This window comes from Silurus meridionalis, chromosome 27, assembly GCF_014805685.1.
Source record: "Silurus meridionalis isolate SWU-2019-XX chromosome 27, ASM1480568v1, whole genome shotgun sequence".
Classification (NCBI taxonomy): Eukaryota; Metazoa; Chordata; class Actinopteri; order Siluriformes; family Siluridae; genus Silurus; species Silurus meridionalis.
Genome location: NC_060910.1, coordinates 13,314,598 through 13,449,847, shown reverse-complemented (window position 1 = coordinate 13,449,847; position 135,250 = coordinate 13,314,598). Strand labels below are relative to the sequence as shown.

The 135,250-nt window shown below is 37.7% G+C and overlaps 3 protein-coding genes across 6 annotated transcripts; all 3 read left to right on the top strand.

Annotated features, from left to right (window-relative positions):
• Positions 1-42,897: 42,897 nt before the first annotated feature.
• On the top strand, positions 42,898-97,323 carry tncb (tenascin Cb). 2 transcript variants are annotated; one of them, XM_046841617.1, is made up of 35 exons: positions 42,898-43,248; positions 58,011-58,555; positions 58,729-59,949; positions 60,044-60,307; positions 60,417-60,532; positions 61,350-61,503; positions 62,585-62,854; positions 63,013-63,198; positions 64,143-64,232; positions 65,464-65,727; positions 69,004-69,279; positions 72,050-72,316; positions 73,238-73,360; positions 73,774-73,917; positions 74,512-74,634; positions 75,848-75,991; positions 76,589-76,711; positions 77,115-77,258; positions 77,830-77,952; positions 78,356-78,499; positions 79,071-79,193; positions 80,778-80,921; positions 81,062-81,184; positions 83,544-83,690; positions 83,818-83,940; positions 84,790-84,933; positions 86,685-86,804; positions 87,344-87,487; positions 90,690-90,820; positions 92,681-92,813; positions 93,468-93,619; positions 94,310-94,406; positions 94,564-94,725; positions 95,007-95,170; positions 95,781-97,323. In XM_046841617.1, the coding sequence occupies exons 2-35, from the start codon at positions 58,084-58,086 to the stop codon at positions 95,889-95,891; spliced, it is 6,666 nt and encodes a 2,221-aa protein (XP_046697573.1). In that variant the 5' UTR covers positions 42,898-43,248; positions 58,011-58,083; the 3' UTR covers positions 95,892-97,323. The 2 variants fall into 2 exon arrangements, with proteins under 2 accessions (XP_046697573.1, XP_046697574.1); XM_046841618.1 differs by lacking the exons at positions 69,004-69,279; positions 72,050-72,316 and having other exon boundaries at positions 42,900-43,248.
• A 1,196-nt stretch (positions 97,324-98,519) lies between these two features.
• b3galt8 (beta-1,3-galactosyltransferase 8) lies at positions 98,520-100,899 on the top strand. Its single transcript, XM_046841775.1, has one exon. The coding sequence runs from the start codon at positions 98,990-98,992 to the stop codon at positions 99,962-99,964; it is 975 nt and encodes a 324-aa protein (XP_046697731.1). The 5' UTR covers positions 98,520-98,989; the 3' UTR covers positions 99,965-100,899.
• Positions 100,900-103,814: 2,915 nt separating this feature from the next.
• Positions 103,815-129,486, top strand: zgc:162952 (PKc_LIMK_like_unk domain-containing protein). 3 transcript variants are annotated; one of them, XM_046842163.1, is made up of 10 exons: positions 103,815-103,960; positions 105,694-105,785; positions 115,859-116,052; positions 116,795-116,916; positions 118,026-118,074; positions 120,328-120,477; positions 124,833-125,000; positions 125,131-125,214; positions 125,381-125,467; positions 127,859-129,486. In XM_046842163.1, the coding sequence occupies exons 2-10, from the start codon at positions 105,755-105,757 to the stop codon at positions 127,946-127,948; spliced, it is 975 nt and encodes a 324-aa protein (XP_046698119.1). In that variant the 5' UTR covers positions 103,815-103,960; positions 105,694-105,754; the 3' UTR covers positions 127,949-129,486. The 3 variants fall into 3 exon arrangements, with proteins under 3 accessions (XP_046698119.1, XP_046698118.1, XP_046698120.1); XM_046842162.1 differs by having other exon boundaries at positions 127,855-129,485; XM_046842164.1 differs by lacking the exon at positions 105,694-105,785 and having other exon boundaries at positions 127,855-129,484.
• Positions 129,487-135,250: the final 5,764 nt, after the last annotated feature.

Below are 135,250 nucleotides of genomic sequence, written 5' to 3'. Positions count from 1 at the left end.
ACCGTTTGCTCCCTCACACCATGGTCCTCTTTCTTTCTTTCTTTCTTTCTTTCTTTCTTTCTTTCTTTCTTTCTTTCTTTCTTTCTTTCTTTCGTTTTCTCACATCAAGACCGTAAAATTTTACTTCCTGTTAAGCTTGTTACTTTTTACTGCCATTGCAATGGGAAAAATAGTTCTGTGAAAAAGAATCCCAATGGAAGCATACACAAAGACTTATAACCACATTGAAAAGCTTTCAGGAAAAATAATAACTAAACGACATTAAAGCAGTTGTAAGAGAGGATTAAAATGTTTAATGCATTTCTATTATTAAAAAGTTTTAGCATGTTTTAAAGAAGAGACAGTCCAAAAAAAAAAATCAAGGACTGCATGGTGGTGTGATGTGAAGCCATAATTACATGTTTTTCTTTATTACAGAACAACAGATTGTAACAATCTGGAGCACCTGAAGTGAGTTTCTGTTAACACTTATAAACAGCCTCTCTTCTTTCCATCTCTATGTTTACTTTAAAAACAAAAGTATTTTTAGGAACAAAAACAGTCCTCCACCCTGGAATAAATAAGAACAGCTTCACTATTTTACTGAAATAAATGTTAAATAAGCAGAAAAACCTACAACCATATGAATTATTTTGTTATAACAATGAATCTGTTAATTGTTTGGCTTATATTAAATAAACATCCAGAACAGAAGTACCAGTATATTTTGAACATTCTGAGATTCTTTTGTATTTAACATAGTTGTAAAGAGTGATTATTTACCCCTACCATATCCTTTGTGTCAGCTCAAAACAGACTGGCCATTCTCCTCAGACCTCTTCATCAACATGCCACCAAGCATCATCAACTGCTGCTTAAAGGATGTTTTTCGCACCATTTTTTCTTTATTGATTCACATTTCTGAAATACTCAAAACAGCCACTTTGGCACTAACAATGATACATTACTTTAAAGTTACTACATGGATGAGCAGGTGTACATGTGCTCCTCATAAAGTGACCAGTGATGGAATGTTAGTATAACTATAAGGATGAAATATTAAATTAAAACCAAGTATAAACCTCACTTTTTATTGCACTCCTGCATTATTGCCAGATGAAAATTAACCAACACTTCCTGACCAATCAGAATTAAAAATCCAACAGCAATGTTGTATAACAGACTATAAATTTTTGATTTACAGCATGTGTATAGAAACATAAACTAGTTTTAGCCACTAAAACCATATAACATTAGCCTATAAATGCGCTTTGCATGTCTGGTATAGATGATAAATGCACCTAGTGTATCTTTATTAAAAAGAGAAAGAAAATGAGAAATGTCAGTAGTGGTCTGGAGGCGCATAAATAAATGTGAGGTGTCATAATTCAGACAAAGGTTTTCGCCTGAACCAAAAGAGCCTCAGCCAGAGACAAAGAAACCCCATTCACAAAGCGCATGATAATAAACCCAGCTCTGTGTTATCCCTCCTACAACACAGTTGTAGAATTAGATCTGGCAGAATCTTAATGAAAACCTGAAATTGGACACGATCGAATTCCCTGTCTTCCTTTCATCACGATAAAACACGAGTGAGACAAAGAACAGGCTGCAAATTTGACTAGTGGAGGAGGACAGTACAATACAAAGTGTCTCTTTGTCTCTTTCTGTCTGTCAGCTTTTAGACCTTAATGACCCTCAATCAATTTACACACCCACTTCTCAGCAGATAAACATATTATAGGTATTTATTCATGTTCATGAAGTAGGCTTTGCTCATTGCACCTGTCACTCTTGATTCATTCATCTCTCGACACTTTGGCAGCCATATATGGCAGGGACTTCTTATTTGTTGCCCCTGCCTCGGTTTACACAAAAGAACAGAAGTGGAGCTTCTATAAATATATACATTTGCAAAAGATAAACTAAACATACAGAATGCTGCACATTTTGTTGAGTTTGGATTAAACACAAAATACAATTCTTTTTTTATTAATTTTTTTTTATGGTCTTGTGTTAATATGAACTGGCCTGGTTCAGATAAGGAGCTCACTCTGGGGCTTACTGATAGCGTGTTATTAGACTTCATCCACACTCCTCTGAGCTGATAGGCTTCGGCTAAATGAATAAAAGACTGATAGCATACCAGTAGCAGAGCCTGGGAAACACATATAGAATAAATTATCATCCTGTAATCGCTGTTAATTAAAGTGTATAGGATCAAAAATGATAAATCGACAGCACCACAAGGCCAACATCATCTTGGAAAGAACCTTTTATTTAAGAAAAATAAGGTTGGCCTTGAGTGATTTCTTTCCTTTTGCTTTTCTGTGTATTCATTAAAGATTGTATCAATACATGTTGATATTAAAATGCAAATAGAGTACAGTGCTGCAGGGGTCATGCAAAATATATGATTTTAATATACATTTATATGCTAAATAGTATACATAAAAAGTTATCAGATGAAGGGGCTTGAGGCAGCACCCCATCAAGGGTGTAGTTCTGTCTTATATCCAGGGATACAATTCCTGGTTTACTGCAACCGTAACTTTGGTCCATTTGCTGGATGATAACAATTAAGACTAGGATAAGGTTTTTCAATCAGCAACCATCAAGCCACCAATTATAAGCTCCAGGTCCAAGGCCCATGTATATTTGTATAGTGTGTTTCTGGGTTTGAACCAAAACTTAGGACACTATCTGCGCTGACTTTGTGCTTTGTGCCAGTGTCTACTTGGGTTTCCTAGAAGTTCTAAGACTCTCACCATATTCTTCTGTGTGTTCTTGTTGGTGAATTGGCTACTCTAAGTTCTGAATGTCTTCTAAAGGTGAATGTGTGAATCCCCCATAAGCCTGACCAAGTGCTTTTAAAGGATGAATTTTTTTAATTTTTTTATTTAACCTTTATTTAACCAGGTTAGTCTCATTGAGTTATAGAATCTCTTTTTCAATAAATGAGCAAATTTTTAATAACATTCTGATTATTGGCTTTTAGTTGAAACAGTTTTAATATAATATATAATATAATATGATTTAATTATATGATTATTAAATATAGTTCTAGTAATTTCAAGCTTGAAATGGTCTTGTTTAATTGTATCTAATCTAATCCTTTTACCCCTTTACTTCATTTCTATCTATCGAATGAGTTAATTTAGTAAACAGATTGATTACAATAATATTTGAAATGTAACAGATTAGATACTTTCAGTGACATTAAAGATATTTTCCTTTGCTAAGAAATCAGTTTTCAAGAACATTGATGTTCCAGACAGTTGATGAAAAAATATCAGCCTTTTTCTGCACTTATGACTGTTTGGATAAAGACATGATAGCTTGGGAATAGGTAAAAACACCAACATTGTAAAGAAAAATCAATCTAAACTAATTAAACTTGTTTTTGACACAAAGAAGAGTAATAATTCATGCAGAAGACATGACTGATACACAAAACCTTGCAAGTATCTTCTCATGTCCTTTCTGTTGACTTTATTTTCAATTGCGTTTACAGATCCATTTCTCTTCTCCACCCTGAGAAAGTGTGGGTTGGAGAGATAGGACTGGGGCGATCTGTCACAATCCCGCAAACGTTTCCGGACACCTATACTGAACCTGCATTTAAATCTTTACTTTTTTTTTTTAGGGCAAGCTGAAAATTGCAAAATACATTCTTATGGCCACTTCCACCCACTTTCCTCCCCAACATTAAGAGGGGACACAGCAGGTTATTTATTTTTACAAATGGCCATCTGCTATAGCAGATTGTCAGATGGCTGCACGCTAAATAACCTACCTGACCTAAACCTTAGGAACCACGCCTGGTAAAATTGCTCAAGGAGGTGCAGAGCTCTTCATGTAAGACAAGAATTTCTAGAAAAATAAATGTAGATATTAAGAAAGAAAGATATTAAGTAGTGCTGATACTGTTTAGTTTTAACTTAAAAATGTGTCAATATATTATTTTATCTCATTGTTAAAGGTTATGTGTGCACCCTGGTTTATCTTATAGGACCAGACATAAAAAATATCCTGAAGGAAATTATTTAGTTTAATGTCTTTTGGAATGCGGCTCCATAGCCTGCCTACATCCCCTATCACAACTTCACAGAACCGCTCCCAAGATGTGATTTAGATGGAACTTGTAAATAACATCCTGTGAGTCACAGATTAATTAATTTTTTTTACATTTTCAGTCCATATCATTTGACAAATGCTAATGATGACCCACCTAACTCCCAGAGTACCCATCTGCTGTTTGGTGAGTCCAGAGGGAGTGTCAGAAAGACAGAGAGAGCAGCAGGTAGTGAGTGAATTAGCTCTGAACCATGACCTTTGCTTGCAGCGAGGAGCCACAGGTGTGCTGGAGAGGAATGATGGCAAACCCACTGCGTCCTCTGCAGCAGATTGCAGACTGGCCGTCTATTACTCAGACCTGATGAAAGTGGTGGCAGTTTACAATGGCACAAATATGGAAATTCAGGAATTGTTTCATTCATTCATTTAGCCTGTACAAGAAGTCTGTTGCAGAGCACAATGCAAACACATTCAGGACAGTCAGGACTTGGGGCAAGTGAAGCCAATTCACCCACCACCATGTTTTTTGCAAAGAAACGCAAGTGCAAGAAATCTTAGGGACTCACAGGAAACCTATGGAAAACATGAAGGGTACATGGAAAACCAGTCAGACTGTAACCCCATCTTAAGATTGAACCAGAAACCCTTATATTGTGCAGCATTACACACCAGTAGTAATAAATATGGGTAAAATATAAGTGCACTGACAATCCCCAATGTTTTCTAATACACTGATTTACGAACAATGTAAAACAAAAGTTATCATTATTTGTTCAATGAGAATTTGAATGTGAAAAGCTGTGGCAAGCTGAAGGAAAAGAGAGTGAAGACTTACCACACATATGGTACTATATGCATAAATATAGAGTATTTTGACAAGTACTGCAGTTTAAAGGTTGGACATGAATGATACACTGTCTAAAAACCAATATAGAATTGGAAATAAAAGAGTTTAGAGGAAAGGTATTTATTGTGTTCATAAGCTTTAATGCAGTGGTAATAATAAAAAAGTGCATGCTCTCTATTTAAAATTAAACTCAGTTTAGTGCAATAATAAAAATCCTGGAGAAACCTATTATTTTCAAAGAACCATAAAAACGAGCTTTAAATGTGGAAAAAAGGATTTTCTTAATTTAATACCTGCCTTTTGGTTGTATTCATTTGCACATGCAATCATTGTTTCTTAAGTGATTTTCAGAATTACGTTGTAAATGCTAATTGAATCAATTATCTATGACATCTATATGCACTTTTAAACATTTTAAAGTAGAAATGACCCAAAGTGACTTTATTGCTAGGACAAATCACTGTAAAAAATAAGACTCTTGCCTAGTATTATAAATTTTATGAAACCCATACCACTCTGGAAATCTAAACCATCTAAACCAATTGCCACAATTGATGATCTTTAGATTTTACTCTTGTTTTATTGAAGCAGATGTTAAACTCAAGAACTACTGTATGATATTTCATGAAATCCATCAAAAGGATGTCTGGACCTTAGAGTCGAAGCAGCCAAGACTGGATTACAAAGCTGTCAATCAAACCAGAATGTGAAGATGAAACATCCAAGCAGATGGCTTGCCATGGTATCTTGAGAACGAACCCTCCACACCCTTCCCCCAAGCACCAATCCAGACAAGAATAAATCATTGGATAGATGCTGTAAGCCCCTTAGATTTGCTTGAAGTCCTTTTCCTCATCTACCTAGTATGATGAACATATATAGATCATTTATTTAAACCTTGTGCTTCATTAGATCAAGCAAATCAAGTTATTTTGCAGCTTATGGCATTTAGAATAGCAAAGACATTTACTACTTGACATTAAAGAGTCCAGGCATATTATTCATACATGCATGCATGGTTGAGTCATGGGTTTGATTTTCTGAAACAGGAAGCTAACCCTGTTGACCTAAAGCTAAAAACAAGACAAGCCCAGGTCTTATCCTGAGCAGGTGTTCTTTCTGTTATCTGCCAGGATTCTCATCATCATCATCGTCATCAGCAGAAGCAGCAGCAGCAGCAGCAGCAGCAAGCAGCAAGCAGCAAAATCATCACAATAGAAGGCAAGCTTTTGTGGAGTGTATCTGTATATAAAAAGGTACATTTTCATTGTTTTTGAAGGCAAATTGCTTTTTATGATGAAGCACTGGCATTTTGATGACCGAGCATTTTTTTTTCACATTTTATCTCCATTATACATTTTCTCATCTTTTGTGAAGCTTGCTTCAATCTTAAACTGTGCAATACAATTTTTATCTGTGAAATTATGTCTTTTTGAAGATGGTGAAATTAATTTAGTCATCAGACTTTCCTCTTCATGAACCTATTTTCCCCCTCAAACCAAACTAAGTGAAAATGTCATTCTTTCAAAAAATATCGATCTTTTCCTGGCTAAATTTAAGCACTGACCTAGACTCATTCAAGTTGGAGCAGTTGGTTGCACCCTCCCCCTTCTTGACCTGGATAATCAGATTAAATAAAAAATAAAAAGCAGCAATGAATCTGAAAGCACAGTGGGAATATTTAGAAGATGTTGGGATTCTTCTTCTTCTTTCCTGTTGGGAATCTGTATCTTTTTCCATTTCTTGTGTATAATGTGTTGGCAGCGCCATATTGACTGCAGATGACAGTTATGAATCGTGGAGCCACATTACAATTCGCGATGATAGCAAAATAAAGACTAGTATATATGTTAAAGGCCATGAGATCGGAGAGACAGGGACAATGGAAGAGCTTCTCATAATAATTCATGGCATGCATTTGAGAGAGGCATGTGAGATTGAATCTCAGTCTTATGTACAGCCTATAAATAAACATCTACAGCAAACAAAGACATTGGCGTATAGATTTAAACTGACCTGAAAAGGCAGACAGTGAGGATCAAAAGATGAGAGATTCTGGTAGATAGAGTGCAATTGAACATGGCACTTTGGTATTCAGTGCAAACAGTCGCTCTGAGAGGGGGTTTTACTTTTTCAGATCCATTGAACTGAGAGGGGTCACTGAAAGCCCACATTTCCAGATGTTCTCTTAACTGCGCGTAAGCTTTAATGACTCCAGCATACATGGACATATTAATTTGATAAAAATATGAGATTTAGTCCGAAGGATTCTATTTATTTTATTTTCAATACCAAGTTTTTGACTGATCAGAATAATCTGCATTTTCTGGCAGGAAATCCGATCAAATCTGTATATCTCATCTTTGGTTTCATGCTAATGTTTAACAAGTCAGAAGTCCTTGTAACTCTTACACTCTCTTGTTAATCTTTAAATTTAAGAAAATTTGCTCCACAAGGTTGACCTTTTATCTAGAATTAGCAAACACCAAATATGTAGTTGACTAGCATTCATGAACTTTTTCTTTTTTTTCTCCCACTATATCATATATCTTTAATGAATAAAAAGTGTGTATTGTAGTAGTCAATTTAAAAGGACAATGTTAGTCAATATTACTTAACAAAAATGTTTTTCCTGTACTGTTGAGAAAATCTGGATACACAACAGTTATAAATTGGATGGTTATATAGCATCTGTGCTAATGTCATGAGAGATAATTTTTAAAAATAAAATATAAATATAAATTATAAATATAAATTATCTCTCATGACATTAGCACAGATGCTAAATACCCTTCCAATTTATAACTGTTGTGTATCCAGATTTTCCAGATATGTGCATCTAAAGAATGCACATATGCTGTTTAAAAGAACACTTGACCTGTGTTTAAAATTAACTTTACTTACTATAAAGTACAAATTAAATGTTATAGCCACAATATTCAATATTTACATTTACATTTGCGGCATTTAGCAGATTCCCTTATACAGAGCGACGTACAAAAGTGCTTTGAGTCTCTAGCAATGAATAATCTACACTGTTAAACAAGATTACAAAGGGGAAGTTCATTCCACCACCTCGGTGCCAGAACAGAGAAGAACCTTGAAGTGTACTTAAGAGCGCAGCAGTGGGGTGGTGTGGGAGAACTTGGGCTGATTGAACACAAGCCGTGCAGCTGCGTTTTGGATCATTTGGATCATCAGTGGACGAATAGAGTTCAGGAGAAGACCTGCCAGCAGAGAGTTGCAGTAGTCGAGTCTTGAAATGACAATACACTGAACAAGCACCTGGGCAGCCTGTGTGGACAGAAATGGTTGAATCCTTCGGATGTTGTAGAGAAGAAATCGACAGGAACGAGACACATTAGCAACATGTGGGAAGAAGGACAGTTAATTGTCCATAGTTATCCCAAGGCTATGAGCAGTGGCTAAAGGGGGGAGCAGAGAGTCATGAAGTGTTATTTGGAGATCTTGACCTGGAGATGAATCATCTGGAATGACCAGCAGTTCTGTTTTGCTGGGGTTGAATTTTAGTTGGTGAGCACTCATCCATGAAGATATGTCTGTCAAGTTGTATAATGAAGTTTGTATTAATGAGGGGTCAAAATTGCAGACTACTATTTCCAGACCTACAGAATTCAATGGCAAATTAGTCCAATATTACCCCAATTATGGATTCATCTGAGTATGAATGACTAAACATGTTGAGATGTAGGTGTAGGATCCACAGTGGATACACTGCAATGAACATTTGCTGTGGTTGGAGCTCTTGAGCTATGCTCAGTCTGTCTGGTCTTGGGATTAATAGTCTGAACAACAGAGGAATATTTGAAGGCAGTAGCTCTGAAGTCTTTTCCATGGAAAGACAAGGCATATGTGATTAGTCACCCATATGGTGGCAGTTTTTGGTGCAATGTGAACGTTGTTGTTAATGTGAACCAACCGAATGTGGTTTTACAACGATAGATTGACTCGTATGGCCTTTTATCTGAAGGTTGGCCTTCCCTAATAAAGTAACTCTTGAAAATTGCTGTGTGGTTTCCAGTAAGTTGGATGATAACATTGCATGGTCATTCAATGCTAAAATGTACATAGTGAATATTTTCAGGCATATTTTCACCACAAACCAATGCATTTTCACATCATGCTTGAAAAACCTACAATTTTCTCCAACTTTGTTTAAGTCTTCAGTTTAGTGGGTTGTTTCTGTTGCCTTGGAGACTGGGTGGAGATAAAAAAAAATGATGAAAGATGGTCAGGAATGAAGATTTTCTGGAAGACTGGAGGATGGGGACTAATTTGCCATTGAATTCTGTAGGTCTGGAAACTGTAGTCTGCAATTTTGACCCCTCATTAATATAAACTTTATATGAAACATAGCTGAAAATAAACTTTTATAAGTTTATTTTAAGTTGCTCACTTCTGGCTTGTATAAAATTTAAAATGACTAACTCATGCTAGTAAATTGCTGCCGCCTGATCTTGACACACTTCCACTGCAATAGCTGGTTTTGCCCTCCAGACATGCCTGATCCATTCTGATGCTCTACATCATGAAGCTTCTGCTCTTATGACACACTTTCTACTCATTCAGATGACCCTGCACAGATAGCATAAAGATTTGAACTTTTCCTAAACAAATTCACTCTTGCTGCAGATAGTCTCACCACTATACACTTGATTTGTACATAGGAACTGTTATGGTAATCAAGTCAGTGCTAGGCCCAGCTTTCTTATATACTCCTACTGATCATCGTTTAACACCTTTCAACACACTAAGTACCATTTGACTTTAAAGTATACAAAAATAAAGATTAATAAACTTATGTCACCCTGAAGTAGATGGGGTCCATTTGTAATCTTTGTCCTCTCAAGATTTCTCTCTCATGTCATCTAAAGGAGTTTTTCTTCACTATTGTCACCTGTCTTTGCTCATTCAAATTTAAATTTTCCTCCAGATTCTTATAAATCATTCACAAAATTCACAGAATGTACCTTAACTACATTATTACAAAAACAGGAATTCAGGTGCAATGCACTCTGTACAAAGAAATTCTAAATTTTTTTTGTCTGTACTTCATCTAAAACAAATTGACTATGGTGTGAGAGTGCAAAATGTCTGCTATAATTTATAATGTTTATGGTATACTGTATGTATTATGTAAACTTTATAGGAATTATAGATTTTTGATACTGGACATCATTTGTCAATTTGTTTGTACATTATTGTTCTCCTAGGCTGAACTGAAACAGTCTTACAAGATTTACAAAAGTTTCATTATTACTGACTGTCCTCATACCCTTGTGTGTATTTTGATGATAAATATTAATCACCAGTAAATGCTTTACAGTATAATTAACCCAACAAAACTAAAAACTATAAACAATAAAAGAGAACCCCCTAAGCATTGCATGTAAAAAATCTTTCAGTGATGCAGCTCATCCACTGCAGAGTCAATTAACATAAGCACAAACTAATTTTCCTAATTAATTAAATTGTTTTTGTATAGCACTTTTAACAATGGACATTGTCCCAAAGCAATTGTCCCAAACCTTTTTTTCAGAATGAATTAAATTAATTAAAAATACTGTATAAATGTTACATTTATAAATTAATCCCTATAAGTGAAAACCTAATATGAAAACCAGTGGTGACAGTTGGAAGAAAAAACTCCCTGAGATGAAATGAGTAAGAAACCTTGAGAAAAATAAAAATCAAAAGGAAACCGGTGCTCATCTGGGTGACACCAAATGTCCATTATTTGTAGCTTTTTTAGTGTTGAGGTTATCATCTGTTCATTTGAACACTTAAAAGCAAAACTGTTCAATTGCAGCGTTCAGCCATTGTAGCAGTCAAACCATTGTCAACCAGTGTTTAAATGAATCACAGTCCAAACCCATTCTCATGGTTTTTAAATTTAACCTTCTATATTACGTAATACTGCATTTCGTTGCCTTGTACTTGTACATGTGTAATGACAATAAAGTTGAATCTAATCTCATCTCATCTCATCTCATCTCATCTAATGCATCATACATCTTTAGACTGTTCATGGAACCATCCTCAGCAGGAATGTATGTAATAATTAGAAACCTAATAGTTATTACTATGCCATTTCTTTTGTCCTAACTGAATACCTAATCTATAAACAATATGAATTGACACTGCTTTCTTTTAAGCCTGACAGATTACTCTGTATATAAAACTGCATGAACTTGATACTAATTATAAAATTTAAATCTGCTCAGACAGCTCAGTTTACATTAATGAATCTTTCATATGCATCAAATGTTTTAAAGGCCTTCATGGACATATTAATACAATTTTTGTATTGAATTCTTTGCAAGCCAATGGCATTTAGAATTCCCTGCATATTTTTGGTCCTATGTTATTATGCAGTCTTGCTCAGGCCAACCGAATATCAAATTTTTTACTTAGCATGTAGTAGGCAATATGTCCTAGGTTTTCTTCAAGGTTAACCATGATTATAGTTCAGTTCAAAGCCTTTAGATGTATCAGTTAAGATGCTTCTGTTCACATCATCAAATTCTTGCTGTTGGCATCAAATCAATAAATTGACATAAGCGCTTCAATTTACCTGACATGCTTGTGTCACCATATTTTAAAGATAAGGGGCATCAAAAACAATGTCTGTTTTTCCCCCACACTTTCCTTCTGGTATGCGCCTATGTTCTGTGTTAGAAATAAGCTTTTCCATTCTCAAAGCTTATCACTGGATCGGGTCCTAGAGGTGAAGCCTATATTTATGCAAATATATGGATATTTTAGTCATTTCTTTGTCATGTCTCTGCCTCCATCTTGTGAAATATTATTTTCACTTAAACACTTAAACATTTTTTTTTTTCAAGAATGATAATATTCTTTCTTCCACCACTGCTGTTTTCTTATTGGAGGTCTGCCAGCGTGTTTTCTAGTTGGGAAGAATGATATAAGGTTAAATGACATTACATCAATCTGATTATGCAGATACAATTTGCAAATCATTATATGAATACAGTGTGTGAATGTGATTAAAAAAGCAACTCAATCAGAAATCAAGTTATCTAAAGCTGGTATTTACTTTCAGCTTAATTTTGCTGTTGTAGACAAAAAACTGCACATTGTAAAATAATTCTTCAGTTGTAAAATAAGATCATGATCTAAGATCTTTCTATGTTGAACCTTTCAGAACCAGTGCTACTGTAGGATTTACTTTTTTTATGCTTTCAGTTATTATGTGATGAAGATACATGATTTAATCATTATGAATCAATTGATTGTGATTTTCTTCATTATACATATACTACCAAACAAAAGTTTGAACACACCTTCTCTTTCAGTGGGTTTCTTTATTTTTTTACACAGGGAATGGACATTGAATCAGTGGAAAACTGTCCTTTGGTTTGATGAGTCCAACTGCAGTGTCTTTGTTAGACATACAGAGGGTGAACGGATGTTTCATGAATATGTGTTTCCCACTGTGTAGCATGGAGGAAGTGTGATGGTGTGGAGGTGTTTTTTTGGTGACAGTGTTGGTGATATAGTTAAAACTGAGGGCACACTTAACCAGCATGGCTACCACAGCATTTAGCAGGAACCTGCCATCCCATCAGCTTTGCACTTAGGTTATGTAAGAGCTATTTTTTCAAGAAGGAGAGTGATGATTGCTGCAACAAATGAATTGGCATCACCAATCACCCATTCAGAATCCAGTTGAGATGGTTTGAGATGAGTTGGACTGGAGAGTGAATGAAAAGCAGCCAACAATTACTTAACACCTCTGTGAGCTCCATGGGGTGAATACCTCATGGGGCTGACAGAAAATTGCAAAAGTGTGCAAAGCAGTCATCAATATTATATTACAATATTATACATACAGTGTATTCCAATACTTTACCTACACTGTTTTTGTCCAGCCAGTGACAAAGCTGTTAGATACTGGGGGATGACTGCTATGTTGGCGGTCCCCAGATAACCAAACAGTTTAGGGTTACATTAACCTCATGAGACATTATGATAGGAGCCTATTTTCTGCAGGTACATTTTCTGACTTAATTGATAATGTAGGTGTTTTAAATCACAGGGGTCTCATTAGAGGATCTCCACAGAATAACCTGACATGCGTTATCGCATTCTCTTATAAAATGTTACAGATAAGAAAGATTTATAAAAAAGACACTTTATTAGGATCATATCATACAGGTATGATTATATAATTCTAATCCTTTTTTTTGTTGTTGTTTGCTTTATTTGCTTTACTAATTATTTGAAAAATGTTTCATTAACAAGCACCTCTAATGCAAGATCAAACGACAACAATTAACAATCGTTAATAATGTATGATTAACAACCTTATAATATTACGAGTAGGATTAAAGCCATGATACTTACAACTCACTGGAGTGAGCAAACTGTAATTTTAATAAGCTGGGACATAAAAAACTCCATTACAAATGATACTTTTTTTTTTTTTTTCAAAGCTTTGCCATGAAGTATTGATCAGACAACAAATTAGTTTTGCTTTGCAGTCACTTTTTTTATGGGACTGATTTCATTGAGGTGATTAAACCGGGATCAATTGATCCAGCAACAGTGACACAAAAAACAAGAGATAAAAAAAGATGGCAAGACAAATATTAAATAAACCCCAGAGTTGTCAGTTAGCAAGGGAAAAAATGTGTGTGCTTGTGTTTAGGTTTAATATATGTGACAGCATGTATAGGTCTGTGTATGTGCATACACATCTGCAGTAATAAGACCGAATCTTACCAATACTTGGTAACACATATATACAGTATATATATATATATATATATATATATATATATATATATATATATATATATATATATATATATATATATATATATACTATCAGGAACTGTTTTGCCCAAGAGCTAAAGCTTTTTACAAATAAAATGTTTCATGTAAACATTTCATGATGCTCCAACAAATGTCTTGCATTATAAGTAAGTTTTTATTTAAACTATTATTTTCACAGGAAAATGCAGAGGTGTAACTTACAGTTGAGACTTGGGAACCTGTCTTTACAATGTTCTCATATGCCTGGTTTTGTGTTTCCTTTTTCAATGTTCACCTACCTAGTTACTCTAGGTAGCATCTGCCAAAAACATGTCTCCTGTTAAGAATGATAAATTATAAATCCATCAGATCCTTGGGGTCTATACATTTCCATCAAGTTTCTTTGTCTGAGAAATCTGTTATTTGGTCCTGATATATCCATCACACATGAAGATATGTAAAAAATGAAACACTTAGGGGTTGTGTTGTTATAGAAAAAAAGAAAAAGACACCAGGGTGTTGTGATACAGCTTAAATTCATTTGATTAATGATTCAGTTAAATATTTTTGATAGCGGCTTGTCCTATATTATAAGTCTTTATAGATATATTATAAGTCTTTATAATAATATTTAGCATAATACCAAAGATGATTTTTTGTTCTCACTTTCAGACTCTTTGTTGTTTCTTTTGATGTAAATAAGACTTGTCATGTTACAGAGAAACTGCTTTACCTTTGACTGTTACAAACAGCTAATACTGGAGACTTCTTGAAAAAAAACATATACATGTCTGCCATAGAAGTCTTTGTGTAAACTGTTACTATAAAAAGTTAGAACAATCAAACATCAAATCACAAGAAGAAATACTCACAGGAAACAATACAATAGTTCCGGATGTCAGGTTGTGTGAACATCTAGTGGTCTAGTGGTTAGAATGCGGTGCTCTCACCGATGCGGCCCGGGTTTGATTCCCGGTCTGGGAACCAACCCCAGCCATTAGGGTTGCACAAGCCAGTGCACTCTTCGTGCCGGTCCCAAGCTCGGATAAATTGAGAGGGTTGCATTAGGAAGGGTATCCAGCGTAAAAAGATGTGCCAAATCGAACATGCGGATCAAGAAAGAAAGTACTAAACTGAACGTCTCCAGGTAACAAATGTAACTATTGTTCCATGAGGGAACAAGATGCTGCATCAACAACGATTTGTGAACACTTCTACATTGTCCACGCTCTAAATCACGCTTCCTGGTTGTGACGTCACCCCGCCGGTGATGCCACACTTTTCCATTGGGGCATCACCGGCAGCGTGACGTCACAACCAGGAAGCTATAAAAGTACATGGAATGGAGCCAGCGCTAGCTTCTGAAAAGAAAAGGAAGCGTTGAAGGGATGCAGGCAGTGACTTGGAGCAGGGTGACAAGAGGATTTATAAGAAGATAAGATAGTATCCACAATCCACCTGCTGGGGTTCTGTTTGTTCTACAGTTCTTTTTTGGAACTATGAACTACCGGCTATAGAACCTGAAATCTCTGTCTGATGGAGAAACCACCTCGATGGCCTCCTTCCTCAAGAGAGTATTTACTTCTAGTTCCATGACCAGAGCCTGCTTGGGCCCCACCAGGGTGAGGCACATCCCATTGAACTAGGGCGGGAGAGACTCGAACTGAATCGTATAATCTCTCTCTACATAGTGCAGGACCCATAGATAGATAGTCTCTTAAGGGAATAAGTCTCTTGAGACTGACCTCTGGTGTGCTTAGAGCCGGAGCTATGCCCGGGTGGAGCTCTAGGGGCCTCCTGAGCGGCGGCGAACCCCCCAAGTCCGCTACGGTACAGAGCGAAAATCGATGAGGGCACTCGCTGGAGCTGCCTGTGCTCTGAAGCGCTCGATGTGATAGGGTTAACAAACCAGCTCCCTGAAGGCACCGGGGCGGAGCGGGCACCGTATAATAAACGCTCCTTCCCTGCGGGCTCCACAGATGGTCCTGAATCAGGACTTTTTGGCCAAAGCCCTTCTATTGAGGATGCGGGAGAAAGCACTGGAATGCAGCCAACTACTTTTTGGCCTCCGGAAACCTATTGACAACTGTATTGACAGTGTCGCCAGTCTGCACTTGGGGGGGTGAGCGAGAGAGTGAGTGAGCCATAGGTGCCTTTCGGTGGACACCAGGGCGGACATGGATCAATGGCCCTAGCAGTCTCTTTTGTTTCGCTGGGAGCCAAGTCTGTAGTGAAGCTCTCAGACTTCCTGAACGCCCGGGGTGTCTCCCACGTCCAGCTCTCGTAGCAGGTCTGCCAGCCAGCATCTCTTCAACTCTGTGCATCGTCCCATAACCGCACTCTTTCAGTCTAAATATGTTGGAATATAGTGATATCTTTGGACTAAAGAGGCGGGTTGAGTAAGCGATAGCCCAAGACCTAGACACCTCGGTGTGCAGGTCCAGGAAGAAAGGCAGACCCCGGCATGGATGCAGGGTTGCCACTCGATGCCAAGTTTGGCGACGGCTTGGGTCACTACCTCCAGTAGCTCCTAGAAAAGGACTGGCTGAGGGGCCATGACTGAGAGATACTAGACATCCATTCCCTTCCCCTCCTCGGAGGAAGAGAGGTGGAGCTGCATGCTCTCATTGCAAACGGAAGAAAGCGCCGAATGGACCCAGCAGTTGAGGAGGGAGAAAGGGACATGCCCATCTCCAGACCCTCTGCCAGGTCCAACTACGAAACACAGGTCTTTGAACAAAGCTTCGCCTCAGCGGAAGCGGGGCAAGAATTGCGCTATACAAATAAAAATGAATTGAATTGAATACTGTCTTAGTAAAGATGAGTGAGAATGAACAAGATCATTTTTGTCTCAAGTTAATTTGTTGAAAATTATTACATTTACATTGATATGTAATGGTTTTGTTTGTAACGTGATTTTTGTTCATTATAACGATTAAACTGTGATAATAAATGCCCAAATTACATAACCTACAGGATCATGCCTTTTATTTTCTTTTTCAGCAGGCTAGAGTATGCAGTAATATAAAACATATCACCTAAATTTAAAGACACTTCAAACGTATTCTTCTTTCCGTGATTACTGGAAGCGTTTAAAGTGCTGGTATGGATTTCATTAGCATTTTTTCCTATGGAAAGTGCTTGATCCTGATGAGTGAAAATCACTTGCTTTAGATTAGTAAGTGAGAGTTAGCAATGGACAAACTCTGAGAAAAAAAATGCGTTTTTCTTTTTCATCCTTACTGATGTGTCAAGTGGTGACATCCTTTTTTGTCCACTTTTTGTCACACATGTATTATGCGTTATTCGTATAAAAGACCTAGTGCAAGTGAGAGTGGAATGGAATGGAAAGATATTCTCTAAGTGACCAAATATGATGAGATTCTGCTCGCCTTTTAATACTTAATGAGCTTAACGCAAACAGGGTAGATGAGACGGAGGCTGAACCTTACCAAGGGAATCTCTACACTCATGCGGCTCATTGGTTCTTGAAGATAACACTCAGCTTAAAGCCTGAACTTAGCTGCTTCAGCCAGTTGCTCACCAGAGACAGGAGGCTTTAGAAAAGCATTTAGCTGCATTACCTCTGCATTATCATGGTATGCATGCAGGTTACTGTCCTCTGGGAGAAGGCCGAGGGGGTTTGTTTTAAACAAGATGGGGTGGCTATTATTACTATATCATGTTTAAAAGGTTTTCAATGTTTACAAATAACATCATCTCCGTCATGCTGATGGTCTTCTTATTCTCTATTTCCTCTTTATGCCAATTTTGTTTTGTTTTTTACCCCCTGACTCTAATGCATGAGGAAATGTTTTTGGCTTTTTGATGTGTTCCTTTTGATTAGCAATGAAACTCCCCATGGAAGTAATTGTCAAATGTATACAAGTAACAAAATGGCTGCATATTTAAATATGTAACCAATTTATGCCTACACTGTGTTCTATGACAACCTGTGGAAACTTTTATACATTGGAAAAAAGTTAGAAGTTAAATTTAATAATGAATATCAAGTCACTTGTTTGTTCTACGCAAAGATTTCTGTGCTGTGTTTCATTTTGTCCTCTCATCTCATCTGGACTTTTGTTTACTTTATATTTTACTCCTCTAACCCTGCTGTTCTGTCACTTCTCATTTATAAAACACTGCAATAAAAACCAGTACATGGAAAATGACAGTACGGCTCGCCTATTATTTGAAAATCAGTTCCTTTTTGAAATCAGGGATGAAATTGCATAATAATATGTTGCAGTGAGGCAGAAAAAAGATCAAGTTGCTCGCTTGCTTAGCACACCGTAATGAACAGTCATTAGGCAGTTGAAATAGGCTGGTTAATGTGCGGTGGCTCTGTACAGCATCAGGAAATGAGGAAAAGAGCGGTGACTGAAAAGTGTTTTCTCTTAGTGTTCATACTTAGCCTGAGTGTCTAAGCTTTGTTTAAATACTGACCAAAATGTGAAAGGAAGAGGAAATAGTAACATGCTACAAAATATGCAACCAGATTTCACACTATTCAGCTGTATCCTCAATCAGTAATATGGGCTATAAAGCTGGAAGTGAGACACAAGAAGCATTAATCTAACTCTGTGACAGCATGGAGGCTGTTTTACTGGTAGATGTGGCCTTGTAAGCTTATCCTAATGAAATGAACATAACTGTCAGGATCAAGAGGATTATTTCTGCTTAAAGGCAAAAGAGTGTCTTTGTTAATAGAAGGCCCATTGTGAAGAGTTTTCAGCATATTATTTAGGTGATTTAAGCAAAGTCAGTGGAGATCAATACTCATTCCAGAGGTCCAGCATCTTCACTGTCATGTTTGGCCAAAGTGGAGATGGACACCTAATCTTCATTCCAATGAAACAATGGAACAAAAAACTTTAGGTTAAACTGAGCACGAGCTTGTAACTGAGAACATCCTAAAGTGTGTGCAGCAGGTAATGCCTGGACAAAAGTAACCTAGCAACATCCTGGTTTAAACATCCTGCTAGGGCAATGAGAAAATCTAATACCTTTGGCTTCATCTTGACCAGTCATTTGAACCCAAAGATGGATGCTTTTAGTACTTTGTGTCAATTACAAAAAAAAAAAAAAAAGTACAGCTATCCATGGTATCAAGCTCACCAAGTAACACAAATCTCAACTTAATAAAAATTGTAATTACACTTGTAAATATCAATTGGAAAAATTCCATTACTACACAAAATATATATAAGTATAAACTGGTAAATTTACAATGAAATAAAGTATAAAAGTATAATACATTTGAAAAGCAGAGAAAATGTTACTTTAAAATGTAGTAAGTATAAAGTTAGATATAGTAGTTCAAGGGAAAAGTCAGGTATTGTTCAGAGGTGTTTTTTTTTTACTCCTTATTGGTAAAATAATAAAAAATATGTAGACATTATTCAGTCCAGAAAGAAAAATTAGTGAAAGATAATAAGCATAAAAGATAAATATAATGTAAGAAAAATATGTCATGCTTTTAAAACTGTAGCAAAAATGCTGTAAAACTAATTATTGGTAGCAATTTATTAATATATTTAAATATATTTTTGTATTAATGGAATTATCAACACACTTCTTATAAAGGTTTAGAATTGTTTAAATGGCTGACTTTTGACATAACATAGATACATTTGATTAACACACCATTAAGTATAGTAACGAACAATTAATACGTTAAGACTTTCAACCTTGACCTATATTTATTTAAAAATGCTGCTTGCATTTTTGTGATTCTCTTCAATGAAATGGTCGCAATTCCATCTGGCTCCCAAACGACGATATTTCGTTTGTGTGACACATAACGGCTATGTAAAGCCACTGAATACACAACACCCAGCTGTCTGTGTGCACCCTGCTGGGCACTGGCATGAACAAAACTCATTTGGCTCTGACTCCTATGAATCAAACATAGTGTTCATGGAGAGAGGTTTTCATCTTTTCACAGTCAAGTGCATTTGGCAGCCAATTACTTCCCAAACAACACCTTTTGCAGAATATTTTGCTGTGCTACTACTTTCTCTAAAAACAAAACCAAATAACACTGCAAAGTCCTTGGGGCTCAATTAAATACCTGCCTCAACTTTCTTGTTATCGATCGATTGACCTTCCCTCTCAACAGAGCATTAGTTTTATTTGGTTTTTTTTTTGCTTACCCCTTTCGAGGGATTGCCGGCAGCCCGATCCTTTTTGAGATGTTTTACTCACTCTGGCAAAAAGGTGCACTCTGCACAGACTGGGCCACTGGCACTTTTTTTTGCTTCTTTAGAATCAACTATGTAAGTCAGCATTATTCAACTTTCTGTGTAGCTAAAGAGAACTTTCTTAAAGGGATATTTTCATGGGCTGAAAGAAGTGACTCCTTTACAGAAATATGCTTTTAGAATTGACTGTTTTCTGAGAACCTAGATGAGATGGTTAAGTTTGGTATACTTTGTTCCATTTCGGCATCAGGAGAACAGCCTTTTGAGATTTTAACAGGAATTTGAATTTCTTTTCTCTCACATAGCATTGCCCTGAATCAACTATGGTCGAAAGTGACCAATCCAGAATTACAATTCCTTTTCACCTTGGCAAAATGACCAAATGAGCATATGCAGGAGCAGGACCCTTCGTGGTACAAACGTGTCCTCGTGTGCTTGGCCCTGTGTTTGGCGTCTGTTCTGCTTTATTCAGTAAGTAATGCTAATGACCAGACGCTGGCTAGTCTTCACTGCAGTTCAAAATAGGATTTAGCGTGACGTGGATTCATGCCTTCTTCTTAACTACAAAGGGATCCATGGCTACTCGACTTTCTTTTGGCAACCTCAAGTACTGAAATCTGATCTGTTGCAGAATTTGCAGGAATTCTAACAAACTACTACTTTAAACCCTGCCCTGAACTCTAACCTGCTAAATGCTGAGGCGATTTCTCAAACTTATCCTTATTTCCATTTAAGTCAATTAACTAAAACTTAAAGTGTGGCACAGGTGGATATTCCCTTTTAAAAGCATATTAAATGATTTTACCAAGTAATATATTCAGGAAATAAGGGAGGAAAATATTAAAAAATAAGTTTTGCTGTAATAAAATATTTTGTTTCAACAAAATATTAATTTAGAATTGTGAGCATACATATGCTCACAGACTATTGTAAGCTACTTTCTTTTTTTCTAAGTTTCTGTGGGTTTTTTATTCACTTACATGTAGTAATTTCAAATTGAGCATGAAAAAAGTTATGGAATGATTCACTTGTCAGATTGTGACAATGTCATAATTTTGGTTACATTTATTCTACATCATTAAAACCTTTTCAGCAGGGGCATGTAGAATCTTTATTTTAATTGTAATGGAAATGACAGACATCACACCAAGCTGATTTGGTCAGTTGAAGCAGATTTATTGTTTGAATATGCATTGATTTCTTTACTGCAATGTAGTGAGACTTCTTGGGTAAACCTCTGGAAAAATTGGTACTTTAAACCTTCCAGGCTATGGGAAGAAAAAACTAACAAACACTGTTGGGCTCGCCACTTTATTTTATTTATTGTGAAATGTAGTCACTCACTCTTGCACAAACAACATCTTTGGGACAAGTGCTGCTCTCATTTTCTATATTTTCAGCATGGATGTTTTATTTCTGTTTTTGTCTTTTTTCATTCTTTATCACTGTCATGCCTGATTATTGCCCAGTTTTATCACGCCTTATTAGAATAACATCCAAGCCTTGTTTTCCCAGTCCCTTGTTTACTAGTTCCATGTATTCATACGTTGACGATTATGGATTCTCCTTGTTCAATTCTGTCTGCTTGTTTTGACAAACATTGTTGCTATGATTTTTGAATGTGCCCCAATAAAGCATTTATTGGGTTGTCACATTTGTTTTCTGTCTTTTCTAACTGCACAATATACTTTTGAAGTTAAAGAGCAAAAAACACAGGTTTTCAAGTTACAGGGAAACTTGAAAAGCTCTCCTAAGGAGTCTCCCATGAAGGAAATTTAAAGTTACAGCTCTTTTCCTCATTAAATGCTTGATGAACTTTCACTAAAACCTTCACATGTGTAATTCATTTATTATATAATTAGATTGAGGGTTTAGTATATACACTGAACAAAATTATAAACACAACACTTTTGTTTTTGCCCCCATTTTTCATTAGAGGAACTCAAAGATCTAAGACTTTTTCTATGTACACAAAAGGCCTATTTCTCAAATATTGTTCACAAATCTGCCTAAATCTGTGTTCGTGAGCAATTCTCCTTTGCTGAGTGGAATCCATCCACCTCACAGCACATCAAGATGCTGATTAGACAGCATGATTATTGCACAGGTGTGCCCTAGACTGGCCACGATAAAAGGCCACTCTAAAATGTGCAGTTTTATCACACAGCACAGTTTTGAAAGGTGCGTGCAATTGGCATGCTGACTGCATGAATGTCCACCGGAGTTGTTGCCCGTGAATTGAATGTTAATTTTTTTACCATAAGCCATCTCCAAAGGCATTTCAGAGAATTTGGCAGTACATCCAACCGGCCTCACAACCGCAGACCACGTGTAACCACACCAGCACCAGGACCTCCACATCCAGCATCTTCACCTCCAAGATTGTCTGAGACCAGCCACCCGGACAGCTGCTGCAACAGTTGATTTGCATAACCAAAGAGTTTCAGAAAGCATCAGGGTAGCTTATTTGCAGGCTCGCAAATAAGGGGTCAATGGGGCCAAAAACGAAAGTGTTGCATTTATAATTTTGTTCAGTATAACTCCATTGGGTAAGCATCTTAGCAACTACTATCAAAGCTGCTTTTTATCAAAAATAAATTAACAAACACCTTGCGGCCATTCAAAATGAACAATTTAACAGCATTTAGGTATCTTTTATTTTTTCTGACTTCACAGCCAAAGTGTGGGGGGTGTGACACTTTTCCATGGGCAAAAAATCGTCCTATTGGTATGTACACCACCTGAGCATGAATAGTATCACATTTGTTTGGATCTAAAGACCAGTACATCATTTCTTTCTAGGCTTGAGTTTCATAAAAAAAGTTATCATATAATATCATATAATGTTCTGTTTCACATTCCTTTTCAAAGAGCTTTATGAAATAATATTTTCTTTGATAATTGAGAATTGTGGTGACATTTCAGACAATGAGACATGAGCAATGTTATATGAGATTGGTCTAGGGTTAGAAGCACAGGTAGTAAAAATACTTGAACAGGGTTGAAAAATAGGAACATAAATTTTATATAGACACAGTAAATTCATCTTGATTTCAGTATCATATTTTTTATTATATTGTCTTCAGATTACTTGGTCAATGGATAACATTAGTCCCATAAGACTAAAAAAAGTAATACTGCTAGGCAATTTAAATAATTGAAACAGACTCTACAAGCCACTAGAGAATTTTAGGAAACTTGTGCTTTTATGGCCTCAAAAAGTAAGTATCCTATTTAACAATATGCCTAAAGGAAATGTCCCATAGTTCCAAATGGGGGAATTATGAATGTCAAAATTGCAATTCAATTAACATCTATATCCAGAGCGCCTTAAAAAAGTGCTTTAAAAGGCTCTATCTATAAACATATCCTGATTCGGGTTCACTTGGTTACAGATTGGTAATATGTTCAGTCTCCCAAAAAAACACAGCCAAGAAAATCAACATTTTTTAAGTATTCATTTAAGATCTGAAAGTGCTCATTGACAGCTTATCATTTCCTACTCGTCGGTCACAATCAGTCTTACATTAATTGGAAAAAAAAATGAAGAGGTAGGAAATGTAATAAAAATTTATTCAGCTCAAATTTACATTCCTATTAGACTCCCACTTGGTGGAAAACACTGCGGGAAAAAGATTTTGTCAACATAATCCAGCTCAGGAATAACAAAGTTCTAGCCAAGATAAAAATACACTCGTTATTACATTGTTGATTCGCAGGTTTATCTAATCGCTTTCCCATGTGTGTCTGCACTCCGGCTTGCATCTAAAGTAGGGTTGTCCTGGTGAGCAGAATACAGGAACAGCAGATCATTTAACTGCAATCACAATTGCTTACAGAAGTAGAGCTAGTTTCTTATCCAGAGGCAATGGAAACAGTTCTCCATCAAGGTGTGACTTTTTTCAAACAAAAGAGATTATCTGATTCCATTTAGACTTACATCTACAGGGGTTCTAGAGAGTCTGTCATGTTGATCCAGGAGTCCATGACTGTATTGCTTTTCTAAAATTACATGACAGTGGATCAGATTAATTATTATAGTTGCAGGTCTAATTGAAATGTAAGGAATTAATCTACCTATGAAAACAAGTTTAAATTATATTCACTTTATTCAAAATATTAATACATTTTTATAAAGCCAAGAAACGCTGGAGCTGTAATGAATCATATATGAGGGCCCTGCTGTTATTAAAATGATTTGTGACCATAAGGATAAGTCCTTGGTTATTCTTTAAATCTAGAGGGGGTTACAAAGGGAATTGTCGGAACTCAGAATGCAAAAAAAAGTTTGAGGACTTACAATCATAGCATGTTTCTTAAGATCTTTCAAATATGACTGCAGCAGTATTTATTCTCCATGATAAAGTTCTTAATGAAACATGAAACCTGATCTTTTGGATATTGTGGAATTCGTGGCACAAGTGACAATTGTTTGAAGATTCTTAGTGTAGTCTCTTGTCATTTATCGTTCTTTTTAATGTATTGTTTATTGTTCTTATGTGTTTGACTATGCATGCAAATCAAGACAAGTAATTTACAAATGTAAACATGCTCACAGCTAAGGGAAAAACTTGAGTAGGTGAGAATTTAGTTTTTCGATAGCTGCCCACATCCTCTCCAGAGGAAGGCTCTGGTAATAAATGCATCTTAAAGAGGCCCAGTCAGTTAGTGTGATTGTTGGTAGACAATCACTCAGTAAACAACCCCCTACTTCTTCTCTAAAAGCAATGGAGAGGATAGATGGAAGGAAAGAATGATAGCAGGGTGTAAGTAGAGGATAATATTTCAGGGTTTAGTGATTTAATACCATTCACTAGTGGGCAGAAATGGTTTTGGTGGCAGGTGACTGTTTGGCTGAGGAAAACTGATTGAACTCATTCACTGGCTTATTAGACAAAGGGCGTTTGGAAGACACATCTATCCGTCTGAGTTATATTACATGTCATAGAATCCATGCTGATGACCTGAAGCTTCTTATCTCTGTGTACGCTTCAGTGGTCTAGTGGTTCAAACACCGATTGGAGTGCTGGGCCATAATGGAAATCTACCACCCAGAAGATTTTTATGCAAAGACTGCTATAAATATGCTTGTCTCACATTTTTTTCGAAGGCATAGTTTTTTTTCGAGGCTTTTGGTAGTAATGTCTCAGTCTCTTTAGTCATGCTAGAACATTATCCTTATTAGAGACACCCTGGTAACTTTTTATAGCAGTTTGACTCAGTCTCCTGAAACATAATCAACAACAGTTGTATTTAGCTATTTTTAAATAGCACACAAAGCTTGCTGTAATTTTTACCAAACACAGCATGGAACTGCATACAATGTCTTTACTGCATTTTATCATAAACTTATTTAAAATAATGTATAAAAACCCTTGAAAGTGCTTGAAAGAATAAGTATGTGCTGGTGTGTACATTTTAGGTTCCTCATACACCTTGAGCCTGAAACAGTGTGCTCTTTGTTTTGCATCCTGCCCAGTTGTACACACATCGGAGGTTACGGGTGGAAATGAAAACAAGAGGACCACCATGCCCATTCATTCCTCATGATACTCCTTCAGCATTTTAATGCACTGGCTCTTTTCAATAATGGACTTTGCAGGCATCTAAAGCTCGGACCCTCAATAGAATCGGGGTCTGCTGTGCATGTCAGTCACACACCAATGACCAATGAAGCCTAACCCCTTTAGTCATTCTTCATGCTTTAAAGGAAATATTAAGATAAATGAAGGGTGAGGAACAAATATGACAGGCTTGTGAGAGGGTGAGCAGTAGGATGTGTGATCAGTTTATTACTTATTGCAGATAAATTCACATTAAATAACATTGAAACGCATAGATAAATTCCAGACTTGAGCAAGATCCATTTGAATTTATAGGCTTGGGCTAGAATGTTTACAAGGTTAAGCCTGATGCCCAGCAGATTGGTTTTCAGTTGTTGATTGTTCAGGTCTAGAGATCTTGAGTGCAAGATACTAAATCTGGTCAAGAAGGCTGCTGACAAGTCCTGAGATAAAAGTGAGAGTGATATGCATTCACATCGGGCGTGCTCCATCAACCTTAATTCCTGTTGGCAAGCAATAATTTACTCTTCTGTCTGAGCATTCTTCATACGTTCTTAGTCTATATTTCAGTGCATGTCAAAGAAGCCCTGAACAGGTTTAGACTCCCATATCTCACTGTAAAGCTAACTATGCATCTTAACTAATAACTTAATTTTAATTACAGAGTAATTTATAATAGGAATGAATATCTGAAATTGTACAGTAGTGTAGTAGACATCACATCTCACAGCTCCAGGAAACCCCTATTTCCATCCTGAGCTCAGCTTACAGTCCAGGCAGAATTTTTAATGTTCTTCCTGTCTCTGAGTGGGTCTCCTCTAGGTTCTCTGGTTGACCCCCACTTCCCAAACATATGCTGCTGGATTAGTGATGCTAAATTACATCCAGGTGTATAATAGATGTGTGCACAGTAGACGCGTTCCACCCAGGGTGTGTTCCTGCCTCACACCAAGTGATCCTTGGAATGTTTTTTGGGGTCCATCATGACCCTGATCAGAATACAAGTGCTTATTGAAGACTATTTTTATTGAGTGAATTTTGAAGAATGAAAACATGAGAGGTTCATTTACTGATTTTAACAAAAATACTAGACTCTTTTTGTAGGTAATTTTGCTGAATGCTATCGGAAGTTTTTCAGTTATTCTCAGCTGGCTAAATTTGTACAAACTAGATCATCGGATATCATGTATGAACTGAGATTTTGTAAACGGAACAGAGAATAATAAAAACCCAGTCGATTTTTTGAGAAGGATAGCAGATTGAAATTAAATCTGATGATGTGTGTTGGAGCACAGTCACAGAAACCTGTCCAGTTTGATTTCGGTTTTACAGTCATGGTGGTCTGTGAGAATAGCCGGTTATAGAGTGGCAGAGACAGTCCTTGGGCTGTGACCCAGCTGGACTGTGTGTCATGGTTTCAGGCCACCACTGAGGAGTTTCCTTCACTATTAAGCAAACCTCAGCTTTTGGAACAAAACACTCAATTATAGAGGCATTTTAAAGGGCAATGATCTAGTCCTTTGCCAAGCTGATGTCATGAAATAACAAATTGGTCATTGCAAAATAAACCGTTTCCAACTTCCTTATGCACTGAGAAATCCACCAACATCAGAACATCAGTAACCAAATATGTCCAGTTTTGAATAAATGTGCATTGTGGTTTCTTACCCTTGAAAGTATTGTAGTTCTTGCTAAGTGAATATCTCAGATCATACTTACTTTTTTTGCAGTCAGTGTTCCTTTCATAAGGTGATTTCACCTTCTACACAGCACACCTTTCTAGAAACAGATTATGTTTATATAGTGCAGGAAATATAAATAATTTTGCCAAAATACTAAACTGGAGCCTTAGCGTCAGAGGAAGTGCAGGTTCTCATACTCCGGCACAACCAAAAATAAATCACCAACTGAACTTACTGCTGTCATTAGGGGGAAGTGCAAATGTAATAACATCACCATAGCAACTATGATATCAGACTGTAATTGCATTAGCGACTGTATATTTTCCAAGATTGAATAACAAACTAATATTATTTTGTAATAAATTTTGATTTGTTGTCTTCCCAAGAGTGGAAAAAATATATATCATACAACTGGGTGTATAAAAAGAATTTGAATTGAATTTACTTTCTACACGATTAAAAAAATTACAAATTCACTAAAGCATAAAAATTCAAAATCTAATTCCTCAGTATAAGAAAGAAAGAGCTTGTACATTAACTGTGCCTTAAGTTTTACTGATCCATATTCTGACACTTCTTGCATATTGTCACATGTGTCTGTGGCTTACTTATAACTTCTGTTTATTTGCCTACCTTTACTACGTTGCCATTCTCTGGGTCTATATTGTTACAGTCTCAAAAATATTCATATGATTATAACACTTGTGTATTTTTTGTAACAGTTGTGGGTTTTCAGGGAACACTGGGCATTACAGTGCACTATGCACACATATTCATACACACACACACACACACACACACACACACACACACACACACACACACACACAGACACAGACACATACACACACACATGCATGCACAGAGGAAATGTAGCACAACCAATCCAGGTGGGAGTAAACTAGAGAAGCAATAGGAAACCAAGGACAGAGAAGTAATGCAGCAATGTTATTTATATACATCTACATGTCCAAAAATTCTAGCTGACATTAAAGGATTTGTGTTTAGTTTAGGATTTAACACTATTTTTATGTTCACACTAGGATCAGTCAGGGCTATCATCTAAAAAGAGATGATGTCATTCTCTATAAAGATTTTATTGTGAAATATATTGCAAATTATTTTCTGAATTGGCGAGTGTGGGCTCTTTGTTTCGTTCAAATGGCCCTCGACATTTTGGCGCAATGAGCTTCTGTGGTCTCCAAGAGATTGCTATATATTATAGCATCCAGTAAGGACTTGGATTATAACATCCAGGAGGGACTTCAGCCTCTATAAATTGTTACACTGCTCAGACAAGGCTGTAACCTTTCATTGCCTTTTGCTAGTCTTCAGGGAAGGACTGAACTGGCCAGAATGTGGTGAGAACCAAAGGGAGATGATAACAAATCTTTGAAGTGTCTCCAGTGATATAAGTCTATTTTATTTATAAAGATACATAGTATTGTGTAAGTAATAACATAAAATGCAGGTCTACATTGAATTTAAAATGGCTGCACAGTGTGCTCAAAAACGGATTTATACCGTGCAATAGCAAATAAGATTCAGTATTTGTCACCTTGGGTTTGTAGATATTTGTGGTGGCATTTAGAACAAACAACAGCCATAAGAAGTACCCTAACTTGACTCCATGTTATTGTACCGAAATCACATCTGTAACAGTGCTCGTCTCAGGACTCCATGGGATTCTTTCACCTTTTACACCAACGTGATAGCAGGGCTGGAAAGTAAAAGATATTAATATATGAGGACAGAATGTGTGGTATGTTATGAAAGCTTTATAAAGACAAAGCTCAATTCTCATTTCTTTTTTAGTGTTTTTTCATCTACTAAGATTTTATCTTTAAAATATTGTTGTTTTTATTGTGTTGTTACCAAAAAGGAGTTACAAAATAGCAGAGGAATTTATTTATTATTATTTAATTATTTTTCAAATTTAAATTTAAAGCCTGGGAGCTTAATTAGGAGATCCTGTTTTCTTCATCTTAAGAATTTCAGTTAAAGGAAGCTTAAGGAAAATTGAGATGAATGACTCTTGCTTTAGTGTTGCTAAGCAGCCAGAAGTCCAGTGCCGTGTTAGTGCTTGGTGAACGATTTCACTATGTACAATGGAAAAAGGAAAGAAGTATGATTCAGCAGGTCTGGTTCTGGCAGGAGCTTCTGCCTGAAGTTGGATAAAAGTCTATACCACTGAACCAAGCAGCAACCACTTTTGCAGAGGTTGAACATTCTTAAGATTTTTACCTGAACTATAGCACAGCTGAGATTATAAAAGTAGTTTTTTCATGTCTTTAATTAATGTGCATAAGTCAGGATTATTAAATCTTGCAGATGTATCCCCCTATTCCCGTCATGGACAAAGTGTTAAGCTCCAAGATTCTGGTTAGCTGTGGTCAACTAGATGGAATTTAGCATTACCAGTGGTTTTGCCCACTAGGCCATTCAGCTGCTTATTGAATTCGTTTATATTGAATTACATTTGCTGTTCTATTTCTCTTTATAATGAATTGTCATGAGTATTCCAACAGACCATAGCTACCAGTGTTACCTAGTTACCCTTTTTAGCTGCATGGATTCATTACATTGATTCATTACATGAATTTCAATGATGATATCTCATCCAAAGGATTATCATGCCTGCCTCTCTGTGATATGTAAATGGTAATGCCAGCTATTTAAACAGTTAAATGCTTTATACATATTGCGTAAACTTTTATACATGTCCAGGAGCAATATTCCATGTCCCAGTTCAGTTTATTCTGTAGTAATACATTCTCCATATTTGAAAAATGGTAAATGTACAATATTTTTATTGGGAATCTGCCACTCTCCAGTTTCAAACTTCTCCCCTACAACATATAACAGCTACGGAATTGGAAATTGTGAAGGCTAACTTAACTTCCTCAATTCATGGGATTTACTAAATTTTTTATCATTACATATTGTGTATGATTTTGGGCACTTACTAAATTCATGCATATGGGTGCAGAGTGAAGAAGTGTTTTAGTGTGTCTATAAAAATGCAGACAGGAGGGCAACAGAAACATATTTCACACAGGTTTTTTGTGCTGAACTCAACGTTCAAAACAACTGCTTACTAGTAGTCAGTGAAAATAAAATTTAATAATCAGCAACTGCACCAAAAGATTCAAAAAGGTAATATGCTCGTATTAGCAGTGATTTCCAGTATTATGCATATTCAATGTGGAAAATACATGATAAATACACTGTAATGATATATTTAAGATTGTTTTACAATGTATATAATTATGCTAGGCCTTTTTGTCTTTTTTTTTTTATTTTATTATGGATGCTCCTCTGAGGAACTGTAGAGAAGGTTTTTGCTCATTAAACATATTAGAGAATTAATTTGCGACATTGCATAGACATGCATTTACATGCTTTTGCCAGATTCCCTTGCAATTTAGATGTATATAGATGTGAAGTGAACAGAACAATGGGAAGCTTGCACTGCAAAAAATTACTGCACGCAAAAGGCCATGAGCCTGGGTTGATTAGATTTTTTCAGGAAGCATACATGGGTTATAAAAAATAAAGAGCAGAACCAACACTCCAGGAGGCAGCCAGAACCTGGCACGAATATCAAATATTCGTTTATTGTAAGGGAATATATCAGGGCTTCTACAAATGCCACCTGCTTTGTGGGAGGGGAAAAAGAACAGTTATGGTATGTGTGTTTGTGGGGTAGGTTTAATGCTAGGGGGTGGCAATGTAGCATAATTTTTGCTGAAGGTTTTATTATCAGTGTGCAAAAAGTCCTTACTAATGCAGGATTAGATGTGTAAAGCATCACTGCTGGTGCAGTGGGATTTCACAGGGATTTGTGGAGCGTTACTAGTAGAAAGTGTTCAGTCAGTAATTGCAGGTTGAAATTTCTCTGGAGAAAACGTAAGCACAAACAATAGCGGTGATTGGCACTCGAAGGTGCCTGCAGCTAGTTTTATGTTCTGAGTAAGGACATGAAGAAAGAAAGTGGAGAGTACAATAAAATGGCTACAGGGAAGGCAAAAAGGACAAGTGAAAGGCACAATGGGAGCGGTGGACACCTGGTGCTGTTCAAGCACATCTCTGCAACAAACGTTGTTAGCATTTTGATGACAGCCCGCAAAATGTACCACTTTTACATGGTTTGCATTTGTAAGAAAGCGCACCTGCGAGACTGCTGGCTTTAAACCTGGAAACTGTGGAGAGATTAAAAACAATTAGAGGCACACCGATTGCAATTTGAGCTACCACTTCATACATCTTGCATCATATGGCAGATTGGTTTCTTGTCTAATTGTTTTTGTCCATCTTGGGGTTTTGCTTTTAAAATTCCACAGTACACTGTACATCATGACCACATTTTGCATCTGCCTAATGGTGCATCCATTTTGTCCAGCTGTCTTCCCATAACGAGTGTTTTGATGCATCACTCACATGCTTTCTTTAAAAGCACCTCATCAGATCTTCTGTGACACTGCTTTCATTTATCCCAAGCTCCTCTTGCCCTTTCCTGTGACCCCTTTTGGCCTGCAGCTGTCTGTCTTTTTTGAAGTTACAGAACTCCTGTCTCTCCATGGCTCACCACTGACTTATTCTGAAAGCACAGCAAAATGGTTTCTGTAATTAAAGATTTTCTTCAGTCAACCTCATTTTTAGGGATAGACCTTCTTTATGGTGACTATAGCCTGCCAGAAGCAACGTGATAAAGATATCTATTATAAAGCCAAGTTGAAAAGGGTGGTCCTGAAGGTCACTGCATGACCCCCAATTGCCACCTGTTTTTTTTATCCTAAGCCTCTAAGGGTGAAGACAGACTGCTTGAAAATGTTGCCTGTGTCATGAATGTTATTGAAACTTACACTAAGGTTTTAAAAAAAGGTTACAAAAATAACCTACGTTTTGAAAACAAACCTTTCGAATGGACATTCATGCTATTTCTAGCTAATCACTGAGGCTATGGCTTAGCTAGCAATGCTGTCGCTGTTATACAAACAATGTAAAAGCAGCCTGTCAGATAAGTGAGACAAAAGGAATTAGAAATCAGAAATATAATTTTCCTTAAAATACTCTATGGCGGTTAAAAAATAAGCTTCGATAAAACCTAGCCAGAATGCAAACCTAATTTCATGAGTTGCCATATTGAGAAACAAGATTATGTTACAACGCATGACCTCAGAACATGTGAAAACGATGACAATGCTGTTTCTAGACAAATAGGAAACAAAAATGCAGGGCATAAACTAGCTAATAACCTTTTCTGAGATTTGACTATATATCATGTAGATATTACATTACTGTGTTTTGTGACTTATAATCACACTCTTGATATCACCCAAATGAGGATGGGTTCCCTTTTGAGTTTTGTTCCTCTCAAGGTTTCTTCCTCATACCATCTAAGGGAGTTTTTCTTTGCCACAGTTACAGAATACACTTATATACATTTTTTTATGTTCTATAATTTGTATTTGTAAAGCTGCTTTGAGACAATGTCCATTGTGAAAAGCGCTGTAGAAATCAACTTGAAAAACTATAATTTTCTAAATAATTAACTATAAATTATTAAAAAATATAAAATTTATGTCCGAAACATAGGTCAAATGGTAAGTTTTTTTCTCATTGGATGATTTATTAAAATACAATGAATGTGGTCTCTAAATTGAAAAAAAGAAAATCTGTTGTTATGCCTGGCATTGACTGCAAACCTAAAATTCATTTAGAAATGTTGCTAAACTATATACATTTTTTTTATGTCATACTCAAAATAGGTGCTGGGGGCTGTAATGACACCTATCAAATTTTTTTCTTGAAATGCCATACTGAGGAATAATATTCAACCTCACATGCAAAGTTGTCAAAATTCTGTTGCTAAGCAACTGGAAAATACTTTTGGCTAACTTATATTTACATGTCAAGCTGTAAGTGAGAGTGGAAAGAAGACTACACTGGGAATATTAACATTTCCCTCAGATACATGGGCAAGACTTCATATGGCTGAAAAACGACACTGTAATTACTCTTCACATTTCACATCAACCACAAACCAAATTTCCATGGGTTCCTTCACCATTTAGAGAAACATAAACATTGTGTCACAGCATGAACTTCAATCTATAAGAACATTGCCACTTCCGAAAAAAGAACACCACAAGAGAGGGAATACACAGCACCGTTTGAACACACTAACATACATGATATATGATCACTGTTAAGTTGTTGCTAGGCAACAAGGACATATGGATAGCATATAAGACAGGCTTGTAAGACTTATATAATGCAATAGAATGGAAAAGTGGCAATGGAGACAAGAGAATATTGGGACAATATTGACTTACATACATTCTCTTACATACAATGTGAAATGTATTTGGGTAACTATTACAATTATGTGTTATTTAATATTGAAAGGGTACTTTGTAATTATTTTTTATTAATATTATAACAGTTATTTGTATCAGAGTGCCTTGCATAAGTATGTACTTCTTTAAAAATATCCATATTTAGTGCTTTGGAATACAACCAGGAATTTTTACTATTTGTCTCCCACTATATAACTAACATGTCAAGGTGCCACAAAGATTCATTTAATCTTAATTGGCTGCATAATTATTCACCCCCTCGGTCAGTGTTTAGTAGAATTACCTTCGAAATTAAGTTGCAAATTATGTGGAATATACTGTATGTCTATTAGCATTGAACATCTGGATTGTGCTTTTTTTTCTTGAGAAAATTGCTTTAGCTCTGTCAGACTGTTGAGGAGCAGGAATTATCCAGACTTTTTCACAGATTTTCAGTTAGACTGAGGTCCATGCTTTGGTTGGACCATTCACATTCAGGTTTTGAATTGCTCAAATATATCTTTTGCAGATTTATCATACTGGTAGAAGGTGAAATTCCTTATCAGTTTCAAAGGGGGAGGGTAAAACTTATGCAAGACACTAAATTAATTTTTGAATGTCAATGCATAAACTATTGTTCAAGCAATATAAATCTTCTATTAAATTAGATGCACTTTTTTTTCTGTTTGATAATTGCACTATTAAACCAAATGTGCATTTTTTTCTAAAAAAGAATCCAATAAAAGATAAGACTAAGATGAGCCTGATTTATTTATTTATTTATTTTAGAGAAATGTTCATATGTGGTTAAAGGTTCTTATCAGTACCTGGGATTCCATGAAGTTCAAAAAACCCAAAATACGCCGCACAAGTCGTCAAGGTAATGGTTAAATACGACAAACCATATATATTAAAATGTAGCAGTCAGTAGTAACTGACTGTTTATTGTCACAACAGTTTTAATTAAGCAGCTACTTTGTTGGTATGGTCGAACTTTTGAGTATATTCCCAGATAATGTTAACAGTCACGGTCATCCAGTCTGGCGTTCTCAAAACGATCTAGGAGTATAGTGTTAATTTAAAACAATACTGATGGTCTGAACAACGAACAGCTACAATAACTTCCAGATGTAACAAATGTCAGGCACTGATGTTGGGTGAGGCGGTCTGGGGTACCGTCAAGGTTCTGGTATATTCCAAAGGTGTTTAGTGGGGTTGAGGAAAGGACCTCACTTTAACCGCAGGGACTTCGTCATGTGGAATCGGTTTGGAACTTTTAGTTCCAGTGATGGAAATTATAATTCTACAGTATACCACAACTTTCAATACATTTGAGTGCTTTCCACTTTGTGCCAATTGTTTAGAGAAGAACCACCTATGGGTTTGATATTCCGGTGTTCCTACTACTTTTGGCCATATAGACCATATTTATTGTGTATAAGTTGCAGGGTCCTTGATTACAGCTTGTTGGTGTGCAAGATGAGATCTTTTCCGAAGTACCAAATACTCAGACACTGACCTTGGCTGCTTGTAGGTTAAATTTATTGAGTTTCTGGCTCTGTGTGTAAATCTGATCTGGTGAGATCACACAGTAGAGGCAGCTCAAGACAAGCTGTCTGGAGGCGAACGGATTTATTGTGCAAATGGCGTGGAACATGGTTATGATAAACTCAGCATCCATCACGGACCTTCAGTTACTCTCTAACTCAGACATTTGGATCTGATCATAAAGAGTGAATTTGCAAATAGAAGTACACTTTAGTTAAATTTCATAGGTTTAGACTCCATGACCTTAGCTTTACTTCACACCTGATTGCAGTAAAATAGCACATTCAATCATTTTGATGAGTTCACCTTGTCACACTCCAGTATTATGAAGGTGAAGTTGACTTTATTGGTTTTTCCTCCATTAATATTGCTGTATATGTACAGAATATATTATAAGGGAATATGCATTTGGAAATTACCTCCAACCAGATGTAGTTTGTGTTCGCATGTTTTTATGAAGTAACCTAAATCTAATGTTGACTTCCATTTATTGCAGAAAGGAAGGAGCACATTAAGGTTTAAATGGAATATGATGGTAATTATTTATTCTGTGTAGTCTGTGCTTTGATATTCTCATTTATCTTCATGTTTCCATCCATTTCCATGGATGAGTACACAGCTGATGAATGTCATGCCATTAAACAGCTAACACTGCAGAAATGTATATGGGTCTTCTCAGTATATAATGCGTGAGGAATTTGAGCCTGTGTGTGGAGTAAATATTCAATGCTGGATAATCCTTTATTATTAATAATAATAATAATAATAATAATAATAATAATAATAATAATAATAATATGTAAGTCCTGTGTTCCATACTGAGTTACATAAATGTTTAAAATTGACGATAATTATATACCTAAACTAGTATTATTTCAATGTTTGAAAAATAAAATCTATTAAAAAAATTGGAGAAGTGTCAAGAATTATTCATAGAACACCAACTGCTACCTAACCAAACATTGCCAAGTTGCAGGTCTTCAGAGATAAGTTATATTTGCATGTGTGCAGTGTGTGCAAGCATGCTCTAATATGTACTTATGTGTGAATATGCACACTCTGTGCATGTGTGTGTGTGTGTGTGTGTGTGTGTGTGTGTGTGTGTGTGTGTGTGTGTGTGTGTGTGGTACAGAGAGAAATAGAGTGCTGCCAGTCCTGGTTGGTGGTGCTGAGGCGTGACGTGTCCTCTATTTAACACCCTGCAGGATTACTGACACGAGGGATGGTGATGTGCAGATGAAAGGAAGTGGTGATAAGCAGCAGAACGAGTGAGGATGGAGGGCAGGGTGATGGGAAAAATAGTTAGATGGAGAGAGAGAGAGAGAGAGAGAGAGAGAGAGAGAGAGAGAGAGAGAGAGCATACCATGGCTTTTTGTAGCAAGGAATTTGTATTCCTATTTTCAGGGGAATGGTGAGAAAAAAAAGTGAAGGAAGGATAAAGACCTTCTGGTTGATAAGCCACTATATTGCAGTACCCTATATTTCATGGAATTGCAGCTCATTCCAGATAGTGAAAAAAGTTATGAAGGATGCAGTTATTGATTTTATTCATTTCTTGACCGAATTACTGCTTAATTACAATATCGAAATTGTTATACTCCTTTATTTATTATGTGATATATCATATTTCTTTTAGAATAAATACTTGATTTTACATTATAGCATTTGTCTGATTTTATATATACTAAATATCCATGCTAGTACAAATATGTCTAAAATAATGTCAGTCTCTACCCACATGTTAATCTACATCTTTGATTAAAAGATTCATACATATTCTTTAAGTCTTTATATTGTTTGAATGAAAGCATCATATAGATCCATCAGCATCCAGCTCACACACATCCCTCTGGACACTGAGCTTTATCTGACTTCTTGGAAGAAGGCTATGAAACACAGGTAGGAGGAGTAAATGTGAGTGTGTGTGTGTGTGTGTGTACTGTATATATATATATATATATATATATATATATATCTTTTCTTGAAAATATATTTTTAAGTATGTCCGAGACCAAATCAATTTCTCAATTTCAAAGTCTAATTCAGATGTATTAATGTGTGCAGCGCTACATGCGTGTTTTGCCAGTTGAACTTGGCTGTAACAGTTTCCCTCTGACCAACCAAAATTAATAAGAAGAATGTTTTTTTACTTTTAAGTGTTTTCCTTAACAGCAAGCCAGTGGCAACTGTGGCAAAGAAAACGTCTTCTCTTTATGTGCCAACAATTACAACAATGTATTATTTTATAGTCCTTTTTTTTAATAGATTTATGTTTATTGTCACCTGTAAAAACAAGCAAGTTCCTGTTATCACTTGTTATAACAGCTATACACATTTTTTCTCTTGCCAGTGATAATTTTTTTACAGCTGTGAAATTAATAAGATACTATACAAAATGCAGTTTTTGGCATGAAACCACAAAGCCCGCTGTCCTGTGTCAGAAACCTTTAATGTTGACTGTCTTTCCAAAAATTATTAAAAGAAATCTCTCTGTGGAAAATGCCACCATAAAATTTTTTGTTATGTTTTTTTAAGTTCCATCACAAGTAACACAAGTTTCTGTGTTAGTTGTTCACAAAGATGTCAATGTTCTGACTAATCAGAATTGAGCATTGAACAGTGATTTCACTTGATTTTAGCAATTCAGAATTATTTATTAAAAGCTTTTTGTTTACATTATACAGTGAATTTGAGACTAATGAAGCAACTAAATAAGCCCTGATCTAAACACTTTTCCATTGTATGAACACATAGGTTTGGGTGAGGGGAGTTGACTGTAGGTCAGTGTTAAATGAAAACTCCTACCAAGTGCTACACAGCGATGGGGGCTATATCCTTAGCTAAGCTGCTCCGTCCCAGTAAAGAGCCCTGATCTACCCTTTGTTCCACGCCTGGCTTTCCCATTCATTCACAGAGAGATGCATCACAGCGAGTAGACAAAGGGCATGGAGGGCACAACTCTCACCACAGACAGGGTGGGGAAAACAGATGCACAAAAGACGCTTCCTCAGTGGGAACAACCAAGAAATCTTCAACCCTGCTGAGAACTTGACTTGTTCTTTAAATCTTTTAAAACATGTGTTTTTTTAAATGGCAGGTGCCATACACTGTCAGCTCAGTGTACTGAGGTAGTCTCTGTAATTAAAGTAAATTGCTGTGTACTTTGAATTGCTGACCAGAGGAATGCTTACATTGTAAAGCTTCTCCGTGTAGCTTTTTACAGTGGCTGTCGAAGCCGAAAACAAGATTGTGGCTTTTAGTCTCAGAGATATAAACATCTGGGGCATCTTAATCTTGCTAGAAATAAACCCTGACACTCAGCTCTGAGGCTTTACCTTCGTGCACATTAATAAATCAACCAACCTGCCTGTCTTTCCACAGTTTTTGCAAAGAGATACAGCATCATTCTCGATTCTGCCCGAGACAAGCCTGTATTCTCAGAGGGCTGCTACAAACAAATCTGTCTGTCCCTGTGTGGATGTGGTGGCTAACTTGTAAAGAACGTCTGTGGAGCTGTGATGAAAATGCCACAGGATGCTGAGGTATTGTGATGTATTGTGTTCTTTATTTTATGGAGTAAGGAGAGAAAATCAAGATTTGGATGGATTGAAGACTTGCCCTTGACTTGAAACTTACAAAGGGAATAAGTCAACTTAGCTTGAAGTAGAATGGTGGAGTTTTAGGATGACTGATCAGTTAGCTGGACACCACAGATCGTAAGAAGAAAGAGAGAGGGACAAATGAAAAAGACAAATGAAAAAGACATTTTAGACACTTTGGAAGGTCCTTCAGCCATATTAAAAACATTAGATGTAAAATCAAGGTAAAGGTTCTGAGTCCACAGTGTCCATTTTCAACAAAGGCAATGTGGTGGCACCACAGTTGACTCATTTGTTGAAGTTCTTGAGACTCAAGGTCAGGTCTAAGGTCTCTCAGGTCAAACTTTCCCTGCATTCCTTCCCCGCTCGGCCCATATTTCACAGCCTTCATCAGATTAAGTGGCGCTTTCCAGTCTCTAGGGCCAGTTTCTTGAGCAGGTGACAACATGGCATCTCAAATTCCTCTCAGTTTCAATCGAAGGCATCTTGTTCGGTCATCTTACAGTAAGTAGATACTACTGTTGTTAAATGCAGCTGTCACATGGGTGAATTATTGCCCTTAAACATGTCTACTCTATAGATAGGATTTCTAAAAAAGAGGAATCTACTTTTGGTGAAGGGTCAGTGATGTCTCAGGACGGTTTGGAGGAACAGTATAAAGGAGTAACTCCTCAGTGCTTTCTTTTTCCTCGCAATAAAGTTTTCCTTCAGCACATCCATTTGTGGCCCAAAGGCCCCATTCACTGAAATGCCTTTGTTGCAAGCTGTTTGAGAGGAAACCGCTTATTTGTCTTTGCGTGTTCAGCGCAGCTCTGTTTGTTTTAAAGTACTGCATCTCTATCTCAGTGAGGGAAAAACATTAAATCTTCACTTTTGCAAAAATATACAGAGCATGATTAGAAAGAAAGATGTGCACTTAACTCATACCTTTGGACTTCATTAAATCACTATGATCCATCAGTGGAGGATGTTCTCAGCAACCCTGAGAATGAAGGGAAAGGATAAAAGATTCTCAGTAACATGGGAAAAATGATAGGGCATGTTATGAACAGTAAAACTTCATGTTCTCAGTCATGCAGATCAACACCATAGTCATTAATCTGTGATATTTATGGGTCTCCATGAACCGATTTCACCAGGTCAGGTCAGTGTCTGAAATCACTATAGAAGCAGATAAAGCTTACCAAGCCCGAGGAAAGCTAGACTCGCAAGGTCACAAGGGTCATGGTAAAGTTCTAATCTCCTGTCACAGTTAGCAGAAATTTACAGGCTTTTTATAAACACATACACAGAGGTTGCTGACCTGTGTGTGGTCCAGGACATCTTTCAGCCTGTCTTAGCAATTAAGTCTGGGTCTGCACCTAATCTTTCCAATATTTTATGTATTTTAACTGTTGATTTTACTTCTGTTTGGGTTTCCATGTAGAGCCAATGAAGGCTGTTTTTCAATAGTCTGAACCTAATGACAATTTATTGTTCAGCCTCTATATAACTAATAAGCAGGGGCTATAGGCAGAAAATAACTCCTTGGTCCTGTATGTGGCTCCTGGTTTTACAATTTTTTCATTGTTGTCTTTATTTTAAGAATGACATATTCCCAATAAATAATTTTTCCCTTTCTTTGATTCGCTAAAGGCATGGCCCACATTTGCTGAGAGTCAATTTCTAGTTCATCTGCAGACGTTACACTTTAAACAGACCATTAGTGTTAATATATAAGCACATGAGCCTACACTGGGGTAATAAATGTGGCAGGATGTGATGGTTTTCAGTAGTCAAACTGGCCAAATGACCTTTCTTGCGTTAACCCACCCGACTCTGGCTCCCTGCTGCATAATGGATGACTGGATGGCTGAAAATGGAAGAAGGGATGTTGGAGAAATGCCAATATTACCTGGGAATTCATTTTTAATGAGGTAAACAGGTCTGTGCAGGTCACCGGGGTGCCTCTGAGATGAGGCCACGTCCCTCCAGTCCTCTGCTCTCTTATTGCAGTCTTGCAGCTCCTGACACTCCACTATGCCGTAGGCAGGAGCCACTTCCTCCTATAATTAGATCCCACTAGCGCTGACAGAAAGTGTCTTGCTACCCGTCGAGCCCTCTTGCTTTTCTTTCAATGGACTGCCACCAATTACAGGGAGGAAAAAGTACTGCCTGAACTCAACAACCTTTATTCCAGACTCATACCTGTGGATGTATCATTGTTATGGCCAGTAAATTGCAGAAGAAAGTGAACACAATAATTGTTTTGCAGAAGTGCTTTACTAACATATGGTTGTGTAATGGCTTGCTATATAGGATCAAACATTTTGCTTTAAAAGCCATCACAGCAGTTCAAAAGCAAAATCTCACACCTAGTCTCTCTGTAAAAAATAAAATAAAAAAACACATTATATGAAGGTGCTGCTGTGAATAAACCTGGATCACGCAAGCCAGCACCTGCTGAAAAAATTGGAAAACAGGGGGAGGAAGTGAGTAACGTTGTCATTTGGGAAATCAGGACTGCAGGATACCTCTTTTCTGAATGCCTGAATCATGGGAAAGCTTGATGAACTGAGGCACGCATTTCTTTGACATGGTTCCTCATGAAAGACGAGGGTAGAGAGAACATTTCAGAGAAAGGTAAGAGGCGGAACAGATGGAAGGAGCTGCTGTGTGTTCTTATGAGGGCAGGTCTCTTGTCAACCTCACCCTGAAGACACACTCATACACTCGGAATAACAACCAGTCATTCTTGTAGGTGGTCTACAGTGGTGTGAAGTGGTGTTAGGAATACTGTCAGCTTCTTCTTCTGGTGTGAATTTAGCCATCGACAGGAAAGTGTGGCTTACTTTAATAGAGGATGAGATAAGGATAAAAATAGAAGTCCTTGTTGGCAAACAAAACTCTGCGAATTTTCTTTGTTTGACAATAGTATGACCTGCGTTTGAAGGTTTTGTGCCACTTGGTAGATTCCACAAGTGTCCTGGTTCCTCATCTTCTCCACAACGAATTCAAGATTAAAATTCCACATGTATGGTGCGCATCATCAGCAATGCGTAACCTATCAAGTCTGTTTCTATCACGCTTGATTTCCTTCATCAGGGCGCACATTTACAATTCTCTCTTGGGGAAACCCCTCCTGGTCTCCACAACCCCCATTCCAGGCAATGAAAAGCTCTGGGGTCAGATTTCCCCCCACCCAAAGAGTGTCATCATCTCCAGAGCTTAATGAGGATCATTGGAAATCTTTGAAGGGCATTTCTACTAGGAGGCTTCAAACCGAGAGTGTGGGGCGTCTTTGTTATTGAGTTTACTTCAACCGGGGATCCTGTTTATTAGCATGTGAGGGCACCGCGTGGGATGGTAATTGAAGCCAGCCTGGTTTGGGGTTCCGTTCTACCTGCAGTGTGTGTGTGTGTGTGTGTGTGTGTGTGTGTGTGTGTGTGTGTGTGTGTATATATATATATATATATATATATATATATATATATATATATATATATATATATATATATATATATACTGTGTGTGTGTGTGTGTGTGTGTGTGTGTGTGTGTGTGTGTGTGTGTGTGTGATGCTGGAGAGGTTTCAGAACTCTGATTAAGTGCTGTGTGTTTAGAGAAGCGTACAGCTCTTCTGAGGTAAAAGACAGTTCAGCTTTCTGGAACATCCACTTTGACTAAAATTACTTTTTTGTTATTTTTCTTTTCTTTTCTCGTCGAGCTGTTGGAAGAGGGATTATACTGATCGGCATGCAAATCCTGTCATTGGCGGTGTCATCACCGTCATCGAACACATAGACAAGCGCGTTTTTCTTTTCACCCCTCGTTTATTCTAATCCTGAAATGTATGTTAATGCAGCCTTGGGTTCCTTCCTCCCACCATTTGCTGCTCCACTTTGTAGCTTAATGCTCTTTCTCTCTCTCTCTCTCTCTCTCTCTCTCTCTCTCTCTCTCTCTCTCTCTCTCTCTCTCTCTCTCACACACACACACACACACACATACACACACAATTACAATTACACACGCTCTCTCTCTTTCTTTTCCCACATATCCTCTCTCTCCCATTATACTTTTTCTCTCACACACTTTCTGTCTCACACTAGCTCTCCATTGCCCGAAAATCTTTCTTTCTTGCGCCCCACACTCTTTTTTTTTTTTCTCACACACTCTCTCTCTTTCTCTCTCTCTCTTATGCAGCTCAGCCTAGAGGCATCCCGTTTCAGTTCTCCAGCTTCCAGAGAGAGAGAGAGAGAGAGAGAGAGAGAAGGAGGGAGAGGAGAAAGAGGAGGGGGGTATATAAGAATGGTAGGTGGGAGAGGGGTCTGACCGCAAAGTGTCTACTGTTTAAGAGAAAGGGACTTCTCCCTCCCTCTTTCTCTTTCACTGGGTCCCTCTCTCCGGCTGCAGCGCCAGCAGGCTCCCTGCCTCCGTGGATCACTACTGTTGAGAGGGGAGGAAAAAAAGAGAGAGAGAGAGAAAATGACACAACTTGCATCTCTCTAGGGAAAAACAAGACAGCACACAAAAAAGGCACAAAAAGATTTGCAAAGATTTGAAGTTTTTTATATATATTTTTCTGAGTGCCACAAACTAAATAAAGACACCCCATCATTTCACTAAGGTAAGTGTAGAGTTAATGATGTTCATTTTACATCAACCTGCAAGTGTTGTATTGAGTGGCTGTAAACTCAAATGATCAATGTTTTCCACTTTGCTGTTGCCTGATGACTTGACATCTTGTTCTAAATGGTATTGTATCTTCAAGGATGTACAAATATCATGTGCTTCATTATTGCATTGATTGATGATTGTGTGATGTACTTGATGTAACTTAAGAAGGATCAAAGATTTAGACTGCTTTTTAAAGTTCATAAAGGGAAGTTGATGTTTGTTTCGCTCTTGGTTTCTTTCTTATTTATAGAAGATGCAATTGCACAGACTGTGTCCACTTTGGGTTAGCTAGTGCATGTTACCTGCCAGAATATCTGCATCTGGATTTTTCTATGCTGCCCATCCATGCCAGGAAAGTGTCAGCTGGTTAGTGTTAGCACTGTTATTTAGTCTCCTTTCAGCTCCCGGTAAACAGCGGGCGTCAGATTCCACTTCTCCTCTCACATCCTTTCACGGCAATGAGCCATTGCAAACTCCCTCCCTGCTTAGGGCATCATTACGGGAGAGATTCAACTGAGAGAGGGTTCACTTGTCTGTGTGTGACTCTATAAAAGAAAAAGAGAGCGAGAGAGCGAGAGAAAGAGAGAGAGAGAGAGAAGGGCAGGGGTTCTGACAGAGACCCCCAGGATCTCTGGGTTCCTTTTAAAGAGACAGATCATCATCAGATAACTTGTTATTCATATGTAGAGCTGCTCACCAATTTCTATCGTCATCTACTCATTCTATACATTTGTATTTGAAAGCCATTAAAAGAAATTCTAATATATTTATTATGAATTTACCACTTACTTTAGAACAATTTCTTAACCACAGAAGGTATTCCAGGACATGTGTAATGTGTTTATGGCTATATTTGAACCTCTGGAAACATCGAAGAAGACATGTTTGACCAATATCTGTCTAGAACTCAGTCCTTCTTTGTTGTGTCGAGCTGAATGAATAGCGCACGTCCATCAGGGTTGCTTCTTTGGCTTTATTGCAGATCTAATGATTGGGGTTTAGACTATGACTGCCAGTCAGCCAATGGTATTTCCCAAGAACAGACACTGAGTACAGATGAATGAGAAAGCAGCCTTTGTTTCAACAGTTGCTAGCATCAGAGCTTTGGCCACTCAGATACATATTGGCCATAGTGGCTTTTACCAGAAAAAAAGAAAATGTGTCAGTACCTAAAACAATGTATCTTATCCATCTTTAGTTAGAAGAACATGGCAGCTCAGTGTATAAGTGGTTCAAACTTTCTATAGGGTTCTACCTATATCCTAACCTGAAAAAAACCTTTTGCTTTACATTTCAACATAGATAAGGTCATAGTGGAACAAACAAATATCAAATTATATGGTTCAGCATCCAAATGGATCTTCTGATGTAGGATTCAGTGTAGAACATTGAAGGACCCCACACCGAAGGATTTTCTTTGGCAGGGGAATGATCAAATACCAAATTTTATGGTTTTGTTTGGCATCCAAAAAGGTAATCAGATGTAAGGTTCTTCCTAGTACCTTCAACCAATTTGTATACATGTTAGATTGTTTTCCTTAAACCAACAAAACACACAATGATAAGGTTCTATCAAGCATCCAGGATCAGTTGATGTAGATTTTTATCTAAAAGTTCTGAACAAGAGTAAACACTACAGTTTTTGGATGCTAGACATTTGCTTTTTTTCTGACAATATGCAACTACCAACTGTTAAGGTTCTAGCCAGAGTCTGAAATGATGTAGGTTTGTGCAACTAAACTTCAAGAGTTCTCCCAGAGAGGTTTTGTTGGATGCAAGGTCACAACTTGCCATGCTTTCTGTTTGTAAAGATTTAACTGGTCCTAGGGAAGATATGATGTAATATGCCAAATAGGTTTCCTTAAGTGTTGTAAAATGTAGATTTTAATAATGGAAAATTCAATGGGAAAAACATAATTTTTTATAAAGAGATTTATGAAAATATTAATGCAGATGAAACTGAAAATGGTATAAAAACTTGAAGAAGGAAGCTTGATTTTAAGAAACTTTTCTGCCAATTTACAACTGTTCAACATTAACTACATATAGTAGTATTCAGTATTAATTTCATATTAGCTGCACTATGAAGTCTAAAAAGCAATCACCTTTTTTTTTTCTAGAATTAGCAACAAAGGCACTCTAAATGATTCATGGGAATGCATGAACAAAGATTTCCTCAAACACCCTGATGAGTAAAACTCCAGATGGTTATAATGTCTGTCTGATGCAAATGCAAGAGGTCTAGCGAAAAAGCCGCGGACTCAGACTTCTTTATACTGCCAGTGTCTGTTCTGCCGAGATCCAAAAGATCACACATGTCTGACTCAGCGCCAGTGAGCCCTCGAACAGGAATGTGCACCATTACATGACCAAGACCAAAGCAGCAGACAGTTTAGTCTGAACATGTTATGAAGATTTATCAAAAAGAGTTAGACCTGATGTTCAGAGTTCCTTGACCTAAGTGGACTCTGTCATGACATGAACTTTGTGCATTCGCTAAAAAAGGCAAAACAGATGTCCTCACCCCACAGCCAACATTCCTGCTATGGGAAAACGGGTGTTTTCCTGTCAGGATGATGGCAGTAAAGTTAATTTTGGACTTTGAGTTTTCACAGACGCACATCAGCTGTCAAAAATGGATATTTTTTACAATGTCTTTGAACGTCCCCACAACTGGCATTGTGGACTATGCTGATTTGTAGATGTGTGTCTCATTATTAAGATTAAAGTACCTCAGGTAGTCTCCTTTGACAAGTTAACTTGACACATTTGCCATAGTGTATGTTTCTGATCAGAGTAAATGCTGTTCCATCGTAGGAACTGCATGCGTGCTGGAAGCTTTGGCTTTCACTGCCATGCAGCTCAAAGGAGCAGAACCAGGACCAAGGACAGAGAAAGTCCTTCAGCTCCAAAATGAACAGACGCAGCTGTGGATTCAGACTAGAGAAGCATTTGTCCACTCTTCTCACACTGAGAACGAACACTCCATTATCCATAAGTGCTGAATAGCAAATTCTTCACTTGTTACACATACAGGAAGTACTTTAGTGCATCTTCTTCAAATTACCATATTGGCATAATTGAAAAGCTTCAGGAATCCGTTGGAGAGGCTTTATGAGTAATGCTGTTATAAAATGCGTATATTTAACAATTGCTCGTCTTGAGTTCGTGTCTAAACAAATCCAAAAATGATGTCAATATTTATGTGAGGAAAGTTACAAGTATTTAGAAATGTGTTACAAGTTACATGTATTCACAGTGTGACTGTGTGTGTGTGGGGGGGGGTGCATCTCCCAAGGTTGACTCCAAGATTTTCCTAGAAAAGACGTAGTAAACACTATAAGAAAATGGCCATATCAATGATTATGATCATAATAATATTATGTATGATCCTGCTAGACAAAACTGCATGCAAAATGCAGGAGAAATTTGACTTAACCTAGCGGAGTAACCTGACCACAGTCACCCCATTTGGAAGATTTCCTCCCCCTGTGGTATTCATTGATCTCCAGGACATAAGTACAGAACTAGCAACATTTTGTAAACCAAATTAGAAAGGTTTATTTGTATTCCTACTGCTTTGGATTGTAAATGAAAGCAAGAGGTTTGGGAAAAAGAATTATGAAGGCTGTTCTGTTATGAGTTTTCTGGAACTAAGAGGATAGGTTAAGTTGTAAACAGAACATCTGAGGACTTCTGTTCCTGCTGCTCTAGGGATTAAGCTAATAAACATTGGGTCACTGGGGCTTTTAAGGTAAAACCAGATTCAAAGTAACAAATGTTCCTCCATAATTGCAACATATGGGATGAATTTGAGGTGCACATGGGTCTCAGGTCAGGATAGGTTAGCGTCAGTTCCAGGGTCATGGTTAGTGTCAATTGTATCTGTTTCATCATTAAAAAGTTGATATGCTGCTTGGGTTTCAAACATGTCCACTGCAAATGACAGCCCGAAATCCTGCAATGCATCTTATCTATCCAGTTTGTCAGAATGTTTTGCTGAATGAATAGACAGAAAGATAAACCAGCGTCTTGGCGTCAGTCAAATTGCATAAGTGCTGATGTTGAAACAGCATCAGTTCCAGACGTCAAGGCATCTGGATTCAACTCCACTCTTTTCCCTTTACTAAAGCTATTACTTATTCTTCTTAACTTTCATACGTCCTAAATCTAACTTTCCATTTCCTACACAAAGTCACTCAAGCCCCACTCTATAGCTTACACTGCCATTATAAAGCACATTGATGTCAGTGAACTGCTAGACCTTTAAGAGCAGTGTGAACACAGCTCTTTCTCAACACACCCGCTCTCTTATCACATGTGTGCACACACCAACCCGCTTATCGATGCCATCTGAGCCTCCAGCATCATTAAACCTCTATAAATGGGGCTTGGCTGGCATGAAAATCAGCCTTTCCATGATGAAAAAAAGCCTTCACTCATTTTCAGTTTCTGCACAGATGGAAAATGCTTTGTAACCTCTAGGGAATATCGGTCCTGTTTGAAAATAGTACTATTTTATTTATTTTTTTACGTTGCATTTTTTCACTATGGCTTGTCGGTTTTGTAAATTAGATTACCTGTTATTAAAACAAGGACGATTTGATTTGTTGTGAAATCCTCACATTAAACGCAATCAGTTTATAACTGGATTGTAATTTATAACATTTGCAGTCGATTTTCTGTAGCTCCCTGTTTTTCACTGCAAACCCACAGTGTGAGCTTCTTTATTTGTGGGAAGTTTTGTGTGTTTGTGTGTGTGTGTGTGTGTGTGTGTGTGTGTGTGTGTGTGTGTGTGTGTGTGTGTATTTGTGTGCACGCTTATGCATGATTATCATCACCCAAGATATTCATTTGCTTCGATCTGGACGCTGGACACCAGCCAAGGCTTAAATGAGTGCCTTTTCTTTAGCACTTTGAGCCAAAGAAAAGAAAAGAGCCAAAAAAGGATTGGCACTCTTTCTGAAAAGACTTATTTGGAGCCAGTGGATTGTTGCAACACGTAAGCTGAGGCTCAGCAACCCCCCAAAAAAATCTCTTATTTCTCTCTGTACATATTTCTCACATATATATTTCATTCTTCATTGCTTCATATTTACACACAGTTAAAAAGGGCCAAGTTATAGAGAAAGTAAAAAAAGGTTATTAGAAAGTATAAATAAACAAAAAGTAAAGTAAAAATAAAAAAAAAAAAGCAAAAGAACCTTGCACTAGGAAGTCCATGCTCATTTCTCAGGTGAGTGACAACTTGAAAATCCATTTATGAGCCGATAATATGAGCAAGTGCTGCTCTCTGGGTCATCGATCCAAACACACACACACAGGCAGACAGTGTTATGAGCTAGCCTGGAAATCCATCTCTTTGTTTGATGATTAGGAAGCGCAATCATAGTGCTATCCTCAGCAGCACTCTGTCTACAATTGTGACCTTCCAGGTTGGCAGATCTATAAAAACTGGCTTTTTGCGAGACAGATAAGTAGATCTGACTTCTATAAGGTTTCATATCCGAAAGAGCTTTTCATTACGATTTGTCTGTTTTTACTGTAGTCACCAAGCTAGACTTTTTCAGTCCTAGCATTTAAACATGACCTTGACGGCTTTGGGAAATGAACTATTAAACTGCATTTATGTTCCCTGTGGTCATATCTATAACATACTCACTTGCTTTGGGAGAGACATTTCTTTATGACTACTTTTTTCTTGCTTTTACAGTGAGCATCCACAAAACTGTATAAGTCTGTATCTCAAGGTGACTAAAATCTTCAGACATTACCATTCAGCATTGCCTGTGACCCACATTAAGAGAAGTGACGTTCTATCAAGATTGACCTACAAAACCGAGCAAGCTTGACAATTTCAGTCAGAAAACGTTTTGATGTTTTACTGTCATAGAGTGGGGTTAATGTTCCACATAGCTGAACATCTGCAGTATTTTATGCATTATTATGACCTGTCACATTAATTATGATGCTGCTTTTTGAAGGTCTGCCTGTAAAAGCAGCTTTGATGGTGTCTCTGTGTTATTTATTTATTTAATTTCATTTGCCATATGTTATAGTTTTTAAGAGAACATGTAAACACATTTAAAATTAGGTTAAGAAATACTATTCACATTTTATATAAAGAAAAGTGTATACTGTATTGCAACTGCATTTAGACGAATATCACTTTACCATTCTGTACAGTATAGGTACTAATATGATTGATTTGGAAATGTGGTATAATCAGTATTTTTGTTGCTATTAGTTCTCACCTGAGGTATGTAATTACTGTGGAAGACGAAAGCCATATCATTAATCATCAGTCTCCCAGAACAAATTAGAAAACTGCACCTTGCAAAACAGGTCACTTTCTGTAAAACAGGTACCAGAAAAGCAATCACTGAGGGGAATTTTTTTTTTATTAATTATATTTTACAATATAATTTCTGGATATGTGCTTGAAATAAAATCTTTATAAAAATTCAAATAAAAATTGTATTTGTCACATTGTCAGGCGAAAGAACGTGCTGGAAAACCGAAGTAAAGTCCACAAAGGTTTTTAATGAAAAAATAAAGAGCACAGCAGAAAACAGCAAAACCGCAAAGAAACTCCAGGTTCAATAACCCTGGTGAAATCTATGGTTAGACAAAACACAGAGTCCTGCAACCAATGATAAGCTTAAACAGAGTGCTAGGATAGTCCGACAGTGTTCCTTAGCCTAAGCTGTAGAACGGACAATGAGCTGGTGGAGGAACGGGGGTTATGTAGCATGGGAACTGATGAGGGCCAGGTGTAGCTGATTAGTAAGTGGGAGAGCTGCTTGGAGTGATAGGTGAAGGTGTGGCTGGTGGATCCCTGACACACATACACATTCATTCAGAGTATGACATATAGTAAAATGTTTTTTGCGACTGCCCAACTGTAAACATGTAAACTGTTAAAGAGTAAAGTAACGTAAAAATTAATAAAATATCATTAACCTGACTGTAAAGTATGAAAAGGTTAAGAATAATATATATATACATAAATTTCGAATAAGAGCATCTGTGGAAATGTTTGAATTATCCTATTCCATAACAATTTAACAATTTAAAGGATTACATATTATACTTTTTATTCACTTATCAGCTAAAAACAATCCCTTCTTTAACATTGCCTCCTTTTTTCCCATCTTAGGTTAATTGGACAAATAAAACCCCACCTGTAGACTACTAACACTGAACTACTAAAAAAAAACTAACACTGCCACTGGAGACCCCTTTCCAAGTATGCTATCAATTCAATTCAATTCATTTTTATTTGTATAGCGCTTTTAACAATGAACATTGTCTCAAAGCAGCTTTACACAGATATTGTGGTGATTAAACGTAAATATGTTCTTTGTAAGTAAGTTTGTCCCTGATGAGCAACTGTGGCAAGGAAAAACTCCCCGAGATGGCATAAGGAAGAAACCTTGAGAGGAACCAGACTCAAGAGGGAACCCATCCTCATCTGGGTTGCACCAAATGTCCATGATGATAAACATCTTAAACTAAATCCCTGGTTACAAATCTGTCGATGGTAGATGTTCCCCTGTCCATCATACAAGTTCTTGTATAAGTTAACGTATCTAAATGAAAGAGCCTATTTATATAAAACTGGCATCTGAATCTAATGCCTAAAATGTTATATAAAAACGCTAAATTAACAGATTGTACAATATCTTGTATTAGAGTTATCATGGGGAAAAAATTGCACCATGTATGTATTATAAAGCCCAGGGAACAAAAATCTCACTGACAAGTGCATTGACTAACCCCAAATTAAACCAGATTTTCATTTCCCATCTGATAATTTATGCATGAGGCCTTTTCCACCTTTCCATTTCATGAACTGTTTGAGTAATTCGCAATCTATTTTATAATAGCTATTGAGACACAGATGACTCTGAGAGTGATTTTGTTTTATCCACACAACAGCTGTTTAATCTTGTACTTAGCAAATCCCATATAAACTTTGTCCGCTCCACTCTGGATGGTCGCATAAAATATTCCCCTGTGAAAGCTAGCAAGCACCTGATGAAACAGTAATCTATTTGGCACAACTGCTAATTATTCATATATTATGATGCACCCTGAGAACAATTTATCACCTTATTTACCACAAAATTATCTTCCTTCAAGAACCCAACAAACTGCAATTTAAGCAAATAATCTTTTTTATTACAGGGGAACATGGCCAGTGGAGCTTAGATCTAATTAACTTTTATGCCTAAGCTTAACGATGTATTAAAAGTTTTTATTTGGTCTTTGCGTGAGGTAGTCTTTGCTATTCCAGGCACTGTCATGAAAATAAAGGAGCAGCACAACATTGAATGAATACTGATATAAAGTATTTTGCTAAAACGGATACAGTATGTCACATAAGTGAGTACACCCTTCACATTTCAGCAGCAGTTTTAGTATATCTTCTCAAGGGACAACACTACAGAAATGAAACTTTATACTGCTTTATACTTTACTTTATACTTTATACTATATTTTAGAGCAGTCAATATGCAGCTTGAACAGCAGTACAGATTTACTGTCCTCTCCACAAAGATAGCCGAGGGTATAAGAAGATCTGTAACACACTGAAACTGAGTTACAGTAAAGTGGCCAGGGTCATACAGAAGTTTTTAAAGATGGGTTCCACTCGGAACAGGCCTCACAATGGTCAATCAAAGATGTTGAGTCCTCGTACTGTGCGTCAGGTGCAGAAGCTGGCTACAAAAAAACAGACCCATGAGTTTCTGTCAGCACTGCTTTAGAGGTTGCAGAAGCACCATGTGTCAGTGCTCAGACCATATGCCGCACACTGCAACAAGTCAGTTTGCATGGCCCTCGTCCCAGAAGGAAGCCTCTTCTAAAGCTGGCTTACAAGAAAGCCCACAAACAGTTTGCTGAAGACAACCTGTCCAAGAGCATGAATTACTGGAACCATGTCCTGTGGTCTAATAAGACTAAGACTAAGATAAACTTGTTTGGCTCAGACGATGTCCAGCATGTGTGGTGACGCCCTGTTGAGGAGAACCAAAAAATTGTGACTTGCATACAGTTAAGCATTGTGGTGGTAGCATCATGGTCTGGGGCTGCATAAGTGCTGCTGGTACTGGAGAGCTGTGGTTCATTGAGAGAAACATGTATTCCAACATGTGAGGTGACACTGAGCATGATGCCCTTCATTCAGAAACTGGGCTAAATGGCAGATTTTCAACATAATTACGACACCAAACACACCACCAAGATGCTGAAGGTGAAGGACCCTTGCTGAACGTGAAGGTGATGGAGTGGCCAAGTATGTCTTGAGACCTGAACCCTGTTGAGCAGCTGTGGGGCATCCTCAAGCGAAAGGTGGAGAAGCACCATGTGTGATGTGTCAACAAATCTAGCAGCAAATATTGACATTTTGGACACAATTTTAACATGTTCATTTAAGGTGTGCTCACTTTTTGTTGCCAGTTATTTAGACAATAATGGCTACATGTTGAGTTATTTTCAGAGGACAGTAAATCTATACTACCATCTACTAAAATGGTTGCTGAAATGTGTAGGCTGTACTCACTTTTGTGAGATACTGTATATTGTGCTTAAAATATATGCTTTCAAGTTTAGCTTTAGTGAATATATGGCAAAGTTGCTTAGTTTTCTTCTTTTGGTCAGAATGAAATAAAAAACACACAAATACTGCTCCTGCTATTGGTTTTTCATTCATAACCACTGGAATACTTTCCATAGCCTTGTTAATTCCTCTTTGCTGCAGATAAATGGCTTTTTTGGTTATTTTTCCAAGAAGCTGCTTTTTACTATTTTAATTTATGGTATTCATTGGTCAGTGTAGCTGCAAAAGAATTCTGCCTAGAAAGGAAAAATTCAATCACAATCTCGTGACTCCTTCTTTTTTTTCTTCTTGTGTGAAAAAATGTGCTTTAATGTTACAAAGTCAGCTACCATATATACCCAGAACCTCCTATATATACCTAGTTGTGACACAAAGCAATTTTCTCACGATTTGTTGATTAAATCTTTGGCGTGTGGTGTAAAACAGGCACAGGTGGTGAGGGCTGTTTCTGACACCCTTGAGAGTCCTAGGAATATCCATCATCAGGATGCTCTAGCCCTGTATCACAGGGCAGTCATCCTTGTCTGTCTAATCAGGGTTGTGTGGTGCAGCTGTGGGATCCCTCTCATTCCTGCTAATCACATGTCAAGGCAGCTGTGTGCTCAGCGTTCTGCCTCTTAGACCATATTACCTGCAGCTGACGTTACTAGCTATGAATAAAACAGACTGTCAACCATATTCGCTGTCTCTATCAGCTTTTTCAACACAGCATATCACTCTTTTGTAGTTGAAGGACACATGCCACAGGGCAGGTTTCTGATCATGTGAATCAAAAGTATATTTTAAACTGTTCTCATGAGAAATGTGTACAGATTTGATGTCTGGTTGGATTGCAAAGGCCCAGGGATGCATATTGTATATTTGTATTATTACAAATATGGCAGGTTTTTGGAATACATGAAGATTCGGTCACTTTGATGCTAGAAATGGCATATCATTGGACGTGAATTAAATGGTAATAAATGTTGGTGGGTTGGCAAACTTCAACATTTTGACTGGGTGGATAAAACCATGCTAAATACTGTCAGTCTAAAATAATGTTTATAAAAATATTTAATTGCTTAACTTAATTGCTTTTAGAAACCCTCTGAGAATTTCTAAAGTGCATGTCCAGCAATGTCATGGAAATTAAATCTTTGGAAAATTTGCAGAATGTTATGTTTTTGGTACCAAAAAACTATATATATATATATATATATATATATATATATATATATATATATATATATATATATATATATATATATATACTTGTCCCCAATTCATATCAAATAATTTTCCATCACTCATAAAATACAATTTTCTTTGAGCCTGAAAAGATGGTGGTTGTATTTTTGTCAGGTGAACAATAGATATATTAGGACAATAATTGGAGAATAGCATGAACCCTGACCAGCCATTATATTAGGGGCACTGCAGATGTGTCCTCTATACTAGTATTAATCTGTCATCTTGGATTATGTTCAAACCAAGACCGGAAAGAGACTAGATGTCTAGATGCCGGTGTTGCCTTATTTGTCATTAGGGAAGGGTGTCAGAGGAACCACTGTCAAGGACTGGGTAATGAAACGAAAGCTTAAGCATTCCTGTTCAATTTAAAACTGTGAGAATTGAGTGACTGCTGAGTAAAATGTAGAAGAGTGTGAGCAGCTAAGAATCTTTATCCCCTTCCTTGTCATTGATATAGATTTTGGCAACCTAATTATATATAATGCATTTTTACAGATCGTAATCTATGATTATATAATTGTGCTGATGCTGCCCCAAGTGTGCTATTTTGTTTCTGTTAGACACATTTTGCAAAGAAAAACGAATGTTAATGATGTAATAACGTATCAAAATATTATTATTATTATTATTATTATTATTACATGAAACCCAGCCATTAGGGAGGCACAAGCCAGTGCATTCTTAGTGCCGGTACCAAGCCCGGGTAAATGGGGAGGGTTGCGTTAGGAAGGGCATCCAGCGTAAAACATGTGCCAAATCAAATATGCGGATCACAAATGAGAATTTCATACCGGATCGGTCGAGGCCCGGGTTAACAACGACCGCCACAGGTATCGTTAGCCGACAGGGTACCGGTGGAAATTGGGCTACTGTTGGCCGAAGGAGGAGAAGGAGAGGAGGAAGACGTCTACAGAGACGGCAGGGTAAGGAGCAGTGCAGGAGAGTGGAGGTTAGGGTTGGTACTTTAAATGTCGGTACTATGACGGGAAAGGGAGAGATAGCTGATATGATGGAGAGGAGAAAGGAAGATATGCTGTGTGTTCAGGAGACCAAGTGGAAAGGGAGTAAGGCCAGGAACATTGGAGGTGGATTTAAACTGTTTTATCATGGTGTGGATGGAAAGAGAAATGGTGTAGGGGTGATTCTGAAGGAAGAGTACAGTAAGAGTGTAGTGGAGGTGAAGAGAGTTTCTGATAGGGTGATGATCGTGAAGGTGGAAGTTGAAGGGATGATGATAAATGTCATCAGTGCCTATGCTCCACAAGTTGGCTGTGAGATGGAGGAGAAGGAAAGATTCTGGAGTGAATTAGATGAAGTGGTAGATGGTGTACCTAGGAAAGAACGGTTGGTGATTGGGGCAGACTTTAATGGGCATGTAGGTGAAGGAACAGAGGTGACGAGGAGGTGATGGGTAGGTATGGTTTTAAGGAGAGGAATGTGGAAGGGCAGATGGTGGTAGATTTTGCTAAAAGGATGGAAATGGCAGTGGTGAACACTTATTTTAAGAAGAAGGAGGATCATAGGGTGACGTATAAAAGTGGAGGAAGGTGCACACAGGTGGACTATGTGCTATGCAGGAGATGCAACCTGAAGGAGATTGGAGACTGTAAGGTGTTGGCAGGGGACAGTGTAGCTAGACAGCATCGGATGGTGGTCTGTAGGATGGTTTTGGAGGTGAAGAAGAAGAGGAGGAGAGTGAGGACTGAAAGAAGAATAAGATGGTGGAAACTGAAGGAGGAAGAGTGTAGTGTGAGGTTCAGGGAAGAGGTCAGAGAGAGGCTCAGTGGTGTTAAGGAGGTGTTGGATGATTGGGCAACTACTGCAGGAGTGATGAGGAGGCAGCTAGAAAAGTACTTGGTGTGACATCTGGAAATAGAAAGGAAGACAAGGAGACGTGGTGGTGGAATGAGGAAGTGCAGGAGAGCATAAGGAGAAAGAGGTTGGCAAAACAGAAGTGGGATAGACAGAGTGATGAGAAAAGTAGGCAGGAGTACAAGGAGATGCGGCAGCAGGTTAAGAGGATGTGGCGAAAGCCAAGGAAAAGGCATATGAGGAGCTGTATGAGAGGTTGGACACTAAGGAAGGAGAAAAGGATTTATACAGATTGGCCAGGCAGAGGGACCGAGCTGGAAAGGATGTACTGCAAGTTAGAGCAGTAAAGGATGGAGAGGAAATGTGTTGACTAGTGAGGAGAGTGTGTTGAGAAGGTGGAGGGAGTATTTTGAGCAGCTGATGAATGAGGAAAATCAGAGAGAGAGAAGGTTGGATGATGTGGAGTTGGTGAAGCAGGATGTAGATAGGATTAGTAAGGAGGAAGTGAGAGCAGCGATTAAGAGGATGAAGAGTGGAAAGTCGGTTGGACCAGATGACATACCGGTAGAAGCGTGGAGATGTTTAGGAGAGATGGCAGTGGAGTTTTGACCAGATTGTTTAACAGGATTTTGGAAGGTGAGAAGATGCCTGAGGAATGGAGAAGGAGTGTGCTGGTACCGATCTTTAAGCATAAAGGAGATGTGCAGACCTGCAGTAACTACAGGGGAATTAAGTTGATCAGTCACACCATGAAGTTATGGGAAAGAGTAGTGGAAGCCAGGTTGAGAGAAGAGGTGACCATCTGTGAGCAACAGTATGGTTTCATGCCGAGGAAGAGCACCACAGATGCCTTATTTGCTTTGAGAATGTTGATGGAGAAGTATAGAGAAGGACAGAAGGAATTGCATTGTGTATTTGTGGATTTAGAGAAAGCCTACGACAGGGTGCCAAGAGAGGAGTTGTGGTATTGTATGAGGAAGTCAGGTGTGTCAGAGAAGTATGTGAGGGTGGTGCAGGACATGTATGAGGACAGTGTGACAGCAGTGAAGTGTGCAGTAGGTACGACAGACTGGTTTAGGGTGAAGGTTGGACTGCATCAAGGATCGGCCCTGAGCCCTTTCCTGTTTGCAGTGGTGATGGACAGGTTGACGGACGAGGTCAGACAGGAGTCTCCTGGACTATGATGTTTGGATGATATTGTGATTTGTTGTGAGAGTAGGGAGCAGGTTGAGAAGAGCCTGGAGAGGTGGAGATATGCGCTGGAGAGAAGGGGAATGAAAGTCAGTAGGAGTAAGACAGAGTACATGTGTGTGAATGAGAGGGAGGGCAGTGGAGTGGTGCGGTTGCAGGAGAAGAGCTTCAGAAGGTGGAGGAATTCAGGTACCTGGGGTCAACAGTGCAAAGTAATGGAGAGTGTGTTAGAGAAGTGAAGAAAAGAGTGCAGGCAGGGTGGAGTGGGTGGAGAAGAGTGACAGGAGTGATTTGTGATAGTAGGGTATCTGCAAAAATGAAAGGGAAAGTTTATAGGACTGTGGTGAGACCTGCAATGTTGTATGGATTAGAGACAGTGGCATTGAGTAAAAGACAGGAGGTGGAGCTGGAGGTAGCAGAGCTGAAGATGTTGAGGTTTTCATTGGGAGTGACGAGGATGGATAAGATTAGAAATGAGTTTATTAGAGGGACAGCGCATGTAGGATGTTTTGGTGACAAGGTGAGGGAGGCGAGATTGAGATGGTTTGGACATGTGCAGAGGAGGGACATGAATTATATTGGTAGAAGAATGCTGAGGATGGAGCCACCAGGTAGGAGGAAAAGAGGAAGGCCAAGAAGGAGGTTCATGGATGTGGTGAGGGAAGACATGCAGGTAGTTGGTGTAAAAGAGGCAGATGTAGAGGACAGGGTGGTATGGAGACGGATGATCCGCTGTGGCGACCCCTAATGGGAGCAGCCGAAAGAAGAAGAAGAAGATTATTATTATTACATGTATGCCTACGGTTGTAGAATTTTCACTCAAGAAATTACATTCTTGCTTTTTTTTTATTTTACAGCTTCATCCAAATCAGAAACTTACTTTCTTTCACACTACTCCTAACTGACTCAAGTCTGAGTTAGTGTGTCATCATGGGGATGCAAGGCCTGCTTCTGGCCTGTGTTACTATGGCCATTCTGCTAGATCTCTCCATGGCTGGCCTGCTAAAGAAAATGATCAGGCACAGACGAGAGTCACTGATGCCACCTAAATCTGAGAATATGACCCTACCCAATCCAGACCAACCAGTAGTTTTCAACCATGTATACAACATCAATGTCCCAACTGGATCGTTGTGCTCTGTTGACCTGGATTCACCTGGAGGATTGGAAATGAAGCCCAAGTCTGTCCCTTCTGAGCAACACATTGAACACACTGTGGATGGAGAAAACCAGATAGTTTTTACACATAGAATTAACATACCCAAACAGGCTTGTGGGTGTGATAACCACATGCCAGACCTTAAAGATCTCCTAAACAGACTGGAGATGCTGGAAGCTGAAGTGTCTAGTCTAAGAGAGCAGTGTACCAGTGGAGCTGGCTGCTGTGGAGCACAAGTAACAGGTGAGTATAATTAGATTGGAATTCCACAAGAATTTGTGAATTCTTTGTTTACTTTCTTGACATATTCAAAATAGAAATGATCCTGTTAGTGATTTATGTTGGTAATCTTACATAATAGCATTTTTATTACATTTTATGGTTTTGTGACGTTAAGATTACATTGTGTTACTTAGGTGAGATTACTACCAAGCCATATTGCAATGGTCGTGGCAACTACAGCATTGAAACCTGTAGCTGTGTGTGTGAGCCTGGCTGGAAGGGTCCCAATTGCTCGGAGACGGAATGCCCAAATTTTTGCCAAGATCAAGGCCGCTGTGTGGATGGGAAATGCATTTGTTTTGAGGGCTTTGGGGGAGAAGACTGTGGAACTGAACTGTGTCCTGTTGATTGTGGTGAATTTGGCCAGTGCATTGATGGGGCATGTGTGTGTGCAGAAGGTTACATTGGTGAGGATTGTTCCATGACCAATTGCTTAAACAATTGCCTGGGTAGGGGACGCTGTGTGGATAGCGAGTGCGTGTGCAATGAGCCATGGACAGGATTCGACTGCTCAGAGCTTATATGCCCCAATGACTGCTTCGACCGTGGCCGTTGCATCAACGGAACCTGCTACTGTGATGAAGGCTTCACTGGGGAGGACTGTGGTGAGCTCACCTGCCCAAATAACTGTAACAATAAAGGCCTCTGTGTTAATGGTCAGTGTGTATGCAATTTTGGCTATAGTGGAGAAGACTGCTCCAAGCTTACATGTCCAAAAGACTGCAGCAAGCGAGGACACTGCTTCAATGGGAGATGTATCTGCGATCCTGGCTTTGAAGGGGAGGACTGCAGCATCCTATCTTGTCCTGAAAATTGCAATGACAGGGGTAAATGTATAAATGGAAAATGTGTATGTGATCCTGGATACCAAGGCGATGACTGCTCTGAGCGCTCCTGTCCCAGTGATTGTCATAACAATGGACGCTGCATTGATGGACAGTGCATTTGCAAGCAAGGCTTTGCAGGAGAGGACTGCAGCATCAAGACCTGCCCCAATGACTGTCATGATCGTGGTGAATGTGTGGACGGCACATGTGTCTGCAATATTGGCTTCACAGGTGAAGACTGCAAAGAGTTAACATGCCTTAGCAACTGTCACAACAGAGGACTCTGTGTAAATGGACAGTGTGTGTGCAATGAAGGATTTACTGGGGAGGACTGCAGTGAAAAAACATGTCCCAACAACTGCCAGGACCGTGGGTATTGTAACAATGGACAGTGCGTCTGCTATGAGGGTTACACTGGTGTTGACTGCTCAGAGATGACCTGCCCAGGAAACTGTAATGAACAGGGTCGCTGCTTGAATGGCATGTGTATCTGTGAATTGGGATTCACCGGGGATGACTGCTCTGAAAGTAAGTCAGGTTATGATTTAATTTTTTTATAAATGCAAAATTACTTTAAATGTCTAGTCAAGAAATTATGCAATTATGTCCCCTTCATTTGCAGTCTCCCCACCAAGAGACCTGGTTGTGACTGAAGTCACCCCAGAGACAGTGGATCTGACCTGGGTTAATGAGGTGCAGGTGACAGAGTACCTAATTACCTACATGCCTACAGCTCCTGGTGGTCTGGAGTTAGATATGAGAGTACCTGGTGAAAAAAGGTCTGCTACTATTAAAGAGCTGGAGCCTGGTGTGGAATACTTAATCAGTGTCTATGCTGTTCTAAATAACAAGATGAGCGTTCCTGTGAGTGCCAGAGTGGCAACACGTAAGTTATCAGTAATTGGCCTTCAAAAAACTTTAAAATAAGGAATTGTTGTACAGTTTTGAACAACAGAAATAAAATATTTGCCCCTTTACTTTGACCAAACCATTAGATCTTCCGGAGCCTGAAGGCCTTAAGTTTAAAGCTGTAAGAGAGACATCAGTGGAAGTTCAGTGGGATCCTCTTAATGTCCCTTTTGATGGCTGGAACCTCATCTTCAGAAATACAGTGAGTAAATTGTCCTATTGCATGCCACAAGCCATGTCAGCATGAGTATGGTTATGGTAGCATTTCCCTGAAATGAAAGCTGTGGTAGGAATACCACATTTATTAAGGGCCCTGCCAGTAATTGTTCAGGATGAGAAACTGTATGAGTATCCTGTGGAAAATAGTCAGTTGGTGCCAATATGCAAAAGCCACTGTCTGAAAGTCTAGGGTTTTGTTTCACAAAACCTCCTAAGAAGCTTCTGGCGCAAACTCTGGTGACCATGTGCAACAGGACTGAACTGTTTTCACAATGCTTTTATTTTTCAAGGGCTTAGGCAAACTCAAAAAAATAGCTCCAGTCAGGACATGCAAACCATGTCTTCCTATACTCCATTCTTTCACACTTGGCAGCTTTATTCATACATCAAGTTTGAGGCTGTCCATGCCAAACAAGCCCTTCACTTTGAAGTGCAGCACTCACATCCAAGTGGATGCGATTGAAAGTCCCAAGTGTTTACTTTCCAAGATCTCTCTAATTTCTCTGTATTTCATGGGACTGTTGAGTTCACAAAACCCTGGAGTCATATCCATGGTGCCATTTGTGGTTTCCTTTTGTCAAACATGCAAATAAATAGAACAAAGATTCTGTATCCAGTACCACAAAGATGCATTGTACAGCTTTTAGTACAATATTTTGAACACACCACATAGAATTTATGATTTACATATACTGAGGACATTAAACATTGGCTTCATTATTTATTGGCAAGTTGACAGTATGAAATGATCAGTATTATGCTACATCTTATATTGACGGTGTTATGTTGTAAAATTCCAGAAAGAGGAGAATGGAGAGATACTGAATTCGTTGTCTCCCCCCGAGATTACCTTCGAACAGTCTGGCCTGGGTCCTGGCCAGGAGTATGAGGTTAAACTTGAGGTGTTAAAGAATAACACACGTGGACCTCCAGCAAGCAAGAATGTGGTTACAAGTAGGTGGACGTCTCTTATAGCTTTCATTTATTCAAATTTTTTAAGTTTCTTTTCCCCCAAACATTTTCTTTCTTAATTATAAAAATCTGTAACCTACTGGGGCAGGTAACATGGCCTAAGCCTTTGGGTGTCCTCTAGGTTCTCTGGATTCTTTCTATTTATAGTGCTTTGAGATTCCTGCACTGGTAAACCATTCTAGCCTCATGCCCAGGGTTTCTGATTTGGCAATACTTTGAATTTATGTCATCCTATAAATTCACAATAATCCAATAATCTTTTAATTAAATGCTAAATGTTTTTTCAAAGTCTTCCAGCAAATCAAACATGTCTTCTGTCAAAGGATCTACCCTAAACTTGTATAACTTGAGCATGGCTGGAAACTCTTTTAGTGATACTTTGGAATATGCTCCTTTTCCTACTTGTGAATTGTGCTAAGCTTGTAAAATGCTATGCTTGCATTGCGGTGATCCTTTTTTAATGTTACTGCTTCCAGCCAGTTAACCATTGGTAGCATATTATTTCAAGATAAAATTTCAGGAAAGTGCCTCAAAGACCTTAAAAAAAGCTTACAGGAGCAAAATTAATTAAATACAACAGTAGCTCCATTCATAGGCTATAATAAAGAGGGCTACAGAGTGCTTATATGATACCAGGTGAACAAATGTTCCAGTGTGCCTCTCACTTGATTTTGTGATATGTGCCAATAAGCAGCCTCCTAGACAGGAAACACTGATTTTAATAGAGAAGGTGCTACCTCCTTCTATTCAAGTGGCTTGAGAAGCTTTTTTCCCATGAGAGCTTTGCTGAAAAGCTAAAATGCTGATTTTCTGTTTTCAATACACATGAGGGAAAAGTGACATTACCCATTTTACTACAGAGTGGCAAACACTCCCATCCTGATGAGCCTTCACTTCATTGGAATACATAATACTGTAAAAAGAAATTCATATAATTAAGTTGAGACTTTATACCCACTTGAAGCGAAACAATTTCCAATGCAAAACATGTTAATAATTTTCCCTAAGCAGCAGTTAGACAAATATCTGACTGGCTTTGATTTATATGACTCTTCCTCCATAGTGATTGATGCTCCTAGCCAGGTGGATGTCCGGGATGTAACAGACAGTACTGCTCTTATCACCTGGTTCCAGCCCATAGCTCAGGTGGACAGCATCACCATGTCCTATGGCCCCATCTCTGGCTCCGCAGACAGCCATAAAGTGGAACTGTCATCAGTCGAGACTCAGTACCACCTGGCTGAACTCTATCCTGACATGGAGTACAGTGTGTCACTCATGGCCCGCCGAGGAGAAATGACCAGCGTGCCTGTTTATGAGACCTTCACCACCGGTAAAAGCATTATTCTCTTTCCCATATGACCATTATTAGCAAAATAATAGCCAAACTAATCATGGTTATATCATGATTAAATGCTGCATTTAAAGTTATTACAACAAACAGGAAGTTGCTAGAAAACTCATATGTAACATGATGTAAACATGCTCCAGACCTGGATGCACCTACAAACCTGCGAGCGATTGATCAGACAGACGAGAGCATCACATTGGAGTGGACAAACAGCCAAGCCAACATTCCCAGCTACCGCATCAAATACGGACCACTGTCAGGAGGGGAACATGGGGAGCTTACATTTCCTAAAGGCCCACAGGACATCACTCAAGCCAAAATTTCAGGTAAGAATTCGACAATTATATTGTGTGTGCAAAAAATTTAAGAATTCTAGCAGTTTATGGATTATCATGTTTTTTTCTTCCCTGAAAACAATAGCAGTAAATAAATGTTTAAATGGATTTAAATGAGCATTTTAACATATTTGCTTGCCTAAAGGCCCATCTTTATATTAAAATATCAAGCACAAAATAAAAAAAATTAATATAGGTAATAGTGTGTGCCTTAGTCAGAAAATTATACACGGTAAATGTTTTCCGTCCTATTACTATTAAGCACATTGCTTAGAGCCATAATGTAAGACCATATGTTTCTGTGCAGTAGGATAAGCTAAGATAGTATAACCTTAAATGTGTAATAGATTCTTTGTCTGGTTGGGTTTATTGTCCCTGGGTGGCCTGTGTCCTATGTAAGTCTATGAGTCTATTTTAGCTAAGCATGTTGCAGACACACACACACACACACACACACACACACACACACACACACACACACACTTCACTAGTAACTCATCTTTTTACATGGTTATTATCTGTAATTGCCGTCATGCTTGTGATTTTATTGGTAATAAGTGATTCCACTGTTTTAGGTGTAATTTCATGCTGAAAGCCTCTTGAGTACTGACCCTTTATAGGGGCCAATGGGTTCAGTAATAAGGATACATACAGAAATTTGGGCTTGGGCCTTTTATCATTTTCAAGAGCCTCTTGGAAGACAGTTAATTCTGCTTTTAGTTCTGAGTAAAAGCCTTTACGCTGTGGCTACTGGATAGACCATGACATTAAAACAGCTCAAATTGAAAATGACCAATGTCCATTATTGAGAAAATTGTCTCATAATGGACAGACTGATCGGTCAAAATACCCCCACAGAGATTTTTTCCTTCTGTTCTGATGAAGTAGATTCTTAACAACTACATAGGAACGTATTTATGAAATTCTTTTTGTAGGTCTCAGACCTGGAACAGAATATGGCATGGGAGTGACCGCAATCAAAGACGAGAAGGAAAGCGCTCCATCCACCACCAATGCTGTCACTGGTGAGATACCCCTATATGATTAAGAATCAGAAAAACAGATTAATCTTACAAGAATATTAACTTGGCAATTGCTCTTACAATACAGGATAAACTGAAAGGAACAATGTGAATTACACAGTTACAGGACAGAGAATAGCACTATATATACACAGACCAGGCATAATATTATGACATTAGAACATTATGATATTCAAACATTATGACAGGTGAAGTGAATAACATTGATTATCTCTTTATCATGGTACCTGTAAGTGGGTGAGATATATTAGGTAGCAAGTAAACAAAGTTCTCAAAGTTGATGTGTTAGAAGCAGGAAAAATGATGATTAGGTCAGAGCATCTCAAACACTGCAGCTCTTGTGGGCTGTTCCCAGTCTGTAGTGGGCAATATTAGGCAGGTGGTCATATTGTAATGCCTGATATATATTTATTTAAATTTTCGAATACATTCCTTTTTTACATGTGAAACATGTAAAATCTGAGTTCCCTCAGGAATGTATTAAGTGGTGGACCGCAAGTTTGTTTAGTCTCCACCTTGCAATTTAAATGCATTTTTTATTATAATTATTAAACACACAGCAATGCCAGGGGTATAAAAAGTAATTAGAGTTAGCCCAATGTCACTGTGGCTACTCACACCATACCGCAAATAAGATCTGAATCCATAGAGAATCCATAGACCTAGCGTTAGCAGCTAGCCACTTCCTGGAAGGAATGAATTCACTTGTTAAAGTATACTAAAATATGTAGGACAGTTAAGTAGAACAAAACTTTAGAAAATTAAATATTCAATATGAAACTGCATTAATAAAAAATGACAAGCAGTTTTATGTTTTGCATTTTTTCATATAACTGTATACTTTTTTTTTTGCTCCAAATATTAATATCTCTCAACTGTAATTGTCTGTTTTTTTAAGGATAAAATAAATGAACTCTGAACATTATGTGACTTCTATAAGTAACTGTATTTGTTGACACTATATGGACAGACAAACTGTATGCATATCTATTTTATACGATAAATAATGTATCATGTTACAGCAGCTTATACAGGAAAACATGTCAAAATGTATACTATATGTAAGAAAGTATGACAACTTTATCAAATAATCTGACAAAAACTACAGTTTTCTGATATTATTCACTTCACCATTTGGCACACATGAAATTCCAGTGCCAGTGCAGGTCTTCACTATATACATTAATTAAATGAAACTCACCCTGTCTGTCAGACCTTGATGCTCCTAAAGATCTGGAGGTGAGCGAGACCACAGAAACCACAATGGTGCTGATTTGGAGAAGACCTGTGGCTAAGATCGATGTCTACAAGCTGGTGTTTGTGTCCGCTGATGGACACAGGGCTGAGTTTGAGGTCCCAGGTAGTGCCAGCACCTACATACTGAAGAACCTCAACCCTGGCATGCTGTACACCATCACCCTGACAGCAGAGCGAGGAAGGAAGACGAGCACACCTGCCAGCATTCAGGCATCTACAGGTCAGTTCAACACAACTTACAGTTTTTCTTGGTGCACTGTGATAATTAAATCCTTATGCTTGTCTAAAATTTGCTGATAAAGAGAAATAATTGTTACAAAAGTTGGATTCTGCATAAAACTCAACCACAGGCTTGAATTTTTTCCTAAAGACAAATTTGTGTGTTTTGTAATGTTAATCATGCATGGAAGCCAAAATGAGGACTGAATTATCTTTATTTTTTCTAAAGTATGAGTATTTATTTTGGAGTGGGATGGTTTCAATTTAGTGCTGTGTATAAAATTTAATTTGAGGTTCCCTCTGTTTCCTGGCCTCTTGGCCAGGGAGATTTTTTTCATTCTATACAATGTGCCTCCAGGCATTGAAGCCAAGCTCAGGAATGAATTGAATTCATTGTATGCTCCAACTTTACATCCTGTGCGAGTTTCTTTTCAGCAGCAACATGTGGAATTATTTGACTTCTTAAAGCAACAAGAGGAAGACAAATTCAGATTATTATGGCTTTTGTTTAAGGTTCTGTGGTTGAAGTGTTGCTTATACTTCTAAACCGTATATTTCATCGTTTTAAATGCCTCTTGTGTAACAGGACAGGGTTTATTTTGGAAGGGGGGTAGTTACCTTTATATAGTGAGAGAGAAAAGCGAATATGGCAAAGCATAAAAGGAAAATCAGTAGAACCAGATGCTATAAATATGTTGCTGTGCATTTTAATGGTCTGCAAGTTGAATATAAGTATTTTTTCTTTTGGACCATAAGACAAGATTGGACTAAAATTAGGTGAATGAATATGGAAGAGGCACCCACACAAACACACAAACAAGGACTCACAAGCACACACACACATATGCACAGCTCATTCATGTGATAATTGTCAAAATGAGGCCACTCCTTTCTGGTTTTGTGTGATTTGACCAGGATAAAATGAGGGGTGGGATAATAAATAGGCCCCACGCTGAGGCAACTGTTAAAACATTGTCTCCGAAATCAGCAGTGCTATAATCCCACGGATTAATTTCTGCTGTCATTATCAGCCTCAGACATGAAGTACAAACATGGAGCATAACACTCACCACAGGCCCATTAAAGGATGAGAGACGGCAGCGTGTGATGAAGGGAATCCTCTTGATTTAGGCTTCTTTTTTTTTGAAAGACACACATTGAGTACACTGACAGGATTACAAGAATCACTTGGGACCAATATAGTGCTATCATTATGGACCAGTATACCCTGAGCGAGCATCTCAAGGCAGTTTAATAGAACCTGATTACCAGAATAATGGTATTCATGAGGGAAAATGAACAGTGATCTTTTACAGGGGATTTGCAAGGTGTGTCTCAAGATGCTTGGCTGACTCTGATGTGCGAGTCAGAAAATCACTTTTGTCTGCATGAAGGTCGAACAAAGAGCTCAGCATACACTACATGACCTTTCAAACTGAAACAAATTTTAGAAACTGAAAATTATTAATATCATCCATACTAGTAGATCAGGCAAGGATGAAGGCAAGAATTTTATATTAATGTATGTTTAAGGCTTGGCACTTTTTTACCTCCTCAATCCACTAGATGACTGAGAATCTGATCGAACTCCAGACATAGAAATTAATTTTGATTGTACAGTATATAAGGGAATAAACACTCCATTGCATGCTGTGATAGGAACATAATCAGTAAGTGAGTGCAAATGTGGTTTGATGCTAGGCAGAGTCACTGCTACTGCTCCAAAGTGTTTTATTCTTATGTATATATTTTGATTTATAATCCCATTTAATAAGATAATATATACCTTTATTTGTCCCACAGTGGGGAAATTTCTTAATGCAGTGGCAGGAAGTTATTTTCTGCTTTCGCTTATGTTACAGAAGTTTCTGACCACACACTAATAAAGCAAATAAAACTGAAAACGCAAAAGTCCTCTGATATAAACAAATGGCAAAAAATAGCAAAAATGTTACTGTTGTGATGCCAGGAACACCTTCCATAAATATTACAAATATTTACCTTTCCTTACAAAAACCATCACTATATTTAGCAAAACAATAAAATATTGTTTCTTTTTATTTTCAGTAAAAAGAATGTATTCAAATTAGAGCATTCAGATAGTCCTGTGATTTGGATTATAGACTGAACTACTGTGATAGAAAATGAATTACCTTTTGATCAATCAGTAAAAAATTATATATTTTTTAAATCTCAAAAGGCCAAATTTTGTGAAATGATTTGGTATAACGCCCTGTAGTGTATGCCTGGGTTGAGTTACGACTGAATGCATGAATGTTTTGACCGATTGTGTACCAGCATGGGAATGATTAATAGTTCTGATCCTCTAATGCCTCTAATTGACAGTGTTAAATTTTCCCAGCAATGTTAGTTTTAAATTCTCATGCCTGGGAACTGGGAAAGTCTTTCACTTCATTCTCTTTGTCTTTCACTCAAATCACCAGTACGCTTGTGTCCACTTGATTGTGCATTAAGAGGATAATGGCAGCCTATGGTGCATCTCCAAGCTCTTTGCTCCCATCTCTTCATGAATGCTGATGGGGCGCAAGGATATTCAATTATGGGTTGCGCTTCCCTGCATGGCTTCCTGCTTTATTTGAAGCAATTTGCGTACTTCTGCATAAGCAGACTACGCAGAACCTTCAAAAAATTAATGGCTTCATTCGAGGCCATTAATACCAAAGCGAGCCGCAGTCAGGTGCATGTTTTTTTTATTAATGAGGCTCCAAACAAAAGGATGATTGTGCAAACAAGGCTGTTTATTATTGCAGCAGGCATCATATGTCAATCTTTCATTGCATGGGCAGATGTTTGTTTTGCATGGAACAGATGGAAAGGAACGGAATATCTACAGAGACAGATGTGTGCTATGTGTTGTTTACAGAGGAAATGGGCTTTTTCCATTAAACATTTAACATAGTTGGTTAACATGTTGTTGATGTGTTAAAAAAATGGGTATCCAAAATTCTTCACGACTACATTTGAGAAATATCCACTGCTATCTGAAACTACAGGTGAGAGAGAAGTGGTTCACAGTCCTAGCCCTGGAGAACCCTAGTCTTTTGAAACACTAATTTATAGTCATGGCAAATTATATGAAATGAAAACCATAAAGTATACTAACTGCTTTCTGGACATGCCACATGAAAGAAGACTAGAACTCCACCTTTACACCAAGATTTCTTCTAAAAAAACAGCTCTGGTCATCATCCTAATGCTGCACTGTTGCACTCGTTTTCCGCTGCCTGTTGCTTAATCTCTTCTGTTTATCATCCAGACAATGAAAAGCCCCTGGCGGGCAACATCACCATCTCTGCAGTTTCCTGGGATGGCTTCAATATATCCTGGGAGTTGAAGAGGGGCGAGCTTGATGGCTTTCTGATCGAGGTGGCTGACCCCGATGGTCTCTCTGAGGGCCAGAACCACACTTTGTCAGGGCAGGAGTACAGCTTGGCTATTATAAATCTCTCTCCTAGCACTTTCTACAGGGTCACACTATATGGCCTGTACAGGGGAGATCTCTTAGAGCCAGTGTTTGGGGAGGCTTTCACAGGTACAGCCCGTTCGACCAATACTGGTGCTTCGGCTCTTCTATGAAAAATCTAACATGCTCTTAGAAAGCAGCTCTGATTGAATACTAACGATGTTCATTACACATTGAAGGTGTTTCTAACAACTAACATTCTTTCTAATAGCTATTTGTCTACTAATTTAATCTTCTTTCAGGGTGCAAAACCACTCCTTTAAACAGGTATTAACACCTTTTTTCTTTTAGTGCACGATGTACAACTTTCTACCCGAACATGCTATTACTCCACTCTTTGATGTACACATTAGCCCTGTAAACTGTGAGCAGTCTTTTTTATGTCAGCGCCGCTTTTTGTAGATCCCGTGCTAACATTGTAAAGCTTCAGACCACATTTTCCTGCCAATTACGTGTTCGAGCATGCTGATATTCAGAGCACACCTGCAGTAGAGTAAAATAGAGCCCTGCACGTTCTGCTTTGTCTAATCACAGACAAAGCCTGCAGGTGCAACACACTGACCTCCCTCTATGATCAGAGCCTTATTTATGCTTACCAGCCAAAGAAAAGTCAAGTGAATAATACCCTTTTATTTTTAACCACCCATAATATACAATGCATATGCTAAGCATGCCAGTGAGCTGTCGTTTTTACGGTTAGAAAAACACCGCCTTCCAAAGACAGGGGATTAAAATATTCTTAGTCACTAAGCTGTAATACCGACACTGCCCACAATAGTACTGCTGCTGGTTATTAGCTCCGAATCGCAGTTAGGCTTTTGCTTGATATCTCTTCGAATAAAGATGCCGACTGGGCAGAAGCAGTTTGCCAGGGAAGTGATCCTAAGGAGTTTTTGTCACTCCTTTTGAAAGATCTCGTCAGTATGCAGACCCGATTTTCGAACTCTGCAGCGGTCTTCATTCTGAAGCACCACTTTCACACATTTTCTTGGCATTTATCAGCAAGTGCTGCAGTTGTAGTAGATACTTGAGCATACTTGCTAATAGGTAAAATTCTTTAAATAAAAAGGCAGACTGCAGACTAAAAAAGCAATCTTTTTGTATTCCTACATATATGTTTTGAAAATGAATTTCACAGCTAAAACAGTAAAGCTTGGGATTATGGCTAATCAAAAGATACTGTCCATATCCTTCTATTAGCTCACAAGAATCACTTATATCTAAAAGCCAAAGCCTGTCAGGTTACTGAGCTGAGCATTCCTTTCAGTTGCATGACCTTCTCTTTTCTTCAGGTTAGCTGGCGCCTTGTTCCTCCTGCACAAACAGATGGCTCTTTGTCCCAGCCGAAAGACTTAAAGAGACCAGTCTGATAAAATGTGATCTGGAGTTACCACTTTCGCACTCTCACAACGCCTACAAACAGCACCCCCTGTCTCTAATACTCCTTCTGACAAACCCTCCAGCTAGCACTATGCTAATGAAGACTGACGGCACCACAGGATCTGTCCTCGCTCCAGTTCATTTCCAACCACTTGTCCTCTTCAAAAGCAAAAAAATAGCGAACCTCATGTCAGCCCATGCTTGAGAGAGAGAGAGAGAGAGAGAGAGAGAGAGAGAGAGAGAGAGAGCAAAGAGGTTTTATACGGTCAACAGTTCTAAGGCACTTTCTTTTAATTTAGTGACCATTAGAGTCAAAGCAACTACTGGATAACGGATTCACTTCAGTTTTTGCAACTGTAGGTTTAGCATGTTCCTATTTTATCCACTCTTAAAGAGTGAAGCAGTACTTCACAGTATATCTGTCCATGCATAGAAAATGGTTTCTACATCATATTCCATGTGGTAAAGAGTCTGGGTGATTTAAGCAGAAACTGATGGCCAAGCTGAGTGGTAGTAATTCCACAATGTAAAGATGGAGAAAGCAGGGGAATTAGAGACACACTGTGAATATTATATTGGCAAGAACAAAATTCTTAGCTGTCAACATGTTTGTTTGCTTGGTAAAGTCACCCACAGTGTTCAAAAATGTTCTCAGTATTACATATCACGTAGCGACGGAAAAATTGGGTAATATTTAATGAATGATATATTTCATAAAATATTATATCATATATTATATTATATCATTTGCAGCCCAATAACATTATTGAACCTTGCCATTATTGCACAGGGAACATATTGCAGTCTCTTGAAGGAAAAAATAATAGATAATGTTTAACATGGCAGATGATTTCCCCCAAGTCCCCATATAACACCCCCTTCCCACCCCACAACCACCTCCAAATAACAACCTCTTTTTATACAAACGTGATTTTTATATTGTTATGCAGAAGCCTCTACATCAGGGGGTTGTCAAAACAATGGAAAAACATAGTCCAGATGTGTACCCAGGAAAGAATATCAATGGACTGTACCAAGTACTGTAACAGGGCCAATAAACATGAAACACACTGGCTGTTGATCGGTGACTCTACATGTCAAAACAAGAACAAAATTACTTGTATCAGATCATCTCTTGTGGTCTATGGAATCATAAAAATTCAACCAGACCTGAGACTAGCTACAGGGCTAATAAATCTAAATCACACATATTTTTGCCATTACTTTCAAACTTAACTCTTTGCATGCTTATCTAACTGAAGAGTGTTTATTGGCATAACATCAGAGATAGCACTGCCTATTGAAACACCTTTCCTTGACATAACAAACCTAACCTACTCCAAATAATGATTAATCCAGAAAAGCATGCATATTAATTAGTTGTGGCTTCGGGGCTAAAAAAGACACCATGTTTGGACACCACCGATGGAAGAACATCTTTATTCCTTTGTCCACCTAGAGGCTGAACCTGAGGTGGAGCACCTTTTCACCTCCAACACCAAGCCAGACGGTTTTACGCTGCAGTGGAGGGCCCCAGATGGAATCTTTGAAACGTTTATTATTAAAATCTCTGACGGATCTGGCAAGCAAATGCAGCTGAGTGTACCGGGAGACAAGAGAGAGGAAGTGATCTCTGGCCTTGATGAGGCTACAGATTATGAAATTGAACTCTTTGGGACAATTGCAGGACGGAACTTCAAGCCCATTTCAGTCAAAGGTCTCACAGGTATTTGGATATGTCTTGGACAAGCAAGCCGGTGAAGTCAGTATTTCATCGCAATCTTATCATTATGTCTGTTAATGTTAGTGAAGCCATTTAGAGCAAATACTAACCTGAGCTGAGTTTCCCAAAAGCATCACAACACAAAAAGGACTGTTAAATGTTATGATGACAGCAGTTACGACAATGCTTTTGGGAAGCAGGGGCCTGTTCTTAGAAATAATATTGGAATCACTTACAGTGTTTCACAGAGACAGTTTCAACTTTTCATTCTTTTTTGTATGTTTTGTCTGTTTTTGTACAGAGTAACTAAATTACCAAAATCTATTCTTAAAATATAACCTCTTAAAAAGGGAGAATTGCATGTGATTCTAAAGATTTGCAGAGTGAATCTATATTTACTTAAATTTTTTTTTGCTTCTACACTTTCTTCTTCTTTTGTATGTGGCATCTTTCACCAATTGTCCAGTCACGGGGTTTGCCCATTGGACAGAGCAATTGGGTCTGTGTTTTTAGTGAATATGTGTCTGTCTTTGGTTGTCTGGCTCTGTCCCAGGGGGCCTCTCTTCCCTCTTGAGTCTGACGTTGGCATGTTGCACCATTGTACTCATGTAATGGGGGCAAGTTAATCTCCCCATGTCTGTCACGCAAGATTCTGCAGGCCGACATTGAAAAATGGCCAAAGGCTTGAGCTCTTTTTTATTCATTTGTCGCAAAGTTGTCTTTCTATATGCTTTACTAACTTTCATATGCCTCATATTTGTATCTTCATTTTCTGAAATGTCATTTTTTAAAAAGCCTTCTGTTCACTGGATTAGGTTCATCTTGGACTGGCATCAATAACACTTATCCAGTTTGTGTTCACACAGGCTCTAACGCTTTGTATTTGCTCTGCTTGTTGTCCTGTTATGTTTTGTCTCTTGCTAGGTCTGGGCAAACCAAAGGGTATTCGTTTCTCTGATGTCACTGATACCACTGCCACCATTCACTGGACTGTTCCCAGTTACCATGTCGACAGCTTCCAAATCACCTATGTGCCCACTCATGGAGGTAAGTATCGCCTTAACCAAAGGCATGTCGCCACATGGCCTTGTTTGGAGATACATATTTTATGAGGTGCGAAGTATTTTTCCATTCGAAGTTCAGTGTTGTATGGGCAGTGTAAATACTAGCAGTAGATATAATCATTATAATATAATTTAATCCAATCCAATTTATATTTCTAACAAGCTAAGCAGTTCTTGATTTATGTCATTTTTTGTCTTTTTTTGACTTAATGAGTTATAAAGCATCCTATACTAAAGAAAATCATCATCATATTTTGAGATGATATTTTGCAGAGCAGTCTGTTTTCCAAACAGCACCTTCTGTCTGATAGTGCTGCCCTCTAGTGGTACTCTGTATTATATTCATTACTCTGATGCGGTCCATGGTCTTAAGTTGGTTCTGTACCCCCTCTGTAGGCATTCCCATAACAGTCACAGTGGACGGAACAAAGTCCCAGACTGTGCTGGACAACCTGACCCCTGGGGTGGCCTACCAAGTGAGTGTAATATCAGTGAAGGGTCTGGAGCAGAGTGAGCCAGCTTCTGATATATTTATAACAGGTACACAGTTCTGTGCTGAATATTAAATTAATTCTTCACCATTTTTTCAGACATACAGTGCATTCAGAAAGTATTTAGACCCCTCTTAGACTCCTTCTGTAACCTTTCCCAGAGCTGTGCCGTGCAACAATCCTGTCTCTGTGGACTACTTTGACCTCATTGCTTGTTTTTTTTTCTCTGATATGCATTGTAAACTGCAAGGCCATTTATAATGAGGTGTGGCTTTCCAAATCATGTCCAGTCATTATCCAAACTTATCCACAGGTGGACTTTAATCAAGGTGTAGAAACATTTCAACAACGATCAAGTGAAAAGGGCGGCACCTGAGCTAATTTTCAAGTGTCAATATTTCAGTTTTTTATAATTGAAAAATTACAGACATTTCTAGAATTCTGTTTTCACTTCATTATTATGGGGTACTGAGTGTGGATTGATGAGAAAAAAAATTAATTAAAACACACTGCAATGTAATAAAATAAAAAGAAGTGAAGAGGATCTGAATTCTTTCTCAATGCACTGTATATGAGGCATATATACAATTATCACAGAGTATTTGCTTTAGTTGTTGTCTCATTTTGTGATGTATCTTGCAAGGTCTGGGCAAACCAAAGGGTATTCGTGTTTCTGATATCACTGAAACCTCTGCCACTGTACACTGGACTGTTCCCAGTTACCATGTCGACAGCTTCCAAATCACCTATGTGCCACCTCATGGAGGTAAGTATTGCCTCAACCATAGGCATCTCACCACATGGCCTTCTCTGGAGATACATATTTTATGAGGTGTTAAGTATTTTTCCATTCAAAGTTGAGTGTGGTATTTGCAGTGTAAGTACTAGCAGTAGATATACCGTATTATCGGACTATAAGCCGATACTTTTTTCCCACGTTTTGAACCCCGCGGTTTAAACAACGAAGCGGCTTATTTATGAATTTTACCTGGGTTTTTCCCGGTTTCACAAACTTTAAGCCAAAAAACTGAACCCCATGACATTAGACCAATGAAATTTCCGAACGGAAACGAACAAACACACCTCACTTGTGTTCTGAGCTGCACGGCATCGGGAGAAAAAACTTCCACTGATGGAGATTTTTAAACGCACGACGATGCCAAAAGATAAACTCCAGAGAAAAATAGTTGTGAAAGGAAGGAGGAAGACAGTGAACAATGTCTTACTTGGTAGGCTACTTTTTAGATACAAGCTGTTGTAACACGTTGAGTCAGGCTGAAGGGATAGCTCGCTAACTCCAGTTGCAACAGAAATCATATAAGCACAGACAGGTTTCCAAAACTCGTGCTTTTTTATTTTTCTTAGCAACAGCGTTAGGGGTTAGTCAAAGAAACTTAGAAATGAGCATCAGAAAATAATAAGGACATATTCCTCGGTCTTGCACACATGCAGTAATAGCGGAAAAATGCGGCAGCAGGCTATTCCCAAAATACCGCTATGCTCCTAAAGGAAGCGCAACATATTTCACCCGTTACATCGTGTAACAGACACTGTCTTTCGTTAAAGCCTGTGTAAAGTTCATTAGTTTCAATGTAGACTGCGGCTTATAGACAGGTGCGGCTTATTTATGTTTAAAATAAAAATCTTTGTCAAATTCAGTGGGTGCGGCTTATATATGGGTGCGCTTAATAGTCCGGAAATTACGGTAATCATTATAATATAATTTAATCCAATTCAATTTATATTTCTAACAAGCTAAGCAGTTCTTCATTTATGTCACGTTTTGTCTTTTTTGACTTATAAAGCATCCTATACTAAAGAAAATCGTCATCATATTTTTTAATGATATTTTGCAGAGCAGTCTGTTTTCCAAACAGCACCTTCTGTCTGATAGCGTTGCCCTCTAGTGGTGCTCTGTATTATATTCATTACTCTGATGCGGTCCATGGTCTTAAGTTGGTTCTGTACCCCCTCTGTAGGCATTCCCAAAACAGTCACAGTGGACGGAACAAAGTCCCAGACTGTGCTGGACAACCTGACCCCTGGGGTGGCCTACCAAGTGAGTGTAATATCAGTGAAGGGTCTGGAGCAGAGTGAGCCAGCTTCTGATATATTTATAACAGGTACACAGTTCTGTGCTGAATATTAAAGGAATTCTTCACCATTTTTCATACATACAGTGCATTCAGAAAGTATTCAGACCACTCTTAGACTCCTTCTGTAACCTTTCCCAGAGCTGTGCCATGCAACAATCCTGTCTCTGTGGACTACTTTGACCTCATTGCTTGTTTTTTTTTTCTCTGATATGCATTGTGAACTGTAAGGCCATTTATAATGAGGTGTGGCTTTCCAAATCATGTCCAGTCATTATCCAAACTTATCCATAGGTTGACTTTAATCAAGGTGTAGAAACATTTCAGCAACGATCAAGTGAAAAGGGCGGCACCTGAGCTAATTTTCAAGTGTCAATATTTCAGTTTTTTATAATTGAAAAAATACAGACATTTCTAGAATTCTGTTTTCACTTCATTATTATGGGGTACTGAGTGTGGATTAATGAGAAAAAAAAATAATTAATTAAAACACACTGCAATGTAACAAAATAAAAAGAAGTGAAGGGGTCTGAATTCTTTCTCAATGCACTGTATATGAGGCATATATACAATTATCACAGAGTCTTTGCTCTAGTTGTTGTCTCATTTTGTGATGTATCTTGCAAGGTCTGGGCAAACCAAAGGGTATTCGTATTTCTGATATCACTGAAACCTCTGCCACTGTACACTGGACTGTTCCCAGTTACCATGTCGACAGCTTCCAAATCACCTATGTGCCACCTCATGGAGGTAAGTATTGCCTCAACCATAGGCATCTCACCACATGGCCTTCTCTGGAGATACATATTTTATGAGGTGTTAAGTATTTTTCCATTCAAAGTTGAGTGTGGTATGGGCAGTGTAAGTACTAGCAGTAGATATAATCATTATAATATAATTTAATCCAATCCAATTTATATTTCTAACAAGCTAAGCAGTTCTTAATTTTTGTCACTTTTGGTCTTTTTTGACTTATAAAGCATCCTGTACAAAAGAAAATCAAAATATGTTTTTTGATGATATTTGGCAGAGCAGTCTGTTTTCCAAACAGCACCTTCTGTCTGATAGCGTTGCCCTCTAGTGGTGCTCTGTATTATATTCATTACTCTGATGCGGTCCATGGTCTTAAGTTGGTTCTGTACCCCCTCTGTAGGCATTCCCAAAACAGTCACAGTGGACGGAACTAAGTCCCAGACTGTGCTGGACAACCTGACCCCTGGGGTGGCCTACCAAGTGAGTGTAATATCAGTGAAGGGTCTGGAGCAGAGTGAGCCAGCTTCTGATATATTTATAACAGGTACACAGTTCTGTGCTGAATATTAAAGGAATTCTTCACCATTTTTCATACATACAGTGCATTCAGAAAGTATTTAGACCCCTCTTAGACTCCTTCTGTAACCTTTCCCAAAGCTGTGCCATGCAACAATCCTGTCTCTGTGGACTACTTTGACCTCATTGCTTGTTTTTTTTTTCTCTGATATGCATTGTGAACTGTAAGGCCATCTATAGAGCAGGGTGTGGTTTTCCAAATCATGTCCACTCATTATCCAAACTTTTCCACTGGTAGACTTTAATCAAGGTCTAGAAACATTTCTTCAATGATCAAGAGAAAAGGGAGGCACCTGAGCTAATTTTCAAGTGTCAATATTTCAGTTTTTTATAATTAATAAATTACAGACATTTCTAGAATTCTGTTTTTACTTCACTTTCACTGTTTTCAAAAATGTATTTGAACACACTGCAATGTAACAAAAAAGAAGTGGAAGGGGTCTGAATTCTTTCTCAATGCACTGTATATGAGGCATATATACAATTATCACAGAGTCTTTGCTCTAGTTGTTGTCTCATTTTGTGATGTATCTTGCAAGGTCTGGGCAAACCAAAGGGTATTCGTATTTCTGATATCACTGAAACCTCTGCCACTGTACACTGGACTGTTCCCAGTTACCATGTCGACAGCTTCCAAATCACCTATGTGCCACCTCATGGAGGTAAGTATTGCCTCAACCATAGGCATCTCACCACATGGCCTTCTTTGGAGATACATATTTTATGAGGTGCGAAGTATTTTTCCATTCGAAGTTGAGTGTGGTATGGGCAGTGTAAGTACTAGCAGTAGATATAATCATTATAATATAATTTAATCCAATCCAATTTATATTTCTATCAAGCTAAGCAGTTCTTAATTTTTGTCACTTTTGGTCTTTTTTGACTTATAAAGCATCCTGTACAAAAGAAAATCAAAATATGTTTTTTGATGATATTTGGCAGAGCAGTGTGTTTTCCAAACAGCACCTTCTGTCTGATAGCGTTGCCCTCTAGTGGTGCTCTGTATTATATTCATTACTCTGATGCGGTCCATGGTCTTAAGTTGGTTCTGTACCCCCTCTGTAGGCATTCCCAAAACAGTCACAGTGGACGGAACTAAGTCCCAGACTGTGCTGGACAACCTGACCCCTGGGGTGGCCTACCAAGTGAGTGTAATATCAGTGAAGGGTCTGGAGCAGAGTGAGCCAGCTTCTGATATATTTATAACAGGTACACAGTTCTGTGCTGAATATTAAAGGAATTCTTCACCATTTTTCATACATACAGTGCATTCAGAAAGTATTTAGACCCCTCTTAGACTCCTTCTGTAACCTTTCCCAAAGCTGTGCCATGCAACAATCCTGTCTCTGTGGACTACTTTGACCTCATTGCTTGTTTATTTTTTCTCTGATATGCATTGTGAACTGTAAGGCCATCTATAGAGCAGGGTGTGGTTTTCCAAATCATGTCCACTCATTATCCAAACTTTTCCACTGGTGGACTTTAATCAAGGTCTAGAAACATTTCTTCAACGATCAAGAGAAAAGGGAGGCACCTGAGCTAATTTTCAAGTGTCAATATTTCAGTTTTTTATAATTGATAAATTGCAGACATTTCTAGAATTCTGTTTTCACTTCACTTTCACTGTTTTCAAAAATGTATTTGAACACACTGCAATGTAACAAAAAAGAAGTGGAAGGGGTCTGAATTCTTTCTCAATGCACTGTATATGAGGCATATATACAATTATCACAGAGTCTTTGCTCTAGTTGTTGTCTCATTTTGTGATGTATCTTGCAAGGTCTGGGCAAACCAAAGGGTATTCGTGTTTCTGATATCACTGAAACCTCTGCCACTGTACAGTGGACTATCCCACATTACCACATTGACAGTTATCGAGTCACCTATGTGCCAGTTCATGATGGTAAGTGTTTCTAATATCATTACACATTTTGGCTTATTGACAACTTTTTACACAGCCCACAGTGGAGATGTATGTATTGTACTGTGTTAATTGCTTTTCCAGCTAAATTTCAGTATAGTTCGGACATATTTAAATGTAGGTAGATTCTCTCATTTAAGTAGCTCCTAAGCTTATGTTTCATATGTGCTGCAATACATTTTTTGATACAATATATTCATTCAATTGAATGGAATATCAGTGCTTGATTGGTCTTTCCTGGACTTGATGATGCTGATTTATAAAGTACATTCTATACTTGTTTCCAAACATTTGAAAGCCCTTCACTAAATTACAGATTTTGTAACAGCTTCTTCGGCAGCCTTTCAAAACACATTTAGTTCTAAGATATTCTTGAGCTCAACCTACATATACTTTACTTTATTGACTCAAGACTGTGCTGGTGTAGAAGCCAACTATTTGCTAGAATCCATTCTTACATCACATCCTACCTGTGAAATTGTCTCATTACATCTCATGTGTCATTGGCTGCCAATTGGACCCAAAGAAGAATAAATCCTCACCCCTACCTATTATTTTCAAATCCTGGTTCATTTTGTATAATCCTACCTTTGGTAATTGTGGCAAAAGAGTTTGTTTTAATTTGATCAGACTACAAATCCCTTTGTATTATATAGATATTGCTGTATCAGCAGATGTTAATATTTATGATTAGATCTTAGGTAGGTTTTCCATGTGATGACTCTTGCAGATGCAGATAATGTTTGTTCGAGCAGTTCTGCATTGTACTTTGGTGCCATTCTTGTGTCAGCTAAAGTTTACTGGAGGCACTTATTGTCATTTATTGGTTGTGCTTTGCCTTTCTGTCTAGCATACAGGTAGTTTACTTTGAAAGATTTTTAGGTCTTTTAGATATTGCACTTACTTCTAAAATTCTCCTAAGCTGGCTTTTTGGAGAAATGTCTTGGATAGTGGAAATGTTAAGCTGGAAGCACTATGATATTTTTTTTATAACTCTTTTCTACTTTGTAGGCATCAAATATACTTTATTTTCAGATGCTGTCAATTGCAAATTCATAATCATAAAAATCAAGACAAACCTTAACCTGCTGAATGAGCCACAACGAGTTAATGCGTTTTAAGACTGCACAACGCACAGGAACTATTGCGCAAGAGAAAATTTCAAATAAATCGTATTTAAATATATTGTTACATAGTTTGCTGCAGATGTTGTGTTGACTTATTTCAATCAAAACATTATACATATGTAATTTTCCAAAAGCTTCCCAATCTTTTGCCCACAACCATCTTGCCCACAAGACAAAAGATGACTTTTCCATATAAGAAAAAAAAAGTATTTTCTAAAAGTCTAGGAGTTGCACAATGTGTTCTTTGGCATGAAAATGATCTGCTCAGGTATTTCGTTCTTTCAGCATGTTAATGGATGCAATCCATCAGAGTACCGGTAGTCTGTTTTAAAGATCAGTGCCTTCTGTCTGATTGTGCTGCCATCTTGTGGTGCTTTGTATCGTATGCATGCCTCTGGTACACTCCATAGCCAAAATTGCTTCTGTACCCCCACTGCAGGCATTCCCATAACAGTTACTGTGGATGGAAGTGAGTCCCAGACTGTGCTACCAAACCTGACACCGGGGGTCACCTACCAAGTAAAGGTGATATCAGTTAAGGGTACGGAGGAGAGTGCACCAGCATCTGAAAGATTTACAACAGGTAACTGGAAAACAAACAGATCCTCCACTTAATGATTGTACTCTTAGGTATAAACCATATGTAGAGCATATGTTTGAAGTGTGATCACAGTCTTTGGCCCTGTTTGTGGTGTTGTCTCATTATGTGTTGTCTCCTGCAAGTTCTGGGTATTTTAAAGGGTATTCGCTTCTCTGATGTCACCGATACCTCTGCCACTGTGCATTGGACTGTCCCCCATTACCATGTTGACAACTACAGAGTCACCTATGCACCCATTCATGGAGGTAAGTGCTTCTTCTATCATTCTACATTCTTCCATATTACCATTTTTTATACAACCTCTAGTGGAGATTGAGCTATTTTATAATGACTTAAGTACTTCTCCATTTAAAGCTTGGTGTATTGACAATGTAAACTTTATACACAGATCTACAAGCCTGTAACTCACAAATAATTAATAACCAGTGACACAATGCTTTTTTCTATAAGCAAAGTGTCCACAATCTACCACAGTTTACAAATTGACTTCATCAATGCACAATTTATAAAGTACCTTTCATAACTGTTTTCAAAACTTAGGCAACCGTAGCCAAAGTACATATTTTGGTAAAAAAATAAAAAATAAATTGCACATACAGCACAGTCAGTACTTAATAGCATTTCCTTTGGCAAATACCCCAGCTTGCAAAAGCTTTTTGTAGCCTAGGCTTTTTTTTTTTTTTTTTTTTGGATTAATTGTCACCCACTTACTTTCAGAATGCTTCTGGTATTAAGATATTCTTGGGCCATCTTGCATGAACATATTTTTAGATGTTAGGGACAGAGGACCATACAAGTTATTCTGAAAGCTCAAGCTTGTGTTTGTTCAAATACTTCATGGTGGAGTTTGTGGTATGTTTTAGAACATACCAGTATCTTTTTAGCTTCATTTACTCAACAGACTGTATCACATTTGCTCCCAGAAATTCCTGATATATTGTGCGAATAATTCTTGTGCCACTAGCTGCCATAATACACCAAAGTATTTTTGACTCCCTCCATGATTATGATAACTAGCTGGCAAGTTTTTGCATAGTTTTTAAACTTTTATAGTTTGTTGTAGCCAAAGTGTTCCTCAAGCCAATCAGAATAGTTCACCGTCACTCATGTATAAGTTAAACCTTTTTGCAGGCCCCAACTGTCATATAGGAGATTTGCTTATCTACATTTCTTGACGTGCCAATATGAATCATAATGAATCAGTAAATGTCTAATAAATTACTTAATTTTTAAGACCTCATAGCTGGAAAGTTCTCTAAGCTTTTGCACCTACAGTACAACAATTACTATTTTTTGGAGTGTTTCATTTTTATGATCATTTAATATTAAATAATTGTACATTACATTAGCAGACAATAATCTTTTATTAAAATAATATGTTTCAGAGGTTGTAACTTCTTTTAATAAAATTATTCAAATATGTAATTTATCCTAGTTTGCCATACCTTTTGCACATCCCTGTCTATGAGAAAATTAACTGAAAACCTTCAATTTGATAAATTATAAAAATAATTCATTGAATCTTGGAATTTTTCTTAAACTTCCATAGTTACACAATCAGTTTATCAAGTCAAGTCAAGAAGTCAAGAAGCTTTTATTGTCATTTCAACCATATATAGCTGACGCAGTACATAGTGAAATGAAAGAACGTTCCTCCAGAACCCTGATTCTACATACAACAATAATGTGCAACCTGGTGCAAACAGTGCAAAGACAACACAAGACAGTTCAAAACAACACAAAACAATGCAAGGGCAACACAAAACAGTGCAAGACAACACAGGACAGTGCAGGACAAAACACAAAACACAAAATAGCTCCGCCAGTAAACCTGTTGTGACAAGACAAAGTGAACAAAATTAAACAGTAGCCAAAATGTAAACAGAAATGTTGTGCAAAAGAGCAAAATAGCAGCAGTTCAGAAAAGATGTGCAAAGAAAGCATTTAAAAAGTTCATGGTAATGAAGTGATGTAATGTGGGTGGTACTGAAGTCATGAGTGTGTGAAGTGAGTACGGGTGTGTGTTGAGTCCGGGTTGTACAGATCAGTCACACAGATCAGTTTTGGTGTGTGTGTGTGTGTGTGTGTGTGTGTGTGTGTGTGTGTGTGTGTGTGTGTGTGTGTGTGTGTGTGTGAGTTCACTTCAGTTCAGTTCTTTGTTGAGAAGCCTGATGGCTTGAGGAAATAAAGAAGCCTGTGTCATTTAAACATTTTTGCCTGTCATTTAACATTGATGGCATTTGGCAGATGCTCTTATCCAGAACAACTTACAATTATCTTATTCATACAACTTAGCAACTATTGGTTTAAGAGCCTTGTTCAGGGGCCCAGAAGTGGCAGCTTGATGTGGCTGGGATTTGAACTTATGACCTTTGGATCCAACGTACAGTGCCTTAAGCACTTAGCTACCACCTCCCCTATTTTATCATATTAGTTTAGTTTAGTTACTTTAGTTTAGTTTAGTTTAGTTTAGTTTAGTTTAGTTTAGTTTATTTAGATTAGTATATTCTGTCTGATAGTGCTGCCATCTTGTGGTGCTCTGTATCGCATACATGACTTTGATACACAGAAACATGGTCAAAGGCTGGTTTTGTACATCCTCAGCAGACAGTCCCTTAACAGTCACGGTGGATGGAGGTCAGTCCCAGACTGTGCTGCCCAACCTGACACCCGGGGTGACCTATCGAGCGAGCGTTATATCAGTAAAGGGTCTGGAGAATAGTGAGCCAGCATCTGATACATTTACAACAGGTACAATTCACACACATATGAGTTTGTGCTGTATATTAATGCAATACACTAATGTGCATATGTCTGATGATCACAGAAACAATGCGCTGTTTGTTGTGTTGTCTTAATATTTGTTGTTTCCTGCAAGGTCTGGCCAAACCAATGGGTATTCGCTTTTCTGACGTTACTGATAAATCTGCCACAGTCCACTGGACTATCCCTCGTTATCGCGTTGACAGCTACAAAGTCACCTACATTCCCATTAATGAAGGTAAGTGTTTCAGCTATCATTTCACATCCTGGCTTAGTAAAAGCTTTAAAGAAATGAAATAAATAAAGAATAAAGAAATGAATTTTGAATGTATTGCTTTTTGCTTAATAAACAGTACAATTTTCCCACATATTTCAGCTTGTTAGGAAGTTGGGGTCAGAAAGTCATGACTGTAACATTCCTGTAATACATGACCCTTTGATTAGCTGCTCAGAGCTGAGCCATCATTTCCTACCAGCAGTCAGTGCACACAACTTCCCTAATGTGACATGGCCTTTTATGGAGATTCATATTTTATGTTACATGCATCTCCAACTTAAATACTCTACAAAATGGGCATTTTAAATGTCAGAAATAGCTCTCTAGCTATTGTGTCCACAATCACCCTATATTACTAACAAATTTTCAGTGTCATTTCTTTTACATTTTCTTAGAATCACAGGCTATAAACGTTATGGAATTAAACTATGTCCTCTTAGGAGTGCTCAGGTTTAAAATCAATCAACCTGTTAATCAAGGGGATGTCCAATCTTATCTGCAAAGAGCCACTGTAGGTGCAGACTTTCATTCGAACTTAGTAGGAGCCACACCAACTCCACCAGTTTCACTCAACTTTGGACTATCGGATGTGGTTCTTGCTTATTTGGAGTGAAAACCTGTACCCACACCCACACTGGTTCATTGGTGATAAAACTGGACATCCCTTAATTAATGTATTCAATCTACCAGAGTAGTCTGTTTTACCGATCTGCGGCTTCTTTCTGATACTACTGCCCTCTTATGGTAAACTGCATCACATGCATGCATCTAAAACTCTCCATAAAAGCTGGTTCTGTACTGCCCCTGCAGGAAGACCCATGACAATCACAGTTGATGGTGGTGAGTCACAGACTGTGCTGCCCAACCTGACACCTGGGGTGACCTATGAAGTAAGTGTCATATCAGTAAAGGGTCTGGTGGAGAGTGAGCCAGCCTCTGATGCAGTTACAACAGGTACAGTACAACAACACACACACACACACACACACACACACACACACACACACTCTTGATATGACCTACAATTCCAAAAACATTATCTTAATATTTAGTTTTATTCAACTTTCATTTTCAGGTACATCCTCATTACCAATATCTTCACATCAGCTCCTATAAAACAAATTTTCAATGTTAAATGTTCAATGTTTCAATTGGAAAGTTACAAAAATGTGTGAAATATGTTCCTGTTCCTGTCCCTCCCCCTTGAACTTAAGTGCCCAAGCACATTATAAGTATATTGACTAGGTTTTCTGGTTTCTTATTTGCGAAAGGAATGCTCATACTCTATGTATGACAGGAAAAGCCAGTTAACTACAGTTTACATTGTAGTTACAGGAACATGTGTAACAGGAAAAGCCAGTTAACTAATCAACTAACTAGTTAATGCTTGCACATTGTTGGCATTTTATGTTTCTTTAATAGATCTATGAGTAGAACAATGAAATGGGTACAACTTTCCACACCCTGTGAAACTATCTACTGTTGTGTAAATAGTGTCTGGTAGATTTTGAATAAGGACAACCTATAAATTATCTAAACATTAGGTTTATTATTTAAATATGCACAATAATTAATTGCATCTCCTCACTGGAGCTGTAGAACTTTTAGATCTTAAACTATTGATATCACCCAAATGAGGATGGGTTCCCCTTTTGAGTCTGGTTCCTCTCAATGTTTCTTCCTCATAACATCTATGGGAGTTTTTTCTTGCCACAGTCGACATGGCTGCTCATCAGGGATTAAACCACATTGATCACCTTCCTTCAATTGAACAAATTCGATTTGTTTTTGAGGTTTCAATTAAACTTGTATATTTCAAGTGACCACTCAAAGTGACTTATAACTATTCAAACCTAATTATAAATATTGCCTTTTGTTCATCTGCATAAAAGTTATGTGATGCATCGATTTAAGAAAGTGTGCATCGAAAATTACATCAAAATGCAAATACAAATATATAAAAGATCATAAATAAAAATATAAAACAAATTTCAGATTACTTTAAAAAAGGAATTTTTCAATGTGTAAAGCTTTCTGGCACTGCAGAGGGGATGACGCTGCCTGAATGGCTAAAAAGAAGTCGGAATTGCGAGAAATAACGTCAGAATTGCAAGAAAAAAGTCGAAATTAACGGAATGATGGGATTATGCAACGGGCTTCCATATGAATCCTCTCCTCGCCCCTCGCTGTTTTTTCCCCATTCCTCTATTTTTCGTTCTGCAGGATCTTCTGTGTTTGCCTATGCAGAGTGCTACAGGGTTTTAGTGGGTGGTGTGTCAGTAATAATGTTCAGTGGGGAAACACAATGCTCCATGTATAGTTAAATGGACTAAATGATGGACTAAATAATTAGAATCAATAATAGTTACTTAAGGAATCATTTCAGCCCTACATAGAATATAGATTAACATGGCAGAGGTAGAGCTGCACCTTCCTGGAGATAGACCAGGAAAGTCTGGTTTTATTTAATTTTTTTTTCGCACTACAATGGCCTGTTTGTGAAAGTGCCATGCAGAAGGCACTTAAGTGAATGTGAGTGGTCCATTTACTTTATAAACCTCAAAGTATACAAGATGTGACCTCTCAATTAATATAATATACTAAATTCTTTACAGATGCATCTCATCTCCTGTGTTGAAATGTATCTCAGACTTTTTTTGCATCTCTTTAAGTTTGTCCATGTGGAACATTTTACTTTTTTTCAGCATTGGACAAGCCACATGGATTGGTGGCGGTCAATATCACGGATACTACAGCACTGTTGCACTGGCAGCCGACTATTGCCACAGTCGATGGATACGTGATCACCTACAGCGCAGAAACAAGTAACTGAGATTCTTTTTTTTTTATCACACACAAATCATGAGCTAATTACCATGCTCTTTGTCAAGAATTAAATAAAATATATTGTCTAGCAGAGGTAAACAAATAAAAAAACATTTTTATTTGCTACCATACCAGAAAGATAAAAGCCTGAATACGCTGCATTTAAGTCAAAAAATAATAGCTAACACTATAATAATCTAAAGCAAGCTAGTTAAGTAGAATAGGTAATGAAAAAGAAAACAAATAAATGTATAATACATACACTAGAGTTTTTACTATAAGTTTTAATGTTCTGTCTTTGCATTTCACGTTTAAATTATCTTTATATTGGTGTTTGTAGTGTATGTTATAATTACAGTTTTAACTATTTTAAGTTTTGTTCAATTGTGTGTTATGTGTTGCTACATACTGTACTTGTGTGGTTATCCAGCTGTTGTGTGTAGTGCAGCAGGTTGTGGAAGGTTGAAAACAAATCATATACAGCATCATACATTTTTTTGCTAATGCTTTTTGTTTGTATTTATTTTGTTTTTTTTAGTGCCCCCAATAACAGAACGGGTTTCTGGAAACACTGTAGAGTTTGAGATGAGCTCGCTCTACCCTGGCACTGAGTACACTGTCAAAGTCTACGCAGTGAGGGAAGCATCCAAGAGTGCTGCCATGACTACCCAGTTTACTACTGGTAAAAACACACAAACACACACACACACACACACACACACACACACACACACACACACACACACACACACACACTTCAAGAGTTAGTAAAATTGATCTGGACCTTATAAGGTCTTAGAATTAGGTAAACCTTATAACCTTACACAACCTTATAAAAACAACACATGATGTACCATGTGTGGTAAAAAAAAAAAAAAACTTTTATAGGATTTAAGAGGCTAAGTAGCAGCATGGTGCTGCTATTTAAAAGCCCTTCATTAACTGATCATCAGCAGTGTGACTACCTATATAAATATTTTAGCGGTTTTTTGGTCTGGAGCATTCAGGTGTGTGTTGACACCAGTGGGAGGTCTTCTCTGCTGGAACTCTATCAGAATCACTGTCTTATGTTTCAATATATTTTTTCCATGAATATGTATTCAATATCTATAATTGTCCAGTCTCTACATTTCATTGTGTTTTTCTCAGGTGCAGTGAATGTTTTTGTTGGAGTCTCTATTCAATTAGATTCTAGCAGTCACCTCATGTATTGGATATTTGTAACCAATGCAGGCTTAGTGGCATTTTCACATCCTTTGATTGGATGGTCACTCGCAACCTGCATCTGACGCAAACTGTACAAGCTAAATATTTTAACTATATATAATATAAGCTATATATTTGTGTGGATTTAATAGCTTTAGTTATAAGAAATTTTTTAAATAATTTTTTTATTCCACATTGACTGACAGTGGAGAAGAAATCTGACCTAAGGACCTAAAAAAAAAAAGGTTCACTAAAAGAAAATGTAGTAATTTTACGAGGTTAATATTGATGCTTCTGCTAAAGATGATGTATGGAGACTTGTTCATTGTGTTCATTGTGTCTCTGCCTTTGACTCTGTTACAAGTTTTTCTATAGTATTGATGGTTTCTATAGCTGTGGCGTCATAATAATGGTATTAAAAAGTGGATTTATTCAGGTAGGACTCCACTGAAGGCCTAGAGTTAAAATGCAGGGCCCACCACCGATTAACACAAAGTGGGAAAGACATCAGCAATGATCTTAGAGAAGCATTTGTTACTGCCAATCAATCTGGAAAAGGTTATAAGGCTGTTTAAAAAAAAAAAATCAAACATTCTACAGTATTTACAGGTAGAAAAACATTCAAGATAGTTGCCAATCTTTGTAGAAGTAGATGTCCCGGCAAATTCATAATGTAGTCCTGCCTCCTCCAGAAGTTTTTGGATTTGCAGTGAAAATGCTTTTTAACTATTGTGTGTCATAAACCAGTTTTAGAAGGTGTTTACTGATAAAGATTTCAGTGAACTTTGTAAGTTGCTCTGAATAAAGCGTCTGTCAAATGCTGTAAATGTAAATTCACCCCGGGGTCAGACTGTGCAATGCTCAGATAAATTGCAGAAACTTGATAGTTCACTGTTAGCATTGTTCAATGTGAAAGTTCATGACATTACAATTAGAAAAAGACTGAAAAAGTATGGCTTGTTTGGAAGAGTTGCCAGGAGAAAGCTTCTTCTCTCTTAAAAAAGAACATGGCAGCACAGATTTGTTTTGCAAAGTTTCATCTGAGCAAACCACAAGACATGTGGAACAATACTCTTTGGACAGAAGAGACCAAATGAAGATGTTTGAGCATAATTCACAGCACAATATTTGGCAAAAACCAAACATAGCAGTACAAACACTTCATAACTTGGCACAATGGTAAAGATGACTTGGGACACCAAAGGACCTCTGCAACTTGCAGTCATTGCGTTGACAATCAACTCTATATACCTGTTAAAACCTTCAACAGAATCACTGAAAAAGAACAGAATCAAGGTGTTGAAATCACCCAGTCATAGTCCAGGCCTCAACCCGACTGACCAACAGTAATTAAAAAGACTTAATAAAGTCATACAGACCATGATTACTACAAGGTGTTGATGCAAAAGGTGGCTCTACACTAAGGTGTACTTAGTTTTTCCACACAAAGTTTCTGAATTTTGACTTGATTTAAAAAAAATACAAATTGAATAAAGGATAAATATGTCAAATAGGTTGTATTTACCTAATTCTGATAAAGAGAATATGATTTTTATTATGTCCTGATATGTGAAACCACAGAATATAAACAGGGGGTTTATTTTATCACAACTGTATACACCTGCCAGGCATAACATTATGACATTTTAACATTATGACTGGTGAGTGTATAAGACTGATTATCTCTTCATTATGGCACCTGTAAGTGGTTGGGGTATATTAAGCAGTAAATTAACATTTCGTCCTCAAAGTGGTTGTGTAAGAAGCAGGAAAAATTGACATGCTTAAGTATTTAAGCGAAAAGTTTGAAAAGTGACAAATTGTGATGGCCAGACGAATGGATCAGAGCATCTCCAAAACTGCAGCTCGTGTGGGATGTTCCTGGACTGCAGTGGTTAGTATCTATCAATAGTCCAAGGAAGGAAGAGTGGTGAACCGGCAACAGGGTCATTGGCTCATTGATGCACGTGGGTGGTGTTGATGCTCAACGGGTCAGAACTGTTTTGGCAGCAAAAGGGGGACCAACACAATATTAGGCAGGTGGTCATAATGTTATGCCTGATCGGTGGCAATAAAGTTATGCCTGGGCAGTGTATATAATAAACAAAATAATAAAATGAGTGACTTGGTCATGATCTTGTTAAGCTATACTCAGAATCATATATATATATATATATATATATATATATATATATATATATATACACACATACACATACACATACATGTATATATTTTTATTATTATTATTATTTTTCTTTATGTTTATGGCATTTTGGCAAATGGCTTTAACCAGACTATATTACAATTTATCTCATTTATAAAGCTAAGCATTTGGGGGTTGAGGGCCTTGCTATACGGCTCAGCATTCGCAGCTTGGTTACGCTGGGATTTTAACTCATGACCTTCGAATTAGAAGACCAAAGCCACTAAATGCCATATAAAGCCACTGCAAGCAGTATACTCTGTTACATTATAACTATACATTGTAACTAAAATGGCTACCTGCTTTTTATTGTTATACATCATAAAGCATGCTACTTCGTAACTAATATAAATTATTGGGGTTTTTTTTACCAACCCACAACTGAAAAGCATACAGTATGTGTTGAAGCATGTCAATCTTAATCTGGTGGATGGTACTGAAGTTTTAAAGTAATGTATCTCCTTTTATGCAGATATTGATTCCCCTGAGGATCTGGAAGCCACTAACATTCAGACAGAGACTGCCACACTGACATGGAAGGCACCACAAGCTAAAATCACTGGTTACCTGCTCACCTATGAGTCTGCTGATGGTACAGTCAGGGTCAGTGCAGCACATGTGACAAAATGCTCTTTAATTATTGATGTTTGTGATACTATGGTGCATATGATGCTTGCATATTTTCCATGACCAAACATTAAGAATTTAGATCAATTTTATGGACAAAAGGTAGTGGACACCTGACCATTAAAATTGTATGTGCTTTTGATCATCCCATTCCACGTTTAATCCCCATTTGCTGTTTAAGCCCCATTGAACATGTTCTACTACATTTTGAAGTGTGCATCATTTAAAATAGTGAGCCTCATACTTAGTGTTTGGAGAAGGAGAAGAACCACATATGGCTTGAAAAGTTTTCTATTTTTGTGTGATAAACATTCAAATTTTGTTTTGTTGTACAGTTTATTTTGTTTTGTTTTCTTATATTCTTGTTAAACCTTTCTTGCATTGCTTTGCTGTATGTTATATGGTTATTGTTTTAAAACACACAAACATTTATTTTGTTCATATGCAGCAAACTGGGTGAAGTTACAGTATGTAGATATACTTTGACCAAACAAATATATACAAATGTTATACTTTATTTTCATTGAAAAATTATCCCTTAGCATGAATTTCAGCTTTACACTCATAAAATCTATACAGTTTAGTTTTTCCAAACATTTAACTGAAATTCTTGTGAAAGGTGTTCTTTACTAGTTAAAGTTTTCTCTATGTTCAATAGGATTTAGGTGTGGTGACTGGGCAGGCCATTCCATTATAGATAACACTGCAGTCAAAAGTTTGCTCTCTAAATAATGCATGCATAGCTTGAATATATGCTTCAGGTCATTGTCTTGTTGTTCGGTGGAGTAGTGGCAGTCAACACAGAGATGCATGAATTATGGAATGGTAGCAATTTTAAGTCAGTATTCGTTTCACCCGGAATAAGTCTCCAACCTTTCCTTCTCCAAAACAAACCCAAATCATTACGCTTCAACCTCCATGTTTGATTTTAAGTGTGAAGCAGTCTGCTGACATCTTCTTTTACATAACGTGTTCACCAAATTTGCTCTCATCAGTCCACAGAACTTTCTTTCAGTCATTCACTGTTCATTTCTTGTGTGTTTTTGCCTTTTTGCCTAGTACATTGCCTGGTTGCATATAACCAAAATGAATATCCATGTCTCTCAAAAACTTTTGACAGGCACTGTATGTTATATACTTTTTTTTAAAGAAAAATACAAATGTGTGAGGGAAGGGGAAATAAGCTTTAAGAAAGAAAGAAAGAAAGAAAGAAAGAAAGAAAGAAAGAAAGAAAGAAAGAAAGAAAGAAAGAAATATATACACATACAATTTGTTTCAGTATGCAGATAAGTAGACAAGTACAGATACTGAATGGCTTTATCAAACATTAAAAACAAGATAGAGAATGAACCTTAAAGCTAAATAAAGAAAACAGGCAAGGGTCAGACAATAACCAAACATCATTAATTAAGACAGGTCAGAACAACCAATAAAACCAGAAAAAACAGCAAGGCTCATATAACTTTTGTATGTCATATACTAGGAAAAATCACACAGAGCATATATTACAATACAGTATAGTACTTTGCATTGAGAGTCCTTTAAAACCTCAATGATCCTGTGAAAGCAACTGAATCCAGGTGTGTGTGTGTGTGTGTGTGTGTGTGTGTGTGTGTGTGTGTGTGTGTAAGAGAGAGAGAGAGAGAGAGAGAGAGAGAGAGAGAGAGAGAGAGATTAGAGGATGTAGTCTGCCATTAAGGCTACACCTTGTCACTGGAAGTCAATCTATGTTATAAGAAAATTGTAGTGAAGTCAGCATTGTCTCAGAGCATTGTCTTTCAAATTATACTGTGACAATAGTTACTTCTTGACACTGACTGGTCTGTGTTGTTTCAGGAGGTCATCTTAAGCCCCACTTCCACATCATACAACATGAACCAGCTAAGCGCCTCCACTGAGTATACAGTGTACCTGAAGGCCATCTCAGGCCCCCTGAGGAGCCACATCATCTCCTCTGCTTTTACAACCAGTGAGTCCACACATTTTAAAGAGTGAAGCATCATAGATCTTTATAGAAATACTGTGTGTTTCTCATCAGCTTTGTGGGTTGCTAGATCAGAAGTGCATTATTTTCAATGCATTAGCAAAGACATGCATGCACCTGGGTTTCATTAGTTTAATACACTCTTTTTTAGATGAACATAAAATGAACCTATGCAAACATTAGATCCATAATTTGAATGAGTAAAACAATGGGATATCTATTCATTAGAACCATAGAGTTTTTTGTTTTAAACCTTTTATCATCAGAACACATTTGGTCAGACTTGTTTTTGAGGATTGGTTTAAAACTGATTAATTAAAGTAATTATTATTGATATTAGTGATAAAAACTCATTAAAAATATCACGAATTAGGCAATAGTGGATTGTGGTTAAAATAAAAGCCATTGGCCTTCTGGTTATGTTTCCAAACCCCTGACCATACACTGAATATCACTGCTCTATGTATCATGAATTTAAAGAATACTACCAATACCTCTAATGAATGAAATTAATATTATTTGTTAGATATATAATTTCTCTTTTTTAGGAGGTCATACAGTAGCTAGTAGGATGTGTGTGCTATTTTGGCCATGACTTTTGCAACCCTCCTTTGCATTTTGTTTGTGTATGTGGCACAGTTGGAGTTCTCTACAGACATCCGAAAGACTGCTCCCAAGCTCTGCTGAATGGAGACACCACCTCAGGCCTTTACACAATTTACCTGCGTGGTGATGAGAACCAGCCCCTGCAAGTCTACTGTGACATGACAACAGACGGAGGCGGCTGGATTGTACGTAATTAATTACCCTCCATTTGCTATGTATGGAATAAACCACAACGAGGCATACTGCTACAGAAAAAATTATGAATGACGCTTCCACATGATGCAGACCAATAGGAAGTGGAGTTGCTCTTATACTATATCACAGCAGTATATTTCAATGATATTATTTTCATTAGTTAGTAAAACAGTACATTAATGTTAGGAAACTGGTCCATGAACTAATGAACAATTTTCTATTTTTAGCTCATTGGGAAAAAAATAAATGTCTTTCACATTACAGAGAAATTGGAAAAATTCAAAGCTCTGTACTCAAAGGTTTTCCATGTTGGAAAGGAAGCATTGAAACTGGAGACTCCTATCATTCGTCTTCTTACAGAAAACTTTACAGATGAAATGGTGCATCTTCTAAAAACAATAATGTATGTAAACATAAAACTGATTTGCTATCCAATCAGCACTATCAAAAATAAACAAATGTGTTGATCATGGTGACCAATCAGATTAACAGCACTGTGGTATAAAGCTCCACACTATGAGACAACACTGAGTGATCGCCTGTGTAAAGTTGTTCCCAGTCAGTTCCTGTGTTAATTCTGCGTAATTTGCTTACTTGTATTTGTCATATAGGTGGAATGTAAATCTTTGTAAATTATGCTAATTATAGTAGTGTGGGTTTAACATGCTATTTGCCTGCAGGTGTTCGTCAGGAGGCAGAGTGGTAAACTGGACTTCTTCCGTAACTGGAGGAACTACACTGCAGGATTCGGAGACATGAATGACGAATTCTGGCTTGGTACGGATCGTGGGAAAACATCTGTGCCTAATAAATACATTATTATACTGTAAATTCTTAAAATGTGTACTGGGGACTAAAGCCTGAGGCACGTACTGCAAAGTAAAAAAGTTTCTTCTTATTATTAATATTACTGTATCGCTCCCTTTGTGTCTAGGTCTCTCGAACCTGCATAAGATCACCTCCCTCAGTCAATACGAGTTGCGAGTGGATCTCAGAGATAAGGGCGAGCAGGCATACGCTCAGTATGACAAGTTTGCTGTGTCTGAGCCACGCGGTCGCTATAAGGTGCATGTAGGAGGCTATAGTGGCACAGCAGGTAATAAATCCTCTGCCTAGAAAACATTCCTATCATAGTAAAAAATCTAATCAAACTTTGGTTTATTGGTATTGATAAATTCATAGGCCTTTAGTCCACTATCTGACTGTATGTAATGCACAGTATGTATACTTTTTATATAATATCCTGTGTCCTGTGTGTTTTCAGTTACTTCCTGAAAGCACTTACCGAAAAAGCATTATAGACTTCCTGTGTGCTAAATATAAATCCATTCGCATTATTATAATAAATCTTCCCTAATCCTCTTTTCTCATTTCTAGGCGATTCGATGACATACCACAACGGCCGTCCTTTCTCAACTTATGACCACGATAATGACATAGCTGTCACCAACTGTGCCCTTTCATACAAGGGAGCTTTCTGGTATAAGAACTGCCACCGGGTCAACATCATGGGACGATATGGGGACAACAGTCACAGCAAAGTATGTGTATATACATATCAAAGGACTTTTCTTTAAAAACAACAAAAATAATACAATTAGTTTTTATTTACAAGTAATTAAAAGTAGTGTTGATTAATACTCCTAAATGAGCACTGACATTAAAAAGTTATGGCCCATATACCATGTTCTAGCTCTATATTCATACATCATTATAACCTCTTATAATGACCTATATAGCTTTGTAAACCCAAAAGCTTTATAACTATATATCACTGAAATATCACTATTAAGCTCTTGTAGTTAAACAGCTGCACGTTGACTACTTTCAAATAAGAGAAGATCTACTAAAATGTTTGCTGAAATGTCATATATGGGAGGTGGTATCTCAGTGGTTAGGGCTCTGGGTTTCTGACCAAATGTTCAGGGTTTCAAGCCCCTGAATTCCCAAGCTGCTACTCTTGGGGCCCCTGAGCTAGGCCCTTAAACATCTATGCTCCAGGAGCACTGTAACATGCCTGACAACAGCTTACTACATTGCTGGGTTATGCATAGAAATATCAATTTCCCTGTGGGATCAATTAATAAACTAAAATGTACATATATACTGTATGTACTCCTTTGGTCACCTTTAACTATCTTTTATCTCTAGGGTGTAAACTGGTTCCACTGGAAGGGTCATGAACACTCCATTGAGTTTGCCGAAATGAAGATCAGACCATCCAACTTCAGAAACTTTGAGGGAAGAAGAAAACGGTCGTAAAACATTACTAAAACAACGCCGTCTTTTCTGACATTCTGCCCTAACTGCATCAGTCCAACCTTTTCAGCCACCAAAGCAGAAGCTTAGCTGTATCTCCCCTTCTCCCTCTCTCTTTCTCTGTCTCTTGCTCTGTCTTTCTCTTTTTCATTTGATAAGCCAGTTATAATTGCCATCTATAAATCCTTGTTCCAGGTTGAAGTTCAGCATTGATCTTGCGTGGCGCCATTAGCTTAAGTACTGGTCCACAGCTTCACTCACACACAGTCTATACATGAGAGGTTTACTCTCTCTTTCTCTCTCTTTCTCTCACACCCACACACGCATACACACCAAAGACTACAATTTGGAGTCACTGTATAACAAATCTTTCAGAAAGCACAATGGGGAGGGGTGGCTTTGAAAAGCTTTTCAATTTACAAAATTTAATTATCTCTCTCTGTACCCCATCTGGCCATGGTAATTCAATCATTCCAAGGGTAGAATGTGCGTGTGCGTGTGCGTGCGTGTGTGTGTGTGTGTGTGTGTGTGTGTGTGTGTGTGTGTGTGTGTGTGTGTGTGTGCATCTTCACTGTTTTAAGCTCACGTGTTAATTGTCATCCATCCAGTCGAGAAGTTAAAACCCATCTTGTGAATATTAGCCTCGGTGTGACGCGTTATTTTATCCCTGTCCTTCTACCACCATCCCAACTGACCAGACAGGAACAACAGCAGTATATGTCACGTTTCACTGCAACGGACATACCGTGCACGAGTCTCAGCATTCAGACCCAACGACACCAATCCATCATCCACATCGTCCATCCACAGTGCGGTGTGTGTGTTCGTTTTAAGAACCTATTGCATGCTACATTCAAATGACTGGTGCTGAATCTCTTTACTTGATCACCAAGGGTTCATTTCACAGTGGTGATTTTGCAGTGTACTGCCATTGGGACACACAACAACAGCACGTGTTTCATGTGATTTTTTTTAGCAACCACATCTGCTCCGAAGTAAAGGCAGGACCTATATCAGTGCGTCACTGATGTAAGCGAGTTCACCCAGGCCAATTATGAGTAATGATAATGAATGAGAGTCATAAGGTTAATGTTGTGCAGCAGATAAAGACTTAAGAAAGGCCACTTTCATTTTTTTAATCAACATTGTACATTTATATAAAAAAGGTATTGTACACAAAATTAATTAATATACAGAGTCTTTTTGTCCCCCCCCCTGCCCAACATTCCTCCATTCCTCCTTCCCTCTTTCCCTCCCTGACACCTTTCCTGCAATAGACTAAACCACTGTCCTTATTAAATACCTGTGTAAATTAAAGTCTCTTGTTTGGTATTTGAATATGATTGTTTTTTTTTCTTTATTTTTTAATTGGGTGAACAACAGGTGTTTCTCTGTAACCCATATTACAATAAAATGGATTTTGTTTTAAAGAAAATAGTATGACAGTGATTATTCAACCTCGTTGCTTGGTTTTTGTCAACATGCAAAGCCTGCATACAAAGTATAAGGCCAGATAAACACATACTGTTTAAAATTGGTATTTTTTAGGGATATAAAAGTAAACAAAACACCACCACAATATGTTCTCCATTTCTCCCAATTTCTCATGTTACCTGCTACCTGTATACTTGATGATGTGTATATGTAAACAGTGCAGTGACTAAACCATAAAATTAAAGCGATTCATATTTCTGTATACAGTGTTTGTAATTGAACTATATTTTGACGTAGGGAGTCTGAGAGCATATTTTAGTCAACGGTTTAAATATCAGCCAAAGTTAGAAGTAGCAACAAACTTAATGTTACAACTAGTTAAATATCTAGCTAAGTAACTCGAATAGCTCTGTGGTAGGAGAGGGATCTGCCCCTCTGACATTACTAAAAATAGACATCTGCAATCTGTTCTGCTCTGTAATAATGTTAATCTGCTAAAATCCCATCAATGCACCTTAATCTACAGTCTCTTAGGTGGTCCACAATGGTGGCATTATATGATCAAATACTTTTATTTTCTTCTTTTTTATTAATATAACAACTCGCTTTTACACAATACTGTATGTACAGTTACATACATACATTTCTATCTATCTATCTATCTATCTATCTATCTATCTATCTATCTATCTATCTATCTATCTATCTATCTATCTGTCTATCTGTCTGTCTGTCTGTCTGTCTGTCTGTTTGTCTGTCTGTTTGTCTGTCTGTCTTTGTCTCTCTTTTTATCTAAATATAGAGCACAGCCAAGAGTTTGATGTTGGGAGGTGGGGCCCAGGAGGTGGGGCATATACACTACAGAGAGCATTAAATTTTTTAAATACAGGACGAATGATCAAGAATCTCATTTTCCTGATTGATGAATTCTAATATCTAAAAAATGATTTATTTCTCTCATAAATAAATATGATCGTATTCAGTTTCATAGCATCAAAGGTTAAACACAAACCACTCAGTTTGATTACAGGGCCACTTAAAGCTCACATGGATGATCAGACCTGGGTCTGCCATATTGAGTGGGGCACCTCGGGGCACTGATCGAGTGGGTGTGGCCAAACGGGTCAGAGAAGGTGGCAACCAATTGACGTTTATTTTGAAGGTAAGTCCCGCCTACCTGTGGAGAGGAAAAAAAAAGTACAAAGTCAGAAGACCTGCTGTTGAGACATGGATCAGAGAGTAGCTCGTAAATACTCTCTCTCTCTGTGCACGCTTGGGGCGAAAGGGTTAATAAGGAAATTCAGAGCGCAAGCGGCGGCTTAGAAAAGGTTGATTGCCTATTCATGGTAGGTAAATGTTATGGGAAGGCTTTGAAAGTGAGCTACAAAGCCGCACCCTGAGCTGGTTATAGACTTAGAATAAACAGAAAGAGGGATTGTTGTGTGCAAGCAGCTGATGTTAGAGAACCGCATGCAGTGGTGTCCGCCAAACGTCAAACGGAAGATCAGCTGTTTACTACAGTATGAAACACGGACTATTTCTGGACGCGCTACTAAACATCTGGGAAACCAGGCAAAAAAAGTGAGTTAATATGAGCTTTGGGAAGTGTGTAGAAAGTCTTTTCAGCCACGCGCGTGCTGTTAACAGCTGGACGAGTTCGGTCCGAAATGCCGTCAAAGTCTCTGCGGTCCCGGCTGCCGAAAGTCCTCTTCCTGGCTGTGCTTATTGCTCTGTCACTGTACGTTTTTGAAAAATGGACATCCACTTTACCATCTATACCGTCTCATCCTCAACCATCCGAGGTTTACAGGCTCATCTCTCCGTCAAGTTATAAATATCTCCTCAACCAGCCTGACTTGTGCAAAAACAGGAAACCTTTTCTGGTCCTCTTGATCCCTGTGACAGGTTATGACTCTGAATCCAGGGATGCCATCAGAAAAACGTGGGGTCAAGAGAACCTGATCCCAGACTTTGACATTGCCAGGCTGTTCTTCATCGGACAATTAAGGGAACGCGACCTGAAGTTCGAGGAGGACCTTCTGAAAGAGAGTACGACATACGGAGACATCATACAAATGGACTTCCTGGACACTTATCACAATCTCACTATCAAAACTATGATGATCATGAACTGGATGGCCAGCTACTGCCGCTCTGCACGTTACGCAATGAAGATCGATGCAGACATCTTTCTGAACGTGCCTTATCTTGTAAAGTACCTCCAAAGCAAGGCTGAGCACAACTTTATCACAGGGTCAGTCATCACAGATGGCCGGCCTCGCAGGGACCCGAACAGCAAGTGGTTCCTTTCTAAGCAGCTGTACTCTGAGAACTTGTTTCCACCTTACGTGTCTGGTGCTGGATATGTGTTTTCAGCTGATCTGGCCAAGAAGATCTCGATGGCCTCCAAGTTTGTGCGTCCAATCCCAATGGAGGACGTGTATGTGGGTTTGTGCTTGCATTTCCTAAACATCCGCCCTCAGTTTGCATGGAAGCTGTGGCCTTACAGGAACCTGTTTGAGGTCCGCCACTTGGATTATGACCGATGCGTCTTTGCAAAACGCATCATAGTTACGGGTTTTACTTCCACACAGCTTGTAAACATGTGGACTGATCTCAAGAATGCTGCATTTTCATGCTGATGATTCAGCACCTCTGCTGATGCACTGAAATGTTTAACCAAAGTCAATGGAAAGGGTCCCATATAAACAGTGGCCTTTATTAAAGACATACACTCCTTGACAAAAATTGGCCAAGCCTAAAATGTTTTTGGTCAGGAATTTGACAAATACAATTTAGAGATTGCATTTAAAATTGACTACAGTATGTTTAACTGTTTAAGCATTGTGGGTAAAATTGCAGATGGCCTTTTACAAAAAGAAGTCGGAATTGTTCCTATTAATATTCAGGATGTGTTGAATTTTACATCAAAAATTTTTTTTTCATCATTATTATGCTTTAACACACAACAAGCCTTTTTCCAAAACAGGAACCAACGATTTGCTTTTAGGCCCATTATTAAGAAGCATTTTAGGCCTGGCTAGGGTTTCTTTTTGTCCAGGAGTGTTGACCTTAGCACTGCAACGTCATGGAGATTTGCCTTCCTCTTAATAGAATATCAGGATAAATTATTAATCACTGTCAAATGTTGCTCTTTATGAGCAATGCACTTTTTTGTGCCTTATTACATAAAAAAAACTATCTGCACTGTATATGTTTTTGTTTATATTTCTGCTTATTATTATTAATAATAAACATTTTTATTTATTCTGTATTGTTTTGAAAGTCTGTCTATAAGATAAATGTGTAGTGTTTTTATTGTTGTCTGTACATTTGAGTCAACAACAGCTGGAACCAAATTTCATGTGTGTGCAAACACACTTGTCTGATTCTGATGTACAATATTACAAGTGTCTAACAGATGAGGGCGCTCTTTCTCTTTTAAATTTCCCAATGGTGTGTATGATTTCATTAACTCTGAAATGCAGTTATGTTTTAAATGCATTTTAAATGTTTTAAAGAAAACAGTAATGCTAGAGAAATAAACATCGTTATTACATAAAATGTTTACCTAAAAGATGTTTAAGATGTTATTCTTTTAATCATAATTTTTTACAAGAAACACAGATAAAATAACTTGCTTAAAAAAGTCCTTATGCTTTTGTCTCCACGCTGTTCGGCCAAGCACTAAAGGTTTGCTCGCAACGGGGCAATAAATGTGACAGTGAAGCCGCCAAACAGAAACCGAGGCAGTATCTCAGCAATGATTTTGTGAACTGACACAAAACATCGTAGACATCTTCAGGATTGCTGCTCCTCCATATGTCCAGTTTATATCAACCTTTCCTCCTACCATTAAAAACTTCTACCGGTGTCTATGGTAAAAACATACACATGATGACACTATAAATCACCCCTAAATCCATTTTCTTTAAGGTATGGCCCTGCTTTATTGATTGCTTAGGCAACTTAATAGTGTGTCTGTTAATGTGCAGCTCACCAAGTCTGAGTGCCTGGCACTAAATCACCTAAGAATACAGCTGCAATATATGAGATAATGCTACTTGGAGCTTTTTTCCCACTATTTTTGGTGATTGATTGTAAAGCTGCTAAACCCAGGTAAGTAAAAATGTGTGTGGTGATAACAGTTTGAGCATTGTATCTGGGCCTTCAGGAATTAGTAGGAATTTTCTCAATTACATGATCTCGAGCTCTAAGGAAAAGACATTTTCCAAATATATCAATACATCTAAAAGCCCAGGTGGTTCAGTGGGCTGGGTGTGAGTGTCTGTTCTGTTTTTTTCAGGTCAAGTCCCATCCAATAAATGCTTCATGTTAAATCCAGCAGCTTACCAGCAAGCTAAATTCTTATTCAATTCAATTCATTTTTATTTGTATAGCGCTTTTAACAATGAACATTGTATCAAAGCAGCTTTACACAGATATTGTGGTGATTAAAAGTAAATATGTTCTTTGTAAGTATGTTTGTCCCTGATGAGCAACTGGGGCAAGGAAAAACTCCCCGAGATGGCATAAGGAAGAAACCTTGAGAGGAACCAGAGCCAAGAGGGAACCCATCCTCATCTGGGTTGCACCAAATGTCCATTTGAAGCAATCTCTATATATCTGGTGCTTCTCTGATCGTAATAATTATGGTTTGAGTCTGGGATCAAATGCTGTACATTTTTCCTTGTTAGTCTTTATCAATCATTTCTGTCGCTGCTGGTTGGGTGGGGTCTAGAAAGCAGGTGATGAGGCAGGTTATCTTTGAGCAGGTGAACTTTGAACTATCGAGCTCAGGGATGCAAAAAAAAGCTTTACCACTGAGCCACAACACATCAGAGAATGTGACATGAGGGGTGTGTGTGTGTGTGTGTGTGTGTGTGTGTGTGTGTGTGTGTGTGTGTGTGTGTGTGTGTGTGTGTGTTGATTGTGGTTTAAGATTCAGATCAGGTTTTTAATAAATAATAATTTTACAGACAGACATGAAAAAAAGTGGATAAATGAACATCCGTGTATACAAATAGAATTTTTTTTTTTTACATTTTATAAATGTATGGATTAATTCATTTAGATTCATATTTAATTTATGAATATATTTAACATTAAGTAAATAGTTTTCAAAAAGTCAAACTATTTAAAATGTTACTAAATTATACACTGAGCACGGTAAACATCTATATAAGTCTTTAGGATAAGAGCAGTTCTGCCATGATGTTGCCTTTTTACCCGTTATTTAAAATACTTGTGAATTATTAGTCTCCATGGCATCATGTGTACATCTGATCCCCCATTTTATAAAGGAAGTAACAAGTAGCCTGCCAATTACATTGATGTCATGCAGTCTGTTGTCCTCATTTTTGTCCTCTTTCACTTTTACACAATCTTATATAAGTGTTCAATATCGATGCTCTGCTTTCCTCCTATTACCTCCTCCTAAGGTAACAGTTGCTGACTGCGTCTAGGTGCTCCTGAAAATCCTTCAATGATTTATTGTCAAACACTGCCTTCCCTATTCAATTCCTGATTCTCAAAAAGGGTCATATTTTAAAACTTGTTTGCTATTTTTTGATTCTATACTTCTACTGCAGAATACATATACTTTTTCTTTATTCAAATCATAATACAAAAGCTTTAATAAAGTCACAGATGAAATCTTTAAGACCAGAAAATAGGTATTCGCTAAATCTCAGTATATAAAGGCAGAGACGATGAGTATTCTGCATCTGTATCCCAGCAAAGATCAAAATCCAAATACTATTAAAAATCAATCTTCTCAATCCGTAGCTATCTATCATATGAAACATCATTATATCCCATTGCACCAAGTCCACGATTTTGTCCCAGCATAAAGTTGTAAAGAAGCAGAAGTTGAATTATACTACATTAATATTATTATTATTATTATTATTATTATTATTATTATTATTATTAGGACCCCTACAGTGTTACATGTTAAGAATTGTTTATGATAAATGCATGTAGGCTTTGTGTTGAGATATTTTCACGTCTAATATTGCCTTATGCATGAACCCACACATCAGTTCTGATAGAAACATTCCAGCAAGACTGTGATGATATAAGTGAGTCTCATCCATGCTCTTGTTTCGAAAATGGTACAAATGGCAGAAATAGCATGATGAATCATTAGCACTGTGGTGTATGTGTCAATCTGAGCAGGTGGCTATAACAGGGTGATGCATCTCAGCGAGGCAGCACAAGTCATAAGAAAATGTGCAATTTGTGTGCTATTTATTAATTTAGGTATTTATTTGTTTGTTTTAGAATATATTCCGAATTTCTTTTTTCTCTGTGTGTGTGTTTGTGTGTTTCAACCGCCATTTACATTGAACAGGAGTTAAAATACAGGCAGAAATTAACTGAGCTTTCATGGTGATAACAGCCACTTGTTTCTATGACAACCAATCAAACCGTGCATGTGCATTAGCATATTTGTCCCCTCCCACGCAGTTGTGCATGTGTGAGAGAGAGAGAGAGAGAGCGAGAGAGAGAGAGAGAGAGAGAGGAAGGAAGAAAGACAGTGTGTGGATGATCTGATGTGTTGAAGCAATGCTGCATTAAACAGACTGTATCTTTCATCTAAACACTCTGCACTTCCACTAAACCTGCACATCAAGGTAGGTGAACCTTCCCTTTCTTTCTGCAGTGCATTAAATATCAAATGTTTACCCTTTTTCTATAGTTATGGAAAGAAATGAATTACTGACAATTTAGTTGTTATTCTTAAAAAAAACTGAATTCAAAAGTTGTTTAGAAATGGATAAAGCACTACAATAGGAGGCTGTCTTTTGCCTTTACTGTAAAAACTAATCCTGGAAATAAAAGTGGATGTTCTGCCTTATAATCAGGGAATTAGTTGTTCATGTTAGTTCTAGCATTAACTAGTGTCTCTTGTTCATTCTTCAAAACTGAACTATAAATGGATTAAAAAAACCATATAAGGTAAAATGATATGAATAATAAAAATGATAGGTTGTATAGATTGTTTATCAGTGCTTAAAACCGTACAATGTGGTAGAAAAAACTCAACAAAAAAATAACTTTTTAAAGCTGTATGAACAGAATTTATAACAGAAATGATGCGCAGTAACACCACATTAAATACGTACATCTATAGACAAAAAGAATGACAGGTCATCTAGGTGCTGTTTGTAGCTGTTTAAATGTCATTTATAACAAAATGTCATGGTTGTTTAGCTGTTCAGTGCGTTCACAGTCACTCAGCAACATTAATTGTAGGTATAAACATATAAGAAATTAAAATTAATTGGATAAAAAAGGAGAGGGATAGAAAACCTCAGTTTCAATGGTGAGCCAACAGTTTATAGCTACTCTTTTACATGTCATAACAAGAAAACAATTGATTTGTAAATGTTTTACACACACACACACACACACACACACACACACACACACACACATATATATATATATATATATATATATATATATATATATATATATATATATATATATATATATATATACAGTATGTATATGTAATTTCTAAAATATTTTGCAATTTCTTGGCTAAAACCAATAATGTATTTGCAAGCCATACGTTCTCCAGGACACAACTGTCACTGTTGTTGTTTCCATTGTTGTTAGAAATAACAGTCTAAATATTGCAGTGCAACATTAAATATCCATAATGGACCCTTTGCATTCAGCACATGACCATATGTTCTACCTACAAACTTGTTCTCATCTTTCCCATGTGCATGTTTGAATTAATTGGCTTTGGTCATGCCAGCAATAACACTTAAAGACATAATGTCAGAATGAATCCAAAACAGTACTGTGCAATTTGTTAAAGGTGTAATATATTTAACACTAGTTGAGTATAAAACTACATCAGCAACTCATCAGAGTTTTTCAAACTCAAGTATAATTGTGCCCAGTGGGATTAAATTGGTAAAGCTCCACCTGCTCTAGCGTGTTTAAGTAGAAACAAAGGCAAGCATTGACATGCTCTTTGCATCCATCTATCTATCTATCTATCTATCTATCTATCTATCTATCTATCTATCTATCTATCTATCTATCTATCTATCTATCTATCTATCTATCTATCTATCTATAAATGTATCCGTGCTATTATAATTAGGTGTTAACACGAAATGTGTCAAGCATGAAATATAATATCATCAACAATGACACTTATTCTCTACCATTCTTTATATGTTACTCATTTGTTCATGTTTAGTTTTCATCCTTGGTCAGGTTGTTCATCGTGCACCTCTTTATTCTTGTGTTCAGTTGTTGCATATTGTTGCTTTGCTTGCACATTGTGTTTGTGTGTGTTCATTGTTGCATATGTGTCTGCTTTTCCTTTGCACTTTTTCATTAGGACTCCATCAGCTGTTCAACACTGTAATGCTCTGACAGAGTTTCTACACACAGCCATCGAGATGAATGTGAATAGCTTATTAAACAAATGGAGTAAGTAATAAATGCTTGAATTGCTCCCAGTTATAGGTGATTGCTGATCAGTTTGATTTGAGGCCTTGTATGAAAGGCAGCTGTAATCATGCTAATTTTCTCAATGATGCATACTTGGCTAATCACTGGTGCACCATTAATAGCATTTGTATATTTAATATGACAAATAGGAAAATTAGTTTTGTGTAAATACATTAGATGAGTTCCTTCCTGTCCTAATACAATAGTAAAACCCTGTGATACCAAATTAGTAAAACCTTGGCCACTGTCTAAAATCTTACAAATTATACTTTATATAAACTATAATAGAATATTTGTCATACAAATGCAATAAAAGTCTGCATTCTGATTGGACAGACGATGGACACTTAACAATCGCAGAGGGTTTTTACCACCCGGAAAATGATTCCCTTCCAATTAGAATATGTTTTTTTTTTTTTTTCTTTTAAAGAAAACATAATTTGTCAACAAAATTCTTATTAAAATATTGTGGCTTTTATCAATTTTATTTCTACTTTTATTAAATGTATTCATTGCACATTCACTTAAAAGGTGATTCTGGGATAAACATATCTGTACAATACACAGTATACAATATCATGTGTTTGTGCATGTGCATAGACAGAAGAGGTGACATTCTGGCGTGGGACACGTAAGAACACAGTCTGCACTGTTGACTTCTAATGTTACACGGAAGTGTTGCCTCAGTAGGTTTGCAGCCATCATGTCCTGTGTGGTTTGTCACCTATATTACATTTAAAGGGCCAGGCATATTGCTGGCACACTGCTGTTGATGGAAACATAGCATTTAAGAGAAATTGAATAGATGTACAAGCAAAGGACCATACCTGCTACTGTAGTGCAAGATATAAAACAGAAATATCAGTGGGATGTATTATCAGATTCAGACAGCAGGGACTGTGGGGAAAAAAACACCATTGAAAAATCAACTTTGCTTAATGGACTATAATGAGTCTTTGTGTAATCCTATCACTATTTGTGCTCTTCCTAGTTATTGAATAAATTCATGTTTTATGTTTGCAAATCTATACAGATCTATGAATCTATGAATTGCTTAATGGTTAATGCTAAAACGCTGTTGAGTTTTTAAATCTGATAAAAATTCATAATGTGTTTGACTGAATCAAATTACAGGTATCGATTCGCTCATTCGAATACATTAACATTTTTTATACTAAAAGCTTTTTCAGATGCACCTGCAATCCAGACACTTGATGAAATATAAACCTAGTAATAAAAAAAAATGTGTTTATCACATCACAAGATATTGTGAACATGAGTTATTGCCACCCTGAAGCCGATTATTTTTCCAAACAACATGTCCTGAAATTAAACATAAATATGTGTTATGTAACATTTGATATGGTGATGTTTTCTGCAAGCAGACATCTATTAACATTTATGGAACCATTTCCTTTTCAATAGAAGCACAACGCACTCTTATTAAATTAAAAGAGAATCACTTTATTGCTGTTATAACAAAAGTGATAACGTCTACTAACTTGTTTCATGGTTGTTCCACCACTTTAAATAGATTAAAAGTATAATGTCATTGTTTAATAAACATTTTTTTTTTAAGAAAATGTACAAAATTTCTGTATTGTATGAAAAAGGAAACACTTTAGGGTGTGCTTTTATTAAAAAAAAATCAAAATTGTGTCTGTAATCTCAGATTAGATTGCTTTCCTGTAATAGCACTTCACCAAGTGTTTTATTCTACAATGCTGGTAGTGCATATAATCAAGACTTTTGATTATATCGAAAATATTGAAAATAGTATGGTAAATAATGTTTTTTTTGCTCTGTGATGGGAGCACATGTTTTTATTATTATTATTTTTAATGATCAGGACCAATGAATAGCAACTTCATTTAGTACACATCCTGTACACAACCGTGACCCCTAACCCACACACTCCTCAGTCCTCTCTCAATCGTTCTCAACATCTCTCTATTTGTTTGCTCGAGCTCTTAATTAATGATGGCGAATTCCTGTAGTAAGCAAGGCGTATTTCAGTCGTCTGTGTGTGAGAACCTCCCTGTCTGTATCCTGCACAGTACTTTAGCATTAGGCAGGAAAGTACACTGTGCCACTTCCCCTTTCCTCACCCCACACACACACACACACACACACACACACACACACACACACACACACACACACACAACCATATTCCTGTATAAGGACTGACCTCTAAACTGTTTTGTGTTCATTCTCTCATTGCCAAATCCTTGGACTTGTCAAGGTTTGGCAAATACACCTTTAATTTCATTACACAGAAAACAGGTGATAAGCCTATATTTCAGCTCTTGAATTCATTGTACAACATGATCCAAAAGACTGTCCAATACTTAAAAACTACATAATAGTGCATTGTATTATGAGATTAAAGTGTTGAAATAAAGTGTACTGCGTCATAATAAAGCACAAGGTGTGCATAGAGGAATGCTTTCTCTTTTTGTCTGTAACAGGAAGACTCACAAGTTCCCAATGATACTACTTCACCTTTTTTAGTTCGCATTTCTAGTTCACTAACACTCATTCGTAAGCATGCAGAAGTGTAATACCGTTCAGGTCTGTTGTAATCGCACGTCATTGTGCGACCTTTTCCCATCTTCGGCCTCGTTCCAGTTCCACAAACGCGGCCTGACTCTCAGAAACAGAAAGCATTCAGCACACCATTGATCCCTAGTGGGAAATGTTTGGCAGCTTGTGCTGTTGTTAGAAAGACAGTCAGCTTTAAAAGGAGGCTTTGTGTTATTGGAATTGGAGAAATGCTTCAGTGTGTCGTTAAGAGCTGGCTGCTATAAATTCATCTGCAGATAAGAGCGCATTGAGGAAGTGCATGACGCACAAGTGTGTTAATTTAGTTGAAAAAGAGAGGAACTCGTAGGAATATTTTATATTTGATTCAACAGATATGAGCAGATATTAGAATTGATCATTTGAGCGAAATTGGTTATACATATCGATATGTGAAGATAAAGAATTTATGTGTTGAGCACATATTTACCCATTTATATGTTCATTGAATTATTTATTCTCAGTGCTTTATCAGGGTCTGGGTCAGGGTGATCCAAAGCCTTTGCCAAGAATGCTGGGTGTAAGGAAGGTACAGTATACACCCTTGATGGGATGCTAGCCCATCACCATGGGCCAAATTACAAAAGACCAAAGAGACCAAATTACATACTTTTACACATAGCTTAGCCAATCGACTCAACCAGTGTGCTTTGGAGGGTGGTAATAAACCATATATCTTGGTTTTATTAGTACAAGCTTTGACTGAATGAAAATTAAAACTTTGATACTTAAACCTTCCTGTAGTCTAGCTGTAACAAATGGCAACTCGTATACAAAAAGTTTCCTTTTAGCTTTATGTAAAAACTACATAACTGCTGTTTAGTTTTAGTAAATGTCTGTAACTAAACCTGCTATTCCAATCTCTCTGCATTTCACTAATTTATTGACACATTCAATAAATCAATTTATTAGTCACGGGAACTCTCAATTAATCCAGATTCTTTCCAGATTTAGTCATTGATTTTATACTCCTGGTTCTACAAAATCTTGACATTTGCTGCCTTTATATTAAAAATTATTTTTTTACTAGATTTTTTAACTTTTTAGCTTAATCTTTTACTTGATTGCCAACTTTTACCTGTTCCTACCATATGCCTTTTGATTTCTCTTGTTTTTTTTCTTTTTTGGTTTTGTTTTTTTCTGGTTTGAATGACTTTATTGTACATTTATTCGTCAATCACTGTGCATCAATATTAGTTCATATCTAACCAAATAGTAGCACCACAGGAGCAGATGTTTGATTTGAGGACATGCTGTTTCGAAAATGAACCCTAATGGTGATAATGATAACTCGTGTTCACATCAGACCACGATACACTAACACGCTGTTCATTATTTTCCCATAAGCATAAAATTATTTTCTACCCTGCAAAATAGCATCGATTCTAGATTTTGTCTAGGAGCAGCTGTGTGATGTAAACAGAGAAACAGAAGTTTGTTACAGATGTTAGGAATGTCATGTTGCCCACTGGTTTGCCCTTTTCCATAGCGAAGTAGTGGGAGAAAATGTGAGGGGGAGAGCATTGAGCCATTAGCCAAAGTTTTCGCATTGGGCCAAAACACCACCATACAAATCCGATATCAATTTATATATAAACTTTTTAGTTACCTAATAATGGTTACAGTAATAAAAAGAATAGAGCGAAATAAATCGTTTCGGTCTCATCTTATTTAAATAGAAAATTAATTTACATATTTACATTAAACCTAACCCTATTTTATATATATACTGACAACAGTATATGTATATATTGACAATAAACTAGACTCCTATTAGATGTTCATTTTAATGTTTTCCATCTTTTCTTGATCTATTATTTTATTAGTCATTTAGTCATTCAGTCTCTATCTTCATGTTTCATTTGACAGCAAAGAAAGAACAGAATATGCAGTCCTTATTTTCTATGCAAAGATCCATAAAACCTGCAGGTTATATTGAATTGAAAATTCAGTCCAGAAAATTATTGATGGTTATCTAATACAGTGTATACAATAAATGCTGTGACTATATGTACTGAACATTATTAGAATTGTTATAAAATAAAAAAATCACAACCAAAATTAAAAGTCTCATTAAATCACTATAAAAGGAAACTCACATCTGCTGTTGAAGGATAATCACTTAAATAAAAAAAAAAACAACACAATCTTGTATGAACATGTAATCATGAATGCATGATGTGTAACAACTATTTCAAGCAAACGCAACTCTTTTAAACAAACATTTGTTACTGGAGCTGGTGGAGAAATGACGCTGTTTCATTGTCAGTCTTCTCTCAGCATGAGTTACTGGAATGTCAATGTTGTGTACTGACGCATTATTACCTCTCGGGGCTCTGTGAAATCCGCACATCTTTCGCAAGTCACAATGCTTTTACATGACTGGACTCTAAAAGTTATGCAGGTCTGCTGTCTATTTTTTTACTTCTTCTTTCATTGTTTTTATCCTGAATGTAAAATGACGTCCTCACAGAAGGATAGAAACAACTAAAGAAGAAGTTCAAAAATAGACAGCAGACCTGCATAAAGTTTAGAGTCCAGTCATGTAAAAGCATTGCGACTTGAGAAAGATGTGCGGATTTCACAGAGCCCCAAAAGACAGTAAAGCTTTTACATGACTGGACTCTAAACTTTATGCAGGTCTGCTGTCTATTTATTAACGTTGGTTTTATCCATCAGTGAGGACGTAATTTAACATTCAGGGTAGAAAATAAGAATCATTTTAGAAAAAAATTAAGAACAACAGGTGGTGTGATGAGACCAATGTGAACTGGAGTTATACCGGCCAGCCTGAAGACGATTCTTTTCCAAACAGCATGTCCTAAAATGTTATGTAAGAACAAATTTCCAGAATCAACATTTTATAATTTTTTTAACAACATGCTATAAATTTTGTACTAAGCAGTCATTTCCTTTTTTACGATTTTTTTTTTTAAGTAAATAAAAAAAAATGCAGGAACCCTTTTCTTTGTTTGAAAAAATTACAGCTCTAATGGTTAAGTACCAACACTGGAGACTCCTTTAAAAAGACAGTGAATAATCAGATTATAGTTCACCATGTTATCATGTCACTAAGATATGTTTCTGCAGACATACACAGAATAACAACGAGCTGTGACTATATAAAGCTAGACAGCACATTGACACCATGCCTCCTGGTGATATATGATAAATCACACTTCACATTGAACTGCCAACTCAGGGAATTTTTCCTTACCATTGTTGCCAGTGGCTTGTTTAAATGGGGGTTTAAACTTATAGGCATTAACATATACTCTACATAAAAATTTTATAATCTATTTATCTCAGTAAAGCTTCTTTGAGACAAATGTCAATTGTTAAAAGCGAAATTTAATTGATCTAAATGGAATTTGTACAGATAGACATTTTAGCAACCCTGCATGAAGAAGTTATTTTGTGGTTAGAGTAACTGTGGTTTCAGAGCAGAAGCCGGCAGCTCACTGCACTGGAATTTACTCACTTGTGTGTAACTTCTAGCTGTGTAGATTCTGTCATCACCCTGCAGAAAGGTTGAGGTAAAAAAACTCATCAGAAAACATAATGCTGTGGACTGACACACTGATCACATTACATGTTGATACAAAACCTTTTCTTCTTCAGGAAGCTGTTATTTGTGTTTCAGAAACTGCAAGGTGTTGGGATAATAATGTGCTGTACTTAAATAAAGTGCATTGAGTGCAACCTAGTGCAAACGGTGCAGACTAAAAACAGTACAGACAGACAGGCAACACAAGACAACACAAGACAGTGTGGGACAATACACATAACATAACATAACATAACATAAGACAGCACCAACCAGTAAACCTACTGTATACTCTAAATATACAGTACTGTGCATAGAGGACAATAAAGACTATAAATGAGAGTATATGTAAACAAACACAAGGCAGTGCAAAAACAAACAGTCAGGCTAAATACGGTAAAAAACACCATTTTAATATAACTTCAATATAACTTCTGATTGAAAAAATGTCTTGTATGTACATAGAGCCTGTACTGCAAAGGGAACATTAGTGCAAGTGGGTACAAGGAACTCCTTGTTAGCTTATTATTAGCTGTGTGTTTTGTTTTGTTTTTTTACAATTCTGGCATGTCTGTCTGTGGGTGGGTTTGTGCTGAGAGACATGAGAAAGTGAGAAAGAGAGACATGTAGACAAACAGAAAGATAGACAGAAAAACAGAGATGAAATGGCTGAGGGGAAAGTGGAGGAGAGATAAGAAAAAAGAGACAGTGAGAGAAACAGAGATGCAGAGACAGACATCAGAGAGCGACAAGATAAAGAAAGAGAAGGAGAAAAAAAAATATATATATATATATATATAGAGAGAGAGAGAGAGAGAGAGAGAGAGAGAGAGTCCAACAGACAGACAGAAAGACTGTCAAAGAGAAAAGTAAGCAAAACGACAGCAAGAGAAACAGATATAGACAGACAGGTAGAAGACAGTCCAGTGTCAGTGATGTATATTTATTATTGTGTGTGTGTGTGTGTGTGTGTGTGTGTGTGTGTGTGTGTGTGTGCACTACTTCCATGATTATCATTTGTCCACAAACACAAAACCAGGCCAAGTGTTTAAGAGGGCCAGTCCATAGTTTCCTTATTTGCACTAAAGACTCCAGCCTTGGAACTCATACCACCCGCAAGATAAACTCCTCCACGAACCAGCACTATCCTCCCAATCACCATGAGTAATACTGAGAATTCAAGATTGAGTGAAAATTTTATCCACACACTCAAACAAACATGCTGTGGTACCATCTGGTGTGAGTTGTAAATTTGAACGCTTGTGACCAAAAGTGTACTTTACATTATTCTTCTTTGAGAGTAAATAAAGTCTATCAGCCAAAAATGTCTGTGAGTGAGTGTCAGAGCTGTGCTAAGACAGTGAAAGACTGTATTTTAAATGCCAAATTCATTCAAAATTACTTTGCTTTGTAAATAGGATTTTAAGGCTGTGTAAAGAGTGTGTAGATTTGAGCTTGGCACATTTTGAGTTTTGATTTTATGAACTCTGTACACCACTTGGACTAATCAATTATATATAAAGGAAAAGGCCACACTGAAATTGTTGCATGTTGCATGTTGCAACAGTAGTCTTTAGTGGCATTGCAAACACCCTGGGAAAAGCACAATTTCTTTTCTTTAGTGTACACACAATGGCTGTTGGGCAAATCATGGTTTCTTCATCTCTAACTAAAGACAGCAATGCATCAGTGTTTTAGTCTTTCAGACGGTCTAGTTTTCTCATTTCCTCACTTAGACATCCTACTCATCTTAACCTTATCTGGTAATCACTACTGTAGCAGTGTCTCGCACTGACCTCAAAGCAGCAGACAACAGTTACTCTCTCACAGCCATAATGAAAATATTGCTTAGCATTATTGTGTTTCCTTTTATACATTCAAGCCATATCAGTCATGCAGGTCTACATGTGACCCCTCTCTTCACCTTTGACTGTTTTTGTATTGTGATAAAAATGGCATCAAATTTGAACTTGCTCAGAGCACTGCTCTTTACCGGACTTGATTATCACTGATAAAAACAAAAAGATAATGAAGCACTTCTGACATTAAAATCAAGCTTTTGTGCCAGTTCTCTTTCATCTGCCCACCTACAGTGCATCCGGAAAATTTCCAGCACTTAATTCTTTTCACATAATTCTACAAACAATACCAAATAATGACTACGTGAAACAAGTTTCTTTTAATTTCTTAAAAATAAATAAAGAAAAGTAAATAAATCACATGAACATAAGTATTCACCGCCTTTGCCATGACACTCAAAATTAAGCACAGGTGCATCTTGTTTCCACTGATCATCCTTATGATGTTTCTACAACTTGATTCAGTTGATTGGACACGATTTGGAAAGGCACACTTATCTATTTGAGGTCCCACAGTAATAGTGCATGTCAGAGCATAAACCAAGCCATGAAGTCCAAGCAATTGTCTGTAGACCCCAGAGACAGGATTGTATCGAGGCACAGATCTGGGGAAGAAAAGTTTCTGCAGTGGCCTCCATCATCCATAAATGTTTGGAACCACACGGACTCTTCCTTGAGCGGGCCGCCCGACCAAACGAGCGATCGGGGAAGAAGCGCCTTGGTCAAAAGTCAGTAAAAGTCACATGACAGCCCACCAGGAGTTTGCCAAAAGGCACCTGAAGGAATTTCAGACCATGAGAAACACAGTTGAACTCTTTGACCTGAATGTCAAGTGTCATGTCTGGAGGAAACCAGGCACTGCTCATCACCTGGCCAATACCACTCAGAATGGTGGTGGCAGCATCATGTTGTGGGGATGCTTTTTATATTGCAGGAACTGAGATACTAGTCAGGATTGAGGGAAGGATGAATGCAGCAATCTACAAAGACATCCTTAATGAAAACCTGCTTCAGAGCACTCTGGATCTCAGACTGGGGCGACAGTTCATCTTCCAACAGGAAAACGACCCTAAGCACACAGCCAAGATAACAAAAGAATGGCTACAGAACGGCTCTGTGAATGGAGTAGAGCTGTAACATAACAAAATGTAAAGTGCTGTGAATACTTTCTAGACACACTGTACATAAGTGAAGTGTCTGTGTGTCGATTATAATGAACTGTCCAGATCAAGCTACAGGTTTGCTTTGATAATATGCTGCTTATTCAGGCTTGTGTTTTGATATGAAGTGCTTTAGATGTTATAGAGTAGTTCACAAAGAAAAGCTCAAATATTAGTTGAAAACGACATGTGGGTTTTGCCATCATCAATTAGCACCCCAAATAGCAACTTCATTCATAAGCAAAAACTTAATCTCTGTCCTGGCCTGCTGATGTGTTATGGCCTTGGAAAACAATTAAAATGGTGAAACATGACAAATGTATATACAAAAATATTGGGACAACTGACTGTTCAAGACATATGTGGTTCTTGGGTTATAATAAAGTTGGAGGCATGCAATTGTATAGGATTTCTCTGGATGCGGTACTGTAGCTTAAAATTTCCCTTCACTTAAAGTTGGAATTCTGATAGGTATATGATATGCATATGTATGATATTCCAAATCATTGAGTTGAGGTCAAAGCTCAAAAATATATATATTTTTTTACTTTTTTTTATGTGTGTGTGTGAATGCACTAAAAAGATTTACATTCTGACCAATCAGAATAAAGAATTCAGCAGCACATATTGAAGATTAAAAAAGTTGACTTTATCCTCAACTTTATTTATAGACTGCCTGTTTTGCCTGAATATAAAACTTAATAAACATTATTTTGGGAGAAAATTCGGTATTGATGTTTTATTAGAATAAAGCTCTCAAAGTACACGGTATTATACGAAAAGCCCAATGCCAGTCAAAACCAGCACACACCTGGATGGCTTTTTTAAATTTAATTATTTTTTTCGTTGTGTCTTTGTGCCATGTACAGGTTTAATATTTTCTTTACAACATTTGTGTTGTAGCTCAGATCCACAGGATGTGTGAAGTGGATGTGCCGTCTGAGCCGAGCAGTCCTACACTGTACAGCGAGTCATCAGATGCATACTACCACGTCGACCGCTGGCAGAAGCTGCGCACAGCTGTGAGGAAACTCGAGTTCTGGGAGAATTTTAGCCATGAACTTATTGGGAGTGGCTTCTTCTCCAAAGTCTATAAGGTAAGAAGATGCTGCTTGTCATAGGTGTTGGGATGTCTGGTGGAAACTCTCTCAGAAAGTATACAAACACTTTGTTACTGTACTTAAGTAGATTTTTCGGGTATCAGTACTTTATTTTATTATTTGTTTTTTTTATTTTCACTCATTACTTTTTTATACAAATATCTGCACTTTCTACTTCTTACATTTTTTAACCATTCTGGCTACTTTAGTTTTAATCTATTTGGTGATATGATTAATTCTTTTTTCTTCATTAAGTGCATTTTTCAGGCCATCAACATTTTCAATCTACCACTAGTGTACCATTTCCTGGCTATATACCGTATATATATATATATATATATATATATATATATATATATATATATATATATATATATATATATATATATATATATGTGTGTGTGTGTGTGTGTGTGTTTGTACGTCTGTGTGTATATATGCTGCTAAAAGAAATATTCAGTATGTTATTTGTTTAGACATCTTTCTTTTTAAAATCTGTTTACATTTATGCATATATTATTTGTTAAAGAAATTGTGACACTTTCTGACCAATCAGAATACAGAATTCAAAATGACTATTAGTTGAAGATTGAAGGATTATATTTTAAAGATTTATAAAAAAAAAAACCCAAATGAAATAAATTCAGATACAAATACATTTAAAATGATCAATTAGGCTTATGTATACATTGTGTTATTTATATCCTAATGTCCTGGTATTGTTTGTCCTTCCTTTCAGGTGATGCACAACACCACGCGCAAGGTAATGGTGGTAAAGATCTATAAAAATGATGTGGATCAGGACAGCATCGTCCGAGAAATCAGCCTCTTACAGAAACTTTCCCACCCCAACATTGTCAGGTAAGTGTTCCTTAAATGTGCCATTAATGTTTTATACACCAGGTGATATGAGCAACTAGACCATTCCTGATTTCATCAGGATTTCATCTAATAATACAATACATTTTTTGTGGGGGGGTGAGTTTAATCATAAGCCAGTAAAGAAGGACACAATAATGCTTTTTTCCATCTTACTTGGTTGACTCTGCATTACTGATATTTGTGAGCAAACAAAGCCTGTGACGTTCAACGCTGCCGGAATTGAGTCAGAGCCGGCTTAACATTATGGGCAATTTTATTTGTCTAAGCAATCTCAGAGTGTTTTTTGTTCCTGTTCGTTATGAAAGCACAAGACTCTTATCAAACTGTATCCCAGCTCTGTGTCCAGGAGTACTTTACACAATGTTTATCAGGCAGTTGATTTATCATGGAGCTTACTAGAAGCAGATTTGGCTGCATTAGAGCTTTTGCTGCACATAAACATTTAAGGAATGAAACATTTTCGTTTTAATACACACTACAATTGCTTTGACTCTAACAACTGTACTGTACACCTGTTACTTCATGCAATAATCACAATGGCCAGTCATGTGGCAGCACCACAATGCATATAGAAAATCGAAATCTCGTTGACCTTGACCATGGCATGGCTGCTGATGCCAGACATTCTGGTGCAGGGGTTTCAAAAACTGCTGATCTGCTGGGATTTTCACAAACAACAGTCTCGCAAGTTTACACAGTATGGTGGTAGAAACAAATAAAAAATATCTAGTGAGCAGCAGTTCTGTGGCTTGGTGATGATTGGAAGAGGTGATGCATTTCTTTTTTATTTAATCGTAATCTGTTCAGCTTTGGTAAACCAAAGTGTTCCCACTGTAACTGGGGCCTAATACATACTTCTCTATTGTTGAAACCTACTTTGTTATGCTTTTTGATACTCTTTTCTGCTCAAGTTTGTAAAGAGTGGCTATTCAAGTCACTGTAGCTTCCCTAGCAGCTGCAGTAGCAGGTGTACAGGTTATGATTTTGAAACAGAGGAAGAGAGACAAAATTTTAAGCATAAAAATCGTCAGTGTCAGTGATCACATAGGGCACACATGATTACTTCTCCTTTTCTGTAACTGTTTTAGGTATCTTGGCATCTGTGTGAAAGAAGACAAGCTTTATCCTATTTTAGAGGTGAGGTCCATGTATCTATTTTACTATGTGTCAATTACCTATTTTGTCACCCCATGCATGTTGCATCCCCCACCCCTTTTCTCACTGTGACATTGCCATAGTATTTGTCATGTACCATGAAATATATAACAGGCCAAAGACCTGTTCGGCACTTGCATAATGTTAAATTGTAAAATTCAACCAATCACACACAATGTTACATTAAACAAAATATATAAAAAAATTATTTTAGTCAGGAAGTGGAGGGCAAATTTGGTGGGGTACATTGTAGCTCTGCTTCTTCTGCAATCTGGTGGCTTGATAAGCAATTTCTGGATATGTGATTTCTTCTAAAAATGCTTTGGGAACGAGTGTCCAATCGCTCCATACTGACCAGTTGCTGCTTAGTGTGTCTGAGCACAACCAGCATGCAGGACAGAGGAGCCGATGTCGAGGTCGTAGAACCTGACAAAGGTCAGCGGGGTGGACCAGCCCTCAGCGTTACAATGTCTTGGAGAGAAACTCCAATGGACCAGGCCGTAGAAGCTGCCATACCCTGGGTGGAATGAGCCTTGACTCCGAAGGGAGTGGGGAAGACCAGAGGACTCATAACATGAAGAATTGGCATCCACAATTCATCTGCTGATTGTCTGCTTATCAGCCAGAAAACCTTTCCTATGATGGCCATAGCAGACATATAGCTGCTCCGACTTCCTCCATGGACTCGTCCTGCGAGCACTCGACACAGTTGATTTTGCTTTTCCTGGTTGGGAGCTAGGAAAGGAGGAGGGCAAAATGCCTACAAAACGGCAGCTCTTGAGGGATGCCAGGGGCAAACTCCAGTAGAGACGGGGCCACGGAAAGAGCCTGTGGGTCCCCGACCCTCCCACGAAAGGAAAATGCTAGAAGAAAGGCGGTCTTAACTGACAGATACCTTAGGGCCACCTCGGCCAAAGGCTCGAAGGGGGGCTCAGATAAAGCCTGTCTGGGTCATATCCCGGGCCTCAGCCTCCGGATGCCACGTAGGAAACGTGTCACTAGGGGGGTGTTTCCCCAGCAAGTGGCGAGGTACAATATGCCGCGATAGCAGACACGTAAACCTTCAGGGTTGACCGAGCCAATTCTGTGGCAAACTGTTCCTGCAAGAACTCCAGAACTGGACCAACCGGGCAGTTGACTGGGTCCAACAGATGCCATTTAGCGGCATACAACCTCCTTGTGGAGGGAGCTCTGGAATAGAGGATGGTTTCTACTACCCCAGTAGAGAGAGCAGCTGCTATGAACTGCACCACCTCAGGGAGAAATTCCCAAGGAGGTCCCTCAAGGAGGGACATCAGGTCTGTAAACCACAGTCTGCCCGGCCAATGAGGTGCCATAAGGAGGAGACAAGCTCCTTCCTGGCGGATTCTGTCCAGAACTCTCGGGAGTAGGGGGCAAGTATTACAGGCTTACAGACTTACAGAAAGGCTTACAGACGTAGCCTCAGCCACGTCTGCACCATAGCATCCAGCCCCAGTGGGGCTGGGTGAGAAAGAGAGAGAGAACCAGAGGGGACAGTGCGTGATTATGTTGGAAAATTGCTATTCGGCTCAGTTCCTGGAGGAAGGGCATCAGGTTCTGCTTCAGAATGTCACAGTATATGTTGGAATCCATGTTTCCCTCAATAAACCGCAGTTCCCCAGTACTTATGCAGCCCCAGACCATGATGTTTAACTGTAGGCAAGACAGAATTTTCTTGATGCTCTTTACCAGGGCGTCACCACACATGCTTGACACCATCTGAGCCAAACACGTTTATCTTAGTCTCATTAGACCACAGGACATGGTTCCAGTAATTCATGCTCTTGAAGAGGTTGTCTTTAGCAAATTGTTTGCTGGATTTCTTCTGGGATGACGGCCATGCAAACCGACCTATTGAAGTGTGCGGCGTATGATCTAAGCATTAAGAAGAGGACCTTCCGCTTCTGCAACCTATAAAGCAATGCTGGTAGCACTTATTTTTTGAAAACAGCTTCTGCACCTGATGCACAGCAAGAGTACAACTCTAAAGTATCATTTCTATAGTATTATCCCTTGAGAAAATATACTAAAATGGTTGCTAAAATGTGAGGGTGTTCTTACTTTTGTGAGATACTGTATATGCCAAAATTGACTGTTTTTCTGTTACAGGTTATTAGCCTTAAGCATGTGATTAATACTACATGTGATTAACAACTTATTTTTACGGCATGGGATTTAATATTCTAATGTTTGTCTGCCTTGATCTGTGTCTAGTATGTTAGCGGTGGCTGTCTGGAGGAATTGCTAGCTCGGAAAGATGTTCCTCTGTGCTGGAGGGAGAAAGTGGACCTGGCCTCAGACATCACCAAAGGAATGATTTACCTCCACTACAAGAACATCTACCACAGAGATCTCAACTCTAAGGCAAGCCTTAGAACAAAGAATGCTTCTTGTTTTTCTTCTCTTTACATATATTTTTCTTGATCTTTGTTGTTGCCCAGCACTAGAGATGCAGTAATGTGGTGTGTGTTTGTGTGTGTGTGTGTATGTGTGTGTGTGTGTGTGTGTGTGTGTGTGTGTGTGTGTGTGTGTGTGTGTGTGTGTGTAGCTGATGGCCATTAGTTGCCAGGATTCCCACTAGTGCTCACCAAGCCTCTAGTGATGAGCTGCAAAGCTAAAGCAGCAAGGCTAGGTCATTCTTATGCTAATACCCTCACTCCCACTCTTAGACACTCACTCACACTCTCTCTCTCTCTCTCTCTCTCTCTCTCTCTCTCTCTCTCTCTCTCTTAAGCTCTCTTACTCACTCACTAACACACACACACACACACACACACACACACACACACAGCCGTTCCCACATCATCTATAAATGCATGAAGCTTGCTGAGTGTAGAGTCCAGCCTCATGCACCAACCCACTCTTTTTTTATGTTTACGTTGCCCTCGGGTGAGATCAGCAACCCATTTGTTAGCCATTTAGATAAGAACAATTGGGTGCTGGGGAACAAAACTATGCACAAAGCTTGCACACAGAGCTATGCCGTCCCAGCACACTAGCTAAACACAATGAACAGTCTCCTTTCACACACAGCGGCACTGTGCAGTTGCATAAACTTGTGCCAGTTTGTGAAATGCATGGACTCTGTTTTCCCATGTTATCACAATTGTGATAAGAAAATGTATTGTACAATAGCACACAGGCTTAATGGCTGAGTTTTGGAGTGACTGACATTAATATTTCCAAAGTTGTAATTTGCACTGTAATAAAAGGTAAACAGTTTGCGAAATCAGGAAACTATGGCTGGCAAGACTAGCTGTTTCAAATAGTATATATATTTAAAATAATTTTAAACAAGCAACACTAAAATAATTTTATTTTAAACCTGCAGAAAATCTAGTGCCTATATGGAAAAGCATTATACAACTCCAAAATGGTTATTTGTTGTACAGCCTTAAATCAAAAACCATTCCAAAAAATCCTTGACCCAGTTTTTTATTAACAAATTTTGCCTTCATCATACCAATGGGAAAAAAAAAACACTTCTGAATATTAATTTAAAAAACTTGAAAAAAGAATTAAGAATTAGTCCCCTGATTTAATACTTTGTAGAGTTAAATCTTGCTTTAATTTCAGCCATTAAACTTTTTGGATATGCCTGTACTAGCTTTGCACACCAAACTGGATAATACTTGTTCAATTTTTTTTGCAAAATTGCTCAAGTTTAGTCAAATTCTTTGGTTAGCAGCAACGGATTGTTCAAGAACTTACACAAGTTAAGTAGGGGCTCTGACTTGACCACTAAACATTCACTTTCCTATCCTTAAGTTATTGCTTTATTCTTTTGGCAGTATGCTTAGGATCATTTGTCAGGTCACTGAAAGGGTGAATGACCTGCACATCTTCAGCGCTATAGCTTTGGAGTTATTGACCGTTATTGATCTCCCCACCAAATTAAAAAAACCTTACAACATAATGCTGCCACCCCCATGCTTCACAGTAGGTATGGTGTCTTTTGGGTGGTGTGCTGTGTTTGCTTTTGGTCAAACCTAGTGCTTGGGGTTTAGTCTATAAAGGTCTATTTTTGACCATTAAACCATTGCACCTTTTGCCAGATGGCATCAGAGTCTTCCAGGTGTGTTTTTGCATTGCGCAAACGAATGTGGAACATTTACAGGAAAGGTTTTTTACATACCACCCTGATAGTTAAAAGCCTATGAAATCTTTTTGTAGTCTTTAACTAACTTGTACCTTTAAATAGCTTTATCCTGGAGTCCTTTTGAAAGCACTTGGTAATTTATTTTCAGTACCATGCACTACTAAAAATAGAATCGCTAAATCAACAGCTGGTTATATTAATCATCTGGAAGGAAGCATACAGTATGTTGCTCTAAAACCTATATACATTTTAGCATTGATGGTGCCTTTCCAGATGTGCAAGCTGCCCATTCTATAGGCACCAATGCACCCTCATACAGTCAGAGATGCAGGCTGATGAGGGCTGATGATAAGCCAGATGATCCCTCTCCTCTTTATTCCAGAAGGTGCAGCCTCCATGATTTCCAAAAAGAATTTAAAATTTAGATTCGTCTGACCAAAGAACAGTTTTACACTTTGATTTAGTTTATCTTAAACTATATATTGCCCAGATAGATGTGATGTTTCTGGATTATGTTCACATATGGCTTCTAATTCACAGAAGAAGAGGAAATTTTATCGAAATTCTTTTGCAGATTGGTGACCGCTTGCTCAGCTTTACTTTTGATTCTTCTGGGTTCTTCCTCTCTAATACGCACTTTTTAAACCAAATCCTTTTCATACCCAAACATTTTGCAAATTAACCTACTGTAATTAGTTGCAAAATGTTCCTTCAACTGTTTGCATTTGGTAGCACATACTTTGCCAGTTTCTGTTGCACCATTCCAATACTTTTGAGACATGTTGCAGATTGAGAAATAGCTTTCACTTGTGGATAAACTTCAGCCTGTTAACTTTGAATTCAAAACAAATGTTTCTTTGTATCGTACTATTATAGTGACTCTTGCATTTTTGTTCACTTACTGTTTTTTCCCCCACTATTCTGTGCTTGATATTGCTGAGCATTACGTAAATCTTTGGCAAAGTCTCCTGCTAAATTTAGCACTTGGGAGCCTATAGGCCAGATTCCCAAAGTACTTACATAATCACAGGTAAGCTGTAAACACTAATCCAGACCAGATGTTGAACTCCATTTCTGGCCTGTTTACCAGCACCTGTTGCCCCCTAAAAACCACTTAGCCTACCTTAAATAGGACTGGAGTTCCCCACTGACTCATACCATTTTGACATTATTTAAGGTCATCAGGCTTAGAAAAAACATCACTACTGATCTTGAGTCAGAAATTTCAAATCAGTCATGCGTCTAGACAGGCCTTTAATAGAGCATGCAAGAAACATGGCTTAGATGGAGGCTGTTAATATGCCCCTGGGAAGCCCAGAAACATACAGGATACACAAGAGGGGTGATGGGTAATAAGACCCTGAGGAAGAATACAGGGTCAGGACTGAATAATTCATGCAGCTGTGAGAGTGATGATGGCAGTCTTCATTGAATCTGGCTGGCAGAGAGAATGCATAGGAGTTCTGTTATAGCTATTAGGTGATGCATTTCTCTCTTAGCTAGTACTTCTTGTTCTTTTAATGGTTTTTATTTAGAGTGCCAGGAAAATAACCTACATTTGATCATTTCTAATAAAATATCGAACCAAAAACGTGCCAGTTTAGTGCTCCAGATAGTCAGTTAAGCCTAAGGTAAGACAGTTTTGCACCTGCGATCATTTCTAATGAATTTAGATGGTCTGATAAACTAAAATAGAAATGAACTATTTGCCTAATTTTATAATTCATTAATACAGTCTTTCTCTCTCTTGAAAGCTTAGTAACTAACTAACTCCCCTATTATGACATCAGGCAAGCAGTAAAGGTGAAAACTAACATGTGCTTCCTTTGACACACTTGAACACTAGCCATGCTCCTCATTTTAAACTCTTGCTTTTGTTGCATTACAGTGCAGAGTAACACACTTAGAGGAATTAGAAGCCTGTTTAACTTACAGTTGAATGAATGGCTAGTGTTGCTCTGATTGACAAGGACAAGGGAGTATAATATCCCTTCTACTCAAAAAGTACACACAGTTTTGATCCCTTTCGTGCAAGCAATGGATCATGTAGATCATGTAGATCAGCTTTCTTTATTAGAAAACATAACACTGTGCTTCTATGTTGTATTTGTTTAAAGTACCTTATTTTAGGTAATGTATTAATAATTGACATTACATACTGCATATGTAAATGGCATGCATATAATACGACATGACGGTGTGTAAAGTGTAAAGTGGCCTGATGTAAAATTTTGTTTCTGTTAAGGCCATAGTATTATACACTATTTGTTGTTTAGATTGTTGTTGTGGTTGTGAGGGTGAGAATGTAAAGATAGGAAGTTGGCTTACACTGCCCTCTTCTGGCTTAAAAGTAGTGTTACACTTAAAATTCAAAGTGAGCAGGGAGTCTTTCGTGAATTACCTGGAATTTCCTGGTTAAAATGAATAAACCTTACAAATCTAAATTTACACATCACAGCCATCAGTAATTAACTATTTCTAATTCAAAGACATTCTATTTTAATATTTCAATATTTACTTTATTTCCTGCCATCTGAGACATGTTAAGTAAATTGTATTGAATATTTTCTCTATGCACAGCTTTGTTTAAATTGATTTGTCATTTGCTTTTCTATCACAGAACTGTTTGATAAGGGTGACTGCTCGTGGCAGAGAGGCTTTGGTCACAGACTTCGGTTTGGCCAGGGAAGTAGCCGAGCTTCCTGCCAAAGACCGAAAGTTGTCACTAGTCGGTTCAGCCTTCTGGATGGCACCAGAGATGTTGCGTGGTGAACCTTACGACCGCAAGGTGATGACAAATAAATATTCATGCAAATAAAACTTACATTTGTAACTTACAATTTTACAAAAACTTACAATTTATTGTCTCTGACATGCTTTTATTAAGGCTGATTTGGCTTTTTTTGCATTATAATTAGGTTGATGTGTTCTCCTTTGGGATAGTGCTGTGTGAAATCCTTGCAAGAATCCCAGCAGATCCAGAAATACTTCCAAGAACTCGGGTAAATGTATACATCAGAATATAAAACCATGGTCAAACAATATTAGGGTTTAAAAACTAGGGAAAAGTATTTATATTAATGCAAACCATTTTATATACAATTTTGATTGATATCTTATGCCTTTATTGCTGCATGTTCTTTTATATCATTTGTGTGTGTAATGTAGGACTATGGCTTGAACATCTCTGCTTTCAAGATGATGGTTACTGGTTGTCCACAGCGTTTACTTGACCTGGCAGCAAACTGTTGTTTGGTATGGACCTTAATAACACATCCATAAGCATTGCAAGAAGTTTTTATAAGGCAATACTAAAAAATTCAAGACTTACACTTCTCAAACTCGTCACAGCGCTTCATTTTATCCACATTTTGTTACATTACAGCCTTATTCCAAAAGAAATTAAATTCATTATTTTCCACAACATTCTATAAACAATACTCCATAATGACAACATGAAAAAAGTTTATTCGAAATCTTTGCAAATTTATAAAAAAGAATAAAAAAGAAAAAATCACATACATAAATATTCACAGCCTTTGCCATGACACTCACAAATTGAGCTCAGGTGCATCCCATTTCTACTGATTTTCTTAGAGATGTTTATACAACTTGATTGGAGTCCACCTGTGGTAAATTCAGTTAATTGGACATGATATGAAAAGGCACACACCTGTCTATATGAGATCCTACACTAAACAGTGCATGTCAGTGCACAAACCAAGCCATAAAGTCAAAGGAATTGTCTGTTGACCTCAGAGAGGATCGTATCAAGGCACAGATCTGGGGAAGGGTTAAGAAAGTGTGGCCTCCATCATCGATAAATAGAAGAAGTTTGGAACAAACAGGACTCTTCCTAGGTCCGAGCCACCCGGCCAAACTGAGTGAACGGAGGAAAAGGGCCTTAGTCAGGGAGGTGACCAAGAACCTGATGGTCACTCTGAAAGAGCTCCAGTGTTTCACTGTGGAGAGAGGAGAACCTTACAGAATAGCAAACATCTCTGCAGCACTCCACCAAACAGTCAAGTTTATTTCTATATTTTTTTCACAACAGACATTGTCTCAAAGCAGCTTTACAGAATTTAACAGTTAAGGTGAATCGTGTGTATTTATTTCTGATGAGCAGCCATGGTGCCTGTGGCAAGGAAAAACTCCCTTAGATATTATGAGGAACAAACCTTGAGAGGAACCAGACTCAAAAGAGGAACCATCCTCATTTGGGTGACATCAAGAGTGTGATTATAGTCTTTAAACAATACAGAACACTGGAGAGTGAGAACTAACATGAGCACTGGAGTGTAAGATTATGAGTAATGTACTTTCTACAGCCTTTTACAGTCATTTTAGATTATGGAACCATTTGAGATTATGAAAACAGGCCTGTATGGTAGTGGCCCAGCCAGACCCCAGACTTAAACCCGATTGAACTCTGGAGAGATCTGAAAATGGCAAAGATTTCAAGCAAACTTCTTTCACGATGTCATTATGGGTAATTGTTTGTCAATTTCTGAATATTTTCCGGCTGCACTGTACTTCAGTAAAGTACAGATAAAGCTACTTAAGTACTAAAATCAACAGTGGAGTGGTGTTTTATACTGTTTTTATGTACTGTAGCTCCATCCTTCTATTTTTCTGTGTCAGAGCACAAAGTTACAATTGTACCTCTGACACTTTCAAAGCTCTGACAATCGATACTCCTTCTAAAAAAAATGTAAAATTAACACCTCTGCAAAGAAATGTCAATATGTAAATAATTGAGCATTTAAAAAAAATATTATCAAGACCCTAAATCCTATTTAAAAAACATACTTGTGAACGTCTGTAACCCTGTTTCCCTTCGGGAATGAGACGCTGCGTTGAAACGCTTTGAGAACGCCCCTGAGTGTTTCGACGCATCGTTGAGGTACTGAATTTTGATTTAGTGCGATGCAAACAACTGTTCTAAATGACAATGTATTAACTGATTGTGTAATTTATAATAATTATAATGATTTGTTACCAAACATCCTCTATGTGCAGATTAGGCGCATTTTGTCATTGTGAGAAATCAAATCCCAGCTTCACCAAACTGCCAGGGCTTGAGCGAGGCCTTAAAACCTTAACTACTTAGTTGTATGAATGAGACAATTTGCTCTGGAAAAGGGCACTATAGGCACTCTATCAAGCCTTTTGTTTCTGTTTTATAAAAAACCAAAAGAAATCTTATAATGAGATTAGATGAGGATGGGTTCCCTCTGGAGTCTGGTTCCTCTCTAGGTTTCTTCCTTATGCCATATCGGGGAGTTTTTCCTTGCCAGTTGCCAACAGGGACAAACTTACACTTATAAAGAACAATCTTTTGCATGCTTTATCACCACATTATCTGTGTAAAGCTGCTTTGAGACACTGTTTATTGTTAAAAGCGCTGTACAAATAAAAATGAATTGATTTTAATTAAATAATCTTATAATCTCTAGTAAATATTGTGCAGATGTTATGCCTGAATCATCATACAGTCATCTCAAAAACAGTTGTTAGGCTCAGTAATTATAAAAGCAGCAGAATAAGAATTTCCTTTTATTTTCCTTTCCTCCACTATAGACATCACTTGTGCATATTGCTTGCATTTCTTAATATATTTGTCTGTCAAATCACTGATTCAGATAGAGGTGTTCCCGAGGCCATCATTCACCGAGGTCCTGGATGAACTGTCTGAGATCACAGAGACCCTGGAGCCGCCTACACACACAGATCTGACCACGGGCTGAGCTGTTTAACGTACACACCAGTCCTACAGAGATCTGAGCGTAAGAGCAAAATCTCTTGCAGCATCGCGCTGGACAGGAGGGAAAGAGACGGAGCTGTGAGCCAGACCAGCATTGTTGATGAAACAAAGACACACAAGTTCACACTGCTGACCTAATAGAGTTATGCAGAAATATCAGAGCTGCTGCTAAATACATCATTAGTTCATGGACAGCGTGTTGTAGTTTGGTCTTTTAGAGTTTAGAGTTTTTAGAGCCTTAACCAGTCACATTTTTGGGGAACTGCTGTGTTTCAAAGGTTTATATATTTATTGCAAAACAATGATGATGATAATGATGATGGTGAGCACGACGATGATATTTCTCTAGCGATTCAAGCTAAAATGGTGAATCTATGATATTTTTGTAAATTCTTGTACATAAGAAGTTGTCTATTTACACATTAGGTATTTTGTTACACAATCCTTCATATTGTATTTGTGTCTTGTTTATTGCCTTTTATTATAGTCTGCTTGCTGAGTGGTCTAAAATACTTTTTACATGGTATGAGATACATGTTGAGCTACAGTATTACTTAGTACAGGAAATATCCTGCTTTCTGAAGGGAAGACCTACACATAACCATCCTTTCCACCAGTGTTTCTGTTTTTCAACCATGGAGGTTCATTCAAGAATCATGAAAAAAAAAAGATCTAGATTTTCTGTCTTGATGTTTGTGTACAACCTTATTGATCATCTCAGCTCCTTATTTTATTTTTGAAATGTTTTAAGTATATTTTATATTTTCTTTTTTTCCTAAATTTTTGCTTTATGAATACTGCACAATATCAAATGTATAAATTATATTGGTATCCTTCTGTTGTTATCTAGACAATTAAAAGTTTTGAAATAAGTATCTCATTTTGTCATCTAAACATGCATTTATGGTTTGCAATGAAAGATTTTTATAAATGTAAGAAGAATCACTTTTTTTTACTTTGTATTAATTTGGAAATGTTCATATTCATATTGACATCATATTAATGCATAGTGATTATGTATAAGATCCAGAAAATTCCTTACTTAAATAGGTTCATATAAATAATTGAATGAATAATAATTTGTTACTGCTTAACCTTAAATGATTATGTTTCAGGGGGAAAAAAAAGTTTTGGTTTCATAATGCTGCTTCACATTCCACATATGGCATTTTTTCAATAGATTTTTTTTTTAAATGATAACCAGTAAATGCACAGAATTGTAATCGTTAGCAAATAGTAGTGTATAAGAAATAAAACACTGTAAAATGCTGTTCTTAGAAAAGAATCAGCTCCTAAGTGGTTACAGCATGTCATGATTTATTCCTCCCTACTCCTGTTATAATATAGATGAATAGGGCTGTCATGCGCTCTCTGATCTTAAAGTATAATGAAGCCATGTAATAACTCTTTCATCAAACACAAGCTTATTACTTATTAGCTTTCATGTCTAATTAACTGCATTTTTTTTTCCACATGGTCGGAACTCTTAGCTATGTTAATTATACAGTATAATAAACCAGGCTTTTTATTTATTTTTGTATTTTTTTTTACTGTGAAGTGCCTGACCACTCAATGCAAATAAGTGAACTAATCATATGCTCTTCATTTTAACAACCACCATAACAAAATCACAGTATGCACAAACTCCCCAAACAACAAAACCAGTAACAAAAACAGCAAATACTATTTGAAGATTGGGAAAAAGAAACTAAAAAGAGATTATATTCCAATCTTCTGAACTAACATGTTTCACGTGCTCAGTGTGGTCTTCAAGTGTAGTTTGTGGCGAGTTCTGCTCTTGTAGCCTTCTGAGTCTAATATAATAATAATAATATAAGTTACTCTAGCTTTTCTGTCATCTTAAATCAGTTTTGCCATTTCTTCACTGACCTCTCTTATCCATTCTGATATTCGATGTGAAAGCTTTTGACCTGTATCTGCATTATTTTATGCATTGCGCTGTTGTCACACAGCAAATTGTATATTTGCATGAATAAGCATGAGTTGCTACTATAAAGCAGATGGTAAGTGAATATACTGCCCGTTTGCTGAACATATGGTGGACTTTAATGTCCATGCAGCAGTGCCTTTTGATAGATCCTTATAGGGTTCCTTGCTAATAGTGCTACAGTCACTTTATTTCAGTAATTACATACTAATCTATAATTTCAGTCTTCATAGCTTGGTTATTTCAGGAAGTTTTTCCTTGCCACCATTATTTTCGAATTTATGATGCTAAATATTATATTTGCAGTCTATTGTATAATGTAAAGTACACCATGATCACTAACTCATAAGGAGGAATTTTTGGATTTTTGGTCTATAATTGGTCTGTAATTTTTAATAACATCTATGAGCTTCTTGAATTTTGTCCTTGTTGTAACACCAAGTACCAACACAAGTATCATCAACTCTGCCCTTAATAAGCTAAAGTTATTCGCTCAGCTCTTGAGACCATCAGCCATAACATGCTTATTATTACTCAAACCACTCTTCTGATTTACCTCCCACCTCTTTACAAGACAATGTTTCAGCTCTGTCATGAAACATATTCTTAACTTCGCCATCAGTCATGATGTCCCTCAGGGATGTGCCCTTGGAACTCTTCTTTTCAGGATTTACAGCACATGCTTCAACTTGCCAACATCAATCAATGGCATGAAGTTTTACTGCAATGTTGATGATGTAAATGTGCTGCTCTAGCCATGCCATTAAACTCAATAACTGCATGAATCTTTGATAAGCACTGGTTGCACTTTTTCCAAAAAAATAAATAAAAAATGTCCCTAGTATGTAATTATTTTTACATACGTTTTAAATAATACATGCGAAATATGTTTTACTAGCACCCCATGTATGTCAGCCCACAGATCTTAGCAAATACAGTGGCTTGAATAAATGTTCACCCCTTGAAACATTCATGGCATGATTAATAGTTTAATTATCCTAATTCAGTAAATTTTCAGTTGTAGAATTAGTCAAGGGGGTAAATACTTATGCAAGCCACTATATGTGCTTAGATCTGTGGGATGGCATACATGGAGTGCAAGTAAAACTTGTTTTCCAAACTGTGGTCTTACCTTTGAACCCTTTTGCAATTATTCTTTGCATTACATTATAAAAGTGAACCTTACTTGAAATGAAAGATGCAGAAACATCTCTAGGTTATGTATGTAACCCTGGTTTCCAAAAGGAACAAGACGCTGCGCCAACAACCCTTTGGGAATGCCTCTGCATCCCGCGGAGACGGCGCTAACTTCGAAAGTGAAGGAAGCGCTCGCAGGGACGCAGCATCTCATTTTCTCTGAAAACCAGGGTTACATACGTTACCTAGAGATGTTCCCCTTCAGGAACTCGAGCTGTGTCAACAACGCTTGGGAATGAGTGTACAATACCCCAGTCTGACCAATCTCTGTTTAGTGTGGATGGGCACAGCAAGGTCAAAGGACAGTGTTGTCAGGAGTGGCACTAATATCAAGGCTATGGGACCTGACAAAGTTGAGTGGGGTAGATCAGCCCGCAGCATTGCAATATCTTGGAAAGACACGCTAGAGAAAAAAGCCTTAGAGGCTGCCACACTTTGGGTTGAGTGAGCGCTGACCTCAAAAGGGGTGGGGAAACCAGAGGACATAGCTTCCATAGTCCACCTACTGAGGGTCTGCTTATCCACAGTTAGACCCCTCTAATATACAGACCGAAGAGGGCAAACAGCTGGTCCGACTTTCTCCACAAGGCAGTTCCATTCGAAAAGTGCTCTGTGGGAGCGGAGCGTGCGCAAGGACATGCATCCACAGAGCGAGCAATTGACTCCTTCAAAAACCAACCAAACATGCTCTGCCCCCAGACAAGCTGCACATAGACTTTGTGTATCCCCCCCATGATAAAGCAGAGGCAAAAAGGAACAAACAGCCGGAAAGTTTGCTTGCTTTTAACTTGCTTCTTTTCTGTTTTCTTAATTTGAACCGACTTACTGATACTTACTGCAAACAAACACACAGAGCGCTTCATAAACAAACAAAAGCTAGCGCCATCTCCATGGCATATGCTTTTATAGCTTCCTGACTAATTACACATTAAGCTATAAAAGCATATGCCATGGAGACGGCACTAGCTTCTGCTATTTTAAATTTACATTAGGGTTTGTTGAGTAGTATTTCTACAGCAGCCATATCACCCTGTAGCCCAAGACAGCTTGCCCATTAAAGCTAAGCAGGGTTGAGCCTGGCCAGTACTTGGATGGGAGACCACCTGGGAAAAACCAGGTTGCTGCTGGTAGAGGTGTTAGTGAGACCAGCAGGGGGTGCTCACCCTGTGGTCTGTGTGGGTCCTAACACCCCAGTATAGTGACAGGGACACTATACTGTAAAAAAAAAAAAAAAAAAAGCACCGTCCTTCGGATGAGACGTTAAACCGAGGTCCTGACTCTCTGTGGTCATTAAAAAATCCCAAGATGTCTTTCGAAAACGAGTAGGGGTGTGCCCCGGCATCCTGGCCAAACCGCTGGCCTACTAATCATCCCCTCATATTAATTGGCTATATCACTCTATCTCCTCTCCACTAATATGCTGGTGTGTGGTGGGTGTTCTGGTGCAATATGGCTGCCGTCGCATCATCCAGGTGGATGCTGCACATTGGTGGTGGTTGAGGAGAATCCCCCCTTTCATATGTAAAGCGCTTTGAGTGCTGCAGAAAAGCGCTATATAAATGTAACGAATTATTATTATTATTATTACAGTTGAGGAAAGAAACTGATTGGGTTTTCCTGGGGGTCCTCAGGAACGTTGACTTGTATATTTAGATCTGCTTCCATTTATTCAGTCCAACTTTCTCCTGATTCTATTGAATAGATAAGTCTTATAGTCTTTAGACTGTTTTTTTCAAAATTTATATAGACTATAGACTAAATATATAGACTATACTAAACTGGCACAAAGCTGCTTAAAACCCATCACTCACATCACTATGACTTGAAACAACTAAAAGCATCAGAAGGTCATAAAAGAATCCGATTCATTCAGAGATTACACAACATCCTTGACTTTCAGACAGTATTAAAATGCTAATTGGATGAGAATTAATAATTAAACAGTTTCTCCTTGAGTTTCTTTTTCGTATTTTGGCCTTTGTTAAGTGCTAGCAGCACGGTACATCAAGAGATGATATTCTTTTGTTCTGCTGTATTAATTATCCCAGATTTGTGATGCTGTCTCAGAAAGCACACTCAATCTTTCATTGTAGCATTTTAATGTCGCTTGATAAACTACTAAATCCATATAATGGAAACTGGCTGAAACTACTCCACATAGTCAAGACAAATATACATCAATGATGTATTATTTATTAAAAGATAAAACATTTTCTAATGTCTCCAGAAGATGGCAGTGTCTTTTAAGAGTACAGGGGGAACCCAAGGTTTTCAATGCCCAAAAGTCAAATAGATGTAATATATTCCGATAAATTGGACTGTATGCAAACAAATCTGCCTCCCTGCATTTTTAACATGCCCCAGTTTTAATATATTCTCAGGAACTTAACCAGTTTTTAATTCACTTAAGCAATGTTGATATTTTTGGAGAAACCATTAGTCTGGCTAATGCACTTCAGGCTTTCAGAGATTTGATCAGAGAACATACGTAAGGAAGGAATTTTTGGATTTATTAAGGTCCATATGTAGAATATAACCCAGCCATTAGGGTTGCACAAACCAGTGCACTCTTGGTCTCAAACCCAGATTAATGGGGAGGGTTGCATTAGAAAACGCATCCACCATAAAACTGAAATTTTTATACTTGCCAAATCAAGTATGCGGATCACAAATCAGAAATTCAAATAAATTCATTTTTATTTGTATAGCACTTTTAACAATGAATATTGCCTCAAAGCAGCTTTACACAGATAATTTGGTGATTAAAAGTAAATATGTTCTTTATAAGAAAGTTTGTCCCTGATGAGCAGGCCAGCGGCGACTGTGGCAAGGAAAAACTCCACGAGATGGCATAAGGAAGAAACCTTGAGAGGAACCAGACTTAAGAGGGAACTCGTCCTCATCTGGGTTGCACCGAATGTCCATTTATTGCAGATATACGATGTTGCGGGGTACAGTGATGGTGATCAGAAGCGAACTGAAGTTCGGAGTCAATGTATCAGACTGTTGACATTAACTACAGTCCAATCCATCCTCAAAGCTTCCGTTCTTACTCCAGAATTTCATGGAACCACCCAAGGCGTTGATGAGAAACCGTCCCAAGCTGCACAGAGTGGCCTCCACTCGAAGAGAACACTATCCAGAGGCAGGCCTGGACGAAGTGGGAAGATCCACGGAGGGAAGAAGTGCAGAAACAGTGGTCACTGGAACGTCAGGAGCATGTTAAACCGACCAAGAGACAGTGAGAGAGCAAGAGAGAGAGAGAGAGAGAGAGAGAGAGAGAGAGAGAGAGAGAGAGAGAGAGAGAGAGAGAGAGAGAAAGAGAGAAAAGGGGTGACAGGAAGAGAAGGATATGGATTATTATGTGTCCTTATTGTTGTATGAAAGTTAATGTCACTGTGTAGTTTGGACTCCGGCAAGACTCGCTATGGCAGCATAGCTAAAAGGGAGAACCAGAAGGTAACACCGACATGATGGATCACTGGGATAAGAGATGACCCACCACACCACCATCAACAAACCTGAGTGAACGTGTGAATGTGATGTGGTCAAATTTTCTAGATCTAGTGAGAACTCTTGCTGCAGCATTCTAAAATAACTGAAGCTTATTTATGCACTTACTCATACTTTCTTTCAGCTTCTCCCATTAGGGTTCGCCACAGCGGATCATCCGTATTCGTGATCTGCATGTTCGATTCGGCACGCTTTTACACTGGATTCCCTTCATAACGCAACCCTCCCCATTTATCCGGGCTTGGGACCGGCACTAAGAGTGCTCTGGCTTGTGCAACCCTAATGGCTGGGTTCGGTTCCCTGACCGGGAATCGAACCCGGGCCGCGGCGGTGAGTGTGCCAAATCCTAACTAGTAGACCACCAGGGAGCTAGAATGATGAAAATGGCAGTGGTAAATACTTATTTTAAGTAGAAGTAGGAGCATAGGATGACAGAGTGGATGAAGGTGCACACAGGTGGAGTATGTTCTATGTAGGAGATGCAACCTGAATGAGATTGGGGACTGTAAGGTGTTGGCAGGGGACAGTGTGTAGCTAGACAGCATTGGATGATGGTCTTTAACATGGCTTTGGAGGTGAAGAAGAGGATGAGAGTGAGGACTAAAAGAAGATTAAG

Coding starts and splice junctions, on each gene's coding strand:
- tncb (XM_046841617.1), top strand. CDS start 58,084: ATGGGGATGCAAGGCCTGCTTCTGGCCTGTGTTACTATGGCCATTCTG. Junction 60,308..60,416: donor GAGTGCCAGAGTGGCAACAC/GTAAGTTATCAG, acceptor CCAAACCATTAG/ATCTTCCGGAGCCTGAAGGC. Junction 83,691..83,817: donor ATCTGATACATTTACAACAG/GTACAATTCACA, acceptor GTTTCCTGCAAG/GTCTGGCCAAACCAATGGGT.
- b3galt8 (XM_046841775.1), top strand. CDS start 98,990: ATGCCGTCAAAGTCTCTGCGGTCCCGGCTGCCGAAAGTCCTCTTCCTG.
- zgc:162952 (XM_046842162.1), top strand. CDS start 105,755: ATGAATGTGAATAGCTTATTAAACAAATGGA. Junction 116,917..118,025: donor TCCCACCCCAACATTGTCAG/GTAAGTGTTCCT, acceptor TAACTGTTTTAG/GTATCTTGGCATCTGTGTGA. Junction 120,478..124,832: donor ACAGAGATCTCAACTCTAAG/GCAAGCCTTAGA, acceptor TTTCTATCACAG/AACTGTTTGATAAGGGTGAC.